At 45.5% G+C, this 144,179-nt stretch overlaps 3 protein-coding genes across 4 annotated transcripts; all 3 read right to left on the reverse strand.

Moving 5' to 3' along the window:
• Positions 1-20,228: 20,228 nt before the first annotated feature.
• Positions 20,229-35,673, reverse strand: COX5B (cytochrome c oxidase subunit 5B). Its single transcript, XM_066600688.1, has 4 exons — positions 35,507-35,673; positions 24,801-24,871; positions 22,550-22,649; positions 20,229-20,405 (listed from the first exon to the last, which is right to left on the reverse strand). The coding sequence occupies exons 1-4, from the start codon at positions 35,613-35,615 to the stop codon at positions 20,293-20,295; spliced, it is 393 nt and encodes a 130-aa protein (XP_066456785.1). The 5' UTR covers positions 35,616-35,673; the 3' UTR covers positions 20,229-20,292.
• LOC136626003 (uncharacterized) lies at positions 25,451-30,965 on the reverse strand. The gene is made up of 2 exons (XM_066600687.1): positions 28,569-30,965; positions 25,451-27,231 (listed from the first exon to the last, which is right to left on the reverse strand). The coding sequence occupies exons 1-2, from the start codon at positions 29,623-29,625 to the stop codon at positions 26,027-26,029; spliced, it is 2,262 nt and encodes a 753-aa protein (XP_066456784.1). The 5' UTR covers positions 29,626-30,965; the 3' UTR covers positions 25,451-26,026.
• A 5,859-nt stretch (positions 35,674-41,532) lies between the features above and the next one.
• On the reverse strand, positions 41,533-120,389 carry SIRT1 (sirtuin 1). 2 transcript variants are annotated; one of them, XM_066600690.1, is made up of 9 exons: positions 120,371-120,389; positions 59,302-59,415; positions 56,865-57,106; positions 55,329-55,481; positions 54,671-54,818; positions 51,488-51,567; positions 49,717-49,903; positions 47,285-47,818; positions 41,533-43,141 (listed from the first exon to the last, which is right to left on the reverse strand). In XM_066600690.1, the coding sequence occupies exons 3-9, from the start codon at positions 57,075-57,077 to the stop codon at positions 42,840-42,842; spliced, it is 1,617 nt and encodes a 538-aa protein (XP_066456787.1). In that variant the 5' UTR covers positions 57,078-57,106; positions 59,302-59,415; positions 120,371-120,389; the 3' UTR covers positions 41,533-42,839. The 2 variants fall into 2 exon arrangements, with proteins under 2 accessions (XP_066456787.1, XP_066456786.1); XM_066600689.1 differs by lacking the exon at positions 120,371-120,389 and adding an exon at positions 61,380-61,868.
• Positions 120,390-144,179: the final 23,790 nt, after the last annotated feature.

The raw sequence follows: 144,179 nt of genomic DNA on the forward strand, positions 1-144,179 counted from the left end.
CATCACCAAACAAGGCAAAGATGGACAGAATAGACACAGGACTATGATTTCCTTCCCTAAGACTTGGTGATCCCTGGCCCCTGTGCGATCATCCTAATACAGGGCCTAGTCCATCCCTACATGAAAATTGGAACAACAGGACACAGGAACAAATCAGACAAGGTACATTGCCACATCAAACATGAGGCAGGCATTCACACACCCACGAACTGAGGGGATTTGAGCGTACAAGAACAAAATAGATGGAGGGTAGACAGGACAAGGCTCTGGCTTATGCCTATCAATGGCTGGGGGGGAACACACAGAACAAGACTCAGGTGTTCCCTCAGCAACAGACAGGTAGGACAAACAGACGTGAACCGCACTTCCGACAACCATTTAGATAGGTAGATCAGACATAGACAGACAAGCAAACAGATGGACTAGCACAGACTGACAAACAGACGGACGAACTGATGGAGCGCAGCATAGCATGCATGCAGCAACAACATGACAGACAGAACTGGATTTAGAGGGACAGAGCTCAGGACCAAAAAGGCAGAACAAGAACCACTGTTATTCAGATGGATTTTGGTGATTGGCTGGCTGAACTATGCCATAACAGACAAAGCAGACGGCCAGATGGAAAATCCAGACTGCCAGCCAAATCACACCATGACACGTGTATACGGGCATTTCACCACTTCAGTCATGTAAACAAAGCCCAATGTGGGAGATTGGAGGGTGGCACTGCAGGGGCAATGAAGCGGTGAGTGTAGATTCTTCCTTAATATAGCAGTTTTGTTAGCGAAAATACTGCCTTGGACAACCCCTTCAAGCAGGAGATGTATGATCAACATGCAGCCATGGGCAAGAAGACCAGCTACGGTGTCCCTTTGTGTAGTATCCAAATAGTTTTTTCCTTTGCAAAGAGGAAAAAGTGCATGTTTGCTGTTAGGGTTTACCTGCAACAAGATGTAAGGTTCATTAGTTACACATGTAATATCATTTGCTAACTCTGCAGCCCCTTCTCCTCTATGTCCCCGCTGATCTTGGGCACTTTTTCTGTAGATAAAGGAGGTGACCGCTTGCACGGGGTTAAAAAGTACACCACATATCAAGAGGTAACAGGCGCAGGATTACGGCAAGTAGTGCACTGAAGATGTGCACTGAAGATATGCAGTCAGCAGACATGATAAGGGCTTAGTCAGACGGGCGTTTTTAGCCGCGATTTGCGCATGCGTCCGGCGATTTTTTAAAACCATTGCTTTGCAATGGTATCGGACACATGAGCGCTTTTTATGCGCTCGTCCGATAAATTATAGAACAAAAAAATCGCAGATCGCACCTATCTGCGATCTGCGATTCCTGTTCTCTTCTGTATATGCGCTCAATGGGGCCGGCGGCAGCAGCGCCGACCCCATTGAGAACATATAGAAGACAAATCATTCTTCTCTGCCACAGCTGTAACAGCTGTGGCAGAGAAGAACGATGTTTGCCCATTGAATTCAATGGAGCGGCAATACAGCCGCTCCATTGAAAGCAATGGGCTGCCAGCGTGCGCGGGGTGAATTGTCGGGAAGGGGTTAAATATATAAGCCCTTCCCTGCAATTCATCCTAAAATGTGTTAAAATAAAAAAAAATTCTATACTCACCTTTCCGCTGCAGCCGGAGTCCAGCCGCGGCCGCTGTCAGTTCTCCTGAACTGCTTCTCGACACTATTCAGCCGGCGGGGCTTTAAAATCCCCGCCTGCTGAATGATCTGCCTCTGATTGGTCACAGCCCTGACCAATCAGAGGCTGAAAACACTCACACACCCATTCATGAATTCATAAATGGGTGAGTGACTGCTGCCTTAGGGGCAGGTCTGACTCACATCCATTCATGAATTCATGAATGGGTGTGAGTGAGGCATGCCTCTGATTGGCTCAGCGCTGAGCCAATCAGGGGGCAGGTCTGACTCACACCCCCTTCACACCCACTGCAGGACGGCCGCGCGGAGCTTCGGCTGCCGGCAGAAGGTGAGTATACAATTTTTTTTATTTTAACACATTTTAGGATGAATTGCAGGTAAGGGCTTATATATTTAAGCCCTTACCGACAATTCATCCCGGGCTCGCCCGCAGCGCATTGCTTTCAATGGAGACGGCTGTATTGCCGTCTCCATTGAATGCACTGCGCTGGACAGCTCCGGCCCGTTTCTAATGAAACGCGGCTAGGAGCAGATTTTCGGGCGATTTGCGGGCGACTTGCGCGCACCGGTCACGCGATTTGCGGATGCGCATCCGTCATGCGATCCGCAAATCGCGCGAAAAAACGCCCGTCTGACTAAGCCCTAAGGATGCAAATAGCTGGGAAGGGGCTGCAGTGGTATCACGTAATAAATAACTCCTGCCCACACATTAATTTCAATGGGTTCATTCTCACTTCCTTTCTTTTCACCCACTCTTTTCGCAGGCGGAAAAAAATAGGACCTACTCTGTTTTGTGCAGATTTGTGCACGAAAGAGCCTATAAAGGTCTATGTGAGGTAAGCAAACATGCACATCTGCATTTGCAGATGTCCGCTAAACGCTGTACATACCCATGATCACCGACACTGCAATAGGCTAATTAGCCATTTAAATCAGGGTGGGGTGATTCCATCCTATCTGGTGAGAAGAGGCGGTGCCTACCAAATATGTTCAGTATTTGGGCAAGCACACGCGAAAAATACTTTCACTCACGGAGCAAAAAAATTGCATAGGAGCGAGTATATTGCGACATACGCTCGTCTATCGACGCTCTGAGCCTCTCTGGTGCAACTCACCTTCATAGCTAGTGTGCATCAAAAAGTTGTATGCACTCCAAAATGGTACCAATGTAAACTACAACACATCCCACAAAAAACAAGACCCTATCAAGCTTACACCAAGCAGGATACTTGTGGTGGAGAAATATGGGATATTCCCTTCTACATCATTTTCTAATACAGAATAGACTTCCTTCACGCCAGCAACTAAAGAAAACCTGCCGGTACCCGACCACTTATGGTTGGAACTGAACCAGACTTACGGCTTCATACGTACCCTAATACCTACTACTCAGACCAGATGCAACCCCTCTGCATTTTAGAGAAGATGTCAATGGAACCCATTATTCGCAGGCACTATTTCCCATCTAGATTTCATAATAAATCAACCCCCAGATGGTGTCAAATTGCCATTTATGTTGCGATGGGAGGAGGACTTGAATAGGCCACTTTCCATGAAGCGTTGGCAGCATTGCTACAACTTCATATCGAAGGGTAGTCATCAAGTCATTACGGCGGACACTTCATTCAAAAATTTACACAGCGCCTATCTAGTCCTGGACAGAACTCACAAGTTCCGCCTGGATACATCCTCTTATTGCTTTAGAGGATGCAACACCTTGAGAACAACGTTACACATATGGTGGGCATGCCCTACAACCCAGTCCTTCTGGAAGCAGGTGGCGAGGATGATAACTAGAGTGATGGGCAAAACGTTTCATCTATCTCCTACGGCATTCCTGTTGGCTGACAAACCTGTAGGGTATAATAACCAGCGACATAAATTGTCCCAGTATATCTGCATGCCGGCCAGAATATATTTAGCCTCACAATGGTTGTCCATTTCTCTACATATTAGACTAGTCAGTGACAGGATCGCTAAGATAATGCTGTATGAAACACTTTCAATGAAGGATAATACAACGGAAAGGTTCCTCAGAACCCGGTCTCCATGGTCCAGTATCTATATTTAGCTATTCCTCCCCAGGCAGCCTTCTTACCAGATCTTCTCCTCACCCAGCTCCTCCTGTCTCCTGCAGTCCCCCGGGTCACCTCACCTCCAGCCGGCTGGAGCCTATTCTTCCTGTTTTGTTGCATCCATTCACTACATTTATTATATTTGTCATCAATATACTCTTGTGAATACTAATAAGTATAGAATATAACTACACTGCATGGTTAAAGCCGTCTGCACACAAGTGGACTTTTGCTGCAGAATCCACAACGGGCGTCCGCACTGCGGATCCGCAGCAAATACTATCCGTAGCATGCTATGAGAATTCGATTCTTCCTGCACATGAGTGGAAATCAATTGTGATTTTCGCTCGTGCAGAAAAAAACGCAGCATGCTCCATTTTTGCATGGATTCTGCACAGATGGCTTCCATTAAAGTCAATCCGGAAGCCGTCCGACCTGCAGCCCATCCGCAATTAACACTGCGGACAGGTCATGGATTTCACGTCACCACCTAGTGGCAGTATGGGAGGGGTGAGCGTTTGGAAAAAAATCTGTGCTGCACATGCCTGATGGCGGCTCGCCACAACCATCCGCAGTACAGGAAGAGAAGAGAAAATACAAGCACACAGGGTTGCCGGCTGCGGTCAGAGCCAGAATCTGCTGCTGGAACCTGCATGCGAAATTTGGCTCTGCCATGTGCAGGTGGTCTTAATGCCATTGTTACAGCTAATATTGACTATTATGTCACCAAGTTACAGAGTGCAGCGTGTCACCAGGCCTATTACATCAACAGAAGTCCCTTTATTTTACAGGGTTGTCCCATGACAAATAGTGTTTATAGTTAAATCCAGCCCATAATTAAGAATATTTTGCGTTTACACTTACAAAAAATTATTCTATCCCCACATATTCCAGGACCAATGTTATAATAGCGCCACCTGCTGTTTTTATGGAAGAGCCTTTATGTGTCTAGACCACACTTGCTTCTCTGCAGTAATGCTGTGTTAGGGCTTATACCCACTGGCGATAGGTTTTCTAGCGATGCGAGACTGAGGGAAAACGCATGAATATAAAACCAATGATTTTCAATGGTTTAAGTCTCTTTTGCGATGTATGAACACAAGCCTCGCTACGATACAGGAAAGCTGCGATAGTTGGGGAGAAGATGGCCCCATATGGGAGAAGATCACGCAACAGCCTTGGAGGGGGGCGGAGCTACAGGGGATCTATTTCATATCTCCCCATATTTGGAGAGATAGGGGGGCACCACTAAGGGGCTTTCCCCGAACGTGGGGGTGAGGGGGCGGGGCTATAGGGATTCTCATAGTGATTATTCTCTAGCAAAGAGAAAGGGCAGGACTAACAGGCAAATCCCACTAGCTCCGCCCCCTCTCAGCCAGAGATTGAATCACTATGAGAATCCCTCTAGTTCAGTTTTAAAAACACAAACTATAGTAATATATTAGATATCAATCGCATAATGGAGTCTGACAGTGTTATCTAGGATACTGTATACCTGCTGTAACACTAGAGATACTGGATGGAGTTTTACCAAGTTTATGGAAGAACACTGCTGTCTCCTCCTGCTGTTGGGCTCCGTCATCCCTCCTCCTTTTCTGGGGGTCTCCATCACATGGCTGAGATCCCTCTTCCTCTTCTGTTCTCTGTCATCTCTTCTGAAGAGCATGCGTAGAATCCTCACTACGGCGTCCATGATCCTTAACAGGGGGAATAAAAAGGGATTATTAGTAGGGCAAACACTTCATATTTTCTATGTCCGGTATAACTACATTAAACATATAGATCACAGCGCTGTCCCTATAGACCTGTCATTATATATCCCATCCCTCCATATAGTGTAACTGACCCCTATAATGAACTTCATAGCTTACCTGGAGCTCACGTCGTCTCTTCTTCACAGAACAGAAGAAATAAACATTGTTCATTTAAATAAAATAGAAAAATTATTAAAACGGCACCATATTTATTTCTAATCACCCAAAAATCTCTGTATTTACTCAGAATCACTCAAATGTCTCCATATTTATTTATAATTACCTACATATCTATGTTTAATTAAAATCACCAAAATATAACTATATTTATTCAGAAAAAAATCTCCAATAATTTCATAACACTCAAATCTATCCAGATGTTTTCATAGATGTCAAAATATTTGCATATTTATGTATAATGACCCCAAAATCTCCATATTTATTCATAATCACAAAAAAAATTATTTTTCTGGATTTTGTATGATTTGTATGAAGGAGGTGGACATGACTGGAAGTGACGTCAGAGGGAGCAGGGGGAGTGTTGGGGCGGTACCAGAGCCGCAAGAAGACCAGGAGAGCCTCTGGGGAAGAGCCGCTGGAAGGATCCATCCGGCGCAGAGAAGAAGAGAAGAGAGAGACGTCATCGGATGCAGAGGAGCTGTCAAGAGGAACTGCGAAGAAGACTGCTGCTGACAAGAACAGATAAGTATATTTTGTGTGTGTAAGTGTGTCTAAGTGTGTCTTAAGTGTGTCGATGTAAGAGAGTAAGTGAGAGTGTAAGTGAAGTGAATCAATTGTGATTGAGTGTAAGCAGGCAGTAAGAGCATGAGACAGTGTAAGCGATTTAAAAAAAAAAAAAACACAAAAAAAAAAATGTGAAAGGGCAGAGGCACGTGAGGAGTGTGATCTAGTTTATTTTCATTACTTGTGTAAGTAAATTTGTAGATCCTCAGTAGAATGAGCTTGATGCTTGGCAATGCTGTTCAGTGTGCCACTTATGCAATGTATGCAGTCCTTGATCAGCTGATTGAGGGTAAATATTGCACAAGGCACTCATCAGGGTAGATGCGGAGGAGAATGGTAGTTCGGAAGCCAGGCAGTTAGCTGGGTGACAGTTAGGAGGGGTAGAAACATAGATCCAGAGGGGCTAGTCCTGAACTGGCGTACCTAATAAGTTTGCAAAGTTGGCAGATGGGGGGATGCCATTACAGGGTTAGCACTGTTGCAGCATGGCTTCTGACCGCCAGGGAGATGACTGCTCCAGTAAGAAGGGGAATGAGTGCACATGGCAGGCTAGACAGGTCATAGTGGTGGAGGACTCAATTATAAGGGGGACAGACAGTCTGCCACAGAGACCGGTTGCTGTGTCGTCTTCCTGGCGCTCGAGTTTGACACATTGTGGATTGGGCTGACAGATTACTGGGAGGGGCTGGTGAGGATCCAGCGCTCATGGTACACATTGGCACCAACGACAAAGTTAGTGGTCAATGGAGGACCCTCAAAAACAACTTCAGGGACCTATATATGTTGAAGATACACTTTGATGAGTGCTTGGAGTCACAGGGTCAGTGCAGTGCTGGCTTCTCCTCACCGAGATCACCTAGTGACAACTCTCCATGTTTGTGCATAGGCACTACCCACATTATCCCAAGTTCCATTCAGAGTGCATCTTCAAAGTGTGTTTTATAGTAGACATACATGCGAGCTATATACTTACCTGGCCCACGTTCGTACTGCCCGTAGTTCAGGAAGCATGAATCTGGTGACAGGGTCACTTTAAAGAAAGCTGCATTATACTGCAGGAGGCCTAGATAAATCAGCATAGTAACACTATAGACTATGCACACATAAGCTTCTCCTGTCATTCCCTGGCCACTGGAAAATGATTTGTACTCCATCACTTCCTGGGGAATGTAAGAATCTAGGCACATCAGCATTTTCTTCACAGACCCTATATATACCATATGAATAGAGTTGTGTGGGGAACTTAGAACCAACTGCTATACGTTACCTTCAGGTTGGATCTATCTATTGCCCCCAATATATACAGTAAAGGCATTAGTGTTGTATCCTTGGGTCTAAAAATAAGTTAATCTGTTTTGATACCAGATTTCATTTATGTTGGTTTGTTTCTATAGAGTGAGTCCCACCAGGATATTTTTAACCGTATTAATAAGGGATATATTTTATATTGTCAACTAGTAGGTTCTCATCAGTGAAGAGGAACAATGTACAACAAGCAGTGACGTAGCGATCGGATGTAGCTCACTTCACGTGCATTTACACTGAGTAATAATTGGGTAGTTCCGATTAGTCATTGGATCATGAATACACCTCTAGTCATCCCTTCTGCTACTCCTTTATAGCCTGCAAATCATTACGACGTCTGTTTATATAAAGGATTTGGCGCAAACAAAAAATTATTTTTTTTGGTCCGCATGAAAGATACGATCAGCGAGAATATAACAATTTATCGCTGATCGTTTGGTCATTGCTAGAGATGAGCGAGCGTACTCACTAAGGCAAATTACTCAAGCGAGTATTGCCTTTTGCGAGTACCTGCCCGCTCGTCTCAAAAGATTCGGGTGCCGGTGGGGGTGAGCGGTGAGTAGCGGGAGTGAGCAGGGGGGACCAGGGGGGAGATCTTCCCCCATTCCTCCCTGCTCTCCCCCGCCGCTCCCCGCCCCCCGCCGGCACCCGAATCTTTTGAGACAAGCGGGTAGGTACTCGCAAAAGGCAATACTCGCTCGAGTAAGTGTCCTTAGCGAGTACGCTCGCTCATCTCTAGTCATTGCATGTGTTTACGACTAAAGTTTATTGAGCAAAAACACTTGACCAAGGGCCCATTCAGACGACTGTATATCGGCCGGGTATTCACACCGGCAGATTTATGGTGTCTTTCTCTACAGGGGGAGGAGGCTGGAAGAGCCGTGAGCAGTGCTCTCAGCTCCTGCCCCCTCTCTGCCTCCTCTCCACCCCCTCTGCACTATTTTCAATGAGGAGAGGCGGCACAGGGCAGAGCTAATTCCCAGAACTTAGCTCCACCCCGTCCCGCCTCCTCTCATTGCAAATAGTGCAGAGGGGGCGGAGAGGGGGCGGAGAGGGGGCGGAGAGGGGGGGGCGGGAGCTCAGAGCACTGCTCCCTGCTCTTCCAGCCACCTCCCCCTGCAGAGAGAGACGCTGTATATCGGCGTGAAAACCCAGCCGATATACGGTCGTCTGAATGCAGCCTAAGGCTAACTTCACACAGGTGAGCGCGATATTGGGCTGTGAATCACAGCATGATATTGTGCTCGCCACCATGTGAATTACCTGCAGATGCAAGACGTTTTTATGTCAAAACAGCCTTGCATCAGTTCGGGAATGTAGGATCGCAGTTTGTCCCTGCCATGCAGGAAAACATCGCTCATGAGTGTGACCCCATTAAAAAGAATGGGGATCATATTTGTGCAAGATTTGTGCATCTCGCAACACACAATTCTTGCGTGACTTCTTCGCCCGTGTGAAGGAAGCCTTAACAATTATTCACAGGAGAATTGTGCCATGTTAAAGGCCCTTTATGGCGGATTAACACAAGTGTATGCATATTTGCGGGTGCATTTGCTCTGCATTCTTGCGCATCAGGCACTATTTGCATGCGCAACAGCGTTTTTTTTACTGTACTTTTTACACCCACAAGTCAAGTGCATTTATGTATGCAAAAAAAAAAAAAGCACCAATGCTCTCAGCCTTTGAAATGGCCAATTGGTTTAATTAGTTCAAGATGTGTTCTTTCCGTGCATGAAAAGGTGCAAAGTCTCCAGGAGAGAATAGCTACATTGAAACTCATTAAGGGCTCTTTCACACGGGCGTTGCCATTATTACGTTCGCCCGCCAGTCATGTAAAAACGAGTGTACAAAGCTCAGGATGCCGTCGGGCAGAGGGAGACAGGTTAGCTGTGCTAACATGTTGCCCCCTCTCCAACCCCTCACTGGCACTCTGCAAGGGAAGGGGGCAGGACGGGGCGGGAGCTAGTGTGCTAAGCTCCCGCCCCCTCTCCGCCCCTTGTCGTCAGCTAGCAATGGGAGTGGGCAGGATGGGGTGGGAGCTTATCAACTAGCTCTGCCTTGTTCCACCCCCTCCCATTGCAAAAATCCAGTAAGGGATGGAGAAGAGGAGAGAAGGGAGAGGGAGTTTAGCAGTCACTCTGCTAAACTCCCTCCCAGCTCCCTTCTCCGGCAGCTGTGATTGGCTCCCATAGAAGTCTGTGTCAGCAGCCGTATTCTGTCCAGGAAAGATAGTTCCAGGACTATCTTTCCTACCCAGCGTAAAAGCGCCTGGCGCTATAGTGGCCGGCTGGGCACTTTTACGCCGTGGGAATACGCCCATGTGATCTGATGGATTGGAATCCAATGCATCAGATGGTAGCGTATATCGGCCGGCCTATGAAAACGCCGGCCGATATATGCTTGTGTTTATAAGGCCTTAGAAAGGTGAGGATTTCTCTGACAGAGCAGAAGAAAGTCTTCATAATGTTGAAGGAAAAGAAATGTTTAGTGTACCTGCAGAAGCAGAGGAATGGAAGCATGTGACCCAAAGAAGCACGAGGATCAGGAGTCGGTCAGCACCCATACTGCTCGGAAACCAGTACCAGGTTCTCACCGAGGAGAACAATGAAGAGGTACAGCAAGAAATGGCTTTGCCCACAAAGAACTGTGTAGTAGGCATGCAGAATCCTCTTGGATGGAGAAAAAGAAGTGTTGTTGAGAAGAAGAAAAGGACAATGGTGGTTGTGGGGGATTCCCTATTGAGAGGAACAAAGGCCGCTGTCTACAGACCTGACATAACCTCCCAAGAGATGTACTGTCTTCCTGGTGCACAAATATAAGATGTATCTGATAGGCTGGCAAGGCTCTTCAGTTCTACAGACAACTACCTACTAATACATGTAGGGACAAATGACACTGTAAGAAAGGACTTTACAACTATCTGCAGAGACTTTGAAGACCTCGGCAAGAAGATGAAGGAACTAGCAGCACCAGTAGTCTTCTCATCCATTCTCCCAGTGGATGGCCATGGAATAAGGAGATGGAGCAGGATTCTGCAGGAGAACAAATGGTTACTTTGATGGTGCCATCAGCAAAGAGTTGGATTTCTAGACCATGGAGTGAATTACCTATATGATGGACTCCTTGCTAGAGACCGGTTGCACCTTACAAAGACAGGAAAGCATATATTTGGCAGACGCATGGCTATACTTGGTGGAATGATACACATGATTGGAATACAAGGCTTGAAGGATAAAACCTTTATATAAGAAACTACTTAATAAAAGAGGAGGAGATGTTGTGTTGTATGTTAGGAAAGCATATATCTTCAGAGAGATTCAAGCTTCAGAGAATGGTAGTTCTGTAGAAACTGTTTGGGTAAGAATACAAGAAGAGAACCCCCCTGAAACCCATATACTTACCTCCTCCTTATGATCGAAGTGTCATTGCTTCTCTTCTCAGCACTGCTGCGGGCAAAGATGTGCACCCAGACGTCTCCTCCCTTCTCCTCTCCTTCTGCGGAACCAAAGAGGAGAGGTCAAGGGAGGAGGATGTACACCTGGGATCAGCGCTTCAAACAGTATTGCTGAGTGATTACCGGCTGGGGGGTCACGGCGCCCCAGCTGCTAATCACGGATATCATGGACATGATAGTGCTGGATGGGTATGATAATGCTGGATGGGTACGTGCACTTGGTGCTGGGGTTCAGAGAGTAAACTAATAAGGGTCCAGCATATATAGTTGCAGTGCAAGATCAACAAACTGAATCTGGCGAAGGGTGACTACCCACTACAGTTTTTTTTCAATGCGAAATTCGCAGCGTTTTTTTCTCTGCAGGGGTCTATGGGACTTGTAATGTTAAAATCGCAATCGTGCAAAATCACGATTTTGCGGTAAATTGCGATTTTGCACGATCGTGATTTTAACATTACAAGTCCCATAGACCCCTGCAGAAAAAAAAAAGCTGCGAATTTCACAGTGAAAAAAAGCTGTAGTGGGTAGTCACCCTAAGGCTGGATTCAGACGAACGTATATCGGCTGGGTTTTCATGCCCAGCCGATATACGTCGTCTCTCTCTGCAGGGGGGGAGCCTGGAAGAGCCAGGAGTAGTGCTCTGAGCTCCCGCCCCCTCTCCGCCCCTCGGCACTATTTGCAATGAGGAGAGGCAGGATGGGGGCGGGCTAATTCACAGAACTTAGCCCCGCCCCGACTCCTTTCATTGCAAATAGTGCAAAGGGGCAGAGAGGGGGTGGAGAGGAGGCAGAGAGTGGGCGGGAGCTTAGTTCCTGTTCCTGGCTCTTCCATCCCCCCCCCCTCCCCCCTGCAGATGAGGACACCGTATATCGGCTCGGCGTGAAAACCGAGCCGATATACGGTCGTCTGAATCCAGACTAAGGTAAAGAAAGCCTAGCTATGACTATATAGCACTTGTGCCATTGATTTCAATCATGATCTATATTCAGTGGAGGTTTGATACACAGATACTCACCATGTAAATAAACAAGCCTCTGGCCTGATCTCTCTGACTGCAGACCATTCATTTACATTTTGAGTTGGATGGTGCTGTGTAGAGATGAGCGAACGTACTCGGATAGGCACTACTCGTCCGAGTAATGTGCCTTATCCGAGTACCGCTGTACTCGTGCAGAAAGATTCGGGACGCGCTGCGGAGCGGGGAGCTGCAGGGGAGAGCGGGGAGGAACGGAGGGGAGATCTTTCTCTCCTTCTCTCCCGGCCGCTCTGCCCCGCTCCCCGCTGCGACTCACCTGTCAGCAGCGGAGCGCCCCGAATCTTTCTGCACGAGTACAGCGGTACTCGGATAAGGCACATTACTCGGACGAGTAGTGCTTATCCGAGTACGTTCGCTCATCTCTAGTGCTGTGCACTCCTGCACTTTGTGCCATTGGCAGTTACTGGCTGTCACAGTGAGATCCTCATCCTGCAGTATGGAACTAAAAGAATCAATCCCTGGCTGTCAGAAAACCACCCCCGAACGCACCCATATTGAGTGCCGTGCACCTAAATACTGAAGCTCCGGCTTTTCTTGCGGCAATGCTGCCCTGTTGACTTATCCCTTCATATTGCTTAATTGCAGAAGTTTTGTGCCCCCCTATGTACTGACTGCTGTATTATAACTGGCCTGTTTTGAAACATTGTTGCAGCCATGGCTTTTTGCAGCAGCTCTACCATGCAGAGCTCTTCTGATCAAGTTTTTCCTTACTGTGCATGAAGCAGCCACACCACTTTGTTTCAGAGAAATTACTTGTAGGGTAGTCCGTTGTGTCTACCTGCCTGTGACTGTGTATTAACCCAGCAGTTCAGAGTTCTAACAATGCTAATTGACATTTTCAAATCTTTGGATACCTACATTTTCCTGACTTCTGAAGCTAAATTACATTTGCTTGCAGATCTTTTGATTTCCCCAGGCTTCAGTAACCCGCAAATTGGTGCAACCTGGAAAAATGCAGAAGGATTCCTCAAGAGCTAAGATAATCACTCACTATTTATACACAGATACCTGAACTGTGGGTGGAGACAAAGGTTTGTCCTACTGCAGTACTATGCAACACCCACAGTGCCCGATTGGCTCCCAACTTACAGGTAATTTTCCCCAGCCCTCATCTTCCCGCTGCTGTCAGTGTCCCTGGCTCCCCGCTGTGCCGCTCTCACATCTTCTTTTTCCCGGACCCTATCTCACCTCCCCACTGCTGTTAGTCTCCCTGGCTCCCCGCTGTGTCACTATCCATCTCCCTTTCCCTGGACTTCATCTTCCTCCCCGCTGCTGTCCATCTCCCTGCCTCCCCGCTCTGCCGCTCTCCATCTCCATGGCTGCTGCTTGGACTTGTCGGACGCTCTGCCTTCTCCCCTCTATGCTCCGCAGCTGTCCGGTTCCCCAGCGCCGACCTCACAATCAGCACTGACATATGAACTTGTGGTGTAGCAAACATATAGCAGCGCTGCTGGGAGGCTGCCAGGGACAATCAGTGTGGAAGACGGTGAGCGGGGAGCCGAAGTGTGCAAGCGCAAACCAGGAACACTGACAGCAGGGGGGGGGTTAGATGGGGGCCGGGGGAAAAGTTACCTGGGAATAGGGAGCCAATTGCATGCTGTGGGTGTGGCATAATACTGCAACAGGACAAATCCTTATCTCCACCCACACTTCCGGTGGAGACAAAATACAACAGTACTGATACTCTTTAGGTTGGTTTCACACGGGTGAGAAAATCGCATGATTTTCGCCTGATGCAATAGTCAGTAAAAAAGCAGATTATGAAACCTATGATTTTCAATGGTTTCTTTTCCATTTGCGATGGTTTAACTGATGCGATGTTGAGAAAACAAAAAATCGCTGCATGCTCTATCTTTCTGCGATATGCGATTTTTTTTTTTAGCACATCGCAACGCATAGAGCCCTTAACAAATTCATCTAGGGGTGTACTGTGTATTTTGACCCCACAATTTTTGAATGAATTTAAGCAAAGCAGAAGGAAAAAATCCACAATTTTAATAATTTTGCCAATCATGTCATTTTAATAAAAAGTTTTTTTGTACAGCACACATATGAATGAAGACTTGCACCCCAAAATGGATACCCCTGTTTGTCCCGCGTTCAGAAACATACCTATTGTAGCCCCAATCTGCTTCCTGGACTCATGGTGAAGCCTATAATGGAGGGAACACCATTTGGATTTCAGGGCACAACAGAATAAATTCCAGGCCTCATTGCTCATTTGTAGAATCATTAAACTGCCAAAATCAAAGAGAACCTCCACATTACTCTGACTATTGACTCCCATCATTGCAGCTGCCATAAAGCCCATGCCCTCCTACACTCTCCATACCAACAATAGAGGACAGAAGTGTAGATATAGCAGTAATTAGCATGGCTGGCGCATCGTGATACGCGATGTACAGCATTGTTATACATTGTAGTTAATGATCACATTGCGTTAAATGGCAAGTTAGCGTTGCTACAACTATACAGCTCTCCAACATGGGAGTTACCAAAATGTTGTTAAAAATTGGAAATAGCTACAGTGTTAAAAAAATGAACAATCACATTATTTCTTTTATAGATTTATACCTTTAATGGAACAAAAATCAAATATATGAGGTGGTCATGTTAAATGAAATGGGAGGTTACATAGAAGGAAACTAAGCACATAGCACTTTCTTAAATTAATGCAGTTTTCCGGACCCATATCATCTATGTGAGAAATATCTGCTCCCCTAAATGTAGTAACTGCTTTCACCTCTAGTGGGACTAGAATGTTTCCTGTAACTTGATATCAGGGTGGTTTCACATCTACGTCGGAATCTCTGGCGGGATGTTCTGTCTTAGATTTGGTTAAAAATACTGGAAGCACTTTTTCTTCTGTCCAAGAGGCGGGCAGCTAGGCAAACCCTATTACAGTCAATGGAACCGTTCAGCCGCAGAACAGAGCAGGAAAGCGGAAAGCCTACAGCAGATGTGAAAGCACTCTCATCCCTGTGAAATCTAAATGATGCGACTACAATAGTCACTACAAAGAGCAAGAGGTGCGTGCGATTTTCCTGAAGCCCCCTGTTCAGACTAGTGTGCTGGACAATGGATAGTGAAGTATGGGAGTACTGGTGATTTCTGCTATTTTGCTAGAGAATGAGAGAATCCTCATGCCCAAAAACTGTAAAATTTCAAGTTACGGTGTGATGTGCTGAAAGTCCCCAGAGGCCTGATAGAAACCGTGTTATTAAAGTGGCCAATGATGTAACTGTATATTTGAGAAGTGTAATAATTTGCAAGGGACCTGTGCTTGTGGTAAAGGCTATAACTTTAAGGCCAAGAGCAGCTACAAAGTTGCTAAAATGTTCCGGACTGTGTTGCAGTATTCTTAATTGTGTGTGAGTTCAAGTGGATGTATCTGCGACTCGTGTTAATTAACTACTGCAGAAACAGCAAGCAAGTACAATTTACTTTTGGACGTTGAAATCCATGCTCCATCTCTTATTACACCTGCAGATGGGGGGTCCTCCACATGCATTTTAGGGAACACCAGTAATTATTAGGAAATTATAGTACCAGTGTTTTTGGTGGCACAATGCGCCACACAGCTGTGCTACATGGTACATCCATTATGATCCCCACACACCTCTACTACATGCATCATGACCCAACACTTCACACACAGCTCTGCTACGTCCATCCTGACCCCATACATCACACACAGCTCTGCTACATCCAACCTGACCCCATACATCACACATGCAGCTCTACTACATCCATCCTGATTCCCAAGCATTACACACACAGCTCTACTACATCCATCCTGACCCCCCCCCCCCCACACACACACATATCACATGACATACAGCTCTGCTACATGGTACATCCATTATGATCCTCACACACACAGCTCTACTACATCAATCTTGATCCCCACACAAGACAAATACAGCTTGTTTCCTCCCACAGCAATGGCATAACCGCAGGTCCTTTAGCCCACCGGATCTCTGTAGTGGCAGTAGGTCGGTGTCTTCTGTCAGGACTGCTGAGTTGTGTCTGAGATAACAGCTTGGTTGTATTCTCATTGTGTTAATTTTGTCCTCTCCTTTTCAAGAGCCCAAACTGTGTTGTTCTTCTGTCGGTCAGGCTCTGTATTTTATATATGTTGTGGGCCCTTCGATGATGTCACCAAGGGTGAAGCATGAGAAGCACTCACATACTGACAAGTGGTCGTTAGAAGTTTGATGGTTTGCAGCTACAACCCAAGACTATTTCACTCAGATCAAAAAGCTGGATATTGCCAATGTGATGTGTATTACAGACACAAGTCATTGCATGAAACCAGATCCAACAACCTGAACTTACAGCAACATCGATCTTTATTATGTGGTTATTCAAGTCAGAAGACTCAACATAGCATTGGACTTGGTGACCATAATACAGTTCCTCAAATGTGTCTGTTACCGTTTCCTTTGAATGAAATCCAATACTAACATACCAGAACAAAGTAGAGCTGCAACCAATAGATTCAGCTGTAGACCTGGCCACACACACAGACCCTTATATTGCTGTAAGACAACACAAAGAGAGACTGGAAAATGTGTTGTTTGTGGGAGACTTATAATGTTCTCATGTTACACCATCTGAAATACAACTTTGTAATCCAGACATGTATTGTGTATGCACCATGTCATCTCTAAGACTAGATAGGATAGCTGATAAGTGACTGATGACTGGGAGCCCCAGCAGTAGAACCCCCACTGAGCACAGAAACAGGGGGCCACATCCTCCCTTGGAATTGAACAGCACCATGTACATTCAACTGATGCTCAATTCTGCTGTAGAAAATAGAACACCAATTCTCATGAACATGGGAGAGCCCAGCAATAAGACAATTTCCACTTGTACCAAGGACAGTACATTAAGGTCAGAAGAGTCTCTCTTGCACAAATAATGCTGCATAAGGATGGTCTCACAATACCAGATTTCAACTGCGATAGTCACCCGCGCAGCCAACCCACAGTATTCCACACACATTGAATGAACAGAACATTCACATAGCTGCTCAGATGTTAGCCGCAAGCGGGATTTAAAAATCGCAGCAGGTTCTATTTTTCTCCGGAATCCGCATGGACAGCTTCTATTGAAGTCAATGGTAGCTGTCCGCCACGCAGCCCATCCGTAATTGATATTGCAGATAGACCACAGGTACCAGCGTCAAGCAGGAAAAATAAATATTTAAAAAATAAAAATCTGTACTGTGCGTGACTGACAGAGCGTCCACGATACAGAAAAGCAAAAGGTACACAGGGTCGCTGGCCGGGGGCACAGCTGGATTCCTGCATGAGGAAGTTCCATGTTTGTTTCCATCCTCCACACAGAAAAGTGCATGAGCATGAACGAACACCAGGATGGCACAATAGGGGTGAAGAGCTCTAATATAAATTATATATATATATAAAATACTTTTTTTTTTTTTTTTTTTTTTTAAGATCCCAGTCAGTCTTTTCCTCAGGATAAAAAAAAAAGTGGTCTTCAACTCATACACTTTTACCTTGTCACCCATTTTCCCTCTCTATACAGTTTTCTGTCCAGAAGACAGAACAGAACTAGCGCTGAGAGGAGAGACAGTGTGAAAAAAGCCTTACCTCTTCTGTGCAAATAAGGCCCAAAACAAATTCCGATTGAAATGAAGACCTGCCCCAACGCAGAATCCTACACTGCTGCCAGGACTAGGCAACGATACTGGAAATATATGTACAGTAATTTATGACAATTGTGACAATTCTCAAAGTGCATTATGTGAAACCACTATAAAGCATATGGAGGAACCCTAAACAGGGTTTTCCCAGATTCAACACTTATCGGTGCTGACCCCACTCGATCCCAAGAATGGATTTCTCACTGCCAATTTCATTACTGGCTGACAGTGAAATTGTACCAGTCCTTTACAGTGGGGGTGGGAACTTTGTTTTTTAGTCTTAGGGCCACAGTAAATCTTACCACTTCAAGAGCAAAAAAAAAAAAAAGATTAAAAAGGACTGCATTTCCATCTTGCACATTTATTGAACTAGATTGACCCGTTGCTACACAAACCTAAACCGTTTGGAAAAATGGTTGTAAGTGTTTTAAGAAGTGGTTGAACCAAGGATTGGCTTGAACTGTTCACCGTCCACGGCTTGGTCTTCCACGTTTTGGTGACATGGCAAGTCAAACTGGTAAGCACCTGATATGAACGTCACTTAGTAATGCTTGACTCTCCCTCGAGGCGCAGTTGGCTGAAGCACAACAGCGCCACTAGACTTAAAGAGGTTGTCCCGCGCCGAAATGGTTTTTTTTTCCCCAACAGCCCCCTCCGTTCGGCGCGAGACAAACCCGATGCACTGGTTAAAAAAAGAACACTGGACAGTGCTTACCTGAATCCCCGCGCTCCGGTGACTTCTTACTTACCTGGTGAAGATGGCCGCCGGGATCTTCTCCCTCGGTGGACCGCAGGGCTTCTGTGTGGTCCATTGCCGATTCGAGCCTCCTGATTGGCTGGAATCGGCACACGTGACGGGGCGGAGCTACACGGAGCCGCTCTCCAGCACGAGCGGCCCCATTCAGAAAAGACCGGACTGCGCAAGCGCGTCTAATCTGGCGATTAGCCGCTGAAAATTAGACGGCACCATGGAGACGAGGACGCCAGCAACGGAACAGGTAAGTGAATAACTTCTGATAACTTCTGTATGGCTCATAATTAATGCACAATGTACATTACATAAGTGCATTAATATGGCCATACAGAAGTGTATAACCCCACTTGCTTTTGCGGGACAACCCCTTTAACATGGGAACTAGCCTGACAGATCACTCCATGTACCAAACTTTATGATTTTACGGCAGTGGTGAGGATGTAACAAATCTAATGACCCCAAAAATCATCCATGAAAGGTCATGAAAAGGAGTCAAAGTGCAGTAAAAGAAAAAGCCTGTAGGCTTTTTTTTTTATATTAGACATCAACAGTATTTGCCATAGATGCTCAATAGGTGAGGTTTTAATTACTGGGACCCACTTAGTGAAGCAGCGTCACCTCCATCCTCTTTCAGCACTGCAGACCAGGGGTGTTGTAGTCACAGTATTTTGCAGCCACATGTTACATGAAAGATCTCCAACCTTCTGTACACATTCAATGCTGAGTGGGTGCCTGGTGCTTCATTAAATTCAAAAATGGAGGAGACACATGGAGAAACAAGAGATCATGATTTTGCACTTTGCTCGTTTGGCAGTGGAACCTCTACAGTTGTGAAATCTGCACCCAAACGGGATCTGCTGCAGATTTTAAACTTTGTATTTTAAGTGTTCACATCCTCAGTATACATGGGCACGCTGCAGGAGATTTTCTGCTCCATGTGTAGATTTTAGAAACCTTTCCACAGCAAGCCACCTGTAGGCTTCCATCACACACTGCTTTAGAAAATGTGAAAGGGCCATTTAGTTTGTTTTTTAACTGGTCTAGTTACACAAGCATGGGTAGCATTTTTTAAATCATACGTGTTTTTCTTGACAGTTTGTCCAGTTTGTACAAAAAAAAAAACACCAGAAAAAAAAAAAGCCAAACTGATAACCAGCTGCAATTGCAAAAAAAAAAGTCACTCAAAACTGCAGCTATTTAATGTTGCCCTATTGACTATCAGACAACATCTGTAAGTGACTGACAATTAAAGCAGCAAAAGTGGGAAGGAAAAACATGGTGTTTACCAAAAGTGCTGTGTAAAACTCCCCATATTATGCCAAGCAGATAGGTGGGGTTTGTATTAGAACAGATCTAAGGTCTGTGCATAAGGTTATACCCCAGGACTCCTATGGGCAGTCACATATAGCTCCTGCCCTACTAGTTGGGGACCAGTGTGTCACATTAAAGTCTATAGTGAAATGAAATATATTGTGATTTAAGACTTTAGAGGATCTTTAATGCGTTTAAGAGCCACCTCTGAAGTGCTGAACAGAGCAGACCCCACATATGAGGGTCCCAGAGAGGGTAGTGCATCAGACTGCAGGTGGTACACCCCCAAATTGAGTAGCATTACAGACTCCAGAACCCAGCATGCCCACCCGGATTACATAATTCCTACTGACATTTGTGAACTTTATTTCAGTTTGTTGATCATAAACAACCAAGTTTTGTATGCAAGTTCAGCACTAAAGCAAATAAAAACAGATAGCAATCAATGTTCCAAGTAAATAAAAGATTGTTTGACTTTAATATACGGCAGACACTGGTAATACAAGTCATCGTCACTCTGGAAGCGTGTAACGCTGAAGCTTGAAGTGCGTGCCACACTCTGGACAGCGGTGTAATCCTCCCTCGTGGATCCAGAACCAATTGGGCTGAGTTTCATCTTCAGTACCTACAGAAAAATGTAAAGGCAGAAGAATTAAACCAAACAAGTGCTGTCAGATTATTCCTTTATATTACATTCTAATATACTAAGGATAGGATTGGCTGAATATTTTATTCTTCACTCCACAATGCATATTCCCATACCAGAGGCTGAAGGAGTCTTCAGAAATGGTAATAAGGTATTGATGAAGGTGTTCAAAGAACTTCTAATCCTATTCATATGGCCAGAGATGACCTCTTACTGTGACAGACATTAGAGTAGTTAACTTGTTGCTTCTGTCCTTTATTCTATTAGGCTCTGTTAATGCCTGTATTATGGTTTCAGGTATTAGTTTTCTTTCGTTCCCATTAAAAGCAGACCTATTGCTGCATGTAGCAGATGCAAACATAGCATTAGAGCATCACTGGTGCTCCGGTTTAAAGGGTCACAATGACAGGTTGCTTACAGACACCACTGGGGAAAATGAAAACAAACTTTGGATCTTACTGCATGAAGATGGATTACAGTGTATTATGGGAACTGTAGAAATCCATGGGCAGTAAGCTCCCCCTAGTGGCAGGTGCAGGATTCCATTTAACCATGGTGCGAAGAAAGCAGGTGATAAAACAGGAAAAAGACAACTCTGCTTTGTTTTTAGTTCCAAATGTCTAGAGACTAGTTTTGTAATCTATAAGCAGAGTTTAAAAATAAAAATAAATTAAAAACCAGACAATTTAGGCCAAATGCACACAGACGGAAATTCAGCCGTGGGATTTCCAACAGGATTTCCGCCCGTGTCCACTACCATAGGATTGCATTAGACAATTCAATCCTATGCAGACAGCCGCGATTTGACGACGTGAAAGCACCCGCAGTAAACAAATCATGGCATGTCCCATTTCCGTGCAAGCCTCACAGAAGCCTGCACAGAAACATCACTGGTGACACACGACTCTACTCTGCGCATGCGCTGGCTGGGCAGCAGCCAGCACAGGGCGAGATGCCGGGAGGAGGCGAGCGCCAGGTCAATGCAGAATTCTCGCAGTGGGATCCATTCTGGCCGTCTACAGGAGGCCTTAGAAGCACCAAATGGTTAGCATTAACTACTTCCCGTCCCATGACGTAAGGGGACGTCATGGGAGCGGGGTACTTCCCACAAAACGACGTACCCTTAAGTCATAGGGATAGTGTGAGATCATAGCAGATCTCACGCTATCCCACAGTGGGAGGTGCCCCCCCCCCCTGCTGTTAACCCCTTTCCTGACGCAATCTAATTAGATCGCAGCAGGAAAATTGTTCAGAGGGAGCGTGCTCCCTGACTCTAGCCAGCTCTCGTGATAACATCGCAAAACCCCGTCTGGTTGCTATGGCAACAGGACGCCAGATACCGTCCTGTATTGCCATAGCCTGTGATCGCTATAGTAAGCATGTCTACAGCCACAGCCATCATTTTCTCTTTGCAATTTATGCTGATCTACAGTTCTTGTGGGAAATCTCTTGGATTGGCATTGAAGCGTCTGCCTGAAAGCCAGAAAATTCTCTTAAATGGGTTGTTCACCTGACTTTCAGTGATGTCAACTGTCACAATGGAGGCTGCAGCACTGGATCCAGGCAACAGAAGGGTAATTACTGATCAGTGTCTTACTACAGTGATTGCTATTGAAAGGATGTTGCCCAGTTATTGGACAAGAATAACCTCTAAGTACTCTGTGGTGGGAGCTCAGGAAAATCCTTGCTGCGTTTGCAATGTCTCCCCACAGGACAAACATTGTTTATTCTAAAGCTTTTCTTCCTCAACCCTTAGGCCCATTCACAGCTGCATTAAGGCTTTCCATCTCAGTTTGGTTTCCAATTTTGTAAATCTAACAAACAGAAAACCTTTCCCGAGTCTCTGGGATGAGGAGTAAGGAGCTTCCACCTGTTGTGCTGCTGCACATTAGCATTATAGGATTGCCTACAAGTTCCCCTTGTGCAGCTTGAGAAAACCACAAACACTTACCTGTGTTGTAGGGTGCATTTCTACCAGATATCAATAATCAACATTTTATACAGTGATGGAGAACATGGCACACAGATAAGTAACCCCAGTATAGTGTTCTGCCATGTTGATGACACTTGACGCAAGTTACATTACACTTTATGAAAAGGAGTAAAGTAAGGAAGACACTTACATAGACAGGCCACAAGTCTGTACGGGGGGACTGAGGGCACAATGTTTGGCTCCTCTTTGGTTCCTGGATACCACTTGGGTGCCAACATGTTAAAAGGGTCCTTAAATGACAGAAAAGATTGAAATTGCAGTCATTGGTATAATATTTGCATATACAGAAGAGTATTAACCTCTTAAAAAAATTTACCACTATTAAAAATATTTTTCTAACAGATTAGCCTGGGATAAAAAGAAGCCAAATTAAGAAAAACATGGAGCACATATCTATCCAGATATCATACATCTATTGATTCTCAGCAGTATCTTAAACATCAGACTCAGTTACATTTTGGTCAGTGTATGAGCCCACTAGCCACATCACAGCAACCTCTTGTAGTGGTTCCTACACTACTGGGTGCAGCACTGTCACCACAATAGCACCCGCAGGAGCAGCAACCTAGTTGCCCAACACCACCACCACCCCACTGACACTGCGCCACAATGACCGCAACCACGCCTCTGGAGCTTACCTGTGCATAAGATCCCAGAAACTAGACAGATCCAGGTAGGAAAATCACCCTTAGGGCTTATTCAGATGAGCGGAAATCTCATGCAGGTTTTGTGCGTTGCAAGAAACGCAAATATGAACTCCATTCCCTTAAATTGACTTAATTGAATGAGCAATCTTCCTCGCTGTGCCACCGCAAGTATGAAAATCGTATTGTGTTCTATCTTTTGGTGTTCCCTGAGAGCGCCTCACCCATTGTTTACAATGGGACTTAAGAGACATCACATGGAGCTCGCATGCCGTATCCAGCTAATTAAAAACACCTGGACCATTTCTGGGAACATATGGACAGGTAAGCTCTAGACACCTGTTCACATGGCTCAGGGCAACATGGCAGCAACGGTTAGTATGGTGTCCATGGGGCAGTGTGATCCACAACTATGGGGGCTAACCCTGGCAGCAGTTGTGTTATTGGGCATTGGGTTACTCCCGCAAGTGCCGTGTTGTGGTGGCAGGGGGCGCCATGCAATGCTGCACCCAGTAGTGTAGGTAACCTCATGTTTATGATGCCGAGACTGTGGAATACGCTCAGCTATGTCATGGGAGGTGGGAGGAGAGTAGAGTTGAGTCTTTATAACAGCTGGTCCTGGCATAAAATAAATAAAATTTACTATAGTTGCAAAACCCCTTTAAGTACATTTATTTTTTAGTTAAATGCTGTAAAAAAGACATTTGTGTGAGAAAAGCCTTAGGCTGGGTTCACACAGGGGGGATTTGCTGCACGGCAAATCCGTCCACGGCCGCTAATCTCGGGATTAGCCAGCCATGTGGACGAGATTTCTCAGAAACCTCGTCCACACGGGACGGCCAATCCGCTGCGGTAAGTCAGGCTGAAATCGCGAATGCGGCCTCAGAAGATGCAGCAGGTCTATTTACCTTTTTTTTTTGGTTTATTTTCGTCGCGGCCGCGCTCTCCTCTATGGGAGCGCCGGCTGCAACGGAAAAGCAATCAGCCGGGCCGCTTCAAAGCGGAGGCGGGAATCGGCACATGTGGTGGGGGCGGAGCTACGCGATGACGCGTACAAGGGGGTGGAGCCAGAACGTCGCTGCTGCCGAACCGAGCCGAAGGGAAAAGACCCATCTGCGCAAGCGCGTCTAATCGGGCGATTGGACGCTGAAGTTAGACGGCACCATGGCGACGGGGACGCTAGCAACGGAGCAGGTAAGTGAATAACTTCTGTATGGCTCATATTTAATGCACAATGTACATTACAAAGTGCATTAATATGGCCATACAGAAGTGCATAACCCCACTTGCTGCCGCGGGACAACCCCTTTAAGGCCCATTTACACTGGGCGATTATCTCTAAAACTTTGCTCATCGGCAATCGTTTTAGCGATAATCGGTGTGTGTAAGTGGGTGCAGGGCATCCGCATTTCGGGCTCTTTTCGCTGATTGTTAAGATGAAGTGAGCTTGATTTTAGCAATCAGTTTTATCAGTTGTTCCCCACCGGGGAGAGCTGATGGCATTGTTTCCCCCTTGGAGAACAATGGATCTGAGCGCAGCTAGTAGCCTCAGGCTATTAGCCCAAGTTCAGTGAAGGCTTCATTAACATACATAATTGGCATTTAAGTAGCTGAGAAGCTACTTGAATACCATTTTAAGCAAAATAATCGCTCAAACTGTCGCTTGAGCGATCTTTGAGCGATTATCTGCTCGTGTAAATGGGCCTTTAGGCTGACAACAGCACGGCACTAACATACCTCTCCCTTCTTTAAAGCATCCAAGATTTTCTTTTCAACACCAGTGGCCTGCTCTTCATTAGTGGGGATACCTAAACAATAAGAAAAACACACAAAATAAGGAGACATTAACTTAAGCGCCTTTTTTTCTAAGTTAAGAAAATAGCTGACCAAGTAGGTATTTGGTATGGGGGGACTTTTACACGGCAGTTAGTGTAACTAGATGAAGTGATTTGCAGGATTATTGTTGTGTAAACTCAGCGATTATCGACGATTGTATCTTTCACAAGGACCTAAAAACCATTGTTTGCACGCTGCAAATCCTTTTGTGTAAACAAGCGTCATAATGATTTGCTTGGCAGAAGTGGTGACTAGAACGATGGAACTACCCAATTATTGTTCAGTGTGCTCGTTCCAGTTTAGCTTTACGTACAAGGACCCTTAGGGCGCGGTCACACGAGCGTAGGCGTATTTACGTTCGCACGTGCGCAGCGTTTAATTGCCGGAAGGACACGGATTACTTACCGGTAGTCCCTTTTCCAGGAGTCATCACGACGGCCCCATTACATATGGAGGTTGCCCTCTGACCCAGGTAGGGACAGGAAGAGTTTAAAAGCACCTCCCTTTCCACCCATGCTTCAGTGACTTATAAATCATTACGGTGGACAATGTTTACTAAACCAAATTTTACCTTTATTCGGTCATATTTACATTTGAAGAACATAAATTATTCTTAAAGGGGAGGGAACTATGGGCCGTCGTGATGACTCCTGGAAAAGGGACTACCGGTAAGTAATCCGTGTCCTTCCAGAGCGTCATCCCGACGGCCCCATTACATATGGAGTATACCAAATTATACGTGGCCCTAGGGTGGGACTACTGCCTGAAGGACTTTACGTCCGTAACTCAGGTCTTTGTCCGACTGGACGTTAACCCTGTAATGTCGGGTAAATGTATGTATACTCGACCAGGTCGCCGCCTTGCAGATCTGCTCGGCAGACGCCTGGCCTTTTTCTGCCCAAGAGGAGGAAAGAGAGCGAGTGGAGTGGGCTCTAATTTTTCCCGGAGGGTCGAGACCCCTGGCTTTATATGCCTCTTGGATGGCGGTCTTGATCCACCTCGCGATGGTGCTCTTAGTTGCCGTCTTTCCTTTTGCCGGCCCCTGAAATTGAATGAAGAGGTTATTATTTTTACGGAAAGAGCGGGTGGCCTCTAGGTACGCTAGAACAGCTCTCCTAACGTCTAGGTTATGAAATTCTCTCTTTCTCGTTACGGGGATTTTGACAGAAGGAGGGCAGAGTGATCGTCTGCTCCCTATGAAATTTTGACACTACCTTCGGAAGGAAGGCTGGGTCTAGTTTGAAGGTAATCCTGTCGTCTTGTATTACCATGTATGGTTCAATACATTGTAATGCTTGCAATTCCCCTATTCTCCGAGCCGATGTTATGGCAACTAAAAGGGTAACTTTTAGTGTGAGCAGCCTCAAGGAGAGTTGTGAGAGGGGTTCGAAGGGGGATTGGCAAAAGCTAGTTAAGACTATATTTAGGTCCCAGGTAGGAAAGGTTTCTCTAACAAAGGGTCGAAGCCGTTCTGCCCCTTTGAGAAACCTACGCACCCAACGGTGTTCTGCCAAGGGAAAATCTAGATAGGACCCTAGTGCTGCTGTATGGACTTTAAGGGTTCTAGGACTAAGGCCTTTTTCTAGGCCTGCCTGCAAAAATTCCAGGATTACGGGAATGTCAATTCCTGGGATTTTCCCTGGCTCTATTTTACAGAACTCTGTGAATTTTTTCCATATCCTATCGTAGATGGCTATCGTGATAGGTTTACGGCTTTTTGTTAGGGTAGTAATTACATTATGGGAGAGTCCCTTCCCACGCAGTATCATGCTTTCAGCATCCATGCTGCTAGCTTCAATTTCTCGACCCCTGGGTATGTTAGTGGGCCCTGGAGGAGAAGATCTTCTACGGCTGGTAGTAGGAATGGACCCTGGATCGCCAAGGCTTTTAGCAGGGGATACCAGGGCCTTTTGTCCCACATAGGGGCAACTAGTATGACTGACGCCCGGCTGGTTTGGATTTTCCTGAGGGTGCGGGGGATCAGTGGGAAGGGAGGAAAGGCGTAGGCTAGGTCCATGTCCCAGCTTTGGGACAGGGCGTCTACCCCGCGTGGATTGTCTCTGGGGTTCAGCGAGTAAAAGTCCTGGCACTTTGAATTTCTCTTCGTGGCGAACAGGTCTATCTGCGGTTCTCCCCACTGGCAGATTAGTTGGTCGAAGACTCGCTGATTCAGTCCCCATTCTCCTGGATGGATGCTCTGTCTGCTCAGGAAGTCGGCAGCGACGTTTGTGGACCCTTTTAAGTGGATCGCTGAGAGGGACAGCACGTTGGATTCCGCCCAGCGGAGTATCTCTGTTGCCAGTCGTTGCAGGTGCGGGTGTCGCGTTCCCCCCTGGTGACGAACAAATGACAGAGCTGTCATATTATCGGTTAGGATTTTGACATGCCTTCCTTTTATAAGGGGTTCTGCCGCCTGAAGGGCTTCCCAGATTGCCCTTAGTTCTCTGAAATTGGATGAGCGTTTAGCTACTTGGGGGTCCCAAATCCCCTGTAGATTTTGGTCGGCTACTTGGGCTCCCCATCCCGTTTTGCTGGCATCTGTTGTGATGGGTACGGTAGATTCTTGTGACCAAGAGGTACCTTTGCTTAGGTTCCTCTGTGAGGTCCACCAGCGTAGGGACTCTTTGACTCGGACGGACAGGCTCACCTTCTTATCCAGGGATGTCTGCCGTTTGTCCCAGTTGGCAAGGATAAATCCTTGTAATTGCCGGGTATGGGCCTGTGCCCATGGGACTATCTGAATGCAAGCCGTCAGGATGCCCAGCACCTTCATTGTTTCTCTAATGGAAACCGCCGTAGCCTGACAGAAGGATTTTACTCTTTGGGTGAGGTCTTCCTTCCTAGATGATGGAAGCCGGGATTCCTGGATGTGGGAGTCTAGTAATACTCCCAGGTACACCTTTTGTGTACCAGGGTTCAAGTCGGACTTCTGCTTGTTCACTATCCACCCTAAACTGTTTAGGGTGGATAAGACCATGGATAGGTCTATACGCATGGTCTTCTCCGTCCTTGACACCAACAAAAAGTCATCCAGATACGGAAATATGCGGATCTGATTCCGCCTGAAGTAGGCTACCATCTCTATAACGATTTTCGTGAATACCCGAGGGGCGGTGGAGATTCCGAATGGAAGGGCCGTGAATTGGTAATGTTGGATCTTGTCTCCCTCCCGCAGAGCAAACCTCAGGTACTTGTGATGGGCTGCCGTTATTGGGACATGGTAATATGCATCTTTAAGATCTATGGTGCACATTACACTATCTCGATCTATTAGTGGGACGATGGATCTTACTGTTTCCATCTTGAATTTTTTGTACGAGATAAATTGATTTAGGGCTTTAAGATTAAATATAGTCCTAATGGAACCATTCGGTTTTTTTATTAGAAATAGGGGGGAATAGAATCCCTCACCCCTTTCGTAATCGGGGACTTGTGTAATGACCCCTAGGTCCTTAAGTTCCTGAACGCCTTTTATGAGGTTCCCTTGTTCCTGTAGGGACCCCGGGGAGGTTATAAGGAATCTCCTAGGGGGTAGCGAGTGGAATTCAATTTGGTACCCTGCTTCGATTATTCGGAGTACCCAGGGGTTAGACGTTACCCCTTGCCACTGGCTTAGATAGCCCGCTAATCTACCCCCTGTTTGTTCAGGGGAGGGTTGGACTTCCTTACCCCGACCTCCCTTGGGGTACGACCATCTTCCAGTCTTCCCTTTCCCTTTAACTTCGGGAGGAGGCTGGCGCATCCTCTTCGGGAAGGATGGTTTCCTGAAAGGTTGTCTGTCAGGCAGGGTTTTACTCTTGTCGCCGACTTTTTCCAGGATTTTGTCCAGGACGGGCCCAAACATATATTCCCCTTGGAAGGGGATGGCGCAGAGCTTATTTTTGGATGTAATGTCTGCGGCCCAAGTCTTCAGCCATAGTGCCCTTCTCGCTGAGTTGCTGAGGACTCCGGTTTTTGCCCCGTATCTTACCGTTTCCGCTGATGCGTCAGCCAGGAAGGCGGTAGCCATTTTTAAGAGGGGGAGACAGCTGGCCAACTCCTCTCTGGGGGCCCGATCCTTTATGGAGGCTTCTAGCCTGTTTAGCCAGAGCGCCATGGATCTAGCCACTGAGGTTGAGGCTATGTTAGCCTCGATGGTGAGGGATGTTGCCTCCCAGGCTTTCTTCATTAATCCGTCGATTTTTTTATCCATCGGATCGGATAGCTGGGAGGTGTCCTCGAAGGGCAAGAGGGTTTTCTTGGCCACTTTTGCGATCTGGATGTCCACCTTGGGGGTTTCCCTGTACAGGCGGACGTCCTCGGTAGCGAATGCGAGCCGGTTTCGGATCTCTTTTGGAACAGTGATCCTTTTTTCCGGTTCCTGCCATTCATCTATGATCACTTGCTGCAGCGTCTGGTTGACTGGGAACATGATCTTTCTTCTAGATCGGAGGCCGCCAAACATCTCATCCTGGATTGTTCTCGGCGGGTTATCTTCCTCAATTTGCATTGTTTCCCTCACCGCCTTGATGAGGTGCGCAATGTCGTTTGATGAGAAGTAATATTTCTTCTCGTCTTCTATGGGAACCGGTGGGTCCTCTAATTCCCCTTCGGATAGGAGCTCCAGCGATTCACCGGAGATCGAACTCGCCGACTCGGTCTGTCTAGGTCTTTTAGGGACCCGTGACGGACCTGGCTGGGCCTGGGGAAGGGACGCCATGGAAGCCTGCAGCTCTTCCCTTATCATGCAGCGGATATCGGATTTGAATGCTGCTTTCTCCTCTGCGAGAATTTTCCCCGTGCATCTGTGAAGGCAGAGCAATTCACTGTTATAGCAGTGCAAGCGTTGGATTCAGGAGCATTACTTGCGGTAATACACTCACTCCTCGCATAGGGGTTTTTTATAGCTCTCCTCGAGCCTTTTGTTGCAGAGGACGCATTTTTTCGATTTTTTCCTCGGGTCCATTTTCTTTGGACCCTCCTTATCCATCTACCCATGAAAGTGGGGGAGAGGGGAGACAAGAAAGGGAACATATATGCATCCGCTGTACAAGTGACCATTTGCGCATGTTTTGGCGTATAGCCTACTTACAGTTGGTAGGGTGTCAATCTCTCCCTCACGTGCTGAGCTGTCGCGGGTAGACATACTCACATACACTTGTCTGGCAGTCAGCAGGAACCTCCATGGAGTTTAGCCTGCTTTTATGGGGAGGATTTTCAAATTTGGCGCCATTTCCGGGTTTTCGCCGGTAGCCACGCCCCCTACGTTGTGCGCGTGACGTCACCACGCCGGATGACGTCACCGCTATGCGCCCGAGGTCCAGGGAGGCCGCCGCTGCCGTTCCCCTGCCAGGAGGAACTATCCCATCACAGCAGCGGCGGCCCGAACATGCGATCCGCGCGAGGGAGACCAGCGCTACTGGGCGACTGACGGCTCCGTCGGCAGCGCAGGTCGGGGATGCAGGGACTCTTGAGTGTGCGGCCCCGACCTCTACCCCTCCAGGGGGGCCGCACAGCGTGCGGTAAGTGTTTCTTTGCGGTAAGTCTTCTTGCCTCCGCAGCTTCCTATCTCCTGCAGCTCTGGAGCTGCTCCTCTGTCCCACCGTAGGGACAGGAAGACACTGAAGCATGGGTGGAAAGGGAGGTGCTTTTAAACTCTTCCTGTCCCTACCTGGGTCAGAGGGCAACCTCCATATGTAATGGGGCCGTCGGGATGACGCTCTGGAAAGAACGTTTTTCGGAGATCATGACCAGAGCTAGAAAGCGCATTATCGTTTGTTCCTACTTTGCAAACTATCTTTTCGGCCATCGAATATGCGTTGGCGCGTATTTCGGTCGCATATGTTCTGTTTTTTTTCGAGTTGTCGTTTTTACGCGCCGTAAAATCGCCCGTGCGAACGAATACATTGGAAACCAATGCCTCAGATGGTCACGTTTATACGATTGGGCGCAAAAACGCGCCGTTTATGCGCTCGTGTGAACGCACCCTTAGGGTGCATTTACACAGGCCAACTGTTGGCTGAAGGAGAAAAAATAAAGTCGCTCAATCTAGTAATCCAAAGGCTGATCCCTCCTCTGCATACTGCAATGACAATATTTACCGAGTCCCCCCCCCCCCCCCTCCCAAAAAAAAGACCCTGTCTAACATTAATTTTTGCCCCAAAAGAGGCACTGGGTCTTCTACTCACCTAGCAGGCTCAGTCCACAGCTCCGACAGACTACCCGCAGCCCACGGCCGCTCATACATCACTTCCTGGTTACGTGATTCATAGATCTCGACTCCAGGAAGCAATGGCTGTGATTGGTTCTTCGACCACTGCTCAGCCAATCAAAACATCGCTGGATGAACCAATGCGATGGCTGTGCTTGGTTCATCCAGCGCTGCATTGATTGGTTCTTTGACCGCTGCTTAGTCAGCCACAGCTTCCTGGAGGTGGGATTCATAAATCCAATAACTAGGAAGTGATCTACGAGCGGCTGAGGACTGCGGGAAACGCGCCGAACCTAGGGCTTCTCTTCAGGGAACCAGGGTAGTAAGTCATGATTAATTTTCAAAAACTTGCTAATAAAATCATGACAGGTCATTTCAGTGTTTGTTGACCGATTCCGAGGTATCCACAACATTCATTCTGACCCTAAATAAATTAGAGCTGGCGAGTGTGCGGGCGGCAGGAAAACTGGATTGGAAAGGGTTAAACTGCAATGACCTTTGGATCCATGCTAAAGACCCCTTCACAGTTAGGCCTCCTTCCCACGAGCGTGACGGGCTCCGCCGCGTAATATTACGCAGTGAAGCCCGTCACGGCGCCCCCCAGAGCCCCTATACTTACCTGCGGGAGATAGCGTGAAAACGCTTCCCCGCCCACCGCCGTCGCATGACACGCCGGCCGCGTCAAATGACGCTGCGGCGGTAGGCGGGGAAGCGTTTTTTCACGCCATCTCCCGCTGGTTACAGCGGGAGATAGCGTGAACGGACGGCTTCCATTGACTGCAATGGAAGCCGTCAGCGCGTACACCCGCGGCAAATAGAGCATGCTGCGGGTGAGGACGGGAGAAATCGCGGTGCGTAATTCCGTGGTGGAATTACGCATCGTGAGCATTGTGCTATTAGGTTCAATAGAACCTAATAGCAGGGGGCCACGCAGCGGATTTTTGCCGCGAATTTACGCGGCGTAAATCCGTTCGTGGGAAGGAGGCCTAAGGCCTCATGTCCACGGGGAAAATCAGATCCGCTGCAGATTCTACATGTAGAATCTGCAGCGGGTCCCTCCTGCCCCGCGGACATGAGGGCTGAAAATGCAAATAAATGAGAATAAACTTACCTCCGATCCGCTCCGTTTCTTCTCTTCGCGGCGGCGTCATCTTCTCTCGTCGCGGCCGGATCTTCATTCTTCGGCTCGGCGGATGTGCACGATGACGTCGGTGACGTGCCCCGCGCATGCGCCGGGCCGAAGCAAAATGATCCGGCCGCGGCTGAGAGAAGATGGCGCCGCGGAGAAGAGAAGAACCGGAGCGGGTGAGTAAAATATGATTTTTGTGTCCAGCGGATCCGGACGGCTTCCATAGGCTTCAATAGAAGCCCGCGGGAGCCGTCCCCGCGGGAGACCCGCATGAAAATGGAGCATGGTCCAGATTTTTTCATGCTCCATTTTTTTTTAAATCACTTTTATTGACGATCCGCGGGTATTTTTCTACCCGCGGGTGGTCAATGCATCCCTATGGGGTGCGGATCCGCGTGCGGGAGAAGAGTTAAAATCCGCTGCGGATTTTAATTCTTCTTTTTCCCGTGGACATGAGCCCTTATTGTGTGAATCCTCATCAGATCGAGTAGGTTGCAGGATGATTGTTAGGTGTAAACATGTGCATTGAATGACCGACCAGCAATAACTCGTTAGATCATTAGCACTGATTGCATCTTTCATGTGGACCTCAAATCATTCATCTGCCGCTGCACCGTGCCGTATAAAAAGGCGCTGTGCAATTCGCCAAACAGAAAATAGTGACAGAAGGGGTGACTAGAGGTGTGGTTATGAATGAATGATCGAAACTACCAGTGTAAACGCCTGACGAGTGAGCGGTGTGCGACTCTTAGGCCCGTGCTGGTTGCAAGATTGTTGCAGGTTATCTTGCTGTGTAAATGGACCCTTCGGGACGACTGTCAGCGCCGTCATCCCAGCGATCACTTAGTGAATGGAGGCGGAACAGGCCAGATATCACACTGAATGAAGGCAGGCGACTGGAAGCAGTCAGAAGAACGTTGCTTTCCACCGGCCAATGGCGTTTGAATGATACGTATAAACACTCACCACTTAACGCAGAAGGCAAAGCGCTAAGCGAGAAGCCCGCAATCCTGCGAGAAGTCTTCCAGTCTAAACAGTTTGCACAAGTGCTAATGACCTTGGCGGTGACATCAGCGCTCGTGCAGTCCTTTAATCGACTGTCATCCCACATAAAAGGGCTATAAGGCTGCTTTCACACTTGCAATAAAACTGCGCAATGTGTGAATGAGTGAAAGGGCAGAATTATGAGACCAATGATTTTTAACGGCTTCATTCCCATTTACGATGTTTTCACTCATGCGATGCAGCGTGCAAAAAAAAAAAAATCACGGCATGTCCCATCTTCCTGCATTTTGCGATTTTTTTTATCTCCCATGTTTCCCTCCTTTTCAGCGAACGGCACAAACTTTCACGCGACAAACTTGGGCTATTTTATCACGCGCAATAATGCGATGCACGATTTTTCACAAGAAAAGCATTGGTGAGGCTCAAAAAAAAAAAAGCCTGCACAGAGCTGCGATTTTCCCGCAATCTTCTGGCAGCGATCACTAGTGCGTAGGGACCCTAAGGGCTCATGTCCACGGGGAAAATAAGAATTAAAATCCGCAGCGGATTTTAACTCTTCTCCTGCCCGCGGATCCGCACCCCATAGGGATGCATTGACCACCCGCGGGGTAGATAAATACCCGCGGATGGTCAATAAAAGTGATTTAAAAAAAAATGGAGCATGAAAAAATCTGGACCATGCTCCATTTTCATGCGGGTCTCCCGCGGGGACGGCTCCCGCGGGCTTCTAATGAAGCCTATGGAAGCCGTCCGGATCCGCGGGAGACCTAAAATAGGAATTTAAAAGCATTTCCTCACCCGCAGCGGGCCGGGAAGGTCTTCTCTTCCTCACGGCCGCATCTCCCTTGCTTCGGCTTGGCGGATGTGCCCGGCGCATGCGCGCGGCACGTCGACGACGTGCCGCCGGCGTGACGAATTCATCCGCCGGCCGAAGAAACAAGATCCGGCCGCGACGCAGAGAAGAAACGGAGCGGATGGGAGGTGAGTTTATTCTCATTTATTCTTATTTTCAGCGCTCATGTCCGCGGGGCAGGAGGGACCCGCTGCAGATTCTACATGGAGAATCCGTAGCGGGCCCGATTTTCCCCGTGGACATGAGGCCTAAGAATCCTTCCAAACGAGCCAGCTGTCATTTGAACCAGACTGTGCCATCAGCGCTGACTTGTCCGCTATCGCGCAGCCCGTTAATACTGGCGCATACATCGTTGGTCGGCTCAAGAGAGAGTTCCATTTTTATCATTCACCATATAAGTGAGAGAACAACCACTGCTTAAAGGGGTTGTCCCGCGCCGAAACGGGTTTTTTTTTTTTTTCAACCCCCCCCCCCCCGTTCGGCACGAGACAACCCCGATGCAGGGACCTAAAGAAAGCTTACCGGAGCGCTTACCTGAATCCCTGCGCTCCGGTGACTTCTATACTTACCGGTGAAGATGGCCGCCGGGATCCTCTTCCTCCGTGGACCGCAGCTCTTCTGTGCGGTCCATTGCCGATTCCAGCCTCCTGATTGGCTGGAATCGGCACGTGACGGGGCGGAGCTACACGGAGCCCCATTGAGAAGATAAGACCCGGACTGCGCAAGCGCGGCTAATTTGGCCATCGGAGGGCGAAAATTAGTCGGCTCCATGGGAACGAGGACGCTAGCAACGGAGCAGGTAAGTAAAAAACTTTTTATAACTTCTGTATGGCTCATAATTAATGCACAATGTACATTACAAAGTGCATTAATATGGCCATACAGAAGTGTATAACCCCACTTGCTGCCACGGGACAACCCCTTTAAACAGAATGAGACGATTAGTTTAAAAAAAAAAAAAAAGCAAAATGCAAACGATTATTCGCTTTTGCGTAGGCTGCGATCATGGAGACAGGCACTGCCTCAGTCGCAAGGGATGACGCCTATAAATAGCTTCACCATGGGCTGATAACACCAAACAATAGATTGCATTAAACTACAGTGAACCATGGATCCATGCTTGGAAATACAACAATGTGATGGACTGCAGTCTATGCGGTACACTCCATGACAGCGGCTTACAGGGCACCGCCTGACACTGTTCACAAGGTCACCGGGCCTACCAGGAAGGAGCCTGCAGTCCCCTGCTCGGTCTTCCCGGGACTGGCACCTCCCAGCAGCACGTCCGCTGCCATGCCCGGTGCCCTGCACATTGCAGCACTGCTGCAGAGCCCCCTCCCCCGGCCTGGCTGATGCCCTTCACAACTCCTAGAGCACCGCTGCAATGATACATTGTAGCAGCAGGCGGCCGCCATGAAGGTCATACCCACCCCCGCCGCTCATGGCTCTGACGCATGGCCGGAGGTACACGGTCTGTTGATAAGCTGCGGCCCGGGAGACAGCGCGGCCGAGAAGCTGGAGGTACCGCCAGGACGCCATGACTGCTGCACAAGCCGACAACCACCTCTACTACGTCCGGAGGGTTGGGCCTGTGTACGTCACTGCGCATTTATAGTCTGGGATCATACCAAGAGCATTGCGGAGGGGAGGACCGTGACGATTAGCGTGTAAAAGCCATATTACTCAATCGTGTACTGTAATCATTGGTTTTATGCTTATGATTAGTTATGGCCTCCAAAGTGAACGGATAGACAGGTGGAAAGGCGGTTTGTGTTCTAATAGTAGTAGCTCAATGAAAGTGGATCAGACCATCTAAAACCCGGTTTTCGTTGGCCAATCACAGCGCAGCTTTCATTTTGTTTTCTGCACCTGAGAAATGAAAGGTGCGCTTTGATTGGTTGTTATGGGTGATGAAGAGCATTTTGTGGCCCAGTGTATTTTAGGCGCTGTTTGCATTTACGTCACAGCTGCGTATCTCCAACGGACAGAACGCGCATGAGTGTTATACAGCATTAGGGCTCTTTCACACGAGCGTAAATATGCAGAGTATTACGGCCCATTGATAAAAATGTGGTTGCGTAAAAAACAAAAACAACGTAGTATGTGCTATCTTTGTGCGTATTCTGCACGGAAATAGCCCATTGAAATTAATGAGGGGGGGGGGGGGGGTGTAAATGCGCAGGAAATCACGGCTGTGTAACGGGACTAAACGTAACCGCTGAGTGCAATGGTTTTGTTTTTCCTATTGGCATTCTCGCCTGTTATTTGTATGGCCAAGAAAAGATGGGGCCTGCCCTGTAGGGAAAACGACGTGCCGGAGAGATCAGGCGGCACCTGTCTTGTTGCGGCTTTTTTCAAACTTGCGTTCTGGTGCGGAGGGAAATAAATCCCCTTCGTTCAGTCGTAACTAAGCTTTGTGGCGGCGAGCATAGGTGCGCCTACGCCCATCTGAAACCGCCCTCAGGCACAAAATCAATGCGGTTTTGTGTGTTTTTTTTACATGCGCATTTATGGGCAAAGAAAATCTGCTGATAGGCCGGAGCATACGGAACATCAGTGTATTGGTCTTGTGAAAGAGCCCTTACGGTATGGTCACATGGCAGATTTCGCAGCGGAATTTGCCTGTAGAACCGCTGCAATAATCCACGGCTGCAGGTTTTTCCTGCGGATTCGCAAGTGGATTTTAGCCCTGTCAACAGAGAAAGTCTCCATGAGAAATTTGCGACATGTTTCTGCATGATGTCACTTCCTGACACGGATCAGCAAGGAAACGTGTTGGGAATTCCGTACACAGATTTTGCCTATCGACAGGGCTAAATCCGCATGCGGATCCGCAGCAAAACATGCAGGGGGAAAGATTTCTTACAGGCAGATTCTGCAAGGAAAATTCTGCAGCGCATTCCGCCATGTGCATATATCCTAAGGCCTCATGTCCACTGGACAATTAGAATTACAAAATACCTGCAGATGTGATTTTTCCCTGCCACGCAGATCGCACGTGCGGGAAATCACCCGCAGCATGCTCCATTTTCTGCAGGTCTCCCGCAGGCTTCCATTGAAGCCTGTGGAAGCTGTCCAGATCCGCGGTACACCCGCAGCTGAATTTCTGCTCTGCCGTGGGAGCACGGGAGAGCAGGAGTTCAAAAAAAAGAAAGAAAAGAGTGCACAGCGCATGCTGCTGGCATGCCGAGCACATTCGCCGGGCAGAAGGAAAAAAGATCCGCCCGTGACGGACGGGAAACCGCAGCGTCCGGACAGGTAAGTAAAATCAATATTTAGGCCTCATGTCTGCGGGAAAGGAGGGACACGCTGTGGGATTCTGCATGGAGAGGCCTAATGGTCTCCGTTTATGTATGTTCACACAAGGCAGATTTGCTGTGGATTTTCCATAGAGGAAAAAAAATCTGCACCAAAATCCATGTCAAAATTTGCGCCATTTGGTGCGGATCCACAGAAGATTTCACATTTTAACTAAAGTGAAGAAATTTGCTTTGGATCAGCACATAATCCACACGAAATGGTCTGAATTTTGCTGTGGACTTTTTTTTAGCTGTGGAAAATCAGCAAATCAGGTACTTGTGAACGCAGCGTTAGGCGAGTTTCACATGTGCAATTGCGATTTTGCTGCGAGAAAATCACGCTAAAATCGCATCTTTGTTCACCCGATTTTTGTGCGTCAGCGATGCTCTTTTTTTTAGAATAATCGCACATCGCAACACTGCCGCCCGCTATACAATCATTCGTTTTTTTTAGAGCGAAAGTGAATAGGACTTTCTAATGTTAAAAACGCATCGCATCGTACGAAAATCGCAAGTTCGTGCTTTGTGATGTGATAAAAAGCAGGCTCCATAGAGAAACATGGGAGCTAAAAAAAAAAATCGCACATCACATAAAGAGGAACATGCCGTGATTTTCTTTCTCTCAACATCGCATCAGTGAAAACATTGCTAATGGGAAGGAAACTATTGAAAAACATTGGTTTCATAAATCTGCATTCTTACTGACTCTCGCATCACAGGCTAAAATTGCGCGATTTTCTTGCCCGTGTGCCCATTCAATGGCTGTAATGGCTTTATCAAGCGCTGGCTCTGATTGGCTGAGCCGCGGCTCGAGAACCAATCAGAAGCAGCGCTTCCTGGAGGCGGTTTTTTAAAACTCCTGTCCAGGAAGCTCTTCAAACAAGTGCCGAAAATGCAGAGGAGACGGACAGTGCCTCTTAGGTAATGTATTGTTTTGGGTTTTCTTTCATGCAGCTGGGGCTTATTTTCAAAGTATGGTTTATATTTCAAGCCTCCCGAAAATCCCGGAAAAAAAGCGCTACAAAGGCTCGCAACTTTGTAGCGACACAAAATCGCAATATCGCCGCCCGAAAATGCCGCAATATCGCTGCAATTTATTAGCAACACGGAAGAAGATGCGTGAAACACTCCGTAATTCTGCTGGAAGAACAACACATCTAGAACTAATTAGCCATTTGAATTGGTGCGTCTTTGTTTGACGCGTGCAAATAAACATGCCCTGTGGGCACAAAAAGTACAGTAAAATATGCCAATGCATGCGCAAAAAAAAGCATAGTTCATTCTGCAAAAACACAGGGCTCAGGCGCGCACCAATACGCTTCCACTTGTGTGTAGCCGACCTGAGGATAAATACGTGACTTGTATTGGGTAATCTGTAATCATTTTGTAGAGGATTTCACTGCTTCAGGACTCTGCTTTCTTTAACAAAGCAAATGGGCACAGGTGCCAGTCATATACGCCCCCCGCCTAATTCTAGAAGGGCTCATACACACAACAGTATAATGGTTCTGTATGGTACTGTGTTGGAACAGAAAACCCACAGAGGTGTATAAGGCCTCTACTGTACCTCCATTAGTCTCCAATGTCATATGGAGGTAGACAAGGCGTTAGTGCTCTCCCCTTTAAAAGATGGGCAGCCCCTTATTCAGGTTAGAGATCCCGCTCTAGTCTTTGGAAGGAACCTGTTCCGCAGTCAGGGCTCTCTTCAGATCCTTCCCCTTCGGTGGTTCATCTGTACAGTCCCTGACTGGCTGCCCTACTGCACCATACACTTGTTGAGAGCTGCCTCTGCTTGCACCAGTCCCAGCAACTTGTCCACTGGCCTACAGGCACATCCGCCTGCCCTGGGACCCCACTCCCATCCTCTTCCTTCATGAAATCAGTGTTGACCCGAGCCATGAGCATGGACGCACTGAGTAGTTCCAGTATGTCGGCTATCCCATGATGACAGCTCAAGGCATGCGTAGTAAGCCTCAGGATGCCTTCCCACTGGCATTAAAATATCGTGATTTTTGTGCAATGCGAGACTGAAAACACATAATTATGAAACCAATGATTTTCAATGGTTTCATTCCCATTTTGCGATGTTTTCACTCATGCGATGTTGCATGGAACAAAAATAAAAATAAATCAATCGCAGCATATTTTAGCGATATCGCCCAATGTCTTCCATGGGGCCGGCGGCAGCTGCACCAGCCCTACGGAAAGTAATGGGTGAACTCTGCGATGCTCTGCCGCAGTGATGAAGGGAATCCCCGCAGTGATGCGAGGCTGTTTCCATATGAAACCGCCTCTCATCCACACATTTCAATTGCTAGGGAGCGCAATAGCAGGCCATGATTCACGGCCTGATATCGCCCTCGCCAGCATAAAGGAGCCCATAGGCAAGGTGCACACTTGCTTAACAAAAAACAAAACATGTCTTTTCATACATGTGCAGCTTCTTAGGACCTGCATATTTGTTCCTTGTTAGTTTTTTTTATTCTTTGTAAGGCTAACTTCACACGGGCGAGCGTGATATCAGGCCGAGAAACTTATTTTTTGGTTTTTTTTGTCAAAAATGCTTCGCATCACTTCAGGGAGTAGCGCTGGAGGATCAGGAAGTGTTTCTCATTGTTTAAAATGGAAACATTGCATCACACGCAAGCTTTGGGAATGGCTTGTCTCACGGTACAGAATCCTATTGTTCCTTCCTAACAAGGAATCTCCTGCAAGTATCCTTACCTGCAAGTCACTGCTGCCAAACTAGAGTCAGAGGAGCTCCTGAAAAGTGTGCTAAAAGGTCCATAAGTAGAGATGAGCGAGTATACTCGCTAAAGGCACATTACTTGAGCGAGTAGTGCCTTAGCCGAGTATCTCCCCGCTTGTCTCTAAAGATTCGGGTGGCCGCGGGAAGGAACGCAACTCACCTGTCACTGAATCTTTAGGGACAAGCGGGGAGATACTCGGCTAAGGCACTACTCGCTCGAGTAATGTGCCTTAGCGAGTATACTCGCTCATCTCTAGCCATAAGTTCAACATAAATTTTTTAGTAAATACGAGGTGTATGTGGTGGGGGTGTAGGCAGGCCCAGGTCGGGGCATTTGAAATTTGTTACTCAGACAATTTCTTAATAGATATCCTAATTTACTGATTAGGCCAAACTAATAAAAATATGGTGTTCACATCACACATTTTGCACAAGTGTCAAAACAGGCACATGACTACATCCTAATGATAGCAACACTAATTTATTGTAACAATAACGCCTCATACAGACATGCAAACCACATCCACGATTAACTGTCCGGATTCGGAATGTAACAAATTTCCCCTTATGGGACACCGCTAATAAGTAATATACAATCTGCATCTGGTAGTGCAGCGCCGCCCCACAGAAAAGCATGGCATTGAGCCGAGCTGTGACACCAGATACAGGGCATGGACAAGAACGCACCGTTTCTGGGAAAAAAAAAAAAAAAAAAGGTTTCTAATATACAACCCCAGTATAAAGCTATTCATTTTTAACATCAGATCCCGCCTAGTTTGAAAGATTGCCAAAGTTCTATACTGGAATTTGGTTCGCCACAGAAAGCCTGTTCTTGTGGCAGTGCTGCAGAAGTCACCCATAACTCCTGGCATTTATGAAACTTCAACATTTTCTATATCTCCGCAGTGCTGGACTTTGCATTTACCGGAGTTTTATTTCTGGAATGTGTTGCCCGACACATGGCCGTGCCCCCTCCATCATACCAAGGAGTTCCAATTCTTTCTATATTGTATTGTGCAACCACAGAAGAATCACACCTCAGTGGTCCTATAATCACACTTTCTCCTGGTAGGAAGCTACAACCAGAAATGGTCACTTCCTGTTCAACTTAGGCTGCATGTCTACACACAACGAAAACTGCTTGCGGCCACACGATTTTGCGGGGATTAAGTGGCAAGACCACGCAGCCACCGCTGAGGGTAGTCAGGGTGGCAGCCCACGTTTTGCTGTGTGGAAAGGCAGTTTTAAAGCAATTTAACACCAGCATTCAGGTTTTCCCATCTCTGTTCCATTTTAGGAGCAGAAAGATAATTAAAAATGGAATGGTTCTCTTCTTTTCCCTATTAAAGTTACATAAAAAAAAACCCCTACAACATTGAAGTTAATGGGAGGGGGGGGGGGGGGGGGAGGAAGGTGGATATACTGTTTAATTCCATCTCTATGCTCCAAAGACTGAACGCAGCCATAACCCAGCTTCTGCCCTGCTGGGGTGATCTGTCAAAGCGTTCAGCGATAGTTGGGCTAGGACTAAGACCTGGCTGTCATGGAGAACTGTCTAGCATTTAGTCGCTCTAATCGCATGTAGGGTGGTAAGGAAAAAAAATATATTATAGGTTCTATAGTTACATACATGACCCATTAAAAATGTATCATGGGTGAGCACAGAAAATACCATGTAAATTAAATACAAGGAACACATTTTAATATGGAAGGAGAAACAAACTGTCACTTGTCAAGAAGGTATCACATTATGATTCAAATGCATAAAAAGTTACATTTCCTTCAAAAACTGTACAGATACATTCCAGAGTATAAATACTGAAATATCAATATGTATCAAGATTACATACTACAGGAAATTTGCATATTAAGATGAAACTTTTTATTGAAAGGACTCTGATACAAATTCTACCAGAGGGACAGAGCTCTCCCCACCCGTACACAGACAACAAAAACCTAAGAAAATAAATTAGGCACAGTTTTGACACACAAAATAAAATAAAGCTGCGGAACATGAATATCGCGGAAACTTTTGCATTGACTAAGAGAGCCAAGCATCCACTTATAGTGTTCGAGAACTGTACAGACACATTCATAGATTTAAAAAAAAAAAGTAGAAATTTATCATTTACATTGGCTCATTGTTCACTAAAATATTTTGTTTAGTCTAAACGGCAAAAACTAAAAAACGCAAAAAAATAACTAAACTTAGTCTAGGAATAGACTGGAAAATGTGTAGTCAGATTTGAGGAGGGGAAAAACAAAAACAAAACAAAAACTTTCAGCATCGGATAACCTAATGCTACTAAAAAAAAAAAAAAAAAAGTTATGACAAAACCTTGTCTTTGGCCTATTTTAGCTGTTCCTTTAACTTAAACCTTACATTTAAATCTCTTCTTTTACAGGTTTTTGGACGAAAAAACAAACAAAACCAAAGTTTTATCTAAAAAAGGATACATAAATTATTAACCACAATACTGCATAATAAGTTCCACCACTACGCAGAGACAGAAAATGCCAGTTACAAAAATAAGTACAGAATGGTTTAGAGTGAATATAAAGAGTTTAAAAAAAAAATTTCTTATGACCATTTGTGTGTTTTATACTTGACATTTGTGTTTTGCATGCTTTGGAGTCCACAGATTTCCATGCGTTTTACTGTCCAGGTTAAATCCTTAATGCTGGTGTTTAGAAGATGGTAAGGCGATGTCAGTACTATAACGTTGCTGATGTATCATTACCTAAAGCCTCATGGTTTTCATATATTACAACTGCTTCGGCCTCATCTTCAAGCTCCACTCTATGTTCTGTGTCAGAGTCATTGTCAAATTTGACACGGTAGAATTCTTCATTCTCGCTCTCTTCGTCAACAGGTTCCTGTAAACTGGGGCTTTGTAAGGATTCACTGTCACTGTTGGTTCCACATGAACTAGATGACAAGTCATCGTCGGAATCGGAGAACACCTCTGCACCATGGAAAATGTAGCGATTTGGAGACAGGAAAAGATACTGAGTGCCTGAAAAGAGTGAGGGAGAATTAAACTACGCAACGCCAACAAAAGCCTGCAACATTACATTTTTGAAAGGTTATTCCTATCAACCCCCACCAGATATAAATTAGAATATTAGCTAACTGATCAGATCTACACTTTGTATAAATAAGGCTTCAGGCCTAATGTCCACGGGCGGACTTGAATTGCAGAATCCACACAGGGCACCCGCACAGAGGATCCACAGTTCAAGCCGCCCATAGAGAAACATGGGCGTCCGCAGCTGAATTACACAGGAGTGATAGTTCTGCGAATGGAGTCAGAGCAGGCTGGAGATCTCATCTGGCCGCCCTGCCTCCATCACTAAAAGATAGTCGGTCTGTCTAAAACAAAAGTTGCTCAGTCACTTGGTTTTTGTTTTTGCTAAAAACCAGAGACTCCAATAAAGTGAGCAATTTGTAGTTCAGTGCCCTGTGGGTGGCTGCATGTATATGGGATGACCATCGCCCAAATTCGCTGTTCCCAGCGATAATTCAGGTTACAAATTGCCTTGTGTAAGGCAATTTTCACATGTCCGAGAAAAATCGCGCGGGATGTGCGCTGAGATACACGAATATGAGCCGCATTCTTTTGAATACGATCATATACATGTGATTTTTACCAAAAAACAAACAAGAAAAAAAAAAAAAGCATAAAACACAGCATGTCCTATCTTTGGGCGTTCCCTTGGAATGCCTTGCCAATCGCTTACAATGGGGCTGGCAAAAGCATTGCACGGCGTGTGATACGAGTTTTCCCATTGAAAACAATGGGAAACACTTTCCTCAAGTGATGCGAGGAGTTTTTGAACACAAAAGTTTCAAGCATCAATGTTGTACTCACTCATGTGAAATTGGCCCAAAAGATACCCTTTAGTGAGGTTATAAAGAAAAACAAAATGTATTTATTAGGTCACAGCCAACCACAGCTACTGTTTTTGCAACTACCCTTTTCACATCAATTAATCTTATACAAAAAAAATAAATAAATAAAAACTTGTCATTGGTCAGAAGGGCAAAATATTATGATTCTATAGTTGGTATAGGGATTAAGAGTCTATGTTAGCTTGTCAGGGCCAACGGAGGGAAGGTTCCATCTATGTGACCCAGCGTTGAAAGCAGGCTGGAAATTGAGGTGCTGACACCTATACAGCATCTATACTGCTCCGTGTAATTCCCGTAAAAAGAGATCTGGGGTATTGGGTAAGGGAGGGTCCCCCCCCCCCCTCCTTTATACACACACAATGCTAAGCAGGTTTCAACTTAATCCCCCCCCCCCACCTCACCCCGACTACCCCTTTAAATCAATATCTACACACACGTGCATTAGTTATATTGTAAGCAATATGAAATTCTGATTACAGACTGTAGATCCAAAAGTAGTCAGAAGAGGCACAACGCTTGGAAGAGCATTCTGGCCTCCTCTAACAACGGTGTGTGTGAGAAATATCAGACGCCCACAGGAGATATCTGACAGGTGAATCTTACCTTCAGAACTCTGTCCCATCCACCTAGGACACGCTATATTCCTAGTGTCATCATGTAGCATGCCAATATGGCAGCCTGCTGAGCTGATGGGGCTGGCTAAACACTTGACTATTAATTTCCTGATTATTATAGTATGGTTAGTATTGCTTAAGAATATATTCATATATAGTGGAAACACTGCGGATTTTCGGCAGCATTTCACCTGACCAGCGGTGCTGCGCTCACTGGAGGCTGCCGGGTGAATAGCTGCGTTGAGTACAAAGAACTGCAAGTGGAGGTGTAGGGCTGTAGCTAATATCTGCTGCGGATGCACAGCTGTTTTTGAGTCAAAATCTGCACCGATACCTGGTCATCCTGGCACCAATACTCACTATTGTGTCTTTGGAATCCAACAGCCAGATCGTCGACCCTACCAGGGGTATTTAGCTTATTTACCATCAAGTACATCATCTAAGCCCCCACCACCAACCTTTAAAAGTACATATCATCTGATCAAGTCAACAGAAGGGTTGACTAACACAGATGCACTGATATGCCAAGCAACAAGCACAGTCCAACTCCCTTCACCCCCCAGATTTTTGCCTTATGTGTTTTCCTCACTTTGTCTTCCTCCGACTATTACTTTTGTATCTGGTCTACTCAGGTTGAATCTTATTATCTTTATTAGGGGTTTAGCTGTTAAAGGAGAACCACCTTGAATCTTACTTTATAAGAATTAATATCTGACATATAAGTTTTGGGCATTTTGTTCAACTTTGTAACCCCCTGACTAAACACATGAATGCAATGTTGAAAGTCATGATTTGTGTTTTGACCTTTTCAAAATTAAAGGGGTTGTCACGCGCCGAAACGGGGTTTTTTTTTTTTTTTCAACAGCCCCCCCGTTCGGCGCGAGACAACCCCGATGCAGGGGTTAAACAAGAACACCGGACAGCGCTTACCTGAATCCCCGCGCTCCGGTGACTTCTTACTTACCTGCTGAAGATGGCCGCCGGGATCTTCTCCCTCGGTGGACCGCAGGGCTTCTGTGCGGTCCATTGCCGATTCCAGCCTCCTGATTGGCTGGAATCGGCACGTGACGGGGCGGAGCTACACGGAGCCGCTCTCCGGCACGAGCGGCCCCATTGAGAAGAAGAAGAAGACCCGGACTGCGCAAGCGCGTCTAATCTGGCGATTAGACGCTGAAAATTAGACGGCTCCATGGAAACGAGGACGCTAGCAACGGAACAGGTAAGTGAAAAATTTCTGATAACTTCTGTATGGCTCATAATTAATGCACAATGTACATTACAAAGTGCATTAATATGGCCATACAGAAGTGTATAGACCCACTTTGTTTCGCGGGACAACCCCTTTAATAAAAAACGTGGTTAACCAAAATCCGCATTGAGGCCGCCTGCACACAGGCGGAAATCCCGCGGCGGGATTTCCGCCGCTCAAAGCCTGCACGTCATTCACGCAGCCGCCGGCTCCGGTCTGCGCATGCGCCGGCAGCAGGCACATGAAAGAGCTGGGGCCACCGGGCGCTGGTGAGTACGCGCTCGTCCCTGCAGGCGCTCGGGTCGGGTCCCGCGGCGAGAATTCTCGCCGCCGGATCCGACCCGCTCGTCTGCAGGCGGCCTAAAGGTGGGGATTTTAACTCAGTTTATTACTGAAATGCTGTGGACTTTTCTGCTGCAGAAAATTTGCATTTTCACTAGGTGTGAACGTACCCTAAAGGGGTCTTCAGTGACAAATAAGAAAAGAAAAAAAAACGCAATGGGGAAGTCAAACAGTCAATAAGTAGTTCTCCCCTCTCAGTTTGCCTCCCTCCCCCTCACTTTGATTTTTTTGGGGATGCAAGATGGAAAAAAAAATAACTATCTTGGCTCTGTTTAAGGGATTTTTCCCCACACTCTTTGCTGTGCAGGTTAAAAGGGGTGTTCAATTTGTTGTGCGAGTCGTTATGAATACGACGATACAAAATATGCGAATTTAATTTAAAATTTTTTTTTTGAAAAATACTGTAAGGGGAAAGCACAAAAAGAGGGTTTACATTTTTTTTGACACTTTTTTTTTCCTTTTACACACCATTTGTGTCCCTATGGGGGACTTGCACCATAGCACCTATGCTAAAGCATTGCAGGACTTCTGAGGGGGGGGGGGGGGGGGGGGGTCGCTGTCCTGATGCACCCCTGCTGTTGCAGCGGGAGGTCGGCTATTGGTAACTGCCGGCTCCTGTTGCCGGATAGCACAGGATTTCTCCTGATCTCGAGCTATCCACAGAGCGTAACTGTACATCCTCTTGCACCAAGTACCACCCTGCCACGACGTACAGTTACACCCTGTGGCGTTAAAGGGTTAAGAAGAGAGGGGTGATTTTTTTTTTCCCCCCTTCATACTATTCAGTACCTACTTTATTTTTAAACTTTAAAAATCCTCTTAAAGGCCTTCTAAGCCTCAAGGTGTCGTATTAAAATGGGTTTTATTGTGTTACCATCCAATATGTAATTATACAAAAAAAAATAAGGTGCAGGAAATACTGTGAGGAATATGGACCAAATGTGTATTTCAAGACTGTATACAAAATAGGAGGTTAGATTAGCTGGGGATACACTTATGAGGACTACTGAAATAACCAGTCTTGAAAGACCTGCACACCTACCATCAAGACGCTTGCTTATCTGTTCCTTTGTGACTTTACTTGTCAGGCTTGTCCTGGATGGATCAATACTGCTCTCTGTAACAAACTTTTTGGAATCTTCATTGTTGCCAACTGGAGTCTCATTTACAGGCTCGGACAACTCCAGCTGTGTTATACTGGCGCCCATTTTTCCTGTTCCGTTCTGAGAAAGTTCAGATTCACTTTCTGAAGAGTGGCAATCTTCAAGTGGTGGAGTCAGCGGTAACTCTGGACAAGCTAACCCATCTTGTGAAAATATACCTTGTCCCGTACCCACTAGCCTAGGTGGTATTGTATCTGGCAAAACCGGAAGTACTTTGTTTGGTCGAGGAGGCTTTTCTGTGATTTGTGAAAGTTTCACAGGACTCGTACACAATTCTGTATACTTCCCACCCAGTGTCTGACACAGTTCATTTATAATAACATCGCAGTCACCAAGTAGTTCAATATCAAAATGCAGATGAGGCAATGGCTCTCTGTTAATCAATATTTGAGGCACTTCATGAGGGATTGAACCTTGGGAGAAGAAAAGAAATATATATTTAAATTATTCAATTAGAAGGTCAAATTTAAAGGGGTTGTCTGGTTACTGGAGAATAGGCCCCTTTAGTAAAATAAGAAGAGCAGCAGCACTTACAGGTTTCCTGTCATCACAATCCAGAGCTGCAGTCCAGCCGTGGTCCCGGTGTTCGTTCTCAAGCTCCTGGCATCATGGTGCTCCGCATGGGAGCGGTGACATCATCTGTCACAAACACCGGGGCCGCATAAGCTGCAGTGCTGGATTGCGACAGAAGGGAACAGGCAAGTACTGATGCTCTTATTTTAGTAAAAGGGGTATGTTGTCGAGTAACTGGACATCCCCTTAAAAAGTAGCTGTAATATTCTGCCATGAATATGCATTTCCCTTTTAGTGACCAAGCTTTTTTCAGTTTTTCCATTTTTGTTTTTCCTCCCTTTAAAAAAAAAAAAAAAATTTAAAAAAAATGGTAACTTCTTTATTTATCCATCAACGTAGCTATATGAGGGCTTGCTTTTTGCAGGATGAGATGTATTTTTAAGTGGTATTATTTAATGTACTGAAATTTATTTATTTTTTTTTTTTAATTCTAAGTGGAGAGAAATGGAAAAAAATTAAGAAATTTACTTGCGTCTTATTTCTACGGTGCACAAACTGCAACAAAATTCACACTAACTTTATTCTATGGGTCATAACTAGAGATGAGCGAACGTGTTCGGCTCCGCCCCTTTTCGCCCGAACACCGAACTTTGCGAGCAATTCCGTGCTCGGGCGAAAAAAGTTTGGGGGTCGCCGTGGCAGCGCGGGGGGGTGCGGCGGGGAGTGGGGGGGGAGAGGGAGAGAGAGAGGGCTCCCCCCTGTTCCCCGCGCCGCCGCGCCTCTCCCCGCCCCCCGGCGCCCCCCGAAGCTTTACGCGCGGACACTGAAGTCCTCGGCAAAGCCGGTGTCCGGGTGCGTAAGTGTTCGTTAAGAACACGTTCGCTCATCTCTAGTCATAACGATAACTATGATACCAAACTTAGTTTTTATTGCTGTACTACTTGTATTTCTTTTCAAAGATATTTAATGTTAAAATTATTTTCTGCTGCCATCTTCCGTGCACAATTGCTGTTTTATTTTTCTGTTGACGTAGTTGTGCGGGGGCTCATTTTTGCAGGACGTCCCGCAGTTTACGTTGGTACCATTTTGGAATACATAAGACTCTTTGATTGCTTTTTATTGCATTTTTTTACTTAGAGACAGTCTTTCATGACGTTCATTGTGCGGAGTAAATAATGTATTACTTTGATAGATCGAACTTTTACGGACGCAGTGATACCAAATATGTTTTTTTTGTTTTATTATTTAAATTCTTTTATTATAAATATGGCAAAGAGGTTTTTATTTATTTATTCTTTTAAATAAATTAGTGAAGCTTTATTGTTCGCAGTCTTACTTTTTTTTTTTTTTAGTCCCCAGGGAAAACAACAACTTACGATGCTTTGATAGCTCCTGCAGTATGAGGTGATGCCATGACACCCGCACGACTCCATGCAATCTCACCGCGTGGGGCCATATGGGACCCCAAACATCGTTCGGGGCATTTAAATGGTTAACTGCTCTGATCAGCCGCACAGCTGATCGGAACTGTTGCCGCCGAGTGTCGGCTGTAAGAAACAGCCGGCAACCACAGTGTATGGAGAGAGACTGCTGCGTGATCTTTCTTCACAGACCTCCGATACAGGCCATCAAAAGGCATATCAGTGGTCACTAACGAGTTAAAGCAACACACCGATTCATAGTAAAAAGTTTCACCACACATGAATTCATCTCACTCCCAGTCTCCACTTCATTTATGCAAAATGGCCTCCAGATTCTCATACTACAGTGTGCTTCGGAATGCCAATACTTCACTTACTTGGTATTAAAGCAACCGGCCTCACTTTCAACGAAGAGCCGATGACAATAAGAAGGTCAACCTCATCCTTGTCATACTTCATCGCCCTATGAAATTCCTCTGGCAAATTCTCCCCAAAGAAGACAATATCAGGTTTCATAATTGCAAGTGGCTCATCTGGTGGACATCTTGAACAGCGTGGCACAATCTACATAAAAAAATAAAAAAGTTAATGGCACCTTCTTCCCGAATCGTAAACTTGGACTCCCAATAAAAATTACACGGAAAATTTATACTACTAATTGAATTCCACTACTCAGGTTGCCAAATGCTGAAAATCCGACACGATGCTAATGGTTCATTCACATTACCACTCCTAGCTTTTATGGTTCTGTTTAAGGCCAATTTCACATGGGCGACAGATATTGCCACGAGAAAAACTGCAGCGATATGGCAGCTGTGTTCTGTGCGATATTGCTGCGTTTTCTTGCAGCGATATTGCAATTTTTCGGTGCTCTTTTGCTGGGATTTTTTGAGGGGTTTGAAATGTAAGCCCTACCCCAAAAATAAGTCATGCAGTATTAAGAAAAACAAAACAAAAAATTCCTAACAGGCGCTGTTCACTCTGCTACATGTCTCCTTCTGAAGCTCTGCCACAGTTGCCTGTAGTCTTCAGCCAGCGCTTCCTGGTCAAGAAGCGCAGTTTAAAAATCCCTCCTCTAGGAAGCACTGGCTGCGATTGCTTAGAGTGCCACGGCTCAGCCAATCAGAGCCAGTGCTGCCTCGAGGCGAAATGTTTTAACCCCCTAACCAGGAAGCACTGGCTGAAGACAACTGTCCCGGAGCTTCGGAGGGGAACGGACACTTCCTGTTAGGTGACGTTTTTTTTTTTTTAAATGCAGCTAGGGGTCATTTTAGGGGAAACCGTAGGATTCTCTACAGTAAATGTTGCATCGCACCACATGAAAACTGCGATTTCGTGCAGTGCAACAGAAAAAAGCTCCATAGAGAAACATGGGCTACAAAACATTGCAAATTGCGGCAATATTCAGCATGCCACAATTTTTTTTTAATCGCAATGTAGCGGTGTACAAAACATCGCCAATATGAAGGAACCCATTGGAAAGCATGGGCTTCACATACATGCGACTTGCAGATGTCACATCGTGCAAAAAAAATAAAAAACGCACGATTACCGCCCGTGTGAAAGCTCCCTCAGGAGTAGAACAAGGAAATTAATGGTGGTGCTGGACCTGGCAGGCACCAGATACTCAGAATACACAATAGGGCCCTTGGACTATAACGCATTCTACCAGATAAAGTTTGTGCTACATGAAAACAGTTTGCAAATAAAGGTTATGAAAAACATAGTCCCTAAGTGAACAGTCATGTGTTCTTACAGCAGTCACTGAAGAGACTTGGGCCAGGACACTGTAAAGACTGGGTGACCTAGTCTGAAGACAGAACTTCCAATCCCCCCCACAAGAACACCCCCCAATCCCATTAAAAAAAAAAAAAAAGACACACATCCCTCTTGTCCCAAATTATACAGAAAACTTCAGCCCGCTATCCACAGGAGAACGGACATACAGTGCGGATTCTAAATCTGTAGCTTGTACATTCATGCTGCCCATTTCACCTCTTCAAATGAGGGAGTGAAGTTGCCTGTGAAAACATATGCAGCACTTCCCACCTGTAGAAACAGACCCTTGGGGTTCTTGGAATGGGACAATGAGAGAGAACAAAGTTCCATGAACAGCAAGAGGTCATCCTGGCTTTACAAAACCATTACCTGGTTAAATATGTCCTCCCTTACAGCTTCACAGTCTACTCTGTTTTTGCATATCAAACAGGAAGCCATGGCAAACGATCCTATAGGAAACAAAAAGGCCACCGTAAACAAAGCACATTATAAAACAGAACCTGCCTGTCCATTATCCATTTCTAGGCTTGTAATATTAATTTATACTGGAATTTTTCAGACTAGAAGATGCATTTTTAAAGCAAAACAAAAACAAACACTTGCTAAGAAGTTGGCGCGTCTTGAAGTCTTCAGTTGGCCTGATCTTTGAGAGAACCGTGTGGCTGTTCATAATTGCCCCTTCCTCTGTCTAGTGCGGACCTGTACAGTCAGGGGCAAGGCAGGAAGCCAAATGCTACCTACAGGACATTGCTGGGGCAGCAAGTAAAACACCAGGTACTAACCCCTTGTTTTATCCTACACCACCAAGGAACAACATATTAACCCCCTTATGTGCCATAGACTACCAGGTATTAAACACCCCATTTACCCAGGAAATAACAAATTAACTCTACTTAGACCACCACAATTGGCGATATTGACCCTCCCACTACCTTAGACCACCAGAGAAGTTTTAAATTCGTATGAACCATTTTCTCTTGTTTTCGGTGATCTAAATCTGGATGTTCCTATGATCTGGTGCGCTTCTATAACTCATTTTTCAGGAAGGCATTCACTAAAGAGGTTTTCCCATATCTATAAATCTCTAATTTTTTTTTTTAAAACCCAAATATTGCACCACTCTGGAGGTAAGTAATCAGCTGCACTCCGTGTGTCCAAAGCAGGAAGAGTCCAGTGTGTGCAGTCTTCACCCTGCTTCTCTCCCCAATTTCCTGGTAGACTGCACAGTTGTCCACACTTTTTCCCCCTCACCTGAGCGGCGCTTTTCCAACTTTGGCATATGCTCTGACAAACATATCATTGGTCTCCTGATATTCACAGCACCTTCCATAATATTCTATGGCCTGCAATGGCATCAGAGGAGCCCAAACACTATAATAAGAAGCTGAGCACGTGTAGTGAAAGGTTTTTTCTTCCACACGATTTGCGCATACTGCACATGCGTCGCCTCATTTTATCTTTTTATGGGCTCCATTTATGTAAATTAAGTCCATAGAAGTCCATTGACACAGCTGAGCATGTGCAGTAATAGTGCATCTCGGGAAAGAAAGGACATATCGCTGCATATTGGCCTCAGCTAATGTTAACAGAGCTCACAGAAGTTTATGGAAGGTACCGAGGATCATGGGAACAGAAAGATTTATATGCAAGCAAGTGCCAAAGTTGGGAAAGTGCTGCTCGGGTGAGAAAAAGAAAAAGTGGGGACAACTGCGCAGACTCAAGCAGGGAATCCAAGGAGATTAGGAGGACGAGGATGACACACACTGGACTTTTCATCATTTGGACACATGCAACGTAGGCAATTATCTCAAGAATGGTGCGATATTTCTAAACGTAGTAAACAGGAAATTTTTTAGATTAAAAATTTTTTTTTTAAGGGCATTTGTAATAGGAAAACCTCTAATTATGTCAGCACTGAAAGCAACAAAAGAAGAACGCCACATGAAAACGAGATAGAGGGGAGTGAAAAGTAGGAGAAGACATCTCCATAGAGTGGACTAATGAGAAACATTAGTCGGAGTAACAGGCCAAGTTTTAATCTGCAGGAAAATCTTAGCACATTAGTTTACAAAAGGCCTGAGGCCAGTCTTGTTGTAGGCCTGAGGCCAGTCTTGTTGTAGGTCTGCGGGATTAGCGCATCAAGTCCACCAAAGAGAAAAGCAAAAAGGAAACCGGCAGCAATACTCCAGACCAGACAACTGTGGCACAGTCCGAGTCAGTGAATGCATACAGAAGGACTAGATTAACCCCTTCATGACATGGCCTATTTTGGGCTTAAGGACGCAACAATTTTTGGCGGATTTTCTTCTCCGTTTATCAACAGTCATACCTTTTTTATTTTTCCGTCGAGGCGGCCGTATGAGGGCTTGTTTTTTGCGTGGCGAACTGTAGTTTTTATCGGTGCCACTTTTGGGTACATTAACTATATTGTAAAACTTTAATTTTTTTTTTTAATGATAGCAGGGAGAGAAAACGCATCAATTCTGTCATAGATTTTTTTTTTTTTACAGCGTTAATCATGCAGCATAAATGAGACATCCCATTTTTTCTGCGGACCGGTACGGTTACGATACCAAAATTCTTACATTTTTTTTAGGTTTTCCCACTTTTCTGCAATAAAAACCCTTTTTCTTGGAAATCTTTTTTTTTTTTAAATTGCTGCATTCAAAGTCCTGTAACTTTTTTATTTTTTGATATACAGAGCTCTATGAGGGCTTATTTTTTGCGAGACGAGCTGTAGATTTTATTGGTACCATTTTGGGGTACATATGGCTTTTTTGATCACTTTTATTGCGTTTTTAGTGAGGCAAAATGCTAAAAATTAGCATTTTGCCTCAGTTTTTTAGCTTTTTTTTGCGTTTTTTTCCGTGCACAGTCAAAAGCATGTACAACCTATTGTACGCGTCGTTACGGACGCGACAATACCAAATATGTGGGATTTTCTTTTAACGCTAATCTGAGAAAAAGTATAAAAAAAAATGTTTTTTTTACTCTTTTTACATTTTTTTTTTAATTCATTTTTTTAATCTTTGTTTTTTATACACTGTTTGTGTCCCTCTGAGGGACTTTAACCACTGCCCTGATGATCGCTGTCATAAGGCATGGCAGAGCTACTGCTCTGCCATGCCTTATCGCTTGTACAGCGATTATAGGCAATACAGGACGCCAGTGTCTGGCGTCCTGTTGCCATGGCGACAGGCCGGGCTCTCGCGATGACATCGCGCGTTCCGGCCGGAGACACAGAGGGAGCCGCGCTCCCTCTGTGAACTCTTTCCCTGCCGCGATCTACTTAGATCGCGGCAGGGAAAGGGTTAACAGCGGGGGACGCTGTTGCAGCGGGACGCCGGCTGTGACTGACAGCCGGCTCCCGCTGCGGGATCACATATGATCCCGCGCTATCTCCAGGACGCAAGTTTACGTCCTGTTGCGGGAAGTACCAGGCTGCCAGGACGTAAACTTACGCCCTGCAGCGGGAAGGGGTTAAAGAGCACAAGCATAGGGTCTGTGGCACAATCGTGTCATATATGAATAACGTACTGCTCAAATCCTCACCATGACATTGTATAATCTGCTGAATCCCTGCAACTTGCTCCAGTGTATCTATATTCTGAGTATAATTCCTAAGCAGTTTTTCCTCTTTGTCCAGCATAGCAATAAATTTATGGCAGAGAGATGGTTGGAACTGTCCAGGAAAGATTTCCTAAATTAGACGGAAAAAAAAAAAAAGTCAGTGGGTTACAAGACTTGTTCATAAATAAGATCCACTACATATTAATCGTAGTCTGAACATTAGTAATTAGCAAGAGTATAAATTGGAAAATGTCTTTTCCCATAGAAGACTGTAGAGGGAAGATGTGTGGTGGATCAAGCATTAGATCAACCGTTCTGTATCTTCAGCCGACCTTAATGGAGAGTAATTGTACAAACGCCGGCAGTTCTAGGCTGTCCCCTTTTGTGATCGCTGGAGGGGGGTTAGGCGGGTTTCGGACCACATGGATATGCCATTAGCGTCTTTGGTGGGAGAAACCACTTCAATTATAAGCCATACATACTCTTTTATAGAGGTTCATGGACACGACGGCCATGCTGGATTCACTTTTAAACAAATACTGACAAATCAATGCAATATACCAAACAACTATGAAATACTATCGATATTACAATTCACATAGCTAAAGATATATTTCACTTTTCAAGGCTATATACCTACCTTTGCAAATTTAAAGAATGGTCTTGGGTCCTTTCTAAAATATTCAATATCAAACATCGCTTGGGGATTTGGAAGGTCTGGAAAATCCACCGCCAGACGTGCATAAATGCCATCTCTCGATCGAAAGTCTGGTATCCCGCATGAAACCGAAACCTATATGGTGTGAAAAGTAGAAAAGCTTGTAAGGTAATCTTCAAACAAACTTCAGGAATTAAAAGACATACAAATCAGTTATCAAAGAAAGCATAGCTACACCGCCCCCAGCAATAATAGAATGCAGGAGGTAATGATCTACTAACCCCTTTCACTGCCAAGGGCCCAACGTAAAGCTAAGGGCTTAACTCTGGCATCATTATCATGCTAAGCCACAATAATCAGGGAGAAGTGCTTGTTTAAAGATGGAGAATAGGATGAAAAATGTCATTTCTTATGGTGTGCCGAGAAGAGTGGTATGAGGCGGTTACAGTCATCTCTCTCCACGAGAGCCAGTCATCTCAGGTGTGAGATGTAGGAACTAGACGATTACCCCAACTTTTACAAAAAGAGACAGTATACGTACTCTGTCCCACTTAGTGATTACAGCCTTCAACGTAATGTCCCATTTAGATGGGGCGACAGTAGTCAAAATGACTGCATGAGTAGGTGACGATACCGCTAGGCTGTAAGCACATCACTGCTGGCTTCCTGCTCAGCACTTAACAGTCCATCCGAAGTGCTGATCAGGGAGAGTTTACACTTAGGCCGCTTTCACATGGCCGAGAAAATCGCACAAGATTTGTGCGCTGCGAGATGCACAAATCTCGCGCGAATATGAACGCCAAACTTTTGAATGGAGTCATGTATTTGAGCGATTTTTTGGAAAGGGAAGGAAGACAAAAAAAAAACAACAACAAACCAGCATGTTTTATCTTTCTGGGTTCCCTTGGAATGCGTCGCCCATTGTTTTAAATGGGGCGGCAAAAACTTTGTACGGCAAGTGCAATACCATGTTTCCCATTGAAAACAATGGGAAACACTTGCTGATCTTCTGGTGCAGCTCTGAGCTGCACAGAAGAATTGCTACTTCCATGAAGCGATGCGAGAAGTTTTTCCACACAAGAACGCCTTGCATCTGCAGGTAAATCGCACGTTCCCAAGTGCGATATGGGGCTGAGTTTCACGATCTGGTATCGCTCTTGCCCGTGTGAAATTAGCCTCAACGAGAAGCCAGTGAAGATTTTCATGCTGATTGAAAGTTAGCAACCTGCAAACGAATAGTGCAGGATGGCTGTGCCTTTAGACACGAAGATATCATGGCAATTTGTTCTTTTGAATGAATTTTGCGCTATAATCGTCCCGTCTAAAGGGTCCTTAAGAGCATGCATACAGAGACCGCTGTCATCAACACACAACAGACTGAGAAGAGAAGTGGATAAATGAATAAAATACTCCATTTTATCCCATAAAGCTATACTGTACACCTGTCAGAAACTAATTATAGACAGCATGTTCAACGTAACAGGCTTCTTTAAACAATAACGTACAGTAAAAACTTACCCCGGCTCCAGTTAAAACCATTATCTTCTTGCTTTCTTGTAGTAGTCTCACAGCATCCTCCATAGTATTAATGTCCTTGCGCTTTTTCCTCTTTGGAGGGTCGGAGAGTATATTGATAACAATCTGCCACAGAGTCATATCATCCAGATCTGGAGGTGCAACCGAATCTGGAAGGAGATCTTTCAGAATGGTCCGAGGATCTGTACCCATCATAAGGTGGCGTTGAACAAACGTGTATGGTCCTGCAGATGGTTTCCAAAACAGGACACAGTTATTAAGTGCTCAGATCTTTACACTGTCTATACAAAGTCCAGCTGATTACATTGGACAGCTACAAGGAACTAATTCTGATTATTATGCGACTTGAAGACACCACATGGCTGTAGTGGCTGCCATAATAAGACATGCGTAAATATTTGCAAAACAAGATAATGTTGTTATTGGTGCTTTTTTGTTGGTACATATAACACTAAGGCTGCCTGCACACGGCAGAGCCGGATTCCGCATGTGGGTTACCACGGCAGATTCCATCTCGGATCGTGGCCGACGACCCTGTGTACCTATATTTTCGCTTTCTCTGCACCGCAGATGGTCGCGGCAAGCTGCCATTGGACATGTGCAGTACAGATTTTTTTCTCAAATGTTTATTTTCCTGTGCCATCGCTAGGCTGAGCTGACACGGTATCCGCAAACTGTTCACAAAGTGAATTGCGGATGGCCCATAGATCGGACTGCTTCCATTGACTTCAAGTTCTGCCACTTTTATTTATGCCGTTTACTGGGATAAATAGTTGTTTTTTTTAATTGTATGTGTGGTTACAACTGAAGTAACACCAATTATGTGCAGCTGTTCTTACTTTTGCCACAAAGCATTTTGTAGAGGATTTATTTTTTGCGAGAGGAGCTGAAGTTTTTATTGGAACCATTTTGAAGTACATACAAACTTTTATTGCGTTTTTTGTGAGGCAAAAATGTAAAAAAAAAAAAAATCAGAGGCTGGAATCGGCACATGTGACGGGGGCGGAGCTTCGCGATGACGCGTACAAGGGGGCGGAGCCAAAATGCCGGGACGAGCCGAATGGAGAAGATAGATCTGCGCAAGCGCGTCTAAAAAAGCAAGACGACACCGAAGTTAGACGGAGCCATGGCAACGGGGACGCCAGCAACGGAGCAGGTAAGTGAATAACTTCTGTATGGCTCATATTTAATGCACGATGTATATTACAAAGTGCATTAATATGGCCATACAGAAGTGTATAACCCCACTTGATTTCGCGAGACAACCCCTTTAAATGCAGTCACTGGGTCACTACAACACCTTGATTTTTCTTCTTTAGCCTCAATGAGACACGACCCTGTGGTTCTCTAAATGCCTCAATAATACAATTAAAACTCCATATTATGCCTGTGGCATGTAAACAACCGGGAACAGAGTTCTCTCTGATCCTATTTGTTAATAGTTGTGTGTCGACTCAGCAGTGCAGCCGACACCTGTAAGTGATGTAGGAGCATGAGCTGTAATTGCATTATCATTGGGCAGTCATATGTGGTAGGCGAGGCCTGACCTACCACAGAATAGCATATAAATGGCCACCTCTCCATTTGGTTGACACCTGCATCTAGCAGCCACCAAGATTTTAAGGCCAAATTTACACCAGCCGATGATCACAAAAAAAAAAAAAAAAAATGATAAAATAAAAAATTGCTAATCGGCGATCGTTTTAACGATAATCAGTGCGTGTAAATGTGCGCCCATTGTGCACTGCTAGCTGATCGTTACATTCAGTCCAACCTAAAAATCGTCATTTACTCTTAGCACTTCTCCATGGGGAGTGCTGATAGCATTATTTCCCCGTGGAGAACAAAGGATCTGAGCGCAGATAATAGCCGCGGGCTCTTGCCTACGGCCGTGACGGGCTCTGCAAACAGAATACCACATCAGAGTCAGTCACGGTGTCTCCCCAAAGACCCCATACTCCCCTCCGGATCTGCTGCGTAGCTCCCGCATGACACTGCCGGCGTGCATGTGCAGTACGTCACATGACGCTGACGGTGGGGTGCGTATTCACGCTATACTTCCGCTGTGCTACAGCGGAAGTATAGCGTGACAGGCAGCTCCCAATGACTACAATGGAAGCAGTTTGCGCGTATTCCCGCGGCAAATAGGACATGCTGCAGAATTCTGCGGTGGAATTCCACAGCGTGTACATTGAGCTATTAGGTTCAATAGAACCTAATAGCTGCGGTGAAACGCAGCGGAAATCAGTCCTTGGGCATTAGTCCTACTTGCATTCAGCGAAGGCTTCATTTGCACACTTAATTACTATTAAGTAGCTGAGTAGCTACTTAATAGTTTATGCAAAATTATCGCACAAAGCTTTCACTCGAACTGGAATGTACTCTAGCAAGTATATGAGCAGAGGCATCACACTTGTACCTATACAGGGCTTGGGAGTCCAATCACTGGAGCTGGCATGGGAAGCCCTGTCGTCTTCATCGCTGTCACACGAATGGAATCCACCAGCAAGTTCATCATCCAAGTGGATACTTTCTGCAGAAAAGGAAAAAAGAAAACAGTTATGTGATGGATCTTGCCCAAGTAACTTCATCTGTTGGGACAAAGTCAGATGCCACCCCCATGCACATGTAGCAGACATCCAAACCCACCAGAAGTGGGGCGTTTGGCCAACTTTCCACAAAGTGTGTAACCTCACACATGCGTTCAGTTCAATGCAGCTCCGAACTGCAGCATTTTACCGCTAAGTCAAGCAGCGTTTTTGGACGCATGTCCACAGCATTTGACAGATTTTTACACGCATCCCATTATTATGAAAACTAGAGCAGACAGCACTCGAAAAGTGAGGGGGTTACAAACTCCATGTTTGAGACAGGTCTGAGGAGCCCCAATAAAATCAATAGAAGCGTTGTACCGTGGCGCTCGGGACTCTGTGCTGATCACGGTAAACAACGGTGAGGGCGGCCTTAGACTTCATGTACATAACATGTTCTCCACAGCTACTTTGGCTGCAACGAGGGCCACACGACTAGAGATTGCTGTAAGGTTGTTGCACTCAATTACCTTGCAGCCACAATGCCACTGGTGCAAAAAAAAGCCAAGCTGGTTCGGTTTCTTACATTTGCAACATTGTATCAACCTGCAACTAACTGCATAGAGTGCAGCGAAGTGAGGCCACAGGGATCTCACAGCCCTAGTCCGGATGTGAGGACGGCACCGCACCCTTCTCATCTGCGGGGTACCAGAAGCACCCAAGATGCTTCCTGGATGCCTTTTGGAGTATTTTACACCCGAGGCTCAGGTACTGTGGACTGTGCATCCCCTCACCCTTGTCTATTTCCATCAGACCTGATGAAATGAATGGAGCGCTGACCGAGCACACTCGACCAGCACTCCAATCGCAGCGACATCACTGTGGAGAGGGAGCAGCGGCCCCTGCAGTGATAGTCCGAGACGGACATGGTGGTCCCCTTCTGGAGATCGGCGCATGGTGGAAGGTGTCTCATCAGTGAGACCCCAGACGATCAGCTAGTTATCCTGTGAATAGGGGAAACCTTACCATTTTCTTACAACCCCTTTAAATAAAAACACAGGAGAAGAGGGTCCCCCGCCGCCCCCTCTGAAAAGTCATAGGTCACAGTGGAATTGCAACGGCTGCAGAATGTGAACCAGCGATGTACAGGATGACGAAGGTGAACGAGGCTTAAAGGGGTCTACCAGAATTCACGTCTATCATTTAACCATAGGATAAGTGGCAGGAGTCTGACTGCTGAGCCCCCCACCATTCCTAAGGACGGGGGTCTCATGCCCCCCTCATTGTGGGACCAGGAGACTGGACACAGTGCCGCTCCATTCATTTTCAATGGACTGTCAGAGACAGGCGAGCTCTTGTACTTGGCCATTTCCATCAGCCTCGCTGGAACGAACGGAGCGGCGCCCCACATGTGCGACCGCCACCGCTCCATCCATTCCGGCATCACTGCGGGGGAGGGGAGCAGCGACTGTTCAGGCCGTCTCATTCATAAAGTAGAACACAATATGGATTTTTCTGTACTAATTCGGCTACCGAACCCGACGTCAGAAATCCGTGCGATTCCCCCGCCGCTGCGGTGCGCAGGAATATAGTCAATGGGCAAGTCAATGACCATAATCGCAGCCTCAAAATCTACGCAGACGTGGCGCCGATTCTGCATGCGATGTGAAGTGTGCGGAGAAAGCATATAAATACGCGGCATACAGATTACCACTGAAAATAACGGGATGCGGATTTCATGCAAAGATCTCCTAGCGTATCTTTGGCGCATCCAATGGGGATTTTGGGTGCGCAAACGTGCAGGAAAAGAGAGCGCACTGCATCTTTTTTTTTGCGTGCAACCGGAATGTGCAGTAAACCCGTGCAGGAGGACGCCGGTCCCCATCCCTGCAAACCCGGCCATAGTAAGGCTGAAATTCACAATGTGTCACCTTATGAAGCCTGGGGGGACCGCCCCCACACTCACCCCCGTAGTCCACAGCCTGGTCCGTGCGGTCCCCTCCGGGCGGCTCCCCAGCCTCCTGCAGCACCACCGGCCGCCGGTCCGCAGGCAGCGGGAGGCCCGGAGACGCCGAGCTATTGTGCGCCCGCACTCTGGCCTCCTCCTCCCCTGGCAGGCAGAGAGCCGCGGGCAGCTGGGGCTTCCCGTCCGTGTCGCCCACTGCCGGCGGCCCGCCGTTAGACACCTCCAGCCGCGGCCTCTTAGTGACCGGCTCGCCATTTTCCTTAGCCAGCGCGAAGTGAGCGCCGGAATGGTGACAGCCCAGCTGAGGCGCGTCCGCCATCTTCCCCCTGCCTCAAGTAGGAGGCGCCCAGCGAGAGCTGCGGGAGACGGCCGCCCCCACATGACACGTCTTCCACCAATGGCGGCCGCGGCTCGTGACGTCAACAATAACAAACCCCGTCACGTGGAAAGTGGAGCGGGGAATGGAAGAGAGGGAAGGAGGGAGGAGTGCGAGGAAAGGGTGGGAAGGGAGGTGTGCAGTAAGAGGGGAGGAGTGGGAAGGGAGGTGTGCAGTAAGAGGGGAGGAGGGAGGAGTGGGAAGGGAGGTGTGCAGTAAGAGGGGAGGAGTGCGAAGAGAGGGGAGGATAGGAAGGGAGGTGTGCAGTAAGAGGGGAGGAGTGCGAAGAGAGCGGAGGGTGGGAAGGGAGGTGTGCGGGGAGAGGTAAGGGTGACAGAAGAGGAGGGAGTACAGTAAGCGGGACGGGCAGGAGGGAGGAGTGCAGTAAGAGGGAAGGGAGGAGTCTGGGGAGAGAGATGGGCGGGAGGAGTGTGGGGAGAGAGAGATGGGTGGAGTGAGGGGAGGGAAGGGTGGGGAGGGAGGACTGCAGTAAGCAGAGAGGTGAGAGAACGGCGGGAAGGGAGGAGTTCGGGGAGAGAGAAGGCAGGGGAGGGTGGAGTGTGGGAAGAGGGATGGGTGAGGAGGGAGGATTGTGAGATGAGAGAAGGGTAGGTGTGAGGTGAGCGAAGGGCGAGAGGCAGGAGTGTGAGGTGAAAGAAGGATGGGAGGGAGGAGTATAAGGAGAGGGAAGGGCAGAGGATGTAGGAGTGCAAGGAGAGGGAAGGGCGAGGGGGAGGACTGCAGTAAGAGGAAAAGGCGGGGAGGGAGGACAAGGAAGGGGCGGGAGGGAGGAGTGCAGTAAGAGGAAAGGGTGGGGAGGGAAGAGTGCAGTAAGAGGAAAGAGCGGGGAGGGAAGAGTGCAGTAAGAGGAAAGGGCGGGGAGGGAAGAGTGCAGTAAGGGAAGGGCAAAGAGGGAAGAGTACAGTAAGAGGGAAGCGGGGCGAGGGAAGAGTGCAGTAAGAGGGAAGCGGGGCGAGGGAAGAGTGCAGTAAGAGGGAAGCGGGGCGAGGGAAGAGTGCAGTAAGAGGAAATCGGGGGGAGGGAAGAGTGCAGTAAGAGGGAAGAACAGGAGGGAGGAGTGCAGTAAGAGGGAAGGGAGGAGTGTGGGGAGAGAGAAGGGATGGAGGGAAGAGTGAGAGGAGAGGGAAGGGTGCAGAGGGAGCAGTGCGAGGAGAGGGAAGGGAGGGGAGGGGGGAGTGTGAGGAGATGGAAGGGTGGGAGGGAGGAGTGCGAGGAGAGGTGTCCAGTAAGAGGGAAGGGCAGGAGGGAGGAGTGCAGGGAGAGGGGAGGGAGCTGTTACGCCTGTCAGCTCATAGTTTATTTTGCCAGCACACCTTGTTCTGTCCAGACGAGCCAGGGTTAACATGTCCTGTGCCCTCCTGTCAGGTTAATTACCCTGCTATGTGTCTGAGAAGTGTGCTGGTGATTAACAGGTCTATCTACCTATTGGCTCCTCCCGCATTCCTATAAGAACCAGCTCTTGCTGCCTGGGAGTGGCCGATCATTTTCCAGTTTTTCAGTGTCTGCTGAGTAGTCCAGCTACTCTGACCTGCTGGTAATCTGGCCCCGGTACTTTGTGCCATTCCCTCAGTCTGCTAGCTAGTCTACCTCGCTGTTATTAACCAGGGTTTGCTGTTATCAGCTAGGGTTTTCCAGTCCGGCTCTGTTTGTATCTTGCTTCTGTCAGTTTGTCTGCTAGACCTCGCTGTTATCAGCCAGGCCTTACCATCTGCCACTGTTTCTGTTTGTATTGTTTTGTGTTGGTTCTTGTCATCTGCCTGTCCTGTCGGTGCTAGTGGGTAGTAGTCTCTTGCATAGGTACTACAATCCCTGTCTGCCCCCCCCAGTAAGTGTAGTGCCAGAGTTGGCGGCCAGGACGTGTCCACCATCAGGGCTATCTCCAGAAAGGGACAGTGGCGGGGGTGTAGTTCAGGGAGTCCCGCGCCGTGCGTACCTAATCACCCCACTAGTACCGTAACAGGAGGAGTGCGGGGAGAGGGATGTGGGGAGAGCGAGAGAAGGGATGGAGGAGTGCGGGTGGGGAGGGAGGAGTGCAGTAAGAGGGAAGGGCAGAAGGGAGGAGTACACGGAGAGGAGAGGGAGGAGAGCACGGAGAGGAGAGGGAGGAGAGCACGGAGAGGAGAGGGAGGAGAGCACAGAGAGGAGAGGGAGGAGTGCACAGAGAGGAGAGGGAGGAGTGCACAGAGAGGAGAGGGAGGAGAGCACAGAGAGGAGAGGGAGGAGAGCACAGAGAGGAGAGGCAGGAGTGCACAGAGAGGAGAGGCAGGAGTGCACAGAGAGGAGAGGGAGGAGTGCACAGAGAGGAGAGGCAGGATTGCACAGAGAGGAGAGGGAGCAGTGCACAGAGAGGAGAGGGAGCAGTGCACAGAGAGGAGAGGGAGGAGTGCGAGAAGAGGGAAGGGAGGAGTGCGGGGCGAAGGAAGTGCAGAGAGAGGGAGAAGGGACGGAGGAGTGCAGGGGGAGAGAAGGGTGGGGAGGGTGGAGTGTGGGAAGAGGGATGGGAAGGAAGGGAGGATTGTGAGATGAGAGAAGGGTAGGTGTGAGATGAGAGAAGGGCGTAAGGGAGGAGTGTGAGGAGAGCGAAGGGCGAGAGGGAGGAGTGTGAGGTGAAAGAAGAGGGGAGAGGGAGGAGTGCGAGAAGGGGAAAGGGGCAGAAGGGAGGAGTGAAGTGAGAGGGAGGGACGGGGAGATAAAAGTGCAGGGAGAGAGAAGGGGAGGGAGGATTGTGAGGTGAGGAGTGTGGGGAGATAGGGAAGAGAGGAAGGGCAGGGAGGAGTGTGAAGGGAGAGAGGAGTGCAGGTAGAGGGAAGAGTGGAGAGGGATGAGTGCAGGGAGAAAGAAAGAAGAAGGAGCTAGAGGGAGGAGTGCAGCGAGAGAAGAGCGAGGAGAGGAAAAGGCAGGGAGGGAGGAGTACGAGAGGAGGGAGGAGTGCAGGGAGAAGGAAGAGCCAGAGGGAGGAGTGCGGGGAGAGGGAATGGGGAGAGAGAGGAGTGTCAGGTGAGAAAAGGGCGGGAGGGAGGAGTACAAAAAAAGGGAAGGGCAAGAGGGAGGGCTGTGGTGTGAGAAAAGGATGGGAGGGAGGAGTGCGGGGAAAGGAAAGAGTAGGGAGGGAGGATTGCAGGGAGAGGAAAGGGCAGGGGTAAGGAGTGTGAGGTGAGAGAAGGGTGGGAGGAGTGTGCGCTAAGAAAGGGCGGGGAAGGAGGAGTGCAAGAAGAGGGAAGGGCGGGAGGGAGGAGTGCGGGTAGAGGGACAGGTGGGGAGGAAGTGTGGGAAGAGGCAAGGGTAGGGAGGGAGGATTGTGAGGTGAGAGAAGGGCAGGAGGGAGGAGTATAAGGAGAGGGAAGAGCAGGGGATGGAGGAGTGCAAGGAGAGAGAAGGGCGGGGGGAGGACTGCAGTAAAAGGAAAGAGTGGGGAGGGAGGAGTGCAAGGAGAGGGAAGGGGCGGGAGGGAAGGGTGCAGTAAGAGGGAAGGGCGGAGAGGGAAGAGTACAGGGAGAGAGAAGGGCCAGGAGGGAGGAGTGCAGGCAGAGGGCAGGGAGGAGTGTGAGGTGAGGGAGGAGTGCAGGGAGAGGAAAGGCGGAGAGAGGGAAGGGAGGGAGGAGTGCGAAGAGCATGGAGAGGGAAGGGCAGGGAGGGAGGAGTGCGGGAAGAAAGGGCAAGACGGAGGAGTGCAGGAAAGGAGGAGTACGGGGAAAAGGAAGGGTGAGAGGGAGGAATGCAGGGAGAGGGAAGGGCAAGAGGGAGGAGTGCGGGGAGAGGGAAGGGCGAGAGGGAGGAGTGGGGGAGAGAGAAGGGTGGGGAGGGTGGAGTGTGGGAAGAGGGATGGGTGGGGAGGGAGGATTGTGAGATGAGAGAAGGGTAGGTGTGAGGTGAGAGAAGGGCATGAGGGAGGAGTGTGAGGAGAGCAAAGGGTGAGAGGGAGGAGTGTGAGGTGAAAGAAGGACGGGAGGGAGGAGTATAAGTAGAGGGAAGAGCAGAGGATGGAGGAGTGCAGGGTGAGGGGGAGGCCTGCAGTAAGAAGAAAGGGCGGGGAGGGAGGATTGAGAGGAGAGGGAAGGGGCGGGATGAGTGCAGTAAGAGGGAAGGGCGGAGAGGGAAGAGTGCAGTAAGAGGGAATCGTGGGGAGGGAAGAGTGCAGTAAGAGGGAAGGCGGGGAGGGAATAGTGCAGTGAGAGGGAAGGGCTAGGAGGGAAGAGTACAGTAAGAGGGAAGGGCAGGGAGGGAAGAGTGCAGACAGAGGGCAGGGAGTAGTGTGAGGTCAGGGAGGAATGCGGGGATAGGAAAGGCGGAGAAAGGGAAGGAAGGGAGGAGTGTGGGGAGAGAGAAGAGCGTGGAGAGGAAAGGGCAGGGAGGGAGGAGTGCGGGAAAAAAAAAAGGGCAGGGAGGGAGGAGTGCGGGAAGAAAGAAGGGCAGGGAGGGAGGAGTGCGGGAAGAGGGAAGGGCAGGGAGGGAGGAGTACAGGAAGAGGGAAGGGCAGGGAGGGAGGAGTACGGGGAGAGGGAAGGGCAGGGAGAGTGCGGGGAGAAGGAAGGGCGAGAGGGAGGCGTGTGGGAAGGGAGAAGGGTGGGGGTGAGAGGAAGGAATGCGGAGAGGGAAGGGCGAGAGGGAAGAGTGCGGAGAGAGGGAAGGGCGAGAGGGAGGAGTGCGGGGAGAGGGGAAGGTGAAAAGGGAAGGGAGGGTAGGAAGGAGTGTGAGGACAGGGAAGGGCGGGAGGGAGGAGTGTGAGGGGAGGATGGGAAGGGAGGTGTGCAGTAAGAGGGAAGGACGGGAGGGAGGAGTGCAGGGAGAAGGGAAGGGTGGAGAGGGAGGAGTGTAGGCAGAGAGAGAAGGGAGGAGTGTGAGGAGAGTGGAGCATGGGGAGGGAGGAGTACAGTAAGAAGAAAGGGCAGGGTGAGGGGAGAGGGAAGGGAGGAGTGCAGGGGGAGGAGTGTAGGGAGGGAAGGGTGAAGAGGGAGGGGTGCAAGGATAGGGAAGGGTGGGGAGGGAGGAGTGCAGTGAGAGGGAGGGGCAGAGAGGGAGGAGTACGGGGAGTAGAAATTACTAGGGGGAGAGAGAAGGGAGGAGTGTAGGGAGAGGGAAGGGTGAGAGGGAGGAGTGTGAGGTAAGAAAAGGGCGGGAGTGAGGTGAGAGAAGGGTGGGAGTGAGGAGTGAGAGGTGAGAGAACGTCGGGGAGGGAAGAGTGCGGAGGGGGGAGAAGGGTGGGGAGGTAGGAGTGTGGGAAGAGGGAAGGGTGAGGAGGGAGGAGTGTGATGTGATAGAGGGTGAGAGGAGAAGGAAAAAAAGGGAGGGAGGAGTGTGAGGAGAGGGAAGGGCAGGGAGAAAGAGTGTAAGGAGAGGGAAAAGCAGGGGATGGAGGGGTGCAAGGAGAGAGAAGGGTAGGGTAGGAGGAGTGCAGGAAGAGGGAAGAACAGGGAGAGAGAAGTGTAGGGTGAGAAGGCTGGGAATGTGAGATCAGAGAAGGGCGGGAAGGAGAAGTGTGAGAAGAGGGAAGGACGGTGAAGGAGAAGTGCTGGGAGAAGGAAGAGCGGGGAGGGGAGAGTGCAAAGAGAGGGAAGGGCGAGAGGGAGGAGTGTGAGGTGAGAAAAGGATGGGAGGGAGGAGTGCAGGGGGAGGAAGGAGTACGGGGAAAGGAAAGGGTGGGAGGATTGCAGGGAGAGGGAAGGGCAGGAGTAAGGAGTGCAGGGAGAAGGAAGGGAAGGGAGGGAGGAGTGCAAGGGAAGGGAGGAGTGCAGGGAGAGGGAAGGGCAGGAGGAAGGAGTGTGACGTGAGTGAAGGGTGGGAGTGTGAAGTGAGAGAAAGGTGAGAGTGAGGAGTATGAGGTGAGAGAAGGGTGAGATAGAGTAGTGCAAAGAGAGGGAAGGGCGAGAGGGAGGAGTGTGAGGTGAGAAAAGGATGGGAGGGAGGAGTGCAGGGGGAGGAAGGAGTACGGGGAAAGGAAAGGGTGGGAGGATTGCAGGGAGAGGGAAGGGCAGGAGTAAGGAGTGCGGGGAGAAGGAAGGGAAGGGAGGGAGGAGTGCAAGGGAAGGGAGGAGTGCAGGGAGAGGGAAGGGCAGGAGGAAGGAGTGTGACGTGAGTGAAGGGTGGGAGTGTGAAGTGAGAGAAAGGTGACAGTGAGGAGTATGAGGTGAGAGAAGGGTGAGATAGAGTAGTGCAAAGAGAGGGAAGGGCGAGAGGGAGGAGTGTGAGGTGAGAAAAGGATGGGAGGGAGGAGTGCAGGGTGAGGAAGGAGTACGGGGAAAGGAAAGGGTGGGAGAATTGCAGGGAGAGGGAAGGGCAGGAGTGAGGAGTGGGGGGAGAAGGAAGGGAAGGGAGGGAGGAGTGCAAGGGAAGGGAGTAGTGCAGGGAGAGGGAAGGGCAGGAGGAAGGAGTGTGACGTGAGAGAAGGGTGGGAGTGTGAAGTGAGAGAAAGGTGAGAGTGAGGAGTATGAGGTGAGAGAAGGGTGAGATAGAGTAGTGCAATGAGAGGGAAGGGCGAGAGGGATGAGTGTAAGGTGAGAAAAGGGCGAGAGGGTGGAGTGCCAGTAGAAGGAAGGGCGGGGAGGGGAGAGTGCGAGGGAAGGGCGAGGAGTGCGGGGAAAGAGAAGGGCGAGGAGGGAGGAGTGCAGGGAGAGAGAAGGGTGGGGAGGGAGGAGTGTGGGAAGAGGGATGGGTGGGGAGGGAGGATTGGGAGGTGAGAGACGGGCGTGAGGGAGGAGTATAAGGAGAGGGAAGAGCAGGGGGTGGAGGAGTGCAAGGAGAGGGAAGGACAGGTGAGGGGGGAATCCACTGAGACATAAGGGCAGGGAGAGATAGAGGAGTGTTAGAAGAGGGAAGGGCAGATTGGGATGCTGTGAGGAAATAAATTGCTCTAGTGAATAAATCCATTCAAAAGAATGGATTTCACATTCGAGTGAACTCTTGCGATAAAATCGTTCGAGTGAATAAGCCTTTAGGGCTTCTTCAGACTGGCATCATTTTGTCCCTTTATGCAGCAGTGATAATCATGGCCACATAACGGGATGGAACAAAACCAATTTTAATGGTTTAGTTTTCACTAATGGTATTCTCACCGATTAGTAGTATGGGCAAGAAAATATAGGACTTGCCTTTTCTTTCCCACACATAGTTAATCTATATGCAGGAAGGATAGGGCAGGACCTATCTTCCTGCTGTTTTATTCAAACTAGTGCACTGTGGCGCAGAGTTTAAACTGCCCGGGAAGAAAAATTAAAACATTCATAAACAACTATGCTCCGTAGTGGCGAGTGTTGTTGTGCATACGGCCGTCTGTTTTTGCCCTAAGACTCGATCTAGATGAGCCGATTCTCACTTGAATGAGCGAGTGACGTCACTGCTAGCTCGTTCTCTTTCGTGCAGCCTGTTTAGACAGATTCTCATTCAACTAGAATCGTTAACTTTTGTTCACTCTTTCATATTAGCTGTTGTGAATGACTGAATGACTCTCGGAACACCTTGCCCATTGTTTTCATGCTGTGCGATGTGTATGCCAGTGGGATGTGATGTTTGCCATTGAAAACAATGAGCTATACTTGCGATCGTCTGATGAGTGTGAAACACACCTGAGGATAGCAACTTCATAGAAGTTATGTGAGGCGCCTTTGAATGAAAAAGTCCTTGCATCTGAGTGTGAAATGCACATTGGCAGGTGCAATATCAGGCCGAGTTTCTCAGCCCAATGTCACTCTTGCACGTGTGAATATAGCCTTAGGCCCACTTCACATGGGCGTATTTGCTGGGATATTTGTGCACACAAAATTTGCACGCGCAATATGCAGAGAATAGAACCCATTTCAATGGGTTAGTTCAAATGCGCATATTTTTCCTGCACCTTTTTGGTTGTGCAAAAAAGCTCTATTTTCCTGCATAGTTGCGCAGCAAAAGTCTACATAGAAGTCAATAAGGATGCGCATAATATGCCAGAAGATACGTGAAAAACTGCGTAATTGCGCAAGAGAAAGAACACACCTGGAACTAATTAGACTAATTCAATCAGTGTATCTTTGCACAAAATGAACATGGATTGCACACGGAAATAGTACAATAAATTACGCCGATGGGCACACAAAACAGCATTGGTTATTCCACAAATATTCATATGCTTGTGTGAAGGACTTTAAAGTGTCATTTGGCCAATGCAGAACACTGTTATTTTGATATATGGGCACGGTTTCATGTTTGTACACTGTATGACAGTACACATAAGAGGAGAGGGTGTGCCACCTGTGGGTACCACACAGGACACCTTTGAGCATAAGACTAGCCTTATGTGAATCTACTGTTTAACCCCTTACAAACAAGCACTATGCATAATCAGCGCAAATCTGTTGCCATGGAGTGGGTTTTGACAGCTGACACCCAGTCATAACAGATACCTCCAGTTCCATCCCTTTACATGTTGCTGTCAATACTGACAGAGGCATTTAAATGGCCTGACAGATGGAGGAGGCTCTGTCTGTCACCTGAATGTCACCCCTGCAAAGAGATTGTAGGGTCATGTCTGGTTAACATGGCAGGGCCTTCTGAGGGCCCCTAGCCTTACTTTGGATGTCTTCGGCTAGTTTCACACTGCCAAGCGCGGCCGTGAAAAACGCCTCCCATCACTTCAGCACAGTTGCGATTCTCCAGCGTGGCTGAAAGGATCGGCAAGTGTTTCCATTGTTTTTAATAGGAAACATCACACTACCTGCAATGTGTTTTCTGGGCCAATTGAAAACAATGGGGAACACCCAATGATAGGATATGCAGCAATTTTTTCCCTGGAACGCGATGCAATGTGGGAAAAATAAATTGCTCATGTACCATATTCATGTGAGATTTGTGCGTCTCACAGCACACAAATCTTACGCAATTTTGTTAGCCACGTGAAAGCGGCCTTCCTTATAAGCCATGTATGGCCTTCCTTATAAGTCTGCAAATGTATGATACTGAAGTATTACAGTAAATTGTACATGTGATTAGACGATTGAGAGTTCAAGTTCCCTAAGCGGAATAAAAAAAAGTAAAAATAAAATTATTAACATTTTTTTTAATTAGTAAATTTAAAAAATATTAAATATTTTAAAAAACTTTTCCAAGTTGTTGCTGTCACGTCTATGTGGCACACGAGCACCACGCTCAGCACAGGCGCAAAGTGAAGTTCATACTACTGTAGTTGTAATCCTATGCACTGTAAAACGGTGTGCATCACACCAGAAATCTGAAAGCCAGTGTGTAAAGCCCACACGACACAAGAGCCCCACACTCAACACGGCGCAGGATAACGTACACACTGCGGGAAATTAGGATAAACACACTATGCAGATCAGTAGCACCACTCCAGGGGGAAGGAAGCGTGGCCCTAACCTAGCAGGGGGTGAAGGGTCCCTGCCTAAAGCGGAGTCATCTCCTTGATAGAAGCAGCCCCACTGTCTTCTTCCTGGGCTCTGATTGTCCCTATAGGAACCCTTGGAGAGATAAAGTGACACCACCAAGCAACAACAATAAGGGAAACCAGCCTAGAGGAATACGAGACTCCAGCCTTTCCTCTAGAGAACTGAATAAGCAGCGTGGAGCAAAGGGAGGTGTGAGAATATAAAGGCTCTCCACACCTGAGAACTGGCAGAGCAATTAGATAACCACACTTCCAACCTTCTCCCAGGAATGAATAATACTCAGCATGCAGCATTCAGCATCGCAAGGCAGCAACCAGCAGTCTCTGCACATAGTGCATTAACCCTTTACCTGCCTAACCAGGCGACAGGTCTTGGCCTGCATCAAGGCCACCATGCCACGACACTGTCGCGACCAGCAAGCCAAGATAAAACCTCCCTACTGAGGAGGGGCCTCTGGAACCTTAGGTCCTGGTTTACCAGGATTCCACTTACGGAAATTTTTGACTAAACGGTCAGCGTTGACCTCAGCTGCTGGAACCCACACCCTCTCCTCAGGACCGTACCCCCACCAATGCACCAGATACTGCAGCAAACAATCTCTTGAGATTTCTCTGCACCTCCTCCCAAAATGCTTTGAGGCTGGATGAAAACTTACTCACCTGCGGCACCTCTGACATGAATTTAGCAAAAGAACCAAAACATGGATGGAACCCATAATTGCAAAAGAAAGGAGATGTACCTGTAGACTCTGTAGATCTATTGTTCAGAGCAAACTCTGCCAGAGGTAAGTAACCAGACCAGCGATCCTGATTCTCCAAAACAAAACATTGCAGATACTGCTCGAGACTCTGGTTCCACCTCTCCGTCTGGCCATTAGTTTTAGGATGGTAAGCAGACAAAAAAGACAGTTGTATGCCTAACTGGTGACACACAAAACACCAGAACCCAGATACAAACTGCACCCCTGGATCAGAGACAATGTTAGATGGCACCGCGTGTAACCTAATAGCATGAGCAATGAACAACTTAGCAAATTTCGTAGTGTTAGGTAGGCCAGGCAGAGCCACAAAATTACACATCTTGCTGAAATGATCAACCACCACCCAGATAACTGTGTTTCCTTTGGAGGAAGTATCCGAAACCTCAAATGTAGCGGAACAAAAGGTTTGTCTTTAGGCAAGCCAGCAGGTGCCAAATCTTGTGCCTTATAGATCTGCTCCTCAAGATCAAGGGACATGGCGGACACCACCACTCCCTCAGACAGAATGGGTGCAGGGCGTTCATCAAAGACCACCGGAACAAAACTTTTAGAGAGAGCATCCGCCCTGATATTACGACTGCCAGATCGGTATGTGACCACAAAGTTAAACCAAGCGAAAAACAATGACCCCCAAACTTTGTCCAGGGTTAAGTCTTTATGATGATTCTAAATAAATCAAATTCTTGTGATCGGTAATAACTGTCACCTTATGTTGAGCTTGTTGTAGTAATAATATAAATGTGTTTCTTAAATTAGCCTAGACAAACATATATATATATATATATATATATATATATATATATTCATATATCCACCTTCATAGGAAATAGCTAGCAATTAAATGTTTAATGAGCTCAATATTATACCTTGGTATGTACAAGTACAATGTTGAAGCTAAACTCCCTACACATCTTCTCAGCGCTAGTGCAGAAGAGGAGGAACGTCTTATCTATTTACTGCATTCCTGTGGGCCAGATTGGAATATTAATAAAGTCTATGCTACTTGGGTATATAGGAATTACATGTTCACATAGCGACATACACCTGGGGCGTAAACATATGTTAATCATTAGAGTCATGACATACTAGGCCAATCATGAGTTGTTATGATGTTGGGGGGGGGGGGGGCATGCATGTAATTGGTGCATCACGTACAATTATATTTGGATTGTATGTCCTTTGAATAAATTAGAAGAGTATTGGGGACTGATGGATAACACCAGTCAGTTCAAATACATATATTCATACATGAAGCTTTTTATTATAGAAGTGAAATCAGTGAAATCTTCTGGAATGTGATTTATTCCCATAACAAGCTCCTTCCAGCAGATGTCGCCATTCCTCAAAAGCCCACTTAATGGCCAACAACTCTCTGTCCCCAATGTCATAGTTCTGTTCAGTAGAGGTAAACTTTCGTGAGAAAAATGCACAAGGACGAAGATTCTTTAATTCACCAGCGCTTTGGGACAGAACAGCCCCCACCCTGACCTCTAAAGCGTTCACCTAAACAACAAAAGGCTTGGACGAGTCTGGCTGTACAAGAATGGGGGCCGCTGCAAAACACTTCTTCAAAGTCGCAAATGCATGAATTGCTTTTGGCAACCATTCAAAAGTAAAAGATCCTTTTTTCGTCATATCGGTCAAAGGTTTGACCCTCTCTCTGAAAAACCCGTGTATAAACTTATGATAGTAATTCGTGAACCCCAAGAATCTTTGAAGGGCCTTCAAATTCTTAGGTTGAACCTAGTCCAGAACAGCTCGGACCTTCCCCAGGTCCATCTTAAATCCTTCTGGGGTTATAATATTCCCTAGAAAAGAAATCTCCTGTACTGCAAAAACACACTTCTCTCTTGGCAAATAGGTCGTTTTCACGGAGAACTTGCAACACCTGTTGAACGTGTACAATATTACAGTCATAATCAAGGGGAAAAAATAAGAATGTCATCCAAATAAACCAACACAAATCATCCAATGAACTTCTGAAGTACCTCATTTATCAAAGCCTGAAATACTGCGGGGGCATTCGTCAAACCGAAAGGCATCACAAGATTTTCAAAATGACCTTCGGAAGTATTGAAAGCTGTCTTTCATTCATCCCCTTCTCTGACCCGTATTAAGTTGTATGCCCCACGCAAGTCCAGCTTAGAAAACCAGCAGGCACCCACTTACTGGCTAAACAAATCAGGAATGAGCGGTAACGGATAAGGGTTGCGCTTAGTGATCTTGTTGAGTTCCCTAAAATCCAGACATGGTCGCAGACACCTATCTTTCATCTTAATAAAGCTGGCCGGCATTATTGCAGGATCGCACATCTGTATGTTCGCATGTCCACACATCCGGCCGGGTCCACTACATGGCAGGGGAGAAAAGTAGTTCTCTTTCTCTCCTGCACTGCAGCCCGCATGTACCGCTGATCGTGGTGAGCGCCGGCGGGGAGCAGCTGCAGCTCCCCTGCCTCCACCAATCAGCTTACTCCCTTTCTCCCGCCATACCACGAGCTTCGCTGTTACAGAGCTCAACTGCTCCTACTGTGGTAGAGAAAGAAAAAGAGTTATAGTGGCCCTCAGTCTCCCTGTACTATCACCTAAAGTCTTTGAGTGAGTTCAAAATATTCTTCCAATATTCCTCCTCTTAAACCTAGGTGCGTGTTATCATCAGGTGTCTCATAGAGCGAAAAAAATGGTAAATTTGGTATCCCAGTAATCACACTGATCCACAGAGTCAAGATAACATGTCATTTTTACTAAACCCTGGTTGTAAGACCTCCCCCCTGAAAATAAATTTTTTTTACATTGCACCTCAATTTTTTTTTTAAGTTTTCCAATACATTATGCGGCACTTTAAAAGCTTTCATTGAAAAATACCAACCTTCATGAATCTATTTCACAGGAAAAATTAAAAAGTTATGATTTTTTGAAAGTGCAGAGGAAACAATTAAAACGAAAAAGGGCTGCAATAGGAAGGCGTTAAGGCATGCTCAAGTTGTCCTAATTTAAAGGGATATGTTTGAGCAACCAGTCTCCTTTAATACAGGACATAACATTTAACATCAATAACTCAGTTATTCACATTAAAGCCGGATTCACATGGGCGTATTTACGCATTCATTTTTTGCGCCTGCAATATGCAGAAAATAGAACCCATTGATTTCAATGGATTCGTACAGAAGTGTGTATTTACGTGTGCAATTGTGTTGCGCAAAGAAAATGCATCATGCTCTATTTTCCTGCGCATTTGTGCAGGAAAAGAACGCATCTGGCACCCATTGCAGAATTTGGCCATTTCAATGGCTGGGATTGTTTTGCGCATGCAATTGCACATGGTTTACGCACACAAACAGTACAGTAAAAAATGCAGTTGCGCTCAAATGCGCAACCTTCCTTCCACAAAAATACAGAGCGAATACACGCACAGATACGCTCGTGTGCAGCCAGCCTACGTTTTTTATTTTCCACTAGAAACTGTTTACCAGTTTATGTTTTTACATTCTTAGTTTGTAGCGCACAACAAAGTAAGGATTAAGATATAGTACTTTTGGTAAATTGCTATTTTCGTAAGGCAACTACAAAATAAGTGTTTATATCGTAAATGCAAGATTAAAATTGGTTTCTAAAGAGTGATGAGAAAGCAGGCATTTACGGGAAGGATTTAGCTGTCACATTGTCACTTTAGGTTTGATAGCATCCGCTCATAACAGATTGCTGGATAAGGGCAAGCACGCAGACAGAACTATCTCTGTTCTCTCCCAACTACATATTATACAAGGGGAGAAATCTAAGGGAACTGGAAGAAGATTAGCACAAGAGATGAATACTTAATTTACACAAAATTATAGAGAATATTTGTCGCATTTCAACTCAATTTTCCTTGTGTGTCCTTAAAGGTTAAAAGCTTTTATGGCCAAAATGCAGACTCCTAGGTAATTTGAGGCAATCTATGAACATTTTTGGAGTGTACTCATGTCCCCTTTGTCCCTCAAATATTATTTACTTGAGTCCCAGGGATTTTAAAGTTAAAGAACGAACCAAAGTAATTTATAAGAAGCTTTTGCTGGGATCTCAGTAGTAGAAGCATGCAGATAGTGAATTAGATGGATGAGTATATACAAGTATAGAAGGAAACGCTCAAGGGTAAGGGTGGTCCCCTCAGGTTCTTTAGGAAGGGACATAACTTCCAACAGTGGGGACATTGCTTTGCTCCCAGGTCAGGACCTCAAGATTCCGGTCCTGCGTGGTCATCGAGTTCGATGGTGGGCCTTAGTACAGCTTTGTAAAGTCAACGACAGAGGCTTGTGCCGAAACATTACAATATCCAACAAGATCTTAATGAACTGGTGTAATTTAGTCAAAAACTGTCCATAGTCATGGAGGCACCTACTCTTTAACAAGAAATAGTTTAGAACCAATTTAGCAAAGTTCATACCTCAGCATCAATACACCTTCATCTGAAGGCTGGGTGTCTCGCCATTCGTGGTTTCACAACTATCTAGCGAAAGGATGATGCTATAACTCACAGTTCCATTATGTTGCTCCTGTAGCTCGCTGCCAGAGGCTGTGAAATATAACAGAGGAGTTTGAGACGCCTAGGAGTTTAATTGTCTAGCACTTGTTAGTCATGAGGAAGCTCCGAGGACACAGAAGATTGTCCACTCAATACTGTAGGCCAGAGGCCTGTTGCCCCAGCCGTAATTACGGGCTTGGTATAGCACCCATCAGCATGCACCCTTGGTCTATCTGGTTTACAACGTGGGAAGACCTTGAGGTCACACAGACACATAATTGTATACTGTATGCATGACTCCAGACATTGCCATGTCCTACATGCAATCCCGCAGCCAATCAGCATCCACAAATACACCAATAATAAAGCACATCAGTTGCTATTACACTGATTCACCAGAAGAGGTCACCGAAACACCCCACAATAATCATAATCATAGCTAAAACAGAAACGTCACATAAATATAACAGTACTATTTTCTTCTGCAAGGCATTGCCAGAACACATATCCTACCCTTCTACATAAACCCCCTTTTCGAGGAGTCGTCCCCAACCACAACCCTCACCACCAACAGGGAAAAATACTAGCATTTCAACTACAATTAACATTAGTTCCGCTTGGGGCGAGGATGTCCAACTCCTTGTCCTCTTACAGACGAGTTGATGATAACCTCAATGTTGATGGGAGGCAAGCGTCAGGGAGTTGCTCCATTTCTCCTGTTACCATATCCTCTTGGATGACGGTGTACTCCAGCTGGAGCAGGTAAAACTAGGGCAAGCAAGTCTGGCTTTCTGATCAGCTAGAGAGTCATCATCTTGAGCACATGGGGCGGAATGGCTAAATACCACCAGGATCCTGGGGTCGCCTCATTGCCTTGGGCCAATCCCCACGGGGACTCAATTATGTTAACAATTACCTTTAATCTTCATCAAATGTGCTTCAGCATAGATGCAGTACCAGAACCAAGTTTGCTGCACAGATATAGTACATCACTTATTGTTTTCTGTAAAACACATCTTATGGCATGAAAACAATTGGAAACAATTGCTCAATATTCAGCTGTGCCGGAGGATCGCAATTGAACTGAAGCGATGGGAGTCGTTTTTGACACAAAAATGCTTCGCTTCCGCAGGGACATCGCACATGAACGCATGTGATATCGGGCTGAGTTTCACAGCCCAACATCATGCTTATCCCTCCATATGCCTTGCCCTCTACTGTTTTTCCTGCATGCAGTGTTGTGCCTAGAGTTAGGGTCCCTCCATTACTTGTAAACCTGTTTGTCTTTTTGTGAGTGATGTCAATCTTGTATAAGTCTGTTTCTCTTCCTATCCTGAATGGTGTGATGTGATTGGTAGTTTTGAAGATTGGGGGAGGAGTTTTTGGGAAGAGAAGAGTTAGTTGGTGGTCGGTGAAGGAGGTGTGCGCAGTGGAGACAAGCTGATCCTCCTGTCGGGGCTCAGCCGCGTTCATGTTTCTTCTGCTAGGAGGTTTGTCCCCCCCGAAACTGGAGCACGGGAGATGTTTTCTAGGGAAGGGTGTGGGTGTGCAAGTGCCACACACTCCCCCGCTGAACTGCAGCTAGAGAGAAAAATTTAAGAAACTGCTACAGCTAGCATCAGTTGTAGGAGCGTGTGGAAGGACATGTAACACAAGGATGGTTGTCCCAAGAGAGTGTCCATCAGATAACAGCAGCTGAGAATATGTGTGCCTTGGGGAAAAGAACTTTTCAAGTGTCAGGAAATGCAAAGCTCAAATCAGAAATGCCAGAGCTGAAGCCACAGAGCTGTAAGGAGAGGCAAGTATGACAGGGTTAAAGGGGTTGTCCCGCGAAAGCAAGTGGGTCTATACACTTCTGTATGGCCATATTAATGCACTTTGTAATGTACATTGTGCATTAATTATGAGCCATACAGAAGTTATCAGAAGTTATTCACTTACCTGCTCCGTTGCTAGCGTCCTCGTTTCCATGGAGCCGTCTAATTTTCAGCGTCTAATCGCCAGATTAGACGCGCTTGCGCAGTCCGGTCTTCTTGTTTTCTGAATGGGGCCGCTCGTGCCGGAGACCGGCTCCTGGTAGCTCCGCCCCGTCACATGCCGATTCCAGCCAATCAGGAGGCTGGAATCGGCAATGGACCGCACAGAAGCCCTGCGGTCCACCGAGGGAGAAGATCCCGGCGGCCATCTTCAGCAGGTAAGTAAGAAGTCACCGGAGCGCGGGGATTCAGGTAAGCGCTGTGCGGTGTTCTTTTTTAACCCCTGCATCGGGTTTGTCTCGCGCCGAACGGGGGGGGGGCTGTTGAAAAAAAAAAAAACCCGTTTCGGCGCGGGACAACCCCTTTAACGGGAAGGGAAGGATTGGTGGCTGGTGGGTCCACAGCCCCTATGCAGCCTGGTGAGAACACATTATGGCTTGTTTGTCTAATTTGGCTAGAAAGGTAGCGCCTGCAGGGGCTAGTTTAGTGTGTGTGGGCATGGCTAGCAGCTCCCAGGCCAGAAGGAGGGCACAGGCCAGGTTTTTGGCAATTCAATCAAGGCCAATGCAAATTTGGGGGGAGCTGCAGGTTCAAGCATGTCTGCTCCCTCAGTAATGGAGCGTCGCATGGAGCCACAAAGTGCTTCAGAAAGAGAAAAGAAAAGGGTCCTACAGTTGCTGGGAAAAGGGATTACCCCGTGAGGTTGGAAGAGATGGTGCCATTCCTAAATAGGTATCATGATAGGAAAAAAGCCGAGCCGTTGCTTAGGGGCTTTCGGGACAGTTTTCAAATCCCACCCCCAGAACATATTGTTCCGTTCTCGACAAAGAATTTGCAGTCAGCACTGAAGTGTCTGGCTGTCATAATCGAAAAAGTCATAAAAGAGGTTTGTTTGGGACGCATGGCAAGACCATTTAAGGAGCCTCCTTTGCAGGATTTTATAGTGTAGCCACTGGGAGTTGTTCCAAAGAAAGAACCGAACAAATTTTTGGTTGATCCATCACTTATCCTACCCAAAAGGGGCGTCGGTGAATGATGGTATAGATCCTGAGCTTTGTTCGGTGGTGTATACCTCATTTGACGCCGCGGTATGATGGATTAGAAAATGTGGATAGGGAGATTTGTTGGTGAAGGCTGATATTGAATTGGCTTTTTGCTTATTCGTTAGTCGCTGCCCACTGTGCAAGCTTTTCTAGCTTTCAAAAAGATCTAGAAAAGCTTGCACAGTGGGCAGCGACTAACAGATTGGTATTTAACAAGGAGAAATGCAAAGTCATACATCTGGGCAAGAAAAATGAAAAAAAGCACATACAGAATGGGAGGAATTGAGCTAAGCAGCAGCACATGTGAAAAAGACTTGGGTATACTAATAGATCATAGACTGAACATGAGTCAACAATGTGATGCAGCAAAAGGCAAACACAATTCAGGGATGTATTAAGAGAAGCATAGAGTCTAGATCACGTGAGGTAATTATCCCCCTCTACTCTTCCTTTTTCAGACCTCATCTGGAATATTGTGTCCAGTTCTTGGCACCCCACTTTATAAAAGACATAGACAAACTGGAGCAAGTTCAGAGAAGAGTTACCAAGATGGTGAGCGGTCTGTAAACGGTTAAAGGACCTGGAAATGTTTAGCTTGCAAAAAAGAAGGCTGAGAGGAGACTTAATAGCGGTCTACAAATATCTGAAGGGCTGTCACAGTGCAGAGGGATCAGCCCTATTCTCATCTGTACAAGGAAAGACTAGAAGCAATAGGATGAAACTGATAGGGAGGAGACACAAATTAGATATTAGAAAAAACTTTCTGACAGTGAGGGTGATCAATGAGTGGAACAGATTACCATGGAAGGTGGTGAGTTCTCCTTCAATGGAAGTGTTTAAACAAAGGCTGGACAGACATCTGTCTGGGATGATTTAGTGAATCTTGCACAGAGCAGGGGGTTGGACCCGATGACTCTGGAGGTCCCTTCCAACTCTACCATTCTATGATTCTATTAGCAGTTGAGCCAGAAAGTATTCGGCTACTGGGTTGTTTTAGGAAAGGAAATTATTTCGTGGCTAGATGTCTGCCTATGGAATGTTCAATCTCATGCGCATATTTTGAATCCTTTAGTTTCTTTTTGGAATGGGTAGTGAGGGACACCACTGCCTTGATGATTTTCTGTGTGTGGGGCCTGGCGGATCGCCAATATATGCAACACTGCTAGGGACACTCCTATCGCAGCACGTTCTATTTTCGTGCGAGTCTCACCCAAGGGTAGACCATGCAGATGTGCGGTCTTCTGCAAAGCACCATACGGACGGAGTTTCCGTGTGCTGTGCAATGCAAGTTATGCCCGAGAATGTTATGTGAATGCACCCCTAGGCCAGCTTCACACGGGCGTATTTGCACATGCAATATGCAGAGAATTGAACCCAAGGTTTCCTATGGGAACGTTCAGATTTCTTCATCTGAACATTCCCATAGGAAACCATTGGTTCTAATAGCTGTATGTTTTTTAAGCGTGTGATTTTGTGCGCCTAGCTCCCCGTGGGAAAGAAGCCTTACTGTTGAAGAGTGCTGTTGAAGCAATAGTAATCACTTGTTGATGGAAGCCATCTGTATGCTCCTGTCATCCCTGATCCAAAAAGAATAGGCGGGCAGCAAAAAAGTGCATTTCAGCTCCACTGTTGACCTATGGTTGTCTAAAATGAGAGGTTTACTTTAACTACACAGTCCACTTTCTGCTTTTTGACACTATCCATTACTCTTTCTCAAAATGACCATTTTATTTTGCTAGATGTCCTCAGTGTCAACCATGTTATAACTTGCTAACCATCAATAAATCCCACAGGGTATAACACACTGGTTATTACTCACTGCAGTTAAACACAGGGCTCCACATTGTGTATTGAACTTTCTGTACAAGGATGTAAGAAGCAGGGATCATAGGGCTGCGATACAACATAGCATACAAAAGGGACAACAAGAAAAGAAAGAGATTTTGTTTTACTTGTGACAGTTCCCCTAACATCCTCTCCATACAATGTAATATTGAGTATTAATAGCGTGATATCCATGTTTTGCATATGATATTACGTTTGACTCAGCAGTTGGTTGCTATAACAAGATTCCCTAGTGGGCACCTCGGGCGTCAGTCTGACACCAGAGCCATTAGTCACACATATCATCCCATCCAATTTACTTTGAGTACATTTCTTAGGGAGATTTATTAAGACATATTTGTGAAATTGACTTAAAATTGCTCCAAGTACTTAGACTTACCGCAGGGTTCAGATTAATAAATTTGACTAAACATTGCAAAAATTGGATACACTAAGTAATATTAATGTGAGGCTTTAGGCTGATGGAGGAACATACCAATATAACAAAACAGGTATTATTTATTACTAATATACTAATCATGAGAAATAGCAATATGCCTAAGAATTTCTTTTCCAGATTCCTGTAAAATGCCAAATATGTAGGGGAAAAAGTGATTATGATATACTTGTCAGACGGATATGTATTCGCCTTGCCACACATCAGTTTAGCTGTGGGCTATCTGCTTTGGCAGCATCTGGGAGACCCTAGTTTTCACACTTAACCCAATCAATTGGGATATTGGTTTTGCTGCGGGGTCTCCAAGCCGATACACACCCAGAAAGTCTCGGTTATGTGTCTGCTGAGGCTGCACTGGGCCGGGACGTGGTACCTGTAGGCCCAGAAAGAGCATGGTGAGGAAACAAGCTGAAGTCAAAGAACGCAACATCCACTATCTTGGCATGTATTACTTGTGCATACACGCCATGATAGTGTATAGGGATTTGTCAGCATGCAGCAGTATGCAATGCATTGTGTACTCCCCACGTGAGAGATACACCCACAGCACACAAGAGAAAACGCTTGTGTAAGAAAGCCCTTAGAGAGGGTCTTGACAGACCTGGAGATGTTCAGAGAGGACACTCTAATACTAGGTTGTAATTTGAATGTCCCTCTTGATCATGCCCTAGATTCGTCTCAAGGGATTATTTGACTTCCAATTTTGACTCATCATATACTTCGTAAAATGTTACATGAACACCAGCCAGTGGATGTCTGGAGGATCCTCTACCCGACCACTAAAGATTACATCTTTTTCTTTTCACCACACAACTCTTACTCCAGATAAGACTACTTTTTCCTTCATCGCCCTCCCCTTCTCTCTAAGGCAGCTATAGATAACATGTTCTTCTTGGATCATGCACTTATCTCTACTTCTTTCTCTGTTAGGATAATCCCATCTCATACGTGGCAGTGACATCTTAATGGCTATCTACTCCAGGGCCCTCAGATTAAAGCAGAAGTATTTAGAGACCTTTAAGAATAGTTCACAAATAATGCCACACCAGGGGTTGACCCACTTTTTTATATTGGAGGCCCACAAGTGTTTCATTAGGGGTTTCTTTATCAGAATTGGTTCCCTTGTCAAAAAGGAGAGAAGTACCTGCTTCAGGGATTTTCTGGGCTGCATCCATACAAATCTTCCCTCGGCGCAATGGTGGAAGCATAGGGCGAGTCCCCGTCAGATCATTGTGCCTGTCGAACGCCACCGTGGCATTATCAAAATGCCATTGACAAACCCAGCAGAACCCTAGCTCAGGCACTCTAGAAGACTTGGGCGCATGCCTATATCACGCATATTTTCTTCTGTAAGAGAAGCCATAATATTTTCTATCCTCTATTTTGTCTTGTTAACTGCTCTTCTTCTCCATTTCTCTGTCTTTCCTTAGCCACATATTCAGATATTATGATGGGAAATAATCACAGGAATGCAAGGCTGTTTTCAAAGGCCCTATACTGCCGTCTCACGAGAAACAGCTTCAATTGGCTTGAGAGAAAACCTGCATTTAAATAGCCATCACTGTACTTGCTGAGTTTTTAATAACCAATGATAATAAATTATATATGCTGGTGTTACCATGCTGCAGTTGCTGGTCCTCCCGGGGCGGCGGTGTGCGGGGTCCCGAGGTCGGGGTGCATCCGGCTTGTTGTCCGGCTGCTGGGGGCACGGGTGCCTGGCCGACGTGGCCGGCGTGGAGCTGGTGGTGTGCGGCGCCGCGTGCGCACACCTGTGAGTGCAGCTGCCTTGCACAAGCTCCCTTTTATTATGTTCTGTTGAGAGTTGGCTGTCTCCCTCTCTCCGCCCCTGGGCAGAGGCTTTTGTTTAAAGCTCGGGAAGAGACTTGCAATCACTGCCAGTTATTGGTTTCCCTCAGTGTGCTAACTAGTCTGCCTCTGTTGGTCTCCTGCCTCTGTCATCTTGTCTGCTATACTTTGCTATTGTCCGCCAGGTTTTTCCATCTGCCTCAGTTCTGCTTAGTATTGTTCGTGTTGGTTAATTACATCTGCCTTTTCTGTCGGTATTCTACCCTTTCCATCTAAGTACGCCAGCATCCCTTTTCGGTCCCTAGTGAGAGGTGGGACCGCTGCCCAGTTGCTCGCCTCGGGTTAGCTAGGAGTGGAGGAAAGCAGGCAGGGCAGGGGTTGTGGGTGAGAAATAGGGCACCCGGGCTGGCGTATCAAGAGTAGTATACCGTAACATAATAACTGACCCTTAAAATTCCTCTCCAATGGAAGCCATGAGTACTCTCGCAAGTCAGTTGCAGGATTTAGTGGTCGTGATCCAACACCTGTCCGGTCGTATGATGGCCCAGGAGCAGTGGGAGTTAGTGCATGTTTCTACCACCCCTTTTATTCCCGAGCCCAAGTATCCTCTTCCTGAGGTATTTTCAGGGGAGAGGAGCAAGTTTTTTGTTTTTCAGCAGGCATGTAGATTGTATTTTCGGATGCGGCCCCACTCTTCTGGCTCAGAATCCCAGAAAGTTGGATTGATTATGTCCTTACTTCGGGCTCCCCCCCAGACATGGGCCTACTTCTTGCCCGAGAGTTCGGCTTGCCTGCAGTCAGTTGATTTGTTTTTTCAGGAACTTGGAGGTATTTTTTATGAGCCGGATCATGCAGGGTCTACATTAGGGGCAGCAGTGCGTAGAGGACTATTGCTCTAAATTTAGACAGTATGCAGGTTAAACCTCTTGGAATGATAGCGCCCTTAAAGACGTGTTTTTGTTGGGTCTTACTGACGCTGTCAAAGATCTACTCATTTCTCATCCCGCCAATGACACTCAATGATGCGATAGAGTTGGTGGTCAAAGCTGACAGGAGGCTGAGATCTAGTAAAGATGAATGTCAAACCCGTAAGGCTAGGGAATCCAGCAGACCCGCTCCCACTTCTCCCATGCCAACTTCTGGTGCCGAGCCTATGGAAGTGGATCAGCTAAGTTCCGAGGATTGGCGACAGTTCCGGATGACTCATTGCCTCTGCCTCTATTGTGGGAAAGCTGGACATCGTGTAGCGACCTGTCCTCAGAAGTGTCTCCAACATCAGTCTGAACCAGCGAAAAACTTCAGATCCTAGGTGATCTTTGGGAGGATCGCCTAGGATTACAGATACTCCATAAGTTATTGGTGCCTTGTCAGATTGGCTTTCGGAATTTCACTCAGTCCGGTCAAGCTTTTATTGATTCAGGTGCTGCCGCCAATTTGATTAGTTTAAGTTTTGTCAGACCTCTGATGACTGAATTCTCGGCGTTAAAAATTCCCATACGCTTCACTAATATTGATTCTACCCCTCTGTCTGCAGGGGTTGTACAATGGAGGACTCCCATGTTACAGATCACTGTGGGTGTTCTCCATTCTGAAAATCTGTTGTTTTTGGTAATGGAAAGGATGTCTGTTGATATAGTGCTTGGTATGCCCTGGTTGGCACTGCACAATCCCCGATTTGATTGGTCCACTCGGGAATTGACACATTGGGGGTTCTCCTGTCATAGTCACTTAGCTACTATATCCATATGTTCAGCAGATACCATACTTATTCCTGAGTATTTGTCCGATTTTCATTATGTATTTTTCAAGAAACTGTCTGAGACTTTGCCTCCCCATAGGGAGTGGGACTGTGGTATTGATTTGATCCCCAACAGTCCCATCCCTAAGGGAGCCATTTTCAATTTGTCTGGGCGTGAGCACGAAGCCCTTAAGTCCTATATCTCAGAGTCTCTGGCCAAACGACATATCAGGCCGTCCAATTCCCCTGCCGGGGCAGGTCTCTTCTTTGTAGAGAAGAAGGATGGGACATTGAGGCCTTGTGTGGATTATCAGGCTTTGAATAAAATTACAGTAAAGAACCAGTGCTCCTTGCCTCCGATTCCTGATTTATTGAATCAGGTGGTAAGGGCCCACTGGTTTTCCAAATTGGACTTAAGGGGGGCTTACAATTTAATTTGCATCCGAAAAGGGGATGAGTGGAAGACCGCGTTCAACACCTCGTTCGAACATTTTGAATGTCTAGTCATGGCCTTCGGATTTTGTAATGCCCCCGCTGTGTTCCAGGGATTTATGAATGCGGTCTTTCATGACTTCCTGGGGGTATTTTTCATCATATATCTCGATGACATTCTGGTGTACTCCCCAGACTGGGACTCACATGTGCGGAACCTGAGGCTGGTTCTGACCCATTTGCGTGAGTACCAACTTTTTGTCAAGTTGGAGAAAAGCATTTTTGTTACTAAACAAGTGTCTTTCCTTGGTTATGTGATTTCACCCACGGAGATTCAAATGGAGTCTGATAAAGTGGCAGCAATCTCCCAATAGGTCAGACCAGATAGCCTGAAAGCTCTCCAGCGGTTTTTAGGTTTGCACATTTTTACCGTAGATTCATTCTACGGTAGAATTATTCTGTTATTGCTCAACCCCTGACCGATCTTACCAAGAAGGGTGCCGACTTGGTAAGATGGTCGCCTGAGGCCCTAGAGGCTTTTAGTCATCTCAAAAGGGCGTTTACTGCTACCCGGTGCTAGTACAGTCTGACTCGTGGTGACCGTTCTTCATTGAGGTCGATGCGTCTGAGGTGGGGGCAGGGGCTGTATTGTCTCAGGAAGTCAGCGGGAGACCTGGGTATAGTCCATGTGCATTCTTCTCGTGGAAGTTCAGTTCAGCGGAACGTAACTACGATGTGGGTAATCGTGAGTTATTGGCGATTAAGTGGTCTCTAGAAAAGTGGCGTCACCATCTTGAGGGGGTAAGGCATCCCATTACCGTGTATACTGATCATAAAAGCTTGGTATATCTCGCCAATGCTAAGAGACTCACGGCTCGTCAGGCCAGGTGGGCGTTGTTTTTCGCCAGGTTTAACCTCGTCGTTACATATATTCCAGGGGAGAACGTGAAGGCAAATGCTCTCTCACGGAGTTTCGGTTCGCCGGAAAGTGATACATGGCTCCCGAGAATATCTTGGCACCTGGGGTGGTGGGGGCAGCTGTAGAATCTGATCTCGTTCCTCATCTACATAATTGTCAGCAGGACGCTTCCTCGGGGGTGTCGGAGGGCGGATGGTTTGTGCCAGAGACCTTGCGTCTCAGTGTCATTGAAGAGTCTCACTCATCTGTTCTCGCAGGCCATCCGAGGGCTCAGGGGACTCTGGATATTTGTACTAGACACTATTGGTGGCCAGGCATGTCTAGGGAGAACCGCAAGTTTGTTAAGGGATGCTCTGTCTGTGCACGCAGTAAAAGTCGGCGTCGCCGTCCGGAGGGGCCTCTGAGAGCATTACCGGTGCCTTTTCGTCCGTGGTCGCATTTATCGGTAGATTTTATCACCGATCTACCTGAGTCTCAGAAGTTCACCACTATCCTAGTTGTTGTAGACCGTTTCTCAAAGATGGCACATTTCGTGGCGTTAAAGAAACTAGCTTTTGCAATAGAATTTTCCAAGATTTTTGTAAAAGAAATCATTCGTCTACATGGGGTTCCCGAGAACATGGTATCTGATCGCGGTGTTCAGTTTGTTGTGCAATTTTGGTGAGCCTTCTGTAGAAACCTGGGAACATTGCTTTCCTTCTCGTCAGCATTCCACCTGCAGACTAATGGTCAGACTGAGCGGAAGAACCAGGATTTAGTGCAATATTTATGGCTGTTTGCTAGTGAAAAGGCTCATCAGTGGGCAGAATTCCTGCCGTTGGCAGAGTTTGCGCTAAACAACCGTACTTGTTCTTCCACTGGGGTGTCTCCATTTCTTTTGTGTATATGGTCAGCATCCTCACTTCCTTACAGCTATTTCTACTCTGTCTGCCTGTCCTGCAGCTGATGTCACCACAGATGCGCTGCAGGGGGTATGGAAAGAAGTACAGAAGAACCTGGAAGCAACGGGGACTCGTATGCAGTTGTGTAGTGGGAGGAGTCTGTCAGGATCTGAACCTTACAGGATTGGACAAAAGGTATATTTGTCTTCTAGAAATCTCGAATTGAAGGTTCCATCTTTGAAACTGGCGCCGCGTTATGTGGGTCCCTTTGTCATCACGTGGGTCCCTTTGTCATCATGTGAGTCCCTTTGTCATCACGTGGGTAGTAAATCCGCTTGCTTATGAACTTGATTTGCCAGCTACATGGAGGGTTCATAGGGGTTTTCATAAGTCCTTATTGAAACCTTTTGTCCCTACCGTAACACCTCAGTCAAGAACACAGTGGACAAAGTAGAAAAGAACCCTGCTCTTCTATGCTGTTACACCTTTTAAACCTGTGTAGTGCAGAGGGTCCAATCCGTCATGCGTTGTCACGCCTCTACTGCTTTATAACCACACAACCTCATTTGCCTAATCTAGACTACTTGGTACATTGGGAAAGAGATCTAAGCATGTCCTTTAAAGCAGAACAAAAGCATAGAATTTTTCACTTTAGTACATAAGTCCCTCAGCAAGCAAGCAAAACTCAAGAGATGGGTTTAAATGTTCTGTTGCATTGGTATACGGTGCCCTCTTGGCTAGACATCATGATACCCACAGTGTCTCCAACCTGCTGGATGTGGGAAGGAACCAGGGTACCTTGCTCCATATATTTTGGGATTGTCTGGTGCTGGCAGGATTTTTGTCTGAGGTCTGGTAGATTGCCACCAGACTTTGCCTTATCCAGTCGCTCACACTATTCTTGCTACACCTCAGTGAGAGCCCGCTGTCAACCTATAAGCCCTCTGTGGTGCGCCATCTAATAAATGTTCCCGTGTGTACATACCACTGCTTTGGCATCACACTTTTCCATCCTCTGTCTTGATGTGCTCCAAAAAAAAATCAAGGAGATTATGAGTATGGGGGATCTTCCGGCTTCTCTTAAAGGTGCGCATGATAAATTTCTGAAGTCCTAGTATTACTGGATCGCGTTTCAGGAGTCACTGGATTACAGAGCCTTGTCCATTACATGATCCTCTAGGTGTAATCTTGCTTCTGGTGTTCAAGCACTCCATACCTCTTTTGGTATCTCTAATTGGGTCTAGAGAGGCTCGTCCTATCCCATCTTCGTCTGTCTTTCGTTCTCTTTCTTCACCACCCTTCTTCTTTCTTCCCTCCTTTCCTCATAAGTCCCCTCTTGCCTCCCTCTTTTTTTTGTATTATTGACCTTACTGTTATACTGCTATAATTGTAGCAATCCTGTTGGGCTATTTGTCCTTGTTTTGTTTGTTGAGATAATTCAGAATTCTTCAATGGCCTACATTATGTATTGACCTTGCATCACTTATCTATTCTCCTATTTGAAAATGTAAAATAAATAAAAGATACACAATGTCGGTGGCATACAAAAAGTCACAGAATACATCATTTACGAATTCTTGAACTACAGGAGTATTGCACAGATCGAATGGCATAACTACTGTGCTTCCCTGAAAATAAGACCTTGTCTTATATTATTTTTTGCCCCAAAAGAGGCGATAGGTCTTATTTTTCGGGGTATGTCTTATTATATTTACCTAGCTTGCTTGGTCCAGGTCCCTCCCTCTGCTCTCTCAACCTCTGATGTGCTAAGCCGCGGCATTGATTGCCCAATTCATAAATCCTGCCTCCACAATGCGATGGCTGTGATTGGTTCATCAAGCGCTGCATTGATTGGCTGAGCAGCGATCGAAGAACCAATCACAGCCATCGCATTGGTTCATCGAGCGCTGCATTGATTGGCTGAGCAGTGCCTGAGAACCAATCAGAGCCATCGCTTCCTGGAGGTGGGATTTATGAATCCTGTAACCAGGAAATTATCTTTTGTGGGTGGCCGATGGCTGCAAGAAGTGCATCAGAGCTCCGGAGAGCAGCGGGAGGGTCCTTGACCGAGCCTGCTAGGTGATATATTCCTTTTTTAAAAAAAATTTAATGCGGCTAGGGCTTATTTTCAGGGTAGGGCTTATATTTCAAGCCTCCCTGAAAATACAAAAAAAATTGGGGGAAAACAGGGTAGTACTTATAATGTCTATCCCTGGTATAAAATGCAGTTTTTCATTTGTTTCCTTCATGTATTCTGATAAGGTTGAAGGCACTGCAGAGACCTAATTTAGTGAAGACACTAGCGACTTGGATTCTGCCAAACTCGGAGATTAGAGATAACAGGTATCTTTTCTTTAGTGACTGCATTGAGACACCTCTAATTAATACATGGATGCAGGAAGCTATCTTTCTTTTTTATTAAGATAAACCTGGCACTAACCAGTAAGATTGATTTCATATAAAACCCTGTTCAATATTCCCCTTGATATACTCGGATATGGCTTGAGTCTCTGGCAAGAGCTATATACGTGACCCATGAGTGGGGTAGCACCTGGAAGGAGATCAATCGGACAGTCATACAGTCTGTGTGGTGGTAGTGTCTAAAGGCTAATTTAGACACAATGATTCTTCCTCAAAAATTGCTCAAAGCCGTCTTTTGAGTCAGAATCGTTGTATCTAACTGCACTGACATCGTGCAGTTTTTCGTTAACCACTCGCTGATCGTTGTAATTCAGCACACTGAAAGAAAATGATCAACCTTATCAGGAGTTCACAGCGGGATACAGCTGATACTATTGCTTCAGCTGTATTCCGCTCCGTAAAAACAGGCAGGGTATGAAGAACACAGCGGTCCAGCTGTGTTCTTCATACTCTGCACAGAGCCCACGGCTGTATACCAGCTGAGCACTCCTTGAACAGCCGGGGTATGAAGAACACAGCGCTCCAGCTGTGTTCTGCATACCCCGCTCAGAGTGTTCAGCTGTATAACAGCTGAGCGCTCTCAGCAGAGAACAGCTGGATGCAGAAGACAAGCGGCCTCCCTTGTCTTCTGCATACCCTGATCGGAGCGCTGAGCTGCATGCCAGCTGAGCGCTCCAATCTGAGAATAGCTGGATGCAGAAGACAAGCAGCCCCACTTGTCTTCTGCATACCCCGCTCGGAGCGCAAGGTGATCACTTAACATTTCAGCGATCACCTTGCCCTGTAAATACACAACAACGGTTATTGCTCAAAAGACATCTTTTGAGCGATAATTGTTGTGTCTAAAGCAGGCTTTATCCTCCTTTTTACTGAACACATTAGCATACATAGAATATTGTGGAGATAGACCTGGGAGCTCAGGAGGAATTTGTACTTTTTGGACTGGAACAACCGAATATAAACAATGGGTGTAGCAACGGATGCTCAACAAGATGTTTGCCCAGTGCGCTAGTCAATAACTGGTAAGTGCAAATGGAGCCAAGGAGTTTATGGGTAGAACCAGAAAGGAAATCTTCTCTCTGCAGAATCCCAACTTGTGAGATTAATAAAAACGGTGACAAACCTGATGACATCAGATTGGAGGTCTCCATCCACAGAAGCAATAGGGAAGGGCTTCTTCATGGGTGGCGTTGGTATCCTGTGCTTGACTACCAGATCCTAACAGAAGGAGATTCCGGCAGAGCCTGAATCCAGATATGTCTCCATAGAGATGCGAATGTCACCAGATCAAAGAAGCAAAAATTTCAGAAAGGACTCAGTATCGCCCAGGTCAGCCCCTCCGACTGGTTCTAGGTGGTGGAGATTCTATGCTAAGATCTCAGTGTTAGTGTCCATTGTCACCACAGTGCAAACATAGCTGAATCGATCTAGAGAAACAGAGCCAGACACATTTTTCTTTTGCGGGTAACTTCATATAGACGTTCTCCGAAACATATATCAATTCTGGAGGCCATAGAAATGAGGTCCTCCAGAGACAAAGGTGAGACTCGACCAAGTTCCTCAAATATAGTACAGAATGTAGTCAGGAATGTCTGGAGATCAGCAGTGGAAGGCATTTTGCTCTTCCATAATAGGTTTTCCAAATGAGTTGCAACAGTCCAAAAAAATATGGGACACTTGGTTCTGGAATGCGCTATTATGCACAGCTGAATCCAGCAGGGTGATCACAGTGCAAGCAGAATCCATGTCCTATGCAACCTATCAGGCAGGCAGATGTGGATCTGCCTTGCCACACACCAGTTTGGCTGTGGGCTATCTGAGATGTCAGTACTTGGGGAACCCTGGTTTTCATGATTAACCCCTCCAATTTCCTGCGGGGTCGCTGAGCCAATGGTCTGCCGGCACCCCTGAATTCCTTCATCCCCACTTATAAAAAGAATTCCTTGCTGCTGCTGTGACAGATGCAGCAGAGCAATTCTTTAATTCCCTATCGCAGCAGTCACACATGACAGCTGCGGTAGAGGATCCTGCTGCAGGCGCCCGGTAATTGATTTCAGGGAAGGGCTTTAAACATAAGCCCTTCCCTGAAAAACAATAATTTTAGTGTAAAAAACAAACAAACAAAAAAAAAACATACTTGTCCGCCGCTGTCATGTCCCCGTGGGGATGAAGAACACATCTGCCGCATGCGGCAGATGTTTCCTTCATCCCCACGAGGAAAAAGAATTCCCTGCTGCACCTGCCACATCTGTGACAGATGCAGCAGAGGAATTCTTCATCCCTGCGGGGAATAAAGAATTCCCTACCACAGCTGTCACAGATGACAGCTGCGGTAGAGGATCCTGCTGCCAACACCCAGTAATTGTTTTTCAGGGAAGGGCTTTAAACATAAGCCCTTCCCTAAAAAACAGGAAGAAATGCTGAATAAAATTTAAAAAAAAAGAATGCTCACTTTTCTTCAGCTGCTGGGGCTCAGCCGAGTCCAGCCATCTCTTCTCCCTGCACTGCTCTCAGTAGTATTCAGCAGGTTTTAAGGGTCAGGTTTTGTAAATGGCATGTCTTATTTTTTTTGTTTTTGGTCAAATAAAGGTTGCAATTTTTATCTTTTATGATTTGTTTTGCCAAGCTGCTATGCATGTGTCATTTGTCTTCAATTTTGCAATACATGTTGATTTCAAAATGGATTTTGGGCTGAATTTGCCCTGGAATTTGAGGGGGGTTATTGCAGATTACACCCCTTTCTGTTGCAAGATATATAAGATGTGGATTTTGGTGCAGATTTGTCTGTGGTGGATTTTTATGCAATGTTTCTATCTTTACAGGGTTTGGGAAGGAAAAGGAGTACCTGATGGAAACCAATGAAGTCATGGACTGAATATACAAACTTTATGTAGATGCCGCCCTGGACGTATTGCAGGTCAGGAACCAAATATTACATAGCAAAAGTAGTTCTAGCTATTAAGTAATCACATTCAATGCCTGCTAGAACATCTTGGTCCTAAATTAAATGTACAGTATTTGTTTAACCCATTATATTTTTCTCCTCTCTAACACTTCCCTTTTTAAGCCACTAGATGTCACTATTTGGTAATGTTCCGTGTGTAATAACTTGTTCTAATTAAAGTGAACATAAGCTGTTATTACATGAGTGAAACACATAGATACTCATATACTCACAGTAAGATTTTCTAGTGATTATTTTTGTATTCTGTTCTTTAAGTTGAATTTCCAATGTGTGTTTTTTTGATGAGCACATTATTTTGTTGGAAAGTTTATTCAATAATACATTATAGGTTGCTGAGATTTTGTGTTTTGCAGGCTGCCAGCAGTATTATTAGTATTCCCTCATAAGACGTAGACTCTAAGGCTGGGCTAGACCTTCATTTTCCTAATCTGTTGTGAAAGCCGGAAATTGGGATGCCAGATGCATGATATGACAGAAGCATGTGCATGGTTTCAACAGACAGAGGGGTGTAAGGATGGTGACACCTGTCTCTGGATGACAACTAAACAGTAGGAGCTACTCATGCTTATCGGGCGACTAGATGATCCTCTCTACTGGTGGTCTGTTGAGGTCGTCCTGAGCCCAGTCACCTTGTGTGCCCTCACACATCATCTGGTCCCAACACCTCCTAACAGTCTGGTCAGAACGGCCAGGAGGCAGGCAATTCATTGATATGACCATGCAGTTTCTCACACTTTAATAATGCGTCCCTCTCAGACTCTATGATTACATCATAAAGGCATCTAGTAGGCAACAAGCTCTACACAAGCAGTAAAAGAGGTCACTACACACAAGGAGCCTCCGAGAGCCTTTTATAGGCCATGGGGGGAACTACTTTTTAGGGCCTCCGGTGACAGGACCATTCATCTAATCAAACCACAACTCTAATCATTTGCATATCTGCCTGAGATGTAACTGCATGCCAGCAAAATGATAACTTCTTCTGTCATGCTGAGTTCCTGGGAACTGTGGTTCTATGGGTTTCCAGGAGCACACTGCTGCAGGTGTGGAGGGTTTGGCTGGCTGATGGTCAGGAGGTTTCCAGCCAATCATCATGTGTCTGTATATATAAGTACGCCCCTCTTGCTGGAGGATGCTAGTCATTATCCGTTCCTCTGGTGGTTGAAGTCATGCATGCTGTAAGGCTGGTTTGTGTTGTTCTCCCTGAAGATGGTCTGGACACCTGATTTCCCTGTTCACATGTTCTTTGGGCCCCTTGTCCCTTACCCGTCCAAAGGTGTGGTTCCAGAGATTGGATGTCCTTTAGGCCTCATGTCCACGGGCAGATCGGGTTCCGTGGGCGGGTCGTCCGTTGTCTTCTCCATGTGCAACACCCCAGAGGGATAACCCCTGGCACCTGGCTAACATGAAGAGCTGGGAGAGTTAAGTGCTGATGTGTAACGGTGGCACTGACCATGCTCTGGTGCCATAAGGATTGCAAGCCAAGTTTCAACACTCCTTTGGCTGGAAGTGTCAATAAAGGGGATGAGCGGGGTTATAGTAGATATCACTCGTGACGCCACTGTTCTGTTATTCTATGTGGCAGAGTAATAAACATAATAGAATTGTGTGTAGTACCTCGGGTCCATAGGAATGGTTAAGGCCCAGTATAACTTTTACTTGAAATACACTTGAATAACAGGCAATGCAGGTACTATTCACTTTTAGCAGAAAAACAGGCTAAAGCTCAGAGGTAGGGAGGATACACAGGATCAATACGGCCCTATAGTCCACGTTATCTATATGTCACTGGTCCTGGATTGGGAGCACTCTGGAGGAGAAAAGAGGGGAAGGGGTCACTCCGCATACACTCTGACAAGAACAATTATTCAAGAAGGCTTAGCCAATAAAGTACCTCTGTGTGGTGATCCTGTTGATGGACGGGCGCACAGAAAAACGCCTGTATTGTAAATACCTGTTTTAGTAAACTGGGGTAGTGGCTCTGTGTTAGCACTCTCTCCTCCTGAAGATGGAACTCTTTTCCCGCTCTCAGACACTCACATTTATACCCTCACTAGTACCGCATCACTCAATAGAAAAGATACATTCAGCAGACAGAGCTGAAGACAATGATTTTATGGAAATTAACCCTTCAGACGCTGCAACTGTGCAACACAGATACAGAAAATAACAAGACAGCTTTGTACAGCGCATCTACATGATACAGAATATGTATGACATTTGTGGAGGGGACCGGGATGGTGTTCTGGTCCACTACACGTGGATGTCGGTTGCGCGCCGGCATGTGGGCGGGGCCGCCATCCGGCATACCCCCCACACATGCGCAGTGGAGATTTTTATTTTAAATCTGCTTTACTGCAGGGCCGGCAGCACACTTGGAGGTCCCTGGGGGATCCGCTGCGATTTGTTTTCCCCCAGGGACCTTCAATTAAGCTGCGAGCACCCATGATTGTCTATGGGCGGCTTGAACTCCGGATCATCCACGCGGGTTCACCATTTAAACCTGCCCGTGGACATGAGCCCTTACGCTGTCAGATGGGTGATGTTTGGCGCTTTGGCCCTTATGTCTGTGGGTGTGGACATTTAAACTGTTTTGGTGTATGCATGCATGACGTTCTGAGTGGGATTTCTCAGTGTCTGTAGGGATGCAGATGTCTGGTGTCTATCATGTTGGTGTTTCCCTGCATCTGTCAGGTGCAGATGCCTGTTTTATGTTATGTTCTTGTCTGGTGTTCCTGCCTATTCCTATCTAGGTTGAGACAGGTGTTCCCTAGGTTCTAGCATGGGGACGTCCTTATTGGGATGATTGCCGTGCTTTTAAGCAGGGTTCCCTTTCCTGGGTTTAGTTGTCTTGTTAGTGTAGGGACTTGCAAATTAACGATGACCTGTGATGTGGGCTTACAAACTCTGGCCAAAATACTAACTAATATCTCATACTTATTTATGTTTCCAGTTGTCTTGTTGTATTAGTACATTGCTAAGTATTTGGCTGCCTGGTGTTCGTTTGGTGTGAACGATGTCCAACCGTATGTATAACCCTACCCTTTTCCCTCCAGTCTTAAATATATTCCCTTTGTGTGGGCGAGGGGAATAACACCCGCACGTGCTTGATTTTTTATGACAGAGTATAATTTCTAGTGGCTGGACTGGTGACTTTGAACATTGTCTGAGGCCGCTGACACGCATTGTTTGTATTTGGTTTACTTTTTGAGCAGTCGCTGTTTGGCGCAGCATAACTGAATTCCCCAAATCCTACCGCTAACTGTGAAGGGTCTGCAAATAATTTGTAGTGGCTGGACTCGATATTTTGAGTGATGTCTTAGGCCACAAACAGAGAACCACAATATTCCCCATGCCAAAGCGTAGTTTGCCTGTCTGCTTTGCTGCTATACACATTGACAGCGGCAGAAATATACCCTTTCCCAATGTACAGACCATGTTGCATATAAACATGATGCAGCATATAGGCTATGTGACGTAGGCAGCCAATGAAACTGCTGCCCATATGCAAGACTGAGTAACATTTGGTGACATCAGCAAGGTGCCTTGGCTGCTGATTGGCTTTATGCTGATCTCTGCAGAAGGGATTTTGGGAAAGTTGATTTTCCCACGATTTTTGCCAAAATCGTTTTGGACTACAATTCAATTCTACGAAAATCAGGATGATCTGGCCGATCAAGGTGAGCAACACTAGTCTTTGAGCACTGTTTGTTTTTGCTGTGGGATCTATTTACACATATGGGTTAATAAATGTTTATTGATTTTTATTCTATCAATTTATTAAACATTCCAGTTTGTTACTTTGTGTTTGCTGTGATCAATAAAATCTCACTGTGTTATAGGCAACAAAGACCCAATAATTTATATTCTGTACTGGCATCAGGGCTGGACTGGCAGTGAAAAGCAACCCTGGCACTCAAGCCCCTCCAGCCCCCATATAATAATGCCCTCTCCATATTTCAGCATAGTAGTAACACGCACCGCACGTTACGACAAATTGTGCGGAAGGTGAGTCTCAGATGAGCGTATTACCTATAATGTGTGCAAGTATCCCAGCCTGACTGTGCATCTACTGACCCAACCTCAAAGCATCATGGGAATAAATAGAACTGCAGTGGGGCCAGGACACGCATAAATGCACCCATAATATGCTTGCCGAAACTGTCTTTCAGGCGCGTTAGAGGATCAGCATTGTTTTTGATGAGACACCTTGCATCGCACTTGTGTGCACATGCAATGCATTTTACTGTCCCATTGAAAACAATGGGTGATGCGTTCCAAAGAACACGAAAAGATAGGACATGCTGCGTAGTTTGACTCCACTCAAAAAAATAGAGGATGCTGCGTATTTTTTTTGTGAATGAAATGTGAATCAATGGGGTCTATTCAATGCGTACTGCCTGAGCAAACCGCTGCGCAAATCTGTTTGTGTGACACGGGTCTAAGAGTAGTAAAACATAATAGAAATGATATAAATTTGGTGTTGCCATAATCCTACTGATTTACTGAATTACTTTTATGCCATTTTTACTACACAGAGAACGTCATAACACAGAGGTGCGTGTTAATCCAGCTCCCATAGGAGTCAATGGGAACTCCTGTGCAACACACACCAAGGATAGGTCAGGTCCTATCTTTTCACGCAGCACGCACCTTAGATGCATGCATTGTAGCCACGCATGTCCTATTTTTTGCATGTGTGAGTATGTTGTGCATCTAAAAATCGTTCATGTGAACGCTTCAATAGGAACCCATTGGTTCTAATAGACGCAATCTTTTTGCGGGTTTATGTGTGCGCAAAAAAACGCCTGTCTGAATGAGGCCTTAAAAGGTACTTTAAATGGTACCCTTAAAAAATACATTTGTCCAGCCAAAAAGCAAGTCCTTAATCTAGTTTCACATCTGCATCGGAACCTCCGCGCCTGGAGGTTCCGTCGCAGATCCAGCTGAAAACCCCGGGAGAAAAAGCTCTGCAAGAACCGGGCAGCTGAGCGGAAAGCAGTCGGCCCCCAATTATAGTCAATGGAGTATGCCTGGTGCCAGAGGTGTAACTATAGGGAATGCAAGGGTGTGGTTGCACCCGAGCCCAGGAGCCTTAGGGAGCCCATAAAGCCTCTCTTCTCCATATAGGGAGCACAGTACTATGAATAAAGCATTATAGCTGGGGGCCCTGTTACAGGTTTTGCATTGGGGCCCAGAAAGGTTCAAGTTACACCTCTGCCTGGCGCTTTTCAGTTCCGTCCAGCGACAGAACCTTGGCTGCGGGGTTACCCCTGAACGGAGCAGGAAAGCGCAATCCCTGCCACAGATGTGAAACCCCCCCTTACATAGCCATGTTGACGGAACAGTCAAAACGCTATAGATTTAGGAAAGCAAGAATGAAAAAAAATTACAAGAAAACTAAAAATGTTTGACAGAAAGGGTTTAAACTGAAGTCTTCCGTGTTATCTTGTCTTTATAAATGACACTTATATAAGCTAGCTGGGAGGGAAATCCATATTCAGCGCTATGAACGAGCCCGGCCCACCTCCGGCACATATCTAGGATTACTCAGACAAGTAATATACTAGAAAAATTGGCGAGATGGATATGTAAAATCACGTAAAGTGAGTCGAAAGCAGACTATGATCCAACCAAGATAAAACATGAAGTACTCGGCTTGGCAATGTACCAAGCGCTACTTGATTGTTAAATATTTCAGTGCATAGATCTTAAAACTGAAATTAAATGTTAATAATTTAAGTGTGTGTTCTCGGAGTGATACGTTTAGCACTCCTGATTTATGGCTATAGCTTAGCTTCATAAAATAATAGTTAAAAAAAGCCTAAGTTCTTCCAGTGGTTTTATCCTCAGTGGAGTTCGAAGAGGAGCTCTTATCTCTGATGATATTTCTGCTTTAGTAATTATTTGTATTTGAAGTAATAACTCCATCGGATTCTTTAACCCCTTGGGGACTGGCCCTTTTTGCATTTTCAATCTATCTTAGTTTCTCCTCCCCACTTTCAAAAAATCATAGCTCTTTTATTTATCCATTGATGTAGCTTTCTGAGGGCTTTTTTTTGCGGGATGAGTTGTCTTTTTAAATGGTACTATTTAATACACCATATAATGTACGGAAAAACTTTAAAAAATTTCAAAGTGAAGTGAAATGGAAAAAAACAACACAATTTCACCATCTTTGGGTGGTGGGTTTCTTGTTTTTACGTTATACATACTGCAACAAAAATGATATGATAACTTCATTCTTTGGGTCAGGACGATTATGGCAATATCAAATTTATATATAGGGTTGCTTTTGCTGTACTGCTTTTAAAAAGCAAAAATAAAATGTTGTGCCACCATCTTCTTACAGCCATAAGTTTTTTTTACTTTTCCTTCAACATAGTTGTGCGGGCTCGTTTTTTGCGGGAAGTCTTGTAGTTTCTGTTGGTGGAATTTTAGAGTACATACAACTTTTTGATCACCTTTCTTTACATTTTCTGTTGTGGAGTGTAATTTTTTTTTCTGACGACATTGACCATGCAAGGCAAATAATGTGTTATTTTGATAGATCGGACTTTTACAGACACAGAGATACCAAATATGTTTTTGCCTTTTATTGTTTTGATTTTTTATTATAATTATGGGAAGGGGGGGATAAACTTTTACTTTCTTTTATTTTTTCTAATAATTACTAAAAGTTTTTTTACTTACTCTTACATTTTTTTTAGTATCCACAAGAGACTTCAACTTGTGATCTTTTGATTGCTCATACAGTAAAACATAATACAACAGTATTACATTATACAGCTATCTGACAAGCAGTCTATCAAGCATGGCTTGATAGGCAATCAGCCATAGCAGCGCTTGCGGCCTTCAGAAGGCCCCAGACTGCCATAGTAATCTTGCAATCGCATCACGGGGGAAGGTGGGCTGTTTGGGACCCCCCAACTTTGATTGGGGGATTTAAATGCCACTATCAGGAATGACAATGGCATTTAATGGGCTGACAGTTGTGATCAGCATTCATGCTGATTGAGACTGTTGCCAGCAGGTGTCAGCTATAAGAAACAGCTGAAATCCATGTTGTATGGAGCATGATCAACTAGCAATTCCCCTCTATACAAACCCTGAATGCACAGGACGTAACTGTATGTCTTGTGTAGTTAAAGGAGATGTCCCGCGCCGAAACGGGTTTTTTTTTTTTTCAACCCCCCCCCCGTTCGGCGCGAGACAACCCCGATGCAGGGAGGTAAAGAAAGCTCACCGGAGCGCTTACCTTAATCCCCGCGCTCCGGTGACTTCTCTACTCACCGCTGAAGATGGCCTCTTCCTCCGTGGACCGCAGCTCTTCTGTGCGGTCCACTGCCGATTCCAGCCTCCTGATTGGCTGGAATCGGCACGTGACGGGGCGGAGCTACACGGAGCTACACGGAGCCCCATAGAAGACTGCAGAAGACCCGGACTGCGCAAGCGCGGCTAATTTGGCCATCGGAGGGCGAAAATTAGTCGGCACCATGGAGACGAGGACGCCAGCAACGGAGCAGGTAAGTATAAAACTTTTTATAACTTCTGCATGGCTCATAATTAATGCACAATGTACATTACAAAGTGCATTATTATGGCCATGCAGAAGTGTATAGACCCACTTGCTGCCTCGGGACAACCCCTTTAAGGGGTTAAATGGGTTATTCAGCCATAAAAATTGATGGCTTATCCTCAGACAGGCTATCAATATCTGATTGGTGGGAGGTCCGCTGTTCAAAACCTCTGTTGATCATCCGATTAAAGGGGTCATGGTGCTTCTGCGAGTACTACAAATTTGTCCCTGTTAGTGTCATTTTTGGGTAAAACCTCAATGGGACTTTAGTTTGAGTCTCTCACAGGATCTCCAAATTCAGGATCTCTGCATTGGCCAATGGAGAACCCACAAAGTACACAACACAGACGGGTGTGTACAATGGAGTCAGACCAAGTATAGCCACCCCCTTTTATATATGGGGTTTCAAAATAGGAGAGCCCTTTAAAGCATTGTTTCACGCAACAGCAATCGTTTGACAACAATTGGGTATTGGGCACCAATCAAAATACAGAATAACAAGTAAGAGATAAATAAGGTATGCATAAATTATTGTAGAAAACTAAGTTTGCTTCATAGAGATTTTTCTACTGTACTCTATTGCGCATGCCCCGTACTGATAACTGATCAAGGCCAAATTCTTGGAGAAAGCCGAGAAGTGAAACTTAGATTACATTACACTAAGTAATTCATGAATAACATGTAATGAATCCTATATGTAGTGTCGCTTTATCTTGGAGAATACACAGGTTGGAATTTTACTCTAAAGCAAAACAAAAATGAATATACTTCATTATCCCATTGAAGTGAGTGGGACACGTCGGTAGAACTGAGAACGTCCGCTATAAATAATACGGCATTCGGAGCACTAACTGGATCGTGCTCAGATATAATAAGCACTGAAGAGGCTGTGGCATTCACATGAGCACGGCGGCCCTTTTAATCAGCTGATTTACGAGGGTCCCGAGCGGCAGACCGCCACCGATCAGATATTGATGGCCTATCCTGAGAATAAGCCATCAATTTTTATGGCAGAATAACCCCTTTAAAGAAGTTATTTCATGGGTAATACAAGTAATTACTAAACCAGAAATGTCATCATGCATGTCAGCTCCTCTTTTACCCGCTTTAACCTGTGTGCTCTGTTTTTTCCGGTATTCTTCTTCCTGAAAATATATTTAGAAGTTGACTACAGGGAGTTACTATTTCCTTGACTGGACAGTGTCAACAGTGTGTAGCAGGGTCATAACTACCACACCTTTTTACTAGTCCTGCTATCTATAAGGCCTCATGTCCACGGGGAAAATCAGATCCGCTGCAGATTCTACATGTAGAATCTGCAGCGGGTCCCTCCTGCCCCGCGGACATGAGCGCCGAAAATAAGAATTTAAAAGTATTTACCATCCGGCGCGGGCGGAGAAGATCAGCTGTTCCTCACGGCCGGATCTTCATTTTCGGCCGGCGGATGAATTCCTGACGCCGGCGGCACGTCGCCGGCACGTCGCCGACGTGCCGCGCGCATGCGCCGGGCACATCCGCCGAGCCGAAGCAAGGAAGATGCGGCCGTGAGGAACAGCTGATCTTCTCCGCCCGCGCCGGATGGTAAATACTTTAAATTCCTATTTTAGGTCTCCCGTTGATCCGGACGGCTTCCATAGGCTTCAATAGAAGCCCGCGGGAGCCGTCCCCGCGGGAGACCCGCACGAAAATGGAGCATGGTCCGGATTTTTCCATGCTCCATTTTTTTTTAAATCCCTTTTATTGACGATCCGCGGGTATTTATCTACCCGCGGGTGGTCAATGCATCCCTATGGGATGCGGATCCGCATGCGGGAGATCCGCTGCGGATCTTAAATCATATTTTGCCCGTGGACATGAGCCCTAAAGGCCCAGATAACAATTAGACCCTTCACAGTATGTGCAAGTTTTAGTGCCGTCTTTATGCGCCAGTCAGTAATAATGTCCCCTTATGCCTCCATCAATAATAATAACCCTATCAGTAATAATGCCCCCTTGAGCCCCAATGGTATTCATGCCAGTAAGAGTGCCATCTTTTGTGCTCCCTTAAGTTATATAATGCCACCATTTCTTCCCCCATAAGTGATTACTTTAAACTATTGAAAAAAAACCTTTATACTCATTTCTTTTGCTTCCTCTAGCGCTCTGGTCCTTCTTCAATTCTGGGTAGTACAATCACGTGCCGAGACATGTGACTGCTGCAGCCAATGCCGAGCCTCAAATACTTAGCCCAGGGATTGGCTCTAGCGGTCATATGCTTTCCAGCAAGTGATCGCGCTACCTGGAAGGTAAAAGGACCGGACCAGATTGGCTTGGGGAGCAAAGGAGAAGAGTATACTGTTTTTCTTTCTATGGTATAGCCTTCCCTCACTTAATAACTACATTCTCAGGGAGGTCCAGCAGCCCAGACTTTCCCCCTGAGATGTGGGCCCCACAGTTACACCCCTGCTGTGTAGAGACCTCCCCGATTGGGAATGGTTACATTCATGCATTTCCCAGAGGCCTAACAGAGGAATGACTTAAACAGAGTTCGAGGAAAGATTCCAACCAGGTTGTTAACCCCTTAGTGACCACCCCATAGCGTTTTTACGTCCTGGCTGGCTGGGCTTTAATCCCCAGGGCTGTAAAAAAAAACGTTTCCTCTGGGGATTAAAGCCCTGTGGGCTGTGAACGAGACAGCTCCATGCTGATGGCTGCCGGAGGTAGCCAACAACCTGAAGCTGTCATGGTGGGCTGCGGAAAGCCCTCCCTCATCACGCGATAGCCGGTATCCACCGGATACCAGCGATCGCATTAAAAATTAATACAAAGTTTAAAAAATTAGAGTTTCAGTTCCCCTCATGGATCAGATCTGTGAGGGAAGCTGAGAATACTGACCCCCATTCTCCACGATGTCCTGTGGTGTTCTAGTCCTCCAGGACCTGACACCAGCATCTGCGCATGCGCACCAGACGTCATTATGTCATGGGCACGTGCAGAGGACCATGAGGCCTGGGAAATGTAAAACTCTCTGCTCCTGGCTAGTATGAGTAGCTGAGAGCAGGGAACTGTCACTGGAAACTGCCGTATGCGGTGTCCGGTCACATGATCGCTGTTGTCCAATAAATAATAGCATACATGTAAAAGTTAAAAAAAGTGTAAAAAAAAAGAAAAAAGTTTGTTTCATTTTCCCTCATGGATCCTATCTGAGAGGGGAAATGAAATTAAGCACCTAAGGCCCCCTGATTTATCTGCGGTCGTTACCCCGGCCTGTTAAGAAAAAGGGTAGACACATGCACAAAAGCAGCGAATTGCCAAGGTAATTTCAAATCTCCCCGATCCTGGCTACCAAACGTAGTCGAGAGCCTGGAGATTTCATGGGGGTCCGCGGTACGCGGTCCTTGGTCAATTGATCGCCATTATGCAATGGATAACGACAATCACGAAAAGTAAAAAAAAAAATAAAGCTTCACCTCCCATCATGGATCCAAATCAAGCAAAATGTCTGTTCTAGAAGCCACCGGCTGCTCCTTTCATTTTGGGCCCTGTTGTGTATGCAGACATAATAGTAGGGCCACAATGGATATGTTTCTGAACACAGGACAAACATGGGTATCAATCCTCTAAATTGCATTAACTCATGAAAAGAAACAGTGGGGTCAAAATACTCCAACACCCCTCAGTGAATACATTAATATGTGTATTTTTTAAAATGGGGTCATTAGTGGGGGTGTCTATCATTCTGATACCTATGAGCCTTTGCCATCTTGGCTTGGTGTAGGAAAACAAAAAATACTCCTCAAAATGTTGATAATTAATGTTAATTTAAAAAACTACAGTTTTTCCAATGTGCTTCCAGAGTAAAATAAACTGATGGAAATATATATCTTATCAAAAATGTGTACAGTATGTTTGCACATATTTGAGATATCGCTGTTGAAAATGTGAAAAAAGCAAAAATTTTTTCAAAATGTTCCTAATTTGGGCGCTTTTAATAAATAAATAAAAATAATGTCGGAATCACTTGGATATGCAAGACCTTTATGGAGTTATTATATATTAAAGTGACACATGTCAGATTTCCAAAATTTGGCCTGGTCATTAGGGCGCAAACAGGCTTGGTCCCTAAGGGGTGAATCATTCAGTTTGTATCACTGTATAATAAGGTACATAAAGGGTGTCCACAGAAATACCTATCAAATGCTAAAAAAAGATCTTTCTAGCATTGCAGGAGGGTATCTGCGTGGTGCATGCTTGTTTCTGCACTAAAATAACCAACAGGACTTAGCATATATTTATTAGTATTTATTTATTGGTCGCAATTCAAAAAAGCTACAATTGAATTAAAGGGGTATTCCAAGTTTTATTATTGATAATAACCTATCCTAAGTATAGGTCATCAATAGTTGATTGGCAGAGGTCCACCGCTCGGGATCTCCACCTATCAGTTGATCCTTCAGCCCCAGTGCAGTGGGGTTGGACTTCGTCAACAATGGTCAGGGCTGAAAAGATAAATAAAGACTTTGCTCCCATTGAATTCAATGAGAATGATGCCTCCTATTATAATTCCGGCTTTGACTGCAAAGAAGATCCGTAAGAGTAGTAGGAGGTATCGCTTCCAGTAATCTCAATGGGAGAAAACCTTTATTACACTTCTGGTCCTGACCACCATGGGCCGAAAATTGGCTGATCGGTAGGGATCTTGAGCAGCAGGCCCCCACCAATCAGCTATTGATGCCCAATCTGAGGGTAGGTCATTAGCAGTAAAAGCCCAAAATATCTTTTTAGTTCAATCGGTGAAATAAAAAGGAAAGATCTGTTTTTCCCATGGACAGATATTTCTGAGGACACATGCCATATTCCTTGGCCACCTTCCTGTGGGGTCTATTAAAGCAGACGTCTGCAATGGATACCGAATATGAGCAGCCGTTGAAACGCTTACCACAGAAATACTATGCGCCGCCCATTCCGCCACACTCACTTGTACACAGCGTTATATAGCCGTCTGTGTTTTGAACACTTTCTGTAATAATAATGCAATGGCATTACATCATACTGTACAGGGAACAGACAGGCTTCTATCAAGCTGTAGGCACTCTGCATAGGCAGCCCTGGGGCCTTTCAGAAGGTCTATGTCTGCCATGGCAACTGCAGCCTGGGACCCCCGAACGTTGGGTGCCGGCTGATTCTTACAGCCGACATCCGGCAGGAGCAGCCCTGACAGGCCGTGTCACTCGTCGGAACTGTTAACCCTTTCAATGCCGCCATGAACTCTGACAGTGGCATTGAAAGCATTAACAACACTGATGAGCAGCGCAGCTTGTCGGAGCTGCTGCGGCCGGGGGCCGTCTGTAAGAAACAGCTGGCACCCAACGTTGTATGGAGAGAGATCCACCTGCCAACCCTCTCCATACAAGCATTTGTTCGGACATACCAGCAAATATACTTACAAACAGCTTCCTGGAACTGAACCTGTTCGTCAGTAGGGGATTATCTGTAATTTGTTATGCTAATTCATTTTAAATTGATTTCCTTCAGTTATTCTAGCACTGGAATAGGCAGCTCCATGCACATACCCTTGTGGAAAACTGTTGTGCCCCTGTATGGGTATTTCTGCGACACCCAGAGTACATGTGTAAGAGTGATTGATATCAATTGTTCTAAATACATTGTTCCTTTAGGTTATTGCAATGTGGGGTTGGTTCAATCCTTGCCTCTGCGATGTTGTATCGAAAACCCCAGGGGCTTGGTATACAAAGAAGCTGCCTGCTGATCCAAGGGTATGCCCTAACACATGTGCCCCCTAAAGGGAGCTGCTGGTATACTCTGATTAATAATTACCCAGAGAAAGCAAGTAAGCGTACTAATGTTTATAGCTGGAGAGAGGGAACAGTTATTTGCATGCACCAGTGCACACATAGCAGCGGATAGTGAGACTATACCTGAGTAGCACAGGTTTTGCTGTTCATCTCTCATCAGATTAAGGCCCCCTGCACATGGGCGGAAATTCCACGGCGGGATTACCTGCAGAATTTCCGCCCGTGGAAGCTGCCATAGGATTGCATTAGAAAACACAATCCTATGCAGACGGCCGCGATTTGTCCACGCAAAATCACGCGCAGCGAGCCCCGACCAGAAATGTCACTCCCCGGCCGCTGGCTACGCTCTGCGCATGCGCCGGCTGTCCGGCAGCTGGCACGTCAAAGAGCCAGAGCCGCAGGAGAGGTGAGTGCCGCGCTGGTCCCTTCAGGGCTCGGGTCGGGTCTCGCTGCGACAATTCTCGCAGCAGGATCCGGTCCGCCCGTCTGCAGGCGGCCTTACTGGCCAGAACCATTAAATCTAAGCTCTGTTACATCTTTTTGTTTGTTGTGTAGTGCTATTGAGTTATAGTGACTTAACTTCTATTACGTTACATTACAAGCAACTCCGTATTGATCATATAAGTTGTGCGGTTACTATTGCTAGTATTGTAGTAGGGGTCAGTGTATAGTCAGGGAAGTGGTAGGTTAGGTGACCGCTTGCCTGTAGGGAGTTAGAGGTCCGATCGCATTGCTAGACTAGTTAGCTGTTAAGGACCTGGTGTCAGAGTAGTCAACCTGCATGATCTTCATCATCTTCATCCCTGTCTGCTGAGCTCATGCTGGAGGAGTTCCCCGTCATCATTATCTCCTGATCTTCTGGATGAATCCTGCATCTTCCATCGTCCACAGGGCCCCTACATCAGGATCTTCTCTTGTTTTGGTCTGGAGGTATTGTGTACGGCATATAAGTGCAGTATATTGGGACTTCTTAATAGGACATTCGTTATTGTGATATTAAACATAATATATATAGCGCTGCGGAATAAGTTGGCGCTATACAAATAAAGATTATTATATTATTATTATTATATGTGTGTACCACTATTAACATATATCTCCCTATAAAGTTAATGCTATAACCTTAATTGGCATCTCAGTATAGTTATTGTTATTCTTGGGAAGGGATTCTTTCATGATACTGAAGCTCTAAACTGGGTGGAGGCACTGAGAAAACTCATCTACATGCCCATTCCTCCTTTCAGCAAAGGTTCTAGGTCTCCTTGTGCCATACAGGTTAACGGCAAAGTCTGTTGTAGGAGGGATAGTGATTATACTCCCCAAAAAGGGTTACCCTTGTAAAAGCAAAAAAGAGGGACAACTTCTAGACTGAACTTAAGAGGCTGAACAAAGAAAAATGTAGGCCTTAAAGGGGTTTTGTCATTAAAAAAAAAATTCAACACTCACCTATTCCTCCCTGTCAGTCTTCTTACTGCATCTTCTACTCACTTATCTTTTCCTTGCTGCAGTCCCATGGGTCACCTCACCTCCAGCCAGCCAGATCCTCTTCTTCCTGTTATGGAGCGTCCATTCGCTATAGTTCACTTCCTGCAGGGCAATGAATGCCGAATCCTCGGCAGCCTGCTTTAGCACGCAGGCGCAATATCTCGCCAATAGTGTTCATATAGCATATGAATAGTATATAAACACCCAAAGCCAGATACCGTGCATGCAAAGTTGCGGCAATAGCCTGCACGCTAAAACAGGCTGCCAAGGATTCGGCATTCCCTGCTAGGCTGTAAACACTACGTCACTAGTGATGTAATCTACACTGACCTGCAGGAAGAAGAATTCTGCGAATGTACGCTACATCACAGGAAATAGGAGAATCATTGGGCTTGAGGTACGTGACCCGGGAGGACTGCAGGAGACAGGAAAAGATCGAGGAGGAGAAGATGCGGTAAGTAGACTGACGGCAGAGGAATAGGTAAGTAAGTATACAATAATGTTTTTTCAAATGACAAAACCACTTTAAGGCATAACTATATAGGGTTATAGATATTTGCATACTCATAAGATTGATAAATTATGCATCATATATTATCCTTTAAAATGATTCGCTGACACAAATGTTATACATGTTGTCAATTATTAATAGGATGACTATGGTGTGCTGTCTGATACAAATTAGTTCATGTTCTTCCTCATTTGACTACAAGAAGTACAAAAAAGGGAAGTAGGTTCAGAAGAGCTTTGAACTGTGAGCCAACACACTTCTGCATTGTGTCCAAGTTCTTCTGCAGTGCACTGTACAGATAATAGACATGCCTGATTGATAAGGCTACATTACCCTTTGAGTATTATCCAAATTGGACTGAGTACTACATATGTATGTTGAGGTTGCTAATTATTGCATAATAGTGTTTGACTGCATACACGTACGTCAGATGGCCCAGGGTGTGACCTCCCTCCTCCCTCATAATTGTTTTTAACTGCTCTTATGTTTTTGACAGCGTGTATAATGTAATAAAGCAGATTTCTATTTCTGGAATCTGTTGGGATTATTTTATATACTAGGAGTCTTGTAGATGTTATATGCTATTATTTGGGATAATTATTTGGCAGATTGTGGTTGTTCATATCGAGTGGTTGTCTGACGTCAATAATCCTAACAATTATAGTAGTAACAATGAGTAATAGTAAGTATGTTGGGTTTAAAGGGATTGTCCAAGTTAATTATTTTTCATAAATTCCTATTCTACATGTGTAAAATTAAAATATTGTATAATCATATTCACCTCTCCCGACTCCATGCAACTCCAGCACCGCTACTCCATTTTCCGCACGGGGGCTGTGTTGGCAGGCTGTAGTTTACTGAACGTCACAGGCTGCTGCAGCCAATCACAGAGGCCTGGGACTGGCTGCAGCAGCCTGTAACACCCCATACAGAGGCTGCTGCAACTCGGAAACACACTGCCATGGGGGAGGCCACAGGATACTTTGCTGAAGCTGCAGGGAGCTAGGAGAGCAGAGTATATCATGTTTTATTAGTTTTACACATAGAGTACACAAATTTGACAAAAAAAGACTACCCCTTTAGTTGATTTTTATTTATTAACAATAGACATTTAACTTAAAAGTGAAAAACTAAAAGATATTTGTACATCATTGCTGTTTTCCACATTTATAGGGCATACAGTTATTATTATTTCAGTCTTTCTCATGTATTATAATGTATGGCTGGACTCAGAATTGCTCTGGTTTTCAGCTGCATTCATATGTACCGTATTTTTCGCTCTATAAGACGCACCCAGGTTTAAGAGGAAAGAGATACCTTGCTTCCTGAAAATAAGCCCCACACTGAAAATAAGCCCCACCTGGATTTTCACAGAGGCTTTCAGAGAGTTTTGTGGAAGCGGGATTTATGAATTGGCGAAACAATGCCGCAGCTCAGTCAATTCATAAATCCCGCCTCCACAACGAGATGGCTGTTATTGGTTCTTCGACCACTGCTCCGCCAATCAATACAGCGCTCGATGAACCAGTCACAGCCATAACTTCCTGGAGGTGGGAACTGGAGGTGGCCGAGGGCTGAAAGAAGCAGAGAACAGCAGGAGGGACCTGGACTGAGCCTGCTGGGTAAGTATAATAAGACATACCCTGAAAATAAGACCTAGTGCCTCTTTTGGCGCAATTTATATAAGACAGGGTCTTATTTTCAGGGAAACACGGTAGGAAAAAATATTTTGACGCCCCCCCCCTCCCTCCAAGACAAGGCAGGGGGTTATTACAGGAGGAATAAAGAGCAGTAGTACCGCCTCAGAATGAAGCATATGCCACTTGTCAACCAGCCATTCAGGAACCGGGGAAAGGTGAGTGTACATGTAATGGTGACCTTATTACTTGTCACACAGCTTTCCAGGAACCCCCGAATACCATGTCTAACTAGTTATAGCAATGTATGTGCTATACATGGATGCCTAATGCAGCTGGCATTCAGGATCCTGGAAGAGCTGAGTGACAATGTAATAATGATTCTATTAGTTGTCACCCAGCTTTCCAGGAGCTCTGCATGGCATTATGGTGAGGTATAAGGGTATACATTTGTGTACAACTCCCCCCTCCCCTCCCCTCTATGTAGCTGGCAGATGTGAGAGCCACCTATATATCTACAGCTGATTGATGAGGCTGAGGGGGCAAAGGGGGCCAGGGGGGGGGGGGGGGTAGCAGCAGTCCCTCTCACTAATCAGCTGTACAGGCGTTACTATGGAGTGGACCTGCATTCTTTATCAGTATCGGCTGCATAGCAGGAGCCGCCCACCTGTACAACACCTCCCTGCCGCTCCCCCAGCCCCCCATCAATTAGCTGTTGTGCAGCCACTCTGCTCCCCTGCTGATTTATGATCCTTTTCAGCTGCCGGACAGGTCAGATTTCAGTACATTCGCTATATAGGATGCACTAACTACCCCCCCCCCTCCCACTTTTTGGAGGGAAAAAAAGTGCGTCTTATGGATCAAAAAATACGGTAATTTCCATTCTGTGGTGCAGGGGCACGAAGCAACAAGTTACATATGGTATTAAAGCTCACAGGAGGCTTATGGTAATTTGTATTTTGAGGGTTCTTTTACAAGTGTTTCACAAACAAGATTTTGTTGCCATTTTTGATGCTATTTTTTAAGCCAGATCCAAACAGAGGAAGTATAAGGGTGGTTTCACATCTGCATCGGGGAGCAGGAAAGGGGAAACCCCTGGCCGAATGGCTCCGTCATATGGCAGAATCAAGCAGCGCAGAATGGACCCCATTGACTATAATTGGGGCCATTCGGTTTCTGCTCAACTGCCGGGCACTTTGCTGTAAGAATAAGCACTACATGCAGTACTATTTCTTCCAGTGTTTTGTGCTGGATCCGTGACATCCGACCAGGGGTTCCAGTGCAGATGTGAAACCACCCTAATTCTTCCTTTATATTTCCCATATCTTTTGAATACACTTCTAGCTTTGGCTCAAAAATTGGATGCCAAACTGTCACAAAAACCTGTGTGTGAAATCAGCCTGAATCTAAATCCATACGTAAGGCCCTGCTGCACCTCCTGAAATAGAACATAGTACAGCCAAAAATAATTTATTAGTAAGACTAGCATATGACTAGATGATATACAGTATATGACTCATTCACACGGCTCTAATACATCTCAGCACGACCTCATCTTGGTATGCCCCCAATGTTATATGCAAAAATACAGAAAAAACCTTTGCGTGTTCCATTTCAGAAGAAATAAAAACCAGTTGTGACAATTTTAGCCTATAAATCTATCCCAACAGGGTGAGCAATGTGAAGGCAAGTACTAGCATACCTTGTTTTATTTAAAGCTGTTGCCATGCCCTTTAAATTGTCATTTTTTTCCTGCCATACACACTACGTGCAAATCAGCTTCAAGTTGTCCGATAGGCAGTCCACTCCCTTGGAAAGAACAATTTAATCTGTCGACAGCCACGAGGAGAACAATGCTACTCTTTGCATGGCTGGGCGTGTGTTTAAACATGCTAGGTTCTGCAAACAACTCAGGCAGGCCCTTTTACATGCAAATGAAGATGTTTTACAGGCAAATATAATATTTCAAAGACTGAAAGATTGAAAGATTTAGTGACGTATTTGCATAAAATGTTAATGGCCATTAGCACATTATCATCTTCAATTGCATAATGATAATGTCCTTGTAAAATGACCTCCAGGAATTATTTGCAGAGCCCAGTGTGTTTAAATACACTCCCAGCTGTGCAAACAGCTGCTAAAACATTCCATTGTTCTCCTCAGGGCTGCTGGCAGATTGCATTGTTCTCCTTGAGACTAGTGTAAACTTGCCACAAGGAGAACATCCTGCAGTCTTTTGAAAGATGAGCGAAATACATTCAAATGGAATGTATTTGCTCAGTCTTTCATCGGCTGAACAATGGATGTTATGATGTCCGCTTTTACACGTAACGATTATTGCTCATTTTTGGCCGTTTGGATGAATTTTGAGCGATAATCATTGCGTGTATCAGGGCCTTTAGGAACAGAAGCTAATGTGAGATAGAGACCAAAGAGGACTCACATATTCACCCCTATGATTCTGTCCTTGTATCCATCCCTATACGGTTTTCTTAAAAAAAGTTAGACACCAGGATGGAACAAGTGCTGACGTCACAAAAGGTAATGTGAAAAGTGCCTAATCTGTTTGTCGCTCTACCCATTTTGGAAAGTTTACACTATCTGCAGTACTTGTATCAAGGTGCTCTCAATGAACTGTCTAATGAGCTGTATAGAAATGCTAGTAGCTTTCCTTTAGGGCTCGCTCATTTCTGGCCCTTTAAAACGCTAGTTCTTTTAATATGTAACATGCATTTGATTCAATTCTCCTATGAGAATATACTGTAATATACCATTTATTGTTACTGAAACAGTCAAGTTGAGAGGGGTACAACACCATCTAGTAGGTATGAGAAGACTTAAAAAGGCATGCATGCTCCCCCATGGAAGTCAGAATAATTCCTGGATCAACATTTGAAAAGTTCCTACCTGACTCCAAACCCGGCAGTCAAAAGATCCCCAGATCAACAACCCGCTGGTTATTTAATGTCTATATCCTGTAATATCGTAATGCTCTAGAATGACATCTAGTCCCCTCTTAAACTCCTCTATTGATTTTGCCATCACCATATCCTCAGGCAGAGAGTTCCACAGTCTCACTGCTCTTACAGTAAAGAACCCCCTTCTGTGTTGGTGATGAAACCTTCATTCCTCTAACCGTAGAGGATGCCCTCCTGTTACCATCACAGTCCTGGGTATAAACAGATCATGGGAGAGATCCTTCTCTTGTCCCCTAATGTATTTAGACATAGTTATTTGGTTGCTCCTAAGCCATGTTTTTTTCAGTGTGAATAATCCCAATTTTGAATGGCTGTGATTAGTTCCTCGAGTGCTGGCTCTGATTGACTGAGCCGCACGCTAGGTAACCAACCGGAGGCAGAGCTTCCTGGAGGAGAGGATTTTCATAGTCCCGACCAGGAAGCTCTGCAGGAGTACTTCAAGCAAGTCTACCAGAGCTTCAGGGTAGATGCGCAAGGAGATGACAGTGCCTGAGAGGTGATGTATTGATTTTTTTCTTTTAATTTTCTACAGCTATGGCTTAGTTTAGGGCTTTGACTGTAGGATTTCCTACTGTCAAAGTTTCATTGCAACACAAGTAAATTGCTAATGTGAAGGAACCTAAAGGAAAGCATGGGCTTCACATACATGCGATTTGTAGCATTGTCGTAACACGAGAAAATCGTGCACATGTGAATGAAGTCTAAAAGCTGTCTTCCCGGGTGTGGGTATGTTCAGCTTTCTCTGTTCTGTCTCTGTGTGTGGTGTGAGCAGGTTCTTTGTGTGGCGGCTGCAAGAAAGGTTTGTGTCTTGTGGTTTTGTTTGGTTATGTCGCTGGACTCCTAGTTAGTGTAGGGACTAGCAGTATTGCCGGGAGCCGTGACGTGGCCGGCTAGCTTCCATATTTTGGCCAAAATGTCAACAAATACCTGGCATTTATAGCATTAACATCTGCTACTAGTGTTTGTGTATTGACTGCTGTATGGTGTATGGCTCTGTATCTCTTCTTATTCTGTCCAGTGGTCCCTCTCGGTGGCATGTGTTTTCGTCCTAGCCTCGGTGCGTGGGTTCCTAGGGGCAGCAACAGCCCAGATCCGAAGACCACTGGGCTGCCTCCTTATTGGGGCAATGTCCCTGCTCAGGTAGGTCCTTGGTCATCTACCTTTGTAGAAGAAAGGGAGAGGTGTTAATTGGTGATTCTTAATTGGAGGTTGTTCGTGTGGGCCTGGAGCTCACTTGCCGACACAAATGTAACACTGGTAATCAGAACTGCACACAGTATTCCATGTGGGGCCTGACAAGTGTTTTATATAGTGGAAGAATAATGATCTCTTGCTTTTGCCCCTATACCTCTTTTAATGCGGCCCAATACTTTATTTGCCTTTGCAGCAGCTGACTGGCATTGATTGCTTCAGTTAACTCTACAGTCAACTAGTACCCCCAGGTCTTTTTCCATCTCACTTTTCCCTAGCAGTACCCCATTCAGTGTATATTGGTGACCTCCGTTTCTCCTGCCCATGTGTATAACCTTAAATTTATCAATATTGAACTACATTTGCCATTTTTCCACCCAAGCCCCCAGCTTGTCTAGGTCCATTTGTAGCCGTACATTGTCCTCCATTGTATTAATTATCTTGTATAATTTCGTATTGCCCGCAAATATCAATATTTTACTGTGCAGGTCATTGATAAATATATTGAACAGAATGGGGCTTAATACTGAACCCTGTGGCACCCCGCTAGCAACGGTGGCCCAATCAGAGTACAAACCATTTATTACCACCCTCTGCTTTCTATCTCCAAGCCAGTTCTTTACCCAGCATTTTGCGCAGTGTCACATTCTTCTTCTGTATTTTTGCATCTCCCATAGATTTCTATGGGACATTTGTTGCGCAAAACACAGGAAAATAGAGCTGGTCTTTTTTCCATGCACGCAAAACACGCTTATGGGAACTAACTCATTGAAATAAATGGGCTCTATACTCAATGTGCAAACATGGTCATGTGAAGAAGCTCTAACTTGTAGGAAAGCTGCTTACAAAGGGACCTTTCGGATGGGACGGAGTTAGTCCGCACGGACATTTCTGCATCACAGTGTTATCCCTGTGGGACTTGAATTCTCCGCCTGTTAAAATCTGCATGTCTTTAATTCAAAACTGCAAGATTCACTTCTGCAGCGAAATTACTCAACAGTGCCACCTATTAGAGACCTTTCACACGGATGGAATTGTCTGCAGGTCGCAGCACAAATGCAGATTTTGCCAATCAGTGCGGATTTTGTTGCACTTTTAACTACGCCTTGTGGAATTTATAGTTTTTTTCTCCTGCAGACTCTAATTGAGGAATTACATCTCCTGTCTGTTAGAAATCTTTAACAACAATTCCACAAGATGTCCTTAATTCCGCAGCAGAAAACCTTTCCACTGCAGAAGCGAATTAAAGACATGCAGATTTAAACAGACGCAGAATTCAAGCCCCACAGGGATAACACTGTGACGCAGAAATGTCTGTGCGGAGTAACTCCGTCCCATCTGAAAAGGTCCCTAATAGGTGGCACTGTTGAGTCATTTGTAACATTTCTCTCTTGCATGAAAACAAGGGAGAAGCTTTATAAACACGTTTCTGTTTTATATATATTCCCATAATATCCAGCATTGTTGTTACACAGAATATCAAATGTTTCTCCAATGACAGGTGCAACATTATTGTTACAGTCAATACGCACATGTAATTAATATGTTCCCACTGTATAATGCTACAAGGTCCTTCACACGAATGTTTCCTGCATTACAAGTTTTCATAAGTATTAAAACTGCAGCTTTTTTTACTTACTTTGTGCTGAACAATAATGACAGAATTGCTGGTGTAAACTTGCTGCATTTAAAAGGATTGTAAATTTGTGTCAAATGCCATGATCACAAAGATGTTCAGTGCAAGAGAATAAAGCACACACATAAAAAGGAAAATAGTCAAGAAGCAGAATAGAAAGTCCTAGAACAGTGTATGTGTTCTTTGTTTCGCAGGGCCTTGTATGTAAGAGGACAAGTCAGGACATGAAAATGTGTGCATTTAAACAGGATTTTTTCTTGTGCCCTTTAAAACTTATGTAAAAAAAAACTCCTGCAGTTTTCTATGGCTTTTTTCTATGCATATTTAGTCTTATTTCTAACTAAATCTTTTCATTGTTTTATGTTTCGTTGTGATATTTTAATAGTTTGGAATTCTCCAGACATGGCAATACCAACTGTTAATTTTTTTTACTGTTTAGATTTTTTTTATACGAAAAATGAGAAAGGGGGGTTCAAACTTTCTATATATTTTTATTAAACTTATTTTTACATTTTCTTTGTCTTACTAGGGGACTTGAACATGCGATCACATGATCGCTTGTACAATACACTGCAGTATTTCTGTATTGCAGTCTATTGTACTTGTCATTGTTAGGCCGGTTCACACAGACGAGAAAATCATGGGAGATTTGTGCTTTGTGAGACACACAATTCTCACATGAATATGAACCCTATTCTTTTGAACTGGATCATACGCATGAGCATCTCCCATTGTTGTCATTGCTATTTGCATGCCAGTGCGATACAAAGTCTCCCATTGAAAACAGTGGGAAAAACTCTATCATCCTCCACCGAGGCTGACAGCCCTGGCTACTTCCGCAAAGGGATGCAAGGAGGTTTTGAGGTAAAAATGCCTCACATCCACCGGGAAATTGCATGTTGGTGAGCGCGATATTGCACTTGCCCATGTGAAGTTAGCCTTAGTTTGCTACGCTTGGCGAATAGTAAGACTTAACAGGCTGGAATACACAGCCTCAGGCTGCAATGGCAAGAGTGACACACCATGGCTATGTTGCAAGAAGAATTGAAGGATCATCCCCTCCCTTAGAAACTGCAACATTGGCTGTGGCATCTAAGTGGCTGCACATCCAGAACAGCAGCCATTGCGGGCAGGTGTGACCATCTTGTATTGAGCAGGCTTGTTCCACACAGCTCCCCCCCAGGGTGACCAATTACACACATGAATGGTCATTAGTTTATTAGTTAGCTAAATACCTCATGGAGACAACATATAGCCTGAAATAAATTGAAATCACTGAGTTCTATTCTCTGTATATTGCATACACAAATACAGTTACCTGAGGAAACCCTTCTAGAATTCCACAAACTTCACAATAAGCCGACAATAAAGGATAATAATAATCTTTATTTATATAGCGCCAATATACTCCGCAGGAATTACAAGACAAGGGAAATAAAAACAGAACCACTGTTACATAAAGTAATCAGTTGATGGAAACAGTAGGGATGAGGGTCCTGCTCCAACGAGCTTACATACTACAAGTAATGGGGTGATACAGAAGGTAAAGGGGCTGGAGATGTGCAGGGTATGGCGAGGTGGAGAGTGAGGGATGCTCTACGCATAGACAGTAGTTAAATTGGCCTGAATCGGTATGACTGCAGTTGCCGGTTGATTATGACTAGCAGGAATTGCAGTCAGTATGACAGAGAGCATCTCATCAGGCAGAGTACAGAGGGGTTTGGTTTAGGAGATATGGTATGCTTCCCTGAAGAGGTGCGTTTTTAGAGCACACCTGAAGTTTAGTGTGTAAGTGATTGCCCGGATAGCTTTTGGTAGCTCGTTCCAGAGACAGGTGCTGCACTGGAAAAGTATTGGAGGTGGGAATGAGAGGTTCGAATTAAAGGGGCACTTAGTCTGATTTCGTCAGCACAGCGAAGGGCGCGGGCTGGGTGGTGAATTGAGATGAGGGAAGCAATGTAGGGTGGTGCGGTGCTGTCGGGGGCTTTGTGGATGAAGGTAGTGAGTTTAAATTGGATTCTGTATTTCACAGGCAGCCAGTGCAGTGACCGGCACAGGGCAGAGATGTCTGAGTAGCGGCTGGACAGGAAGATGAGCCTGGCTGCCGCATTCAGGATGGATTGGAGAGGGTAGATTCTGGTGTGCGGGAGGCCAATCAGCTTCTAGTTGCAATAATGGAGGCGGGAGTGGATGAGGGCAAAAGTGAGTGTTTTTAGCGTGTCCACGGTGAGAAAAGGGCGGATTCTTGTGATGTTCTTGAGGTGCAGCTGGCATATTTGGGCGAGAGATTGGATGTAGGGGGTAAAAGAGAGATCAGAGTCGAATATAACCACAATGCAGCGAGCGTGCTGTCTGGGAGTTATGGTGGTGCCACACACTCAGATGGAGATGTCAGGATGAGGTCGGTTAGTAGAGGGCAGAAACAGGAGTAGGTCAGTTTTAGAGAGGTTTGCCGGTGGCATTCTGGAGGAATGCTACTGTGATGTCACGGGAAGAGCTGTATAACTGGGTGCGTCAGCAATCAGATGGTACTGAAAGCCAAATCTCCTGATGGTCTCTCCAATGGGGGCTGTGTAGATGGAGAAGAGAAGGAGGCTGAGAACCAAGCCCTGGGGGACCCCAACAGCAAGGGGAAGAGGAGGGGAGGTAGAGCCAGCAAAGCAGACACTAAAGGAGCGGTCAGAGAGGTAGTAGGAGAACCAGGAGAGAGCAGTGTCCTTTAGGCCGATGGAGCGAAGCATGCTGAGGAGGAGTTTGTGGTCAATAGTGTCAAATGCTGCAGAGAGATCGAGGAGAATCAGTAGGGAGTAGTCACCTCTCGATTTGGCCTTAAGGAGGTCATTTGACACTTTAGTCAGGGTGGTTTCTGTCGAGTGTAGGGGGCAGAAGCTGGACTGTTGGGGGTCAAGATGAGAGTTTTCTGAGAGATAGCTTATAAGGCGGGAGTAAACTAGGCGTTCTAGTAGTTTGGAGATGAAGGGGAGGTGTGAGATGGGACGGTAGTTGGCAGCATTGGTTGAGTCAAGAGTTGGTTTCTTTAGCAGTGGGGATATGATAGTGTTTTTGAATGAGGAGGGGAAGATGCCAGAGGTCAGAGAGAGTTTGAATATAGTGGTGAGATGGGAGATGACCACCAGGGAGAGGGACCAAAGGAGGTGTGAGGGAAGAGGGTCACTAGTGCAGGTGGTGGGGCGAGCAGAGGAAAGCAATCTGGAGACTTCTTCCTCTGTCATTGGTCTGAGTACAGAGAGTGAGCAGGAGCTAGATGCAGTACTGATGAGACTAGGGTCAGTGGTAGTCTGGGATTGGGAGGTTGAAGGAAAAAGGAAACAACAGACACACAGGCTTGTTTTCGGTATACATCTGACATAGGGCTTCTACACATGGGTGTATTATGGCTCCATAAAAACCATTGAGGTACTTGAGGCATCTACTGTACTTCCACATGCCTCTAATTTCACATGAAGTCATTAGATAGTTTTTCTGTTAGATCCCATATAGGAATTAATATGAATAAAATTGTAGTATGCTCCGAAGCTTGTAGGGGAAAATATTTCACTACATATGGTGCCAGATGGAACCTGTATTGCAGTGCTTGGATGCCATATGGCTTGTTAGTTTAAGATAACTATGGGCTCTGTGCACTATTGTAAAGGCGGCATTCAATGGACTCTGCTGAGTGCATGAGCTCTTCAAACGGGCGTATGCGCAACTATGCTTGCTTCTACGGAGTGTAGTTGCACATGACTGAGGTAAAAATCCTGTTGGGTTTTTACCTATCAATCTCCGCGCAATTGCAATTTTTAAAAAAGCGGGAAAATAGGTCCTGTCCTTTATTTTTCGCATGTAGAAAAACTACATGTGAGAAAAATGGGGCCAGTCCCGATAGTGAAAACGAACCAAGGAAATCAACAGTTTTGTTTCATCCCGTTTTGCAGGCCATGTGTTAAACCCTTATACAGCGAGTGTGAATGACTGAACGATTTCTCGTTTGAACAATGTATCTACCTGTATGATCAGGCTGCCCAAGCGAACTCTGACATGATTTACTACAAATAATCATCTGGTGTAAACGGACTCCTACTTTTTCCATCTCTTATTTCTTTTATTTGCTTGTTTTCAACAGGAATTCGCATTTTGATGTCCTAAGGCTGGGTTCACACTGGGCGGATTTGTCACAGAATTTCCCTGCGGAATTTTGCTGCGGCACATCCACCTGCGGCCGCTAATCCCGGGATAAACCAGCCACATGGACGGGATTTGTCAAAAATCTCGTCCACACGGGGGGGACAATCCGTCACGGCAAAGCAGGCATTAGCCGGCGCTGCAGCGCGGATTCCCGGGACGCAGCATGTCATTTCTTTTTTTTTCCATTGCGGCCTTGCTCCTTTCTATGGGAGCGCAGGCTGCAATGGAAAAGCATGCGGCGAAGCCGCCCCAAAACCCGCGGGTTTTGAAACTGCATTTATCCCACGGAAATCTCACGGTTTTTCGCTGCGGCAGAACCACAAGATTTCCGCGGTGAAAGCATCTCATGGTGAACTCACCATAAAGGTTTCCTGAAAATCAAATGTGCGTGATTAATATTATTCTATGGGGAAGCAAATTGTGAAACGTTAAAAAACCCCTAAACTATTAAATGTTTTATATAGTTTTGTCTGCTTTTAAACAGATCCCACTTCCACGTACCTTGTGCGGTGGACTGTCATTTCTTTTAGTTTCATCACTGCTAAAATTACACAATGCCGGCCTTGGGCGATGTGTTTGCTTCACAATGAAAGGGAGTCGACCCAACATACTTATATGGTTTTGTGTGAACTCGAGTCACCCAGCAAGGTAAAGGTTCATTATGTTTACAACCTGCTATGTGAGCTATGCAATTAAAAAATGGCTTCGTACAGAGCGGATGACGAACATGCAAATATAGCAACAAAGAGATTCTATCTGCAGATCGGTGCTGGCTCTCATATACGGGGTTCTATCTTCCAGGACAATGTCTTACATCCAAAATGCAATAAAGGAAACCAAATGGTTTTGTCGAGGGTTTATTGTCTACTACTCAACTTTTGCCTAGAACTAAAGATCTTAAAAGTAGATACTTGTCCAGTATTTTAATTAAAGCAAGCAATATTTTTAGGTAAAAAAGGTACAAAAAATGTTCTAAAATCACTGAATGTTGCTGTGTTTCTTTTGCTTAACGAAATATCATTATTGTATGGGAAAGTCCCATCAGAAAGTGACCTATTTTATAGATCTTTTTACGTTAAAATATATATATTTTTTAAAGATTTTTTTTAAAAAATTTTGTAACAATTGATGTTAAAAAAGCTAAAATCCTGTAGTCTTTACACTGACCCCTAAGCGTAATAATAGTTTGACGCTTCCCATTCTGTAGTGAAAACTTTTCCGCAGTCATCTCCTTTAGATCCGATTGACACAGGCACTGCACATTGCATGTCCTATACAATGGATGAGAATAGGACAGGCAGTGATTTTTTTCAGCCGGACCTGCGATGGGACCTCTAGTTGGAGGTTCCAACACTGATGTGAAATCGGCCTTAACAAATCAATTGAATGTTTATGGTTATTGTTGCTGTAAGGTAAAGTAAGTTGTAAAGTTTTTAAAAAAAATATTTAGGCGTTTTTTCCCGAAAAATAGTTTTGCTGTTATATGTACATTGGTACATGGACTGTAATATTTGTATTCAGCTGCAGCACTACTGTTTAGACATCACACTGGGACATTTGTCATAATGACACAACTCCGCGGTGGGGCAGGTTCCATCCAGTGATGAGTACTGCCAGTGTGTTTGTTCTACCATGGCAGGGAGTAGACCTGACATACTTACTGTATATGGTGATGTGTGAACTCCACTCACCCAGCATGCTAGGAGATCATTACAGTTTATATTGTGCGGTGGTAAGAAGATAATCAGGTTTTACACAACAAAGGAAAGGGTTGTGCATGCCAACATCCGTTTATGGGCTGATGTAAACTCGCATAAACCCTCGAGAAACGGCAGCAGTTTACCATGGATTAATTTACAGAATAATGTCTAAAAGGCGATGCTAAAAACTAGGGTGAAACAGGCTGCTGTTGTTCATTTCCCCTTCTCTATAGATACAAATGGCCGTAGACGTAAGATTTTCTTTAGCTGACAGGACCAATAATAAGGTGCAATTTGATAGTTATTAACTTATAGGGGTTTTCCAGTTAAATACTATTGATGACCCATCATCAGGATAGGTCATCAATAGTTGATCGGCCAGGCTCTGTCGCTTGGGACCCTGATCGATCCGTTAAGCGGGCGCATGCTGCCAGCACCACAATAACACAGAGGTCGGAGCGGAAGCATTCGCGCCAACCTCTCTGTAGTGGTCGACGTGTGTAATTGCAGGCACGGCTCATGTTGATTTCAATGAGAGCCGTTCCTGCAGTTACAAGCGACGGCCACTACACTGAGGTCAGCACGGAGGCTTCTGCTCTGAACTCTGTGTATTTGCAGTGCTGGCAGTATGTGTCTGTTCAGCTGATCGGTCAGGATCCTGAGCGACAGAGTCTGGCCGATCAATTATTGATGACCTATCCTGATGATAGGTCATCAATAGTATTTCACTGGAAAACCCATATAAGTTAATAACTATCAAATTGCACCTTATTATTGGTCCTGTCAGCTAAAGAAAATATTACATCTACAGCCAGTTTGAGGCTGCATTCCCACGAATGTATATCGGCTCGGTTTTCACGCTGAGCCGATATACGTTGTCCCCATGTGCAGGGGGAGGGGGGGATGGAAGATCCAGGAGCAGGAACTGAGCTCCCGCCCCCTCTCTGCCTCCTCTCTGCCCCTCTGCACTATTTGCAATGGGGAGAGGCAGGGCTAATTCGCGGAACTTAGCCTCGCCCTCATCCCGTCTCTCCCCATTGCAAATAGTGCAGAGGGGCGGAGAGGAGGCAGAGAAGGGGCGGGAGCTCAGTTCCTGCTCCTGGCTCTTCCATCCTCCCCCCCTGCAGATGAGGACGACGTATATCGGCTCGGCGTGAAAACCGAGCCGATATACGTTCGTCTCAATGCAGCCTTATCTATAGAGAATGGGATATATACAACAGCAGCCCCGTTCACCCTAGTTTTTACAATTGTCTATAAAACATTGCTCTGTAAATTAATCCATGGTAAACTGCTGCCGTTTCTCGATGGTTTATGCGAGTTTACATCAGCCCATAAACGGATGTTGGCATGCACAACCCTTTCCTTTGTTGTGTAAAACCAGATTAACTTCTTACCACCGCACAATATAAACTGTAATGAACTCCTAGCTTGCTGGGTGAGCGGAGTTCACACATCACCATATACAGTAAGTATGTCAGGTCTACTCCCTGCCGTTGTAGATAGGTCATCAATAGTATTTCACTGGAAACCCCTTTAAACCCTTAGTGATGGCCAACACGCCTTTTTACTGATATCACTTATGGACTTTTAATTTGCACATACATCGTTTTAAGGGAGCGGCTTAGCTGACTACTGACAGCCAGGCTCCTGCTCTAGCTGTCAGAGGCGGAGAAACCTTGGATCCTGGCAATTTAACTCCTTACATGCCACACTTTATGTCTGCTATGTAACGCAGCATATTAGACCCCACCTCCAGCAGAGTATAACAGGCTTCTGTCACTGGCTAAGAAGAATGCACTACATAAATAATTCAATGTACTATCCTGGTGATCAAACTATCGCATTTTCAAGCCCCCTTGAGTGGGCTAAACAGCAACCCAAAAAAGTTTAATTTAAAGAAAAAAATCAAGTTTAAAAAAATATACATTTTTTTCCCCACAAAACCCCTTTTTGAATGGATAAAATGCCAAAGTAACATATAATAAGTATTACCTCGTTTGTAGTGACACAGACAATAGAAAAATTTAATTATTTATCGTGCATAGTAAACGGTGTAAAAATGTTAAAAACTAATGCCAGAATTGATATTTTTCTTTTTGTTCGCCTCCCAAAAGACACAATAAAAAGTAACCCAAAAGTCATACATACATCAAACTACCAATAAAAACTACAACTCTTCCCACAAAAAAACAAGCCCTCATAGAGCTCAGAGCTGTCACCAGAGAAAGGAAATTGTTACGGGTCTTAGACTGCGGCGATGCAGAATCAATTGCTTTTCTTTAAAAATGTGTTTTTATTGTGCAAAAGTAGAATAAAATAAAAAAAAAATCTTTATAAACTTGGTAACGCAGTAATCGTGATGATCCAAATAAGAATGTTAGGGTGCATTCAGACGACCGTATATCAACTGGGTTTTCACGCTTATCTCTAGTTACAAGTAATATATGGTTTACTGTGCTATTAATTGCTGGTGACACATGAGATATACATACCCGAATACCCACATTTGGGATGTCCACATGTAAATGCCCCAGGATGTGTGAGCCAGGGGGCAGGTGGACCAATATGGTCAGGACACAGATTAGGCGATAATAATAATTGCTTTCTTTGCTTCATTCCTATGACCCTTGCAGAGAATAGATGTGAAGATAGGATCAATATGCAAAATAGGTCTATATTTATTTACTATCTGGCATATTTCCTGAAATTCTCAACTAAATGCAGTGGAAAATACGACCGCAGGATGACTGGGGTTTTTTTTTACAGACAGAAGCGTCCGATCAATCACTATTATTTACAATGGATTTGGCTCTGTTTAACATCCATGATGGATATTTGTGTTCTTTGAAGCGATGAATAGTTTTATCAATCTCACTATTTAATTGATTAGTGATAGGGCAGTTACGTTTTACACGAAGCAGCTCCCCTACTGGAACATGCTTGATAGGGTGAGTGGGGTGACATGATGAAGCTCGCAGCATTGCTGTCTTCTGCAAATCATCCCGGTCAATTCCGTGCACCCTGCTGGTGAGCTGGTTTCTCTGTATGGCAGGTTTTAAGCCATTTTCAATCATGCATCAAAATCTGTGAGTGACGACACTGTTACTTTATACTCTTTAGCAGGATCTCAAAAAAACTCTTTAAAAGGCTTGTGCCATGATGGAAAGTTACGGCAGGTTCAGAGCTAGTACCTATAAAGTTTGATAAAGATCCATACTATAGGGGATAAATACATGATTGTTGGGGTCCAACTACTGGCAACCCATCGATCCGAAGAATAGGGGCTCCAAAGACCCCCCCTGTGAATGGTGCTTAGTTTGTACATGTGTACTGCCACTCCATTCACTTCAGTGGGAGCACTGGAGATTGCCCAGTACAAGCATTCAGAAGTCTCTGATGCCCCCATTGAAATGAATGGAGTAGTGGTGCACAAGACTCCTCTCAATTTATGCGGGGACCTTTGGGAATTATATTCTCAGGATCGGTGAATGGTCCTGTGGATAGGGGAGAACTTACTGTATTTTGTGCCGGATGTGCGACGGAACCTTCGATTGGAGGCTCCAACGCGGATGTGAAGGCAGCCCAACAGAACAATGTCTTGAAAACATGAGGCACTTCTTAGTGCAGAAGATTAAGTCATAGAAATGTTCCTAAATTACGACAGCTGAGGGAGGTAATTATAGCAATGTAACTAGCTGTCATTATTGCCTCAGCCAACTACATGCAACATTGTGAAACACTTAACAATTTGTACATATTTTCAAGGACTTATTAGACAGGTGCTTTTGCAGATTGTGGAGCACCAAGTATAGACGCTGATCATGAAGTGGGAGCTGCTGTGCAGGAGAAATGAAGCACTAAGGCTAGCCGCATACGGGCGAGTACGATATCAGGATGTGAATCACGGACCGATATGGCCATCGCCATGCATGTGAAATCTCTGTGGATGCAAGGCATTTTAATGTAAAAACGGCTGAGGATCGCAGAGTTCTCACTTTGCTTTTAATGGAGTCGGTGCTGCTGCCACCTGCCCAATTGAAAACAATAGGAGATCTCGCAGCTAGATAGGACATACTGCAATATGTTTCCCTCATCGTATCACAGTGCCATGCAGGTAAACATCGCTCATGTGTGTGAACCCATTGAAATGAATGGGGTTCATATTTGTGCGAATTTGTGCGGCTCAAACGCACAAATCTTGCGTGATTTTCTTGGGCATGTGATACCTGCCTTAGGGTACATCCACACTTGCAATCTGTGTTCAGGTTTTTTGATGCAGGTTTTGAAGCCAAAGCCAGGGGTATGAATTCAAGAAGGAGAAGTTGTACCTGTCCTTTATTCTTTCTCTTCTTTTATGATCCCTACCTGGTTGTGGCTCCAAAAACTGCATTGCAAAAACTATACAAAACCTGCATGTGTGTATGGAACTTATGGGGCTCCAGTTATAATCATAGTAACATAACATAGTATGTAAGACTAAAAAAAGACATAAGTCTATCCACTTCAACCGATTATTCCCTAAAGGTTGATCCAGAAGAACGCAAATAACATCAGCTAGGTAGAAGCTAATTTTACTCATTTAAGGGGAAAAAATTCCTTCCTGACTCCAATACCAAGATCACTGACCCTTTTGAGGTTATTAAAGGGGTTTTCCAGGAAGAATACTACTGATAACCCATCCTCAGGATAGGTAATCAATAATTGATCGTCTGGGGTCCGTTGCTCAGGACCCCGACCGATCAGCAAGCTGTCAGCACCGCAAATACACAGAGGTCGGAGAGGTAGCAGCAGAGGTCTCCGCAGCGACCTCTGTGTAGGTTGGGGTCTCATTGAAATCAACGCGAGCGACGGACCCCAGACAATCAGCTATTGATGACCTATCCATACAATATTGTATCACTCAAGAAAGTCGTCCAGGCACCTCATGTACTCTTTTTTAGTGAATTCCCCATCACCACATCCTCAGGCAGAGAGTTCCATAGTCTCACTGCTTTTACAGTAAAGAACCACCTTCTATGTCGGTGTAGAAACCTTCTTTCCTCTAGAAGTAGAGGGCGCCCCCTTGTTACTGTCCTGGGTATAAATAGATGATGGGAGAGATCTCTGTATTGTCCCCTGATATATTTATACATAGTTTATTATGTCGCCCCTCAGCTGTCTTTTTTCTAATCTAAATAATCCCAATTTTGATAACTTCTCTGGGTATTGTAGTCCACCTATCCCATTTATTACTTTCGTTGCCCGCCCTTGTACCCGCTCAGGCTCCATTGAACACACACAGTAATTGTAATATTTTGCAGCAGACAGTCTCAGCCCCTCAATTTTCTGAAATATGAAATCATCATATGATTCTACATCATAAATTTTCAGCATTAGCAAAAATCCGTAAATGTCAGTTTGTTATTGAAAGAAAATGCTGACATAATCAGAAGTTACCATCAATTGGTGAGAAGCTAATTCAAAAGTGACAATTTCCTGTCATGACTTTTATAAAAAGCTGCCGTTACAAAGCAGAGGAATATCAATGTGCCAGAATACCTTATTTACTTAACTTTCTCTGTCGGGTCTGACTTCTCGTTTAGTAACACATTACCTTTTTAACAAAGTTACTGGCCAAACTATTATGCAAATGTTGACTTTAGGCACCTTTTACATGACTTGATGACCAGGCAAGAACGTTTGTAAAAACATTCATTTGCCCGATCATTGGCCCGTGTGGAGCTGCGCCCATGGATCCACACGTGTATTTAGCCATTTTCAATGGGACCAGGGGCAAACATACTGCCTATGTAATTTTTAGAGTGAGTTTACTGGAAAAAAAAGCTATATTCACTTCTGCTGATGCTCCTGGCAGCTGGATTGAATGCAGATGTGGTCCTTCGCTGAGTTCCAGGTAGGGTGATCACGTGACAATCATCCGTAATCGTTGCGGTCATTCCTCAGCATTGGTGAATCTGGGGACTGTCTTCAATGAGCATGTGACTGCACTAAATGGAAGACAGTGTGGGGTCAGTGTGATGCGGGCTGCAGATGGTGGGAGGAGCAGCCTCAATGAGTATAGCTATAGTTTTATTTTAGAGCATATAAGGAACATTTTTACTGAATGGAGACATGATAAGGGGCATTATTACTGAATACGGCCATGACAAAGGACATTATTACTGAATAGGGTAATGACAAGGGACATTATTACTGAATAGGGTAGTGACAAGGGACATTATAACAGAAAGAGGTTAAGACAAGGGCACTATCACCGAGTAGGGGAGATAAAGTAGGCATTTACTGAATGGGACCTACAGAGGGCCTAAAAAGGGAGATCCTATGACATGGGTGGCATTATTACTATCTGAGACATTATGGATGGGGAGATTGTGTAGAGCTGTGGAAAATAAAGGCAGGTGGCTAGAAATTTGAGGAGCCAAAGATAAAATTCTACAAACATAAGTTGTGACCTGGAGAGGTCATCATGAAGGACTGGGTCAGATGGAGAAGAAAAGAGAAACTAAACAACTCCAGTCAAAGAGGAGGTCACCTGTGATCACTGGAAATAATAGTGTTGTAATCACTTATACAGTCTTCAGATTGGGTGTATACTGCTATACGGTCACCATATAGGGGTAATATTTGTCTTTGTGTAGTGCTTTTTTCAATAACAGCATGGTGGTATTATTTAGTTCTTGTATAGTGCTAAAAATTTTACTATTCATTTTTCTAGTGGTCTTTACTCATATCTGCATGGTGGTATTTATGGTTTGGTGGTATGGTTTGACTATTATATAGTTGTATTCATAGTAATACTGGTCTTGGTACAATATGCTAAGTTTTGCACAGTATGGAGGCAATTATACTGGTCAGGATTGCAGTGATACTATGTGTGGTTTTATTTTTTTTAACAGTATACATTCTTTTAATAAGCTTTAGGCCGGGCTCACATGGCCATATGTGGAATCCACCTTTGGAGGCCCGCAGCAGATTCCAGCTAGGAGCTGGGCCGTGACCCTGCATACGGCCACGTAATGTACTGCGTATGACCGCATACTCACGCAGGTGGTCATTAGCAGTACATATTTTCTGTTTGTTTAGACTTACCGCAGCATCGCTTAGCGATGACATGAGTACCCGCAGCCCATATCCAATGTAACTGCATATTGGCTGCACGTATATCCGCGACTATAGAGCACAATAGATTCCTCGGTAAGTTAGCACATTCTGCGTTCTATTTTCCGCCAGCGGATTACACAATTTCAACTTGCTAATGTGAGTGGAACTGCGTATTCCAATGTGATTGATTGATCCTCATAGTACTGCAGATCAATCGTTTGCGGAATACGCAATTACTATCCGCTCGTGTGCGACCGGCCTTACTAACATTTATACTGTTGTTTATTTATTACCACTAAGGATGTCACAATGCGACTGTTTGATCGCTGTCTTCACACTTGCGATAAAATTGCGCGATGCGAGAGCGTGCGCAAATGCAGAATTATGAAACCCATGCTTTTCAATGACTTCCTTCCCATCTGCGATGTTTTCACTCATGCAATGTTGCGAGATTTAGAAATCGCTGCCTATCCTGACCTGTTTCTGCATTTTGCGATTTTGTATCGCCCATGTATCCCTATGGAGCCTCCGTTTTATCGCATCGCAACACACGAACTTGGAACGTTCTTGCCATGCGATACGTTTTTAATATTAGAAGCTCCTATTGTCTACCGCACAAGAAAATCACATAAGAAAATTTCAGGTGTCAGCAGTGCGATGCGAGATTATTTTTAGGAAAAAGCATCACTGATGCCCAAAAATTGCATGGACCAAAATACAAATTTTCGTTGCGTTGATATCACGATTGCCAGTGTGAAGGAGCCCTTTGGCTGTATTGAAATAACAGCATAATGGGCATACAGCTGTGGTATGTCTAAATGACTTTTCTAGGCCTTTAGGCATACAGATGGGTATCCATCAGCACCCCAAGATTGAACTTGTGGGAAACTTATGGGACCAGAAGGAACCCACTCCCTCTGTCTAACTACCTAGATGCCATGGTCACTTTTGACAGCAGCATCTTGCAAGTTCGATTAGCTGAATACCTAGAAGTATAATTAGTAGAAAGAGGGAGACTGTGATCCCGCTGTATAGAGCTCTGGTGAGACCATATCTGAAATACTGTGTTCAATTCTGGAGACCTCATCTACAGAAAGACATTGATACAATAGTTTGATTCCAAAAACGGGCTACAAAAATGGTGGAAGGTCTCAAGAACAAAACTTATCAAAGAAAACTTAAATAACTTAAAGTCCATTCACACTCAACAATTATAACTCAAAATTCGCTCACAGGCCATCATTTGAGCGATACTCGTTGTGTGTAAATGCTCCCATCTTTCACTCTTCGGCTGAACGATGATTTTTAGGTGAGCATAAAATCCATTATTCAGCCGGAGAGAAGATAACATAAACCACATGCTGTGTTTGCTGTCCATGGTGCTGTATTCTCCACGGGAGCTGCTGATTACATTGTATTTAGCAGAAAGCCCATGGCAGAACAAAGAAACTGAATGCAGAAAACAGGCCACCTGCTGTTCTCTGCATACAGCTTTGGAGGCTCATTTACATGCAAATGAAAGTGATAAGCTGCTAATGGACATTAGTGTCCATTAGCAGTTTATGTAAAACAATCGCTCATAGCCTATTTTTTGAACGATTATCTTTGTGTGTAAATGGGCCTTTAAACTGTATAGCCTGGAGGAAAAAAAGAGAAAGGTGAAATATGATCAAAAGCTTTAAATATGGTAAAAGCAAATGTGAAGCGAAATCTAGCAACAGGAAGTGCTTGAAAAAATAATTCTCTTTATTAAAGATCTTGTTAAAATTGCTTACAAGACGTGTGCTATTACAACTGAATATCACCTACATGTTTTGGAGCTTAGTCTTTAGAGTCTTAACAGTCTTTGGCTGTTATGTTAGAGTGGCCAAAGAGAGAAATAAAAGGGAAAAATATCAGGGCAGACTAGATGGATCATGTGGTCTTTTTCTGTCATCAATTGTCTGGTTCTATATACGTGGGATTTGAGTTCTCTCTAATTCTGGCCATTAGAGTAGAATCTCAGTTGTCAGCCCATACAAGGTTATTGCAGTGATCCTGTGGGCACAAGACCAACGACATACATGTCTGTTATAGAGGCTTAAAGGAGATGTCTCGAGGAAGCAGTGAAATTTTTTTTTTGCCCAGTCCCCCTAATTAAGCATACATTACTAAGCCCCCCTGTAAATGACTTTTCTAGCCGGTTTCTACTTACAGTTCCAGCGTTTCAGCAACTTATAAAAAGTTTCCCCAAGATGGCCGCCGGCTGTTTTCTCGTCGCTTGCTGTAGCCCGACGTACGCGCTCCCGAGACGCTACCAGCTGTGTCTCCCTGACAACCAGACGCCCCGCAGCCACCGACCGGACCCCGGGATTGAACGCGGCCGACCAGTCACCCACCGCCAGGCAGCAGGTAACCGGCGCTAGGCCCCGGCTCCCCCGCGCTAGCCCCCGGCTCCCCCGTGCTAGCCCCGGCTTCCCCGTGCTACGCCCCGGCTCCCCAGCGGTAGGCCCCGGCTTCCCAGTGGTAGGCTCCGGGGCCCAGCGGTAGGCTCCGGGGCCACAGCGGTAGGCTCCGGGGCCCAGCAGTAGGCTCCGGGGCCACAGCGGCAGTCCGTCACGCGTCACCCCCGTCAGTCCGTCACCCATCACTTACCTGGGCGGCTGGGCTTGGTGGCTCTGCTGGGCGGCTCGGCTGGGCGGCTCTGCTGGGCGGCTGGGCGGCTCTGCACCTTCCTCTAAGAGAGGATGGTAGCAGAATGGTCGCTCCAGCGCGCTCCCGAGAAGATACAGCTCGTCTGCGCATGCGCAGAAGAGCTGTAGCGGGGAGCACACTGAAGCGGCTCGTGCTCAGAGCAGAAGACCGGACTGCGCAAGCGCGTCTAAAAAAGCAAGCCGCCAGCGAATTTAGACGGAACCATGGAGACGAGGACACTAGCAACGGAGCAGGTAAGTGAATAACTTCTGTATGGCTCATATTTAATGCACGATGTACATTACAAAGTGCATTAATATGGCCATACAGAAGTGTATACCCCCACTTGATTTCGCGAGACAACCCCTTTAAAGCAAGTCAGTCTATGATGTTCATTTGTCATAGAGAATTAAAACAGGGAAGAAATAGATGGCACCCCCAGTTTAACATGTTTTGTGCTATGCCGCATATGCTTCTCCCGTTCTATCACCAACATGGCTGTGGTTGCTGCCTACTTGCTGCAGGTTTGGTCCCTCCTGCAACATGAAGCCAATTTGTAATTTTTTTTCTAGGGCGGCTTTGGAATTTTAATTTGCCCCTACAGATTATCATTGAATTCTTTGGTAATTTAATCAGTGTTTCTCAATTTTTTTGAGCCAAGTACCTCTTCAACTCAAATCACATTAAAGTACCCCCAAGGCTGTCATCATACGATGTATTGCCTAATAAAGGCGCAGCACTAGGGCAGTGCAAGTACTCCCTAGAGACATGTCATGTACCCCCAAGGCTGCTACAACTTCATAACCTAAACTTTAGTTCACCAACAGTGAGGTTTTTTTTAAGTAAGCTTCTGCAATAACTATTTGCTTCTCAGCAAACAGGTTGTATTACTTGCTTTATGTCTAGCAATTTCAGGAATTCTGAATAAAGACTATGCAAACTACTTACAGTGCGTCATAGGGCCAATAAACCTAGTGAACTCCTTTTTTTGTTTAGCCCCTTTACTCTAAAGGGTGTACATATACTTTCAGGCAGCAGGGTTTGTATAGAGTGGGCCCAGGAGCAAAGCCTGCTCCATACTAAGCCCATATCAGCTGTCTTTGACAGCTGACACTCACCCAAATAGCCAGGATTAGCTTTCACACTGATTGTGGCTGTTAACCCTTTAAATGCCCCAAACTGTATTTGGGGATCACAAATGCCCCTTCCTTCATGATGAGATTGCAAGGTACTGTTTGGTTGTAATAGCAGCCCAGGGTCTCCTGAAAGCCCCTAGGGATGCCATGTTTTTTGCCAGCAAAAAAACATGCTGGCAGAAAGGCCATATACTACAATATTGGAGTATTGCAGTGTATGGTATTAGCAATCAAACAATTACAAGTTCAAGTCTCCTATGGGAATAAAAATGAATGGAAAAAAGTTTATTATTGAATAGTTTATTAAAAAATAAAGGATAATAAAAGGTAAAAAAAAGCCTTTTCCTATATCTAAATATTATATTATTTATTCCGCATGGTGAACGTCATCAGAAAAAAATATACAACGACTGAAATATGCTTTTTTAGTCACCTAGTTTCCAAGAAAAATTATAATAAAAAGTAATCAAAAGTAGAGATGAGCGAACGTACTCGGTAAAGCACTACTCGTCCGAGTAATGTGCTTTATCCGAGTACCTCCCCGCTCGTCCTGAAAGATTCGGGGAGCGCCGCTGCTGACAGGTGAGTTGCGGCGGGGAGCAGGGGAGAGCGGGCGGGAGAGAAGGAGAGAGAGATCTCCCCTCCGTTCCTCCCCGCTCTCCCCTGCAGCACCCCGCTCCGCGGCGCTCCCCGAATCTTTCAGGACGAGCGGGGAGGTACTCGGATAAAGCACATTACTCGGACGAGTAGTACTTTACCGAGTACGCTCGCTCATCTCTAATCAAAAGTCATATGTACTCCAAAATGGTAGCAACAGAAGCCAAAAGTCGTCCTGCCCTTATACAAGCCCATCAATGCAAAGATTAAAAAAAAAAGGTGATGGCGGCAGAAAATTTAATTATTTTATTTTTTAAAAGTAGTAGCAGCAAAAAAATAAATAAATACATTTGGTATCATCATAATTTTAGTGATCCATGGAATGAAGTTATGTCATTTTTGCCACAATGTAACATAGTAACATAGTATGTTAGGCTGAAAGAAGACAATGTCCATCTAGTTCAGCCTGTTTCCACCCCCCTTGTTGATCCAGGGGAAGGCAAAAACCCCAATGAGGCAGAAGCCAATTTAGCTCATTTCAGGGAAAAAATTCCTTCCCGAGTCCATAATGGCAGTCAGAATAATCCCTGGATCAACGTTTGATAGTTCCTACCTGACTGCAAGACCAGGATCAACAACCCGCTAGTTATTTGATGTCTATATCCTGTAACATCATAGTGCTCTAGAAAGACATCTAGTCCCCTCTTAAAGGGGTTGTCTCGCGCCGAAACGGGTTTTTTTTTTTTTCAATAGGCGGGGGGTTCGGCGCGAGACAAACCCAAAGGATGGGTTAAAAAAAAAAAAAAGATATATTACTTACCCGAATCCCCGCTCTGCGACGACTTCTTTCTTCCTTCTCCAAGATGGCCGCCGGGATCTTCACCCACGATGCACCGTGGGTCTTCTCCCATGGTGTACCGTGGGCTCTGTGCTGTCCATTGCCGATTCCAGCCTCCTGATTGGCTGGAATCGGCACACGTGACGGGGCGGAGCTACGATGACGACGCGGGACCAGCTCTCCGGCACGAGCGGCCCCATTCACAAGGCAGAAGACCGGACTGTGCAAGCGCGTCTAAAAACGCCAGAAGACAGCGAATTTAGACGGATCCATGGCGACGGGGATGCTAGCAACGGAGCAGGTAAGTGAATAACTTCTGAATGGCTCATAATTAATGCACGATGTATATTACAAAGTGCATTAATATGGCCATACAGAAGTGTAAAACCCCACTTGCTGCCGCGAGACAACCCCTTTAAACTCTTCTATGGATTTTGCCATCACCATGTCCTCAGGCAGAGAGTTCCACAGTCTCACTGCTCTTACAGTAAAGAACCCCCTTCTGTCTTGGTGATGAAACCTTCCAGTGGTACAACCCCGGTCTCAATAGAGTCCCTAAATATAAGAAATAGCGGCCTGTCTATTATGTCACTTATTTCCCTTTAAACCCTTGGGTGTATTCCATCTGGGCCCGACGATTTGTCGATTTTAATCTTTCGTATTATTTGTTAAAGGACCAGTGCTTTCAATGAAAATCCTTTTAGTGTATATATAACTGGAAAATAGTTTAGGGGTATCGTTGCTCTCTTTGGCGATCAGTCTCTCTGCCTCCTCCTTGGCAGTTTTGATCTTTTTCTTACATAATTTGTTTTGTTCCCTGTGTATTTTTAGCGCTTCTTCACTGCCTTCTTGTTTTAATAATTTAAACACTTTCTTTTTTTCGCTAATTGCCCCCCTTACAGCCTTATTGAGCCACATTGGTTTCCTTCTACTTATAGTTCTTTTATTTTTAAAGGGTGTGAACTGTACTCAGAATGTTTTCAAACTTCTCCCATTTGCCACCTGTGCTGTTATTTTTGTGTATATGCCACAAATACAAGACCCCCTTTAAAACTGCGTTTTTTCCCCATCTCACTGAGCTTTTAAAAACATTTTCAATACTGTTTTAAGTCATTTGGATCCAATTTTAAAAAGTAATTTTGTAAGCGGACAATCACTCCAGGGCTCTTTCAATGCACACATTTTTTTTCTGGCAAAAGTCATGCATTTTTTGTAAGTTTCTCCTTTGTGTTATTTTCTGGGTCACACATTTTTGACACTCTGTAGCTGGCTATGGAAACATGGCATTTATTTGCCAAAATACACATTGTGCACGACTGTTTTTCATTGTTGACCAAGAATTGACAATGTTGGGGGACATTACCTGTTCATAAATGAGAGTGGACGTGTAAACAGAAAGCTCTGTGGGGACTACGCTGGTCCTGTGCCATCTAGTGGGCATTTGGAGCCTAAAAACCCAGCATCCTTCCTCTACATTTGCTATACTGTGTTGTGCATACCCTGGGAGGCATCCGCAGCACTTCTGCTGCTACTCATTGCAGTCTAATGAGGCCCCCTCACAGTTGCAGCCTCAGCCTTGCATGATCTCCCAGCCTTTCTGTCTCCTCCCTGCACCACAGTGCACCCTAGCAGGCTGTTGCTCGCTCTTGGACATGGTGTCTGAACCTCACCTGTGGATTTGGTATGTGCTGTGCCTGAATCTCTAACTGGGCCTTGATCCTTTTTGTGGCCGCCATCTTGAGTGGACGAAGTGGTGTGCTAGAGAATGCGTGGCCTGTAGGGATGAGCGAGCGTACTCGGAAAAGCACTACTCGCTCGAGTAATTTTGCTTTATCCGAGTATCGCTGTGCTTGTCCCTGAAGATTCGGGTGCCGGCACGGAGCGGGGAGCTCCAGGGGAGAGCGGGGAGGAACGGAAGTAAGATCTTTCTCTCCCTCTCTCCCGCCCGCTCTCCCCTGCTCCCCGCTGCGACTCACCTGTCAGCCGCAGCGGCACCCGAATCTTCAGGGACGAGCACAGCGATACTCGGATAAAGCAAATTACTCGAGCGAGTAGTGCTTTTCCGAGTACGCTCGCTCATCTCCAGTGGCCTGCTAAATGGTATCTTATGTATCTTCTGTGGTTCCCAGTGGAGCTATCTTCTTGGCTGGACATCTAAGAGCTTGCTGTCCTCTCTGTGCTGAGGATTGGGTGGTGCTATAGTCAGGCGCTGTCTTGGATAGTGGACTCTCAAAGGACATCTGTGCTATCTTCCTGCCAGGCCCTGTGGGTGTCACTGGACCTCAACTTCACATTGGACTTCTGTACCCTGCTCCGCTGCTGCAGTGAGGCCCTTCTAGATGGTGAGGAGCTGGTAAGGCGGTGGGGAGCCTTAGCTACTGACCATCTGCTTGCACCTTGTGAACTTGCTGTGTATTTTGCTGGGGGCCTCTCTCTAGTTTGCATCCCCATAATTTACCACCTGTCTTTCTGAACATATCTGTGTATAATTGCTCTGGTCTGATTTTTTAGGACCCTTTTACTAGAGTCTGCTTACCATTTTCCTCTCATTAGGTGTTCTAATGTATATGGACTAGATAACATCGCAGGCTGCTCTGCTGCTGAACTCTTCCTCAGATTTTGTCTGTTGCCCCCAGATGGTCACTGTGGCTCCTCCGACATTATTAGGTGAGTATATCTCTAAATGCTGTAATTTCAAGACAGGACCTCAAGAACTCAAATAAAGCCATTGAAGGACAAGTTCTTGTTAAGTCCAGCAGGATTGACGGAATTCATCCTATATATCTATCCTGTCTCCTTTTGGAGTAGTATTCTGTCTACGTTTCCTCGAAGACCGTAAGTACGGATGGATTCAATTCCTTGGAATTTCAGTTGGCTGAGGTCCCTGTTATGTTTCTCCCACGTGTGGTTTGATATTGGAGTGTTTTCTCTTCTCCTCACGTTGCCCACATGTGCCAAGATGCGTCGGCGCAGGTGTTGTGTGGTCTTTCCAATATAATTTAATGGGCTGTTGCAAGTTGCTAGATATAACACATCTGCCGTCCTGCAGTTTATAAATACACAATTTGTATAGGTCGTGGATGTGAATACGCTCATGAATGATAAACTCTTATTAATAAAACTACATGCTGCGCAATCCGAGCAGGGGAACGTTCCAGTGAAATTGTGTCTCCCGAGCCATGTTCTGTCAGATTTTGTGATAGTGGAATATAAATGTGATCTCTTAATGAATACAGCCTGTAATTATAAGGGGAGGTGGATATATAACTAGTTGGTATTCCACCAAGTCCTGATTCTGATTTCCACTTACATTTAGTGGGAATTCAAATACAGGATCATTCTGTGTTGAGTGTTTGTCTGTCTAGAGTATAGGTACTTTTAATGACAATAATAAAACTTAATTTTTAATTGTTTTGATAGTCCAGTCAGTGATGAAGGGCCCACCGTATTCCAACTCAAGTCCCGGGTCCGGGAGCTCCTCCATACACATTTGTTGCTAAATTGTTAATTTACCAAAACAGGGATAAAGTTCTTGCATTTAATCGTGAACTGGATCCGCTGCTACCCCCGCTCCGCCACGCCTCCCCGGCGCCCCCCGAATCTTTTCACCTGAGAACGTAAGTACTCGAAAATCGCGGTGCTCGATCGAGTAATTACTCGAAACGAGTAGGTTCGCTCATCTCTAATAACTACTCATATGTTACTTGAGAAGCAGAAGATGCGATTGCCTGGCTGGAACAGTAATAAAGGTTGAATTCATGAATGGGTGAGTGAATGCTGCCTCTGATTGGCTGAGCGCTGTGACCAATCAGAGACAGCTCTTAGCTGTCATTCAATAGCTGATTGGTCACAGTGCACAGCCAATCAGAGGCAGCCCATTCAGCAGGCGGGGATTTTAAAAGCAGTTCAGGAGAAGAGCCGGCTGGACCTGGCTGAGCCCCGGCAGCTGCAGAGAGGTGAGTATTGATTTTTAAAACCTTTTTTACACTTTTTTTGGATGGTTTTCAGGAAAGGGCTTATATTTGTAGCCCTTCCATGAAAATTAATACAGCTCTTGCCGGCTCCATTGAATTCAATGGGAGAACATCGTTCTCCTCTGCCACAGAGCTGAGGAGAATGATCTTTAGTATATGTTCTCAATAGGGTTAGCGCTGCTGCCGCCGGCCCCATTGAGCGCACATACACAGGAACACCGATTTGCGCAGAACGCAGTTACATACGTTCTGCAAATCGTTGTGTCCTATAATTTTCGCCACATGCATTTCTCCGCATGAAAAATGCGTACATGTGACCACTACCATAGCAAAGCATTGGGTCCATATAGATGCGGATCACAATCGCACCTGTAAATCGTGCAAAAAAACGCCTGTGTGACTAAGCCCTTATTCTAACTATGCCAGAGGGGGTCACCATTCTGGTACCCAAGTTGGGCCAGTTTACTTTTAAGCAAATTCATGTCAATTCTGGGGGCAGAGTCCTCATTCTTCAAGGTACCTTTCATGACCATCTCCTTACATTAGTCAATATTTTTTTGTCACCCCCTGCTGATCTTTGAGTCCTTAATGATATGTTGGCCTGGGTGGTCATGCTTGAACCAGCTCTGGAAATACTCATGGGGGATTTTAATGTTGTCCTGGACCTGGTATGTGATCATCTCACTAGGGCAAACCCTACAGTGTCCCATCTGACCGATTGGGCTATCTCTTATCTGTTCTAAGAGCTGTAGCATTTAAAGCACCCGCATGACACTGATTTTTCCTATCATTCATTATTGTTTATTGCCTCTCGATATATCATATTTGCCCAGGAGTATCCCAGAACATTTGCCTCTACAGCTGGTTCTCAACATTAGGGTACAAGACTGCCCTCCTTTGTGGAGACTGGACCATTATGGTTGGACCATCAGGAGGTGCATAATTATGTTCAGCAAGAGGCAGTTATGTGTTGGGATGCAAAGGAGAGGCTTGCCTCTGTGTCTACAATATGGGAGTCCTTTAAGGCTTTTAGTAAAGGGTCTTTTCCCTTTGCTGTATCTGTATACAAGAAATCCCTACAAGCTGTTCAGCTTGATTTGGAACATTGCCATCTGCAGCTCAGACCGGTTATACAGCAAGTCCCTTTCTAGATACTTACTCTGCCATTAATGGACTGCAGAAGGAATATAAGCTGCTATTAGTTGACTACACCAAAAAAACCTTCTTTACACCCAGCACCACATATTTGATCAAGGTAATACAAACAGACACCAACTGGCTTATTTAGCTAGAGTGGACACCTCCAAATTGTAGCTGTTTGGGGCACTGATGGAGCTACAGTAGATGACCCCATAATGGTTAATCAGATGTTTGCTACTTACTATGTTAACTTGTATACCTCCAATTGGAAGCCTACATTGGTGGTATTCCTTTTCCAACATTGCCCCAGAGTAGTGTAGACTATTTAGTTGGAGCATTGCATGAAGATGAAATAGTAGATGCCATTCCGTCTTTCCCCAATAGAAAGTCTTAAGGTACTGATGGGTTACCCACTGAATGGTATAAAAAGAATATGAAATTTTTAGCCCCCAGGCATTTGACACTTTATAATTCTCATGTATCTGGATGACATCCTTATATTTTCTCCTGATATTCACTCTCATCGGAGGCAGGTTTGCACAGTTTTACAACAGTTCAAAATCACCTGTATGCCAAACTAGAGAAATGCTGCTTTGAGCGCAACTCACTTCCTTCTTTGGGATATCTTGTCTCCAAGCGAGGGTTGGAGATGGATTCCGAGAAACTCTCTGCAGTTCTGAATTGGCCTCGTCCGTTGGGACTCCGGGCGATCCAATGACTTTTGGGCTTCGCCATTTACTACAGACAATTTGTTCAGCATTTTTCATCCTTAACGGTACACATATCTGCCCTCACACAGACGGGGCAGATGCCAAGCATTGGCCTCCAGAGGCAGAGTCCGCCTTCCAGGCACTTAAGGAGGCCTTTTCCTCTGCCTCAATGCTGCACCGACCAGATGATAAGAGTTAATTCTTCTTGGAAGTCGATGCGTCTTCTTCTGGCACTGGAGCAGTTTTATTCCAAAAGGATGCATCTGGCCGCAAAAAGACTTGTGGTTTCTTCTCAAACAGTTTCTCCTCAGCTGAGCAGAATAACTCTACTGGTGATCGAGAACTGCTGGCTGTCAAGACGGCCTTAGAATTTTGGTGGTATCTGTTGGAGGGAGCCTGTCATCCTATTATAATTTATACCGATCACAAGAACTTGACTGCCCAGCAGCTCAATCGACGACAGGCGCAGTGGTCTCTGTTGCTTGGTATGACCTGTTCCTGTTGTAGGGCTTTGACAGGGTTATTCAGCGTCCAGGTTCCTGCTCGGGGGCCGTCCTTGTCAGGTCATTTGCTCTGCTTATGTTAGGCAGGGACTTCCTATTCCTCACCAGCCCATGGCTAGCTCAGTTCTATTTTCTGTCACATACCAAGCCACTCACTAAGAAGTGAGCATCTGTCCTCTGGGTCAGCTGTCGCCCTGCCATGTGTGCTCCATCTGCCCGAAGGGCCAACACAGTGGCTCCACACTCGCATATGTAACAACATTGCAGAGGCCACAGAGCTCGCACTAGCAGTGCAGCCCCTTAAATCGCCTGATCATTGGAGGTTCCATATTGCATATTCCCACTGATCCGGTATTCATGGCCTATCCTGATGATTTTCTGAGGATAGGCCATTAACTTTTAAAAGCCATATAATCCCTTTAACCTAAGAACTCACAAGCAATTGCTCGTTGGTCAGCTAATTGTTTATCCTTTTACGTAGCTCGATAATTTGGGAAAATGAACTTTCAGCTGAAAGTTCTTGCCCGATAACCATGCTATGTAAAAGGCCCTTAATACTGACGCTATTGATGCATGACCCACATAATAAGCCCATTTTCTCTTGCATGTTTCTTTTTAGAATCTTTGTACATACTAAAGAAACTCAATTTACTTGTAATTGCTGTAAAATGTTAGCATTACAAGTTTTTAATAATGTGTGCACTGTTTAACTCCACTGATTGTTATCGCTTTGCACTGTCTATTTATACTCACCTGTCAAGTTGTTGCTGTGTAATTATATCTTTGAGTAATTACCTTTAGGCATCAGCAGCATAGGAGATGATTAGCTTTTCTTCCTGTTATCTGTTGCGACATTGTAATTGGTTCCTTCCCACTTTAGCAGAACAACAATTAAATTTATCCAAGGTTGTGCATCTGGTATCTTCATACAGTATAAACCAAGATTTCTTAGGTAGAATTTTTATAAACTACAATTTTACAAAGATCCAATTTATGAACTGATTAGTATGATGATTGCATGCAAGACAATGCATTGATTTTTTAGCAGGTTACTAATGAAGCCTTAAAGGGGTTGTACCAAGATATTAAGTTATTCCCTATCAACAAGATAGAGGATGACTTTATGAACGTGGGGGCCTAGTGCTGGGTACCCTCCTAATTCTGAGAAAGGAGGCCCTAAACATCCACATATGAATGGAACAGAAGTCAAGCTTATACACCAGCACTTCATTCATTTCAATGTGAGCACCACAAATTGCCAAGTGGTGTAAGCTCTACTTCAGTTCCATTCATCCAGTTACCTTTGGGGTACAAGTTCTTGGGATTGTTGGGTCCGAACAGTTGGACTCCCCGCCGGTGATAAAGTTATCCCCTAACTTGTGCTGTGTGTCAGTAGATTCCTGTGTGAGGAACAAAGAAGATGGTTATTACTGGATGAGCTTTGGCAGTGGAGGCTTGGCAGTAGGATGTGGAGTAGGAGGGGGTTCAGGACATGTCTCCTGCCTCCCAGGAATAGCTACCAAAATCTAAGACTATCCTGCAGAGTTCAGGAAGGTTGGAAGACATGGTACAATAGATCTGTCATTAAACTCCCTATCCTCACTTCATTGATTTCAAACAGAGCTCTCGAGAGCACATGAGGTAAGACAGCAAACTAAGTACTATCTTCACATAGATAGTCTGAAGTCAGAAAGGGTGAAGAAATCATGGATCAAATCCTTCTTCAAAAAGTGAAGGTCTTCCTAAGCAATCAGGAGTTAAATATAATAATAGGAATCTTTATTTGTATAGCGCCAACTTATTCCGCAGCTGATGTCTCCATTTACGTGTACACACTCGTATTTAACGAAAGACATAGCAGGAACCTTAGAACCCCGTAAAATGCACTAACTAGGTGGGCCTACGGTTTCTTCAGAAAGCAATCCTATCTATCCATCAATAGCTTTATCTTTTACATACCCTTTGTATTTCTTTTATATTTCGAGCACTGATAGTATGTCAGAGTTGATGGATGGTCTGCAATGTATGGGTAGTGGGGGGATGAGGGAGAGGAGTTAATTATCATGGTTAAGTCTGCACAGCCATGTTAATTTGAAATAATAAGTGTATTGTCATGTGGATTGTAAATGAAAATGTATCATTATCATGGATGTAATACGTAAATCTTATTTAATTTCACATACAGTATATGTTACTTTATTTGGAAAATGTTCATAAAAACATACAGTATTTTAAAAAAATCCCTGCTCTTTGCTGACCCTATCTCAGCCCACATGGCAAAGTTAAAGAGTGGACTTCAGAGAACAGGAAGTATCAACCTCTTGTGTCCATTACACTGGCTACTCTGAAAACTGGAATATTTCAAGATTTCTTTTCTATATGGATAGTCACATAAAACATATCACCGAAACCAATGTCAGAGCTTCGCCTCGCTTTCAGATGGCAAATATGATCTTGACTGGCTTTAAACTTTCACAGTGTTTTATGGAAAATTAATACTGTAAAATATAAGGAAATAAAGTGAAAACTATGCAAAGTATTCGGATAAAGACTTCTGTGTAACACATTCAGCTCATTATCAGATATCCACTTGTCTTGTACTTGAAGATTTCCTTCTAAACCAGAAGGGGTTGAGAGTAGTTCCCATTTCCTTCAGTGTGGAAAATTCTTAGGTTTTTCATCTCTATATATAGAAGTGTTTCTCATGAATAAATTGCTGCTATAATAAACTGGGAGAGAGGTGAGAGTAACATTGTAGTGCTGTTTTATTTCTTTATTATTGCCATACACTTAAAATGGAATAAGCACATTTTATTGTATGTGTTGGATCCAAGTTTCTTCAGGTGATATTTTATATGAAACATTAAGGCTGCCTGTCCACGGGCATTTTTGCATTGCATTCCCCACAGCCGCAATGCACGCTTTCCATAGCATTGCTATGGAAAGCGAAGCCCCCCTGTCCACGAGCAAAGAATCATAGCGATTCTCCCCTCGCGGGTGGAAAAATCGCAGCGTGCTGCGAATTGCCGTGATTCTCCACGGTCAGCCTATCTGTCAGATAAGCTGACCGCGGAGATCCGCCTGCAGGCTCCTGCTTCTGAGCGGCGGAATACCGCAACGCCCATGGACAGGCAACCTACTGAAGTAGGAACTAATCTATGTGACTCTCGTGATGTACAGTATCTGATCATGTTTAACACTTCAAAAAAGTCTTGATTTTTGTTCTGCTGATCAAGTTATTAAACAAAAAAGAAAACAAACAAGCTAAAATGTAACCTTTATTGTTAAATAATTAAAATGGTGCAACAGACCCCTAGTAAGTAATTTTCTCCAAGCTATGTCCAACCTGTGCATTTAGGGTTAATCTGCTATACTGTGCTGTATATGGTACACCTCAAAATTCCCCTTTTTAAAACCCCTATTTCACTGAAAACAAAGTACAGAAAGTACTCTAAAGCTATTCTTTCCCCAAGAGATTTAATGCCCCTGTCACTATCTGAAGCACCTCTTCTCACAGTTACTTTGTTTGTGTATAGGTTTAAATGGATCAAATTATTTAAAGGGGTTTTCTGGACAAATACGATTGATGGAGGTAGATGTTGTCGCTGGTTTCGGAGCAGAAAGTCTCAAAGGCTGCTTCACTCCCACTGAAATTACTGGGAACGAAGCCTCCTATTATGTTTTTGGCTTTGCATTAGGGTTTGAACCAGAAGTGTTATATGCGGCTTCGCTACCATTTATTTCAATCAGAATGAAGCTGCCTCTGAGACTTCCTGCTCCCGCCCTGATGATGATGTCCAACCCTGCTGCATTAACAGCGTGTCGGACGATCAACTGATTGCCGTGGATCCCAAGTAGCGTATCCCCAGTGATCAACTAATGATGACCTATCCTGATGATAGGTCATTAGTAATATTTGTCTGGAAAATCTCTTT

Source organism: Eleutherodactylus coqui, chromosome 4, assembly GCF_035609145.1.
Source record: "Eleutherodactylus coqui strain aEleCoq1 chromosome 4, aEleCoq1.hap1, whole genome shotgun sequence".
Taxonomy (NCBI): domain Eukaryota; kingdom Metazoa; phylum Chordata; class Amphibia; order Anura; family Eleutherodactylidae; genus Eleutherodactylus; species Eleutherodactylus coqui.

Bases quoted from the DNA above. Each gene is read 5' to 3' on its own strand.
- LOC136626003 (XM_066600687.1), bottom strand. From the start codon at position 29,625: ATGATAAGGGAAGAGCTGCAGGCTTCCATGGCGTCCCTTCCCCAGGCC. The intron at 27,232-28,568 runs GTAAGGAAGTCC...GTTCGTCACCAG, and splicing joins GTACCCCAAGGGAGGTCGGG to GGGGGAACGCGACACCCGCA.
- COX5B (XM_066600688.1), bottom strand. From the start codon at position 35,615: ATGGCGTCCTGGCGGTACCTCCAGCTTCTCGGCCGCGCTGTCTCCCGG. The intron at 24,872-35,506 runs GTGGGTATGACC...CTTATTGTTTAG, and splicing joins CAGAGCCATGAGCGGCGGGG to GTATCCCCACTAATGAAGAG. The intron at 22,650-24,800 runs GTATGTTAGTGC...CTGTCATTTAAG, and splicing joins ATGCTTTAAAGAAGGGAGAG to GACCCTTTTAACATGTTGGC.
- SIRT1 (XM_066600689.1), bottom strand. From the start codon at position 61,698: ATGGCGGACGCGCCTCAGCTGGGCTGTCACCATTCCGGCGCTCACTTC. The intron at 55,482-56,864 runs GTAAGTTTTTAC...CACACCATATAG, and splicing joins TGGTTTTAACTGGAGCCGGG to GTTTCGGTTTCATGCGGGAT. The intron at 54,819-55,328 runs GTAGGTATATAG...CGTCTAATTTAG, and splicing joins CATTCTTTAAATTTGCAAAG to GAAATCTTTCCTGGACAGTT.